General features: G+C 47.1%; 1 protein-coding gene and 1 long non-coding RNA gene across 2 annotated transcripts; both read right to left on the reverse strand.

Annotated features, from left to right (window-relative positions):
• Positions 1-25066: 25066 nt before the first annotated feature.
• On the reverse strand, positions 25067-38469 carry LOC148140623 (uncharacterized). The gene is made up of 5 exons (XR_015752950.1): positions 38365-38469; positions 36096-36196; positions 27869-27903; positions 26380-26420; positions 25067-25794 (listed from the first exon to the last, which is right to left on the reverse strand). It is a non-coding gene; the product is annotated as an uncharacterized LOC148140623 (long non-coding RNA).
• Positions 38470-45919: 7450 nt separating this feature from the next.
• On the reverse strand, positions 45920-70877 carry LOC122541166 (uncharacterized). Its single transcript, XM_087978969.1, has 9 exons — positions 70772-70877; positions 67279-67325; positions 65899-66240; positions 63396-63509; positions 57739-57757; positions 57119-57156; positions 50694-50734; positions 48111-48154; positions 45920-45965 (listed from the first exon to the last, which is right to left on the reverse strand). Exons 2-9 carry the CDS (start codon positions 67319-67321, stop codon positions 45920-45922), a joined length of 687 nt encoding a protein of 228 aa, XP_087835095.1. The 5' UTR covers positions 67322-67325; positions 70772-70877.
• Positions 70878-109323: the final 38446 nt, after the last annotated feature.

Consider the following 109323-nt stretch of genomic DNA (forward strand, 5'->3'; position numbering starts at 1 on the left):
ATGGGTGTGTCCGTATGTGTGTGGGTGTGTGTCTATGTGTATGTATGGGGGGTGTCTGTGTGTGGTTGTGTGTATGTGTGGTGGGAGTGCCAATGTGTGTATGGGTGTGTCCGTATGTGCGTGGGTGTGTGTGTAGGTGTGTGTCTATGTGTATGTATGAGGGGTGTCTGTGTGTGGTTGTGTGTATGTGTGGTGGGAGTGCCTGTGTGGGTATGGGTGCGTCCGTATGTGTGTGGGTGTTTGTGTGTGTGTGTGTATGTATGGGGGGGGGGGTCTCTGCGTGTGTGGTCGTGGGGGAGGGGTGTGACCGGAGAAGGATGAAGCTGGAAAACACGGATATTAGCTTTTATCGCCCTTCTTGGAAAAGTCCTATATCAAACGGGACAGTGATCAGTGGAACCAAATTGCATGTAACGAGAGGACACTGGGACTGAGACGCTTTCTTCCACTTCATTCTATTCTGACATTAGGCTCTGTGTTAAAAATAACACATCGTGGAAAACAAACCCGTTGTGGTCTGTCCCCTCCGTACATTGCTATAAAAATAAAATATAATGCGTGCGTTGACAAAAAAAAGGAAATTGTTTGCACTTAATGGTTGCGTCTCTTGACACCAACCCTGCTCTCAGTCTCCCATGGCTTTGTTTCAGAGTTCTCGGAGTTAAAACAGCGTTGTTCAGGGTTTGCCGAAGAGTGCAGCGTTTAAAGGGTACCCATGCTCATCCGCTGTACACACACACACAGCCAAAGTCTGGCGTGATGCAAAGAAACAGCCGGGTGGTACAGGGATCCAGCTGAGGTTGCCCACCGGACAGTAGAAAACAGGGGGTGAGGTTCGGGTGAGGGGGTATCATTTGGTCCACAGCAGAAGATCTCTTTATCATTGTGAGTGTCAGTAAAAGAAGCGAGGCTGGACGATTCTGCGGTGTGGGGGTCAGGCAGAGGCGTGGAGCAGGAACATGTCTCACAGTGGGGAGGTAAGTGATTCGCCTAACGTCAGTATTGGACAGCCGAAAGATGCAGGATCCTGACCCGCTGTGTTGCGGCCCCTTTCTCTGCCTAGTCCCTGTGCCAGAAGCGCTTCCGGGTGGTAAACTGAGGGGAGCGGCAGAGCGGTTGGAGTTGGCCTGGAGCGAGCGTTGCAGACTGGCGCATCCCAAGATCCAGGACTACGTGCTGAGGGAGGTACTAAAGCTTGGCGCAGCTGGGGAAAGACCACTGTCTTCAACAGGGGTCCGTGCAGTTACCAGACCCTCCTGCTGCCTCGGTGCACATAGACAATTGTCTTGTATGTGGGAGAGAGATGCCTTTGGTTTGTTTGAACAGAGTCAAATTCAAACGCTTGTTCACTGGATATGTACAGAACCGAATTGTGTTTGTGGCAAGGCATATATATACAAATATATTTTTAGTGAATAAAGTATATTTTTGAAATTTAACTAAAGCAAGTGGGGGGCTAAGAAGACCTTGCACGCTGGGGCGGGGGAGGTTAATCATGTGCTACAGTGAGTTCCTGGCCATCCAACTCCCAATGCCCATTAGATCGTCATAGGCAACATTGGAGAACTCTGCAGGGCGAATAATTCAGGTTGGATTTTTACACAATACAGATAATAGGAGATTCTTTGATTGCAAAAGATATTGGAAGTCCTCTGTGGAGGAGTACTGGAACCCATCATGGCAATGCATAATGTTCGGGTGGTCAATAGGGATTTTTTTTTCTTTTGTTGTGTGTGTGTGTGTGTGTGTGTGTGTAGGTGTGAGACACGGTGAAAGGCGACAGGTGTATAAATCTTTATTCCATTTCCACCACCAGGAAGAAAGGAAACACCCGAGTGGCCAGTGACAAGCAGTGCGCTTCACATCAAAAGGGCAACGCTGTGTGATCAGACAGTGAAAGGGGAGGGCAGGGGTTAAATCAAAATCGAGTTGGAGGGGGAAATAATGCACTCCACTCCCTGCGGCGCCCACCTCTCCCTGAACAACTCCAGGGGGTTGGTGGAGACCGCGTGCTCCCTCTCCAGAGACACCCGGGCTCTAACGTTACCGCGGAAGAGGGGCAGGCAGTCGGAATAGGGAACCTGTCATTGCAGTGTCTTGCATGTGATTGGTTAGAACCACACACACGAGGAATCCACTCAATGTTTCTTTCGCCTGGTTTGGTCGGAGACGGTCAGCGAATAGAAGGGAGTCTGCCCGGTGCATTTTTCTCTGGTTAAAGATGTCTCTCTGTTTCAGCAAAATCAGCTCCCAAAGCAAATCGCACTCCACCCTCGCCAGCATCCATTCAGTCCTCCCCACACTCCCACCACCCCCCCTCCCCCCCTAACCCCCACCCTCCCAATCTCCCTTACCCCCTTCCAATCTTAGGTCCAGGGCTTCTTCTGATACTGCAACGTGGGCGAAAGTGAGGACTGCAGATGCTGGAGCTTAGAGTCGAGAGTGTGGCGCTGGGAAAAGCACAGCGTCCGGGGAGCAGGCGAATCGACGTTCGGATGCTGCCTGACCTGGTGTGCTTTCCCAGCACCGCACTCTCTACCGTAACGTGGCACCGACCGAGAGTTTTGGACTCGCCTCTTAGGCGAATTGTTGTGGGATATAAATGAATTAATGTTATTTCTGCAAGTATAAATTCTGATACAGAATAGGAATGAGAAAATACATATTCAGCAAAAAGAAAGGATATGTTAGCATGAGACGTGAATACAGAACAATGGTGGATATATGGGCAAACAGGAAAGCATCTGTTTCCCCCTACTCAAGACACAGGAACTAACCCTAATCAAAGAGGTCAAAGTGGCCTCTGGATGGAAATAGATGCTGATAGAAGAAAAGATATGCCTAATCAATAATCTATAATAGACTGACGTCAAACACCCTTATGGGAGTCAGAGATAAGAGTTTGTCACGGACAAGACAGGATAAACAGAAGTTGTGGGATCAGTCTTAAGGAAATGAGTGACGTAAGCGAAGCAGGGAACAGACAATGGAATAAGGAAAAACATATGGTATAAATTGCGAGGGTTTTTTGGATATAGTGTGCATTCTGTAATTACCATACCTGGTAATTAGACAAGGCACCCACCTATAGGTGTATAAATAAAAAAGAAGCTGTTATTCAGATATTCGTCTCGGACTGAAATTATTAAAGTGAGTGAGCTTTTGTTTCTCACAATTGGGGGCTCGTGTCCGGGATTTTCTTCCATCACCGGGGGGAGTGGCTGGCCTTGGACACTGGGAAGACGCGTCCCGTTCCCCATTGAGGAGCGGTCTCGTGTTGCGGTTTGGTCTGCTCCCTTGGGTGACTGATGTGAATCCTATAAGAGAGACATCTGAATCAGACAGTGATAGGAGCCTGATAGAAGATACGGTGACAAAAGGGGCCAGACAATTCTGTGCACAGACCAAGGTAAGAAAATTGACTTTTAAGTATTGCCTTGGTGGCCGGGAAAAGAGGAATTTACTCGCTGGGGGACTAGCGAGGGCTCCGGGAAAATGGGGGGTATGCAGAGTAACTGTCACGGAGTAAGGGATGAAAAAGTCCCTGGTAACATTCCTCCTGAAAGTCCGTTGGGGAGGATGTTGCGGGATTGGACAAGTAATACTTGTACAAGGGCAAAAGATAAAAAGAAAATGATTAAATATTGTTGTTTAGTATGGACCAAAGAACCAATCCTTCGTCCGGCTGTCTTCTGGCCAAAGTATGGTTTGGACGAGGATTGGGTCTGTCAGTATTTAGGGTTGTATGTGAATGGAAAACAACCTTTTAGTCAAGATGAGGCGGACTATGCGTCCTGTTGGAAGGGCAGTTTGGGAATGATGTTAGTAAAGACAAAGGATTCCCCCTCTGCCCCACCCAGTCCCTGGGATCCTCTTAACTGTTTGCCCCCCCCCCGTACCATAAAATCAGGTTAGGTGAACAAGGGGAAGGAGGACAGACAGACAGACAGGGAACAGATGATTCACAAGAGGAGGACGAAGGGACAGGGGCTGGGGATGTTGTTGTTCCTGACCCTCAATTCTCAGCAAAAGAAAGGGAAGCTACAGTAGATGTAGAGGAGACCTCCGGAGAATCTAAATCAAAGTCTAAGGGGGGAAAACAAAAGAAAAAGGGGAAAAACGTAACGACTTATCCCCTTCGGGAGGTACCCATAGGGGACAAAGAGATTGGGTTTGTAAGTGCCCCCCTCACCAGTGGGGAGGTCAGAACATTTAAAAAGGAAATGAAGGTCCTGGTTGAGGATCCGGTGGGGTTGTCTGAACAAATTGATCAATTTTTGGGGCCCAGTCTGTATACCTGGGCTGAATTAATGTCTATTTTGAATATACTATTTACTGGGGAGGAGAGGGGACTTATACGAGGAGCTGCCATTAAAATATGGGACAGGGAACACCCGATTGGAGATGGGGATGCTGGACAGGGAGAGGTGAAGTTTCCCCTCAGAGACCCCCAGTGGGAAAACCAAAACCCGGAGCATAGAGAAGAAATGAGGGAATTGAAAGACCTGATTCTAAAAGGAATGAGGGAGGCAGTTCTGAAGTCACAGAATTTGATTAAAGCCTTTGAAATTAGACAGGAGAAAGATGAGACTCCCTCAGCTTTCTTGCAAAGATTAAGGGACTCAATGCAGAAATACTCTGGAATGAACCCTGAGGACCCAGTGGCACAGGGTCTTTTGAAAGTACATTTTGTGACAAAGGCATGGTCAGACATACAGAGAAAGATACAGAAGATAGAAGGATGGAGCGAAAAACCTTTAGATGAATTGTTGAGAGAGGCACAGAAAGTGTTTGTAAAGAGGGAGGATGAGAGACAAAAACAGAAGGCGAAAATGATGGTAGCTACGGTTGATGAGGTAATTAAGAGGAGAATGGAACCAATAGTGAGCAACCGGAGCGGCAGGAGGCAGCATGTAGGACAGAGAGGAAGAGGAAGAGGGAGAGGACAAGGGGGAACATTTGATAGAGGGTTTGAGCGACAGGGGCAGAGATGGAAGTCGCTACAGGCAGGATGCTATTATTGTGGAAAGATAGGGCATTTTAAGCGGGAGTGTCCTGATCTACAAAGGGAAGAAAAGGCAATTCCGCTTATGAATTATGATGAAGAATAGGGGTGTCAGGGGTTCCTGCCCTCGGTGGCCCACCAGGAACCCTTGATAAACTTGAAGGTGGGACCCTATAGGGAAGAGGTAGTCTTCCTAGTAAATACGGGGGCAGCACGGTCATCGCTAAATTTTAAACCAAAGAAAGTAGAAATGTTAACACGGTCAATTACTGTTTCGGGGGTGAAAGGGGAAGGATTTACTGTTCCACTATTTGAACCTATGACGATAGAAGGTCCTAAAGGTAGGGTTACAGGGGAACTGCTGTATATCCCTGATATAGGAAGTAACTTACTGGGGAGAGACCTAATTATCCTTTTAGGACTGGAGATTGGAATTCAGGAAAAAGAATTAGTTGTACAACTGGCAATATTGACAGAGGATGCAGAGAGAGAGATAGACCCTATAGTATGGGCTAGAGAAGGGAATCGTGGAAAACTACAGATCCCTCCCCTTTTAATAAATTTAAAACGAAAAGGGGACGTTGCCTGTGAACGACAATATCCTATTTCCATAGAAGGTAAACGGGGACTGCAGCCAGTAATTGAGGGACTGATTAGAGATGGACTGTTGGAGCCATGTATGTCTCCTTATAATACCCCAATTCTACCAATGCGGAAATCTGATGGAACTTATCGATTAGTGCAAGATTTGAGAACATTAAATCGGATAGTACAGGTCAGGCACCCAGTGGTGCCAAACCCCTACATGTTATTAAGTAAGATCCCTCATGACCACAAATGGTTTAGTGTGATAGATTTAAAGGATGCCTTTTGGGCTTGTCCCTTGGCGGAGGAAAGTAGGAATTTGTTTGCCTTTGAATGGGAGGATCCCAAGACAGGGCGGAAACAGCAATACCGATGGACTGTGCTCCCCCAGGGGTTTACGGAATCCCCGAATTTATTTGGACAGAAGTTAGAACAAATATTGGAGAAATTTAGCAGCCCCAAGGGGACTACCCTGTTGCAGTATGTAGACGACCTCTTAGTATCAGGAATAAGAAGAGACAGAGTAGTAGAAGCCACTAACAAATTATTGAATTTTCTGGGTCAGCAGGGCCTGCGAGTATCTAAAAACAAATTACAATATGTGGAGCAAGAAGTAAAATACTTGGGACATTTAGTGAGTGAGGGTAAGCGAAAGATAAGCCCGGCGCGGATAGAGGGAATAGTGGGGATGCCACTGCCCAGCACTAAATGAGAGTTACGCAAATTTTTGGGTCTAACGGGATATTGCAGATTGTGGATAGATTCCTATGCTCAGAAGACTAGGAAATTATATCTCAAACTAATAGAGGGGGAGCCAGAACATCTAAATTGGAATGATGAGGAAAAAGAACTAGTCGAGAAACTCAAAAGAGATTTGATTTATGCCCCCGTGTTAGCCTTACCTTCCCTAGATAAACCCTTCCACCTCTTTGTCACCGTAGATAAGGGAGCGGCTTTAGGAGTATTAACCCAGAGGTGGGGAGGGATGAAACAGCCAGTAGCATATCTTTCAAAGCTATTGGATCCAGTATCTTGGGGATGGCCTGAGTGTGTGCAGGCTGTGGCTGCCACTGCACTGTTGGTGGAGGAAAGCAGAAAGCTTACATTTGGGGGAGCCCTAATAGTAAGCACCTCACACCAAGTGAGAACAATCCTAAACCAAAAAGCTGGGCGATGGTTGACAGACTCGCGGATTTTGAAATATGAGGCGATACTGATAGAAAAGGATGATTTAGTGTTGGTCACCGACAATTGTTTAAATCCAGCTGCTTTTCTTTGGAAAGGGGAAGGAGACTCTCCTCAGAATCCAGGGCACGACTGCCTTGACATTATAGAATACCAAACTAAGGTCCGTATGGACCTGAGAGATGTTCCACTTCATGCAGGGGCTAGACTTTTTATAGACGGGTCATCCTGGGTGATTGAAGGGAAAAGGCATAATGGGTATGCAGTCGTAGACGGGACAGAAGGTCGTGTGGTGGAGGCAGGAAGGTTGCCAAATGGGTGGTCAGCTCAGACCTGCGAACTCTATGCATTGGAGAGAGCCCTTAGGACATTAGAAAATAAAGAGGGAACAGTATACACTGATTCTAAATATGCATTTGGTGTTGTGCACACGTTCGGAAAGATATGGCAGGAAAGAGGATTGATCAATAGCCAGGGGAAGGAATTAGTTCATGAAGAATTGATTAAACAGGTCTTGGAATCTTTATTACTCCTCCAAGAGATAGCCGTAGTGCACGTAAATGGTCATCAGAAAGGAAATGAACCAGAGATTAGGGGAAATAGATTAGCTGATGAAGTGGCTAGGGAAGCCGCCCTGAACCCACAAGAAGTGGTGATTCATTCCCTAATACCTACTGTTCCAGGTCCTAGGGAAGCTCCTATATTTACTGAAAAAGAAGAAAGAGAATTGAGAGATTTAAGGGCTACAAAGACAGCTGACGGGCATTGGAAGTTATCTGATGGAAGGGAAATGTTAAACAAAATGATGATACGGGAGATTATGGCTATCCTACACCAAGGCAGTCATTGGGGAGTACAAGCAATGTGTGATTTAGTTCTTAGGGAATATGGATGTAAAGGGATATATACCATTGCTAAACAAATATGTGAGGGATGCATAATATGCAGAAAGGTAAATAAAAAAGTTCTGAGAAAACAGGCCCAGGGAGGAAGAGACCCAGGATTGAGACCCTTTCAGAGTATACAAGTAGATTATACTGAACTGCCTAGAGTAGGAAGACTAAAATATATGTTGGTCATAGTAGATCATTTATCTGGTTGGGTTGAAGCATACCCCCTGGCTACCGCCACTGCAAATGGGGTGTCTAAAACAATATTAGAGCACATAATTCCCCGATATGGGTTAGTGAACCGTATAGAATACGACCGAGGAACTCATTTTACCTCTAAAGTGTTACAGGGGGTAATGAAGGGGTTGGGGATTTCCTGGGAATTCCATACTCCATGGCATCCACCATCATCAGGAAGAGTCGAGAGAATGAACCAAACACTCAAACGACAGCTCTCTAAATTGATAACAGAAACCAGACTCCCTTGGACCAAATGTTTACCTATAGCTCTCTTGCGAGTACGAACAGCCCCGAGGAAAGATTTGGGACTATCCCCCTATGAAATTTTATTTGGATTACCTTATTTGGGAACGCAGCGAGAATTGCCAATTCCTGAAACTAAAGATTTGTTTTTAAAGAAGTATATACTGGGCTTGTCCTCTTTATCTTTCCTCAGAAAACAGGGTCTATTGGCACAGACTCCGCCCCTTGAATTTGCTGTTCATCCCATCCGGCCAGGAGATTGGGTCTTAATAAAATCATGGACAGAGACTAAGCTGCAGCCAGACTGGGAAGGGCCGTATCAGGCTCTTTTGACTACCGAAACGGCAATAAGGACGGCGGAAAAAGGCTGGACTCATTACACTCGGATCAAAGGGCCAGTGGACCCTCCAGTTGAGGAAGAAGTCTGGACAGCCGAATCAACGCAAGACCCGCTGAAACTCAGACTAAAGAGACTTTGAGTAACTGATTATACAGTGGGGACGCGAGCGCGGGATTATTTCTGTAAGATTGTATATTAAGCCTTTTTGTGTTTTAGCATAGCGATTAGAATACTGGGAATGCTTAGAGTTATGATGCTAGTCCTCTTCGTATTAGGATTTTGTCAAATATTATTTTCATATGTATTATTAATGGTTCCTGAGTCTGATAATCCACAAGTAATAGACACTGATGTATGTAGCTTAGTAAATTGTGGGAATGTAGCTAATCAGAGACAATACCGCAACTCAGAGATACATCTTAAGTCCTATGGGGATGGCCTCGGGGATGGTACCTGGTATAATGGTCTTGTCACAATACACCGGACCCCCTTCCGACCAGCACGCGATTGTCCCGATAAAAAGTGTAACCCCATATATTTAACGATAAGGAAAACCACATGGCACGAAGCAGTTTTGGGAGGTGGCACTTATGAGATACAATTAAATGAAACATTTGGGATTGAAATGAAAGCAAATGGGAAGGAGTTTGTGGGCTATTGTTTTCGAATTAGCGTAGGACAGGGAAAACGGGTAGAATTACTGGGTAATGAGATACAACCTTTCACCCCTCCCGATGATCCTAAAGTAGTAAAAATTATAGAGGTAAAGGATTTGAAACAGACCATCGAGATAGAGACTGGGTACGGGGATGCAAATGCCTGGGTTGAATGGGTAAAGTATACTGTAAAGAGTCTGAACAAGAGAAATTGCTATGCAGGTGCCTCCGGTAGGCCAGTGGCCCAGGTGGTTCCCTTTCCGCTCGGGTGGAAGCGAGACAGGAAGGGCATGAAATGTATGATAGCCCTGTACCAGGATGAGACTGCATGGAATGATAGGAATTGTACCTCCCTATCTCTGATGTTCCCTCCCTTGGAGGAGAAAGATGCAAAAGTTCCCCCCACATTTTCCGCCGCAGTTGGAAATCACACGTCGTGTGTGCGCAGGCGAGGTACGAGCCGGTCGAGAGATTTGGGGGAGCTGAAATTATGTACAGAGATTAAGAATGTTACCGAAACGGAGAAGGGAGGGAACTACTCGGCATTAAAGGTTCCCCGAGCGGATCTGTGGTGGTACTGTGGAGGCAAAATATAGAGACCCACCCTCCCTCCGGATTGGAAAGGGATATGCGCAATTGTACAATTGGCAATTCCATTTACCTTGGCATTTGAGAAGGAGAAGATAGTAAGAAAAAGGGGAAGGGGTAAGAGATTACTGTTAGATACTTCTTTCGATGACAGGATTTATCTTGATTCGGTAGGAGTCCCTAGGGGAGTACCTGATGAATTCAAGGCTCGTAAGCAGATTGCAGCAGGCTTTGAGTCAGCTCTCTTTTGGTGGGTAACAATTAATAAAAATGTAGACTGGATAAATTACATTTTCTATAATCAACAGCGATTTATAAATTATACAAGAGAGGCGGTTAAAGGAATATCAGAATAGCTTGATGCGACGAGTAGGATGGCATGGGAAAATAGAATAGCCCTTGATATGATTTTAGCAGAGAAAGGGGGTGTATGTGTGATGTTAGGAGGAAGCTGTTGTACCTTTATTCCTAATAACACTGCGCCTGATGGTTCAATTACTCGGGCCTTACGGGGATTGACTACCTTAGCAGAGGAACTGGCTGAGAATTCAGGAGTAGACACATCTCTCACGGGATGGCTTGAATCCTGGTTTGGAAAATGGAAGGGGGTAGTGGTTTCTATCCTTACTTCCCTGATAGTAGTAGTCGGGGTATTGGTGGCCATTGGCTGTTGTGTCAGACCCTGTATACGAAGGCTCACCCAGAGGCTGATTGAAACAGCCTTGATGAAACGAATGCCCCTGAGGGGAAATTTGACAGAGGGACTTTATCAACTAAATAATAAGGAGATGAGTGAGACTAAGATGGATGAAATCTCTGAAATGATGCTTGCTAATTTTGGGAACAATCTTTAAAAAAAAGGGAGACAAAAATGCAGAAGATAACAGATAGTAATGAAAAGAAAAAGGGGAAATTGTGGGATATAAATGAATTAATGTTATTTCTGCAAGTATAAATTCTGATACAGAATAGGAATGAGAAAATACATATTCAGCAAAAAGAAAGGATATGTTAGCATGAGACGTGAATACAGAACAATGGTGGATATATGGGCAAACAGGAAAGCATCTGTTTCCCCCTACTCAAGACACAGGAACTAACCCTAATCAAAGAGGTCAAAGTGGCCTCTGGATGGAAATAGATGCTGATAGAAGAAAAGATATGCCTAATCAATAATCTACAATAGACTGACGTCAAACACCCTTATGGGAGTCAGAGATAAGAGTTTGTCACGGACAAAACAGGATAAACAGAAGTTGTGGGATAAGTCTTAAGGAAATGAGTGACGTAAGCGAAGCAGGGAACAGACAATGGAATAAGGAAAAACATATGGTATAAATTGCGAGGGTTTTTTGGATATAGTGTGCATTCTGTAATTACCTTACCTGGTAATTAGACAAGGCACCCACCTATAGGTGTATAAATAAAAAAGAAGCTGTTATTCAGATATTCGTCTCGGACTAAAATTATTAGTGAGTGAGCTTTTGTTTCTCACATTGTGAATCTCTCTTTCTCTCTGTTTGCGTGGACTTTCGCTTTTTTTTTCCAAAAACAACATTCCCAACGGAGGCGGCGGGTTGGCCAGACAGGAAGGACAGTGACCAAAGCTGCAGGAAGGTTAGCAGCAGCCTTGCGATATATTGGTTCCTCCTTTTGGGGGTGATCTGAATGGGTTTAACGTGAGGAAAAAAAAATGCGGTGCTGGAAAAACACAGCAGGCCAGGCAGCATCGAGGAGCAGGAGAATCGACGCTGGTCCCCACCTCCCACCCCACCAACCTCCGGATACAGCGTATCATCCTACGTCATTTCCGCCACCTCCAAACAGACCCCCATCACCAGCGATATATTTCCCTCCCCTCCCCTATCAGCATTCCGAAAAGACCACTCCCTCCGTGACTCCCTCGTCAGGTCCACACACCCCACCAACCCAACCTCCACTCCCGGCACCTTCCCCTGCAACAGCAAGAAATGCAAAACTTGCGCCCACACCTCCCCCCTCACTTCCCTCCAAGGCCCCAAGGGACACTTCCATATCCGCCACAAATTCACCTGCACCTCCACACACATCATTTACTGTATCCACTGCACCTGATGTGGCCTCCTCTATATTGAGGAGGCAGGCCGCCTACTTGCGGAACGTTTCAGAGAACACCTCTGGGACACCCGCACCAACTAACCCAACCACCCCGTGGCTGAACACTTTAACTCCCCCTCCCACTCCACTAAGGACATGCAGGTCCTTGGCCTCCTCCATCGCCAGACCATAGCAACACGACGGTTGGAGGAAGAGCGCCTCATCTTCCGCCTAGGAACCCTCCAACCACAGGGATGAATGTAGATTTCTCCAGCTTCCTCATTTCCCCTCCCCCCCATCTTATCTCAGTCCCAACCCCCGGATTCAGCACCACCCTCTTGACCTGCAATCTTCTTCCCGACCTCTCCACCCCCACCCCCTCTCTGGCCTATCACCCTCACCCTCACCTCCTTCCACCTATCGCATTCCCAACGCCCCTCCCCCAAATTTCCTCCCCCCTACATCTTATCTCAGCCCGCTTGGTACACCAGCCTCATTCCTGAAGAAGGGCTTATGCCCGAAACGTCGATTCTCGTGCTCCTGGGATGCTGCCTGGCCTGCTGTGTTTTTCCAGCACATTTTTCAACTCTGGTACTCCAGCATCTGCAGTCCTCACTTTCTGCTTAATGTGAGAAAGTCCTGCTGCACTATGTTGAAAACACTGCACAAAACAAAAACTCACATAAAGTTGCACTTCGAACCAAGTGAACTGATCTATGTTAAAACAGCACATACTGCGCTTAGGCTTCATGAAAAAAAATGAATGACAGTGATAAGGCAAGGCATTGATTGGCAACGATTACCCTCTTGATGGAGCGCAGAAGTGGAGAGATTTTTCAGCAGTGTCTCCATCTCGATTTCCACACATTGGACGGAAAGTAGTGGGCAGGAAAAGGAGGTGTTTCTGCTAAAGTTGCTGACCGTGCGTGTAATGCCCTAGCCCACGCCACCACACACCGCCTACTCACTGCAGTGCCCTCTTCATTACAGATGCTAGCCCAACTTACTCGCCTCCGCAATCCTCTTGCAGATACAAATCAGAGCTGGTTCGCGATGAGAAGCAACTGTGCAGTCACCCGACCTATCACTGACACCGCAAGGGACTAGGAGTTTAGTTACCTCGCTCTGCCTTGTCGCCTTAAATTTTTGGAATTATATTTGCATCCTCGATAACTTAGGGAATAGTTGCAAACTACCATCGTGTTTTAGGCCAGGAGTTCGCCCATATCCCTGTCTCGGTTGCTATATAAGGCATTGGGAGAATTCCATCTGGGATGGAAAATCAATTCTTATTTGTCTTCCCCTGCCATTCCCATCTGCGTATTTCCCTTGTAACTACACAACTCACTGGTGTCGGCTCAGCATCGTCTGCAAGTGTTTCAAATATTTGTTGAGAAGTTCTTCCGGACATTATCCATCATAAGGAATCTTCCAGGTGTCGAACATCACTCTTAAAGCCTCAAGACTCTCGAATTAGCTTCAGAATGCCTTTGTCCTGCTCAATTGTCTCAATTGGCGATTCCTTTCATGTCGAGCTTTGCATTGACCTGGTCGCAGTCTTAAGTTTCCTTAATTCTTAAAGTACAGAGTTAGATTCGACACAAAAGTGTCCCACTCATGGTTTTTGGACCCGGGTTAAATGGAGTTAATCTACAACTATATTTTTTATATTTAGTCAACAGACCTGCAGAAACTTGCAACTCCCTAACACAATCTCATTATTGAGGAGATGTGCAGCTAACTAAATACAAGTTGGCTCTTTAGGGTTCTCTCCAGCTCCTCGGATGCTGCCTGACATGCTGTGCTTTTCCAGCACCACTCTGACCTAAGCTCTGGCATCTGCAGTCCTCAATTTTGCCTCCTTAGGGTTCTCTGTCAACACGTGCACAACTTCAACCTATTGCAGCCATCTCTGGCACGTATGACTGCTCGACCAACATAGGGCTTACTGGCGCCATTCCTGTGTCTGTGCATAAAGATTCAGCACCAACTTCACACAGAGTTGGAGGTCCAACTTCTGGCTTGGCAGCGCATGTTTGCAGACATGATTTGGAGGTGCCGGTGTTGGACCGAGGTGTACAAGGATAAAAATCACACAAAAATCATCAGGTTATAGTCCAACAGGTTTATTTGGAAGCACTAGCTTTCGGAGCACCGCTCCTTCATCAGGTGGTTGTGGAGTATAAGATGTAAGACACAGAATTTAAAGCAAAAGTTTACAGTGTGCTGCCACTGAGATGATATATTGAAAAAGACCTGGATTGTTTGTTAAGTCTCTCATCTTTTAGAATGAGCATGTTGGTTTCAGTTCTTTCTTATGTAAATCCCATAACCTTTTTTAAAAGTTACATTCTCAAGTGAACATTAACAATAGGTGCCATGTCAGCTCAGATAATGTATTGAAGGTGTAAGGTTAAAGTCTGTTCGTCTGTTCCCAATGTTCAGACTGATTCTATATCTAAAAAAAAAGGATTTAGAGAATCTTACGCGGATTCATGAAATTTTTGAGCAAACTAAAACATAATTCTGCAGGTACAAATTCACCTCATAAACTTATATGTGTGTGTGCAGGAAGGTGTGAGTGTCTGTGAGACCGAGTGTGTATGTCTATGTCCATGAGTGTAAAGTCTGTGAGAGAGTGTGTGTGGATATTAGTGTAGGGGAATGTGTATGCGTGAGCATATGAGAGAGGGTCTGTGTGAGTGTACGGGTCTGTAGGAGTGTGTGCGTGCATGTGTGTGTACAAGTACGTGTGTATGTGTGTGTGTCTGTGCGTGTGTGTGTCTGTGTGTGTGTGTGTATGTAGTGCAGTAGGGTCACCTGTCGTGTGACATGAACCCAAGATTTTATGAACCCAAGGTCCTAGTTGAGGCCATCCCCATGGATAGCCAATTTCTCTCTCTCTCTCTGTGTCTCTCTCTCACACACACACACACACACACACACACTCCTACAGACCCATACACTCAAGCAGACCCTCTCTCATATACAAGGTCTCTCTTACACGCTCACACATACACACCCCCACACTCACCTGCATATGCACCCTCTCACAGACTTGTATCCCTTTACACTCACACACTACACACATACACACACTCTCTCACAGACACTCACACCCACCCACGGACCTACCCACCCACCCACGCACACATATAAGTTTGTAGAATTACATTTTGTTTTGCTCAAAAACTGCATGAATCCATGTAAGATTCTGTAAATCCTTTATTTTTAGAAATAGAATCAGTCTGAACATTGACACAAACTCACAGATTTTAACCTTACACCTTCAATGCATTATCTGAGCTGACATGGCACCTATTGTTAATGTTCACTTGAGAATGTAATTTTTTTTTAAAAGAGTTCTGGGATTTACATAAGAAAGAACCGAAACCAACATGCTCATTCTAAAAGATGAGAGACTGAATAAACAATCCAGGTCTTTTTCGATGTATCATTTCAGGGGCATCACACTGTAAACTTTGGTTATAAATTCTGTGCCTTACATCTTATACTCCACAACCACCTGATGAAGGAGCAGCGCTACGAAAGCTAGTGCTTCCAAATAAACCTGTTGGACTATAATCTGGTGTTGTGTGATTTTTAACTATGTTTGCAGAATTAACCATGTCTGGAAACTACTGAAATGATATTATGATTTGCGTTTTAAAGAGGTGTGTTTCTGCACGCACGAAATTAATTTTAATTTATTATTTATTTAATAAATTTGGTTATTTATTATCAGTTGCTAACAAATAATCATTGCGGTGAGGTGCGTTTGGCGGTAACTATTTGAACTACGGGAGGTTTCCCGTATAAATTTCTCCCGAACGTTGTCAACCAGCAGCCAATCATCGATGGGATACAAGTTCTTGAAACCATGGGTTTCTGAAGATGCTGTTTCAAAATCCTTTGATGCTTGCAAGTAAATAATGAAAATTGCCTGAATAAGGGATAAAAAAAGTTCTTTTATTTACTTCTCTTTTAGGTAACCGACACTTGCATTATGTAGATTAATATTAATATGGCACATTGAACAAGCAAGATATTGCAAGTGGATGGGAATAGATACAACGATTCTGGATCAGTGGTGCTGGAAGAGCACAGCAATTCAGGCAGCATCCGAGGAGCTTCACATGGCTAGCTAGGGTTCTATGCAACGTTGCTGCGACCCCTTCTGGACAACTGTGTAAAATGTTGGTCCCCTAACTGAGAAAGGATACAAATGTATAGGCTGTATTTAACAGATGGTGCACTTGAGTGATATCTTGACTGAGAGATTATGTTATAAGGAAACATTTGAAAGCTTGTATCTATGTCCTTAGGAGTTTTGAAGACCAACAGATAAATCTAATGAACTATATGAAGCCCTGACAGAACATGCAGGGCCATGCTGTACATTTCTATGACTGATTTGGAGGTGACGGTGTTGGACTGGGGTGTACAAAGTTAAAAATCACACAACACCAGGTTATAGTCCAACAGATTTAATTGGAAGCACTAGCTTTCGGAACACCGCGGCTTCATCAGGTGATAGTGGAAGGCTCAATTGTAAGGCACAGAATTTATAGCAAAAATTTACAGTGTGATGTAACTGAAATTATACATTGAAACATATCTTGATTGTCTGTTGAGTCTTTCATCTGTTTGAATACCATGATAGTTTCACTTCTTTCACGTGTAAATCGCAAAGCCTTTTTTTAAAAGTTGCATTCTCAGGTTGACTGTAATAATTGGTCTTAGTTAGACAATATGTTGAAGGTGTTAGCCCCCTGTGTTCTGTGTCTATGCCATGATGTTTAGATTGATTCTAATCTAAAAAGTGAGACAACAGAGTTTTACATGAATTCATGCAGTTTTTGATCAAAGTAAAATGTAACTCTGCAAGTACAAATTCACCCCACAAATATATGGGTGTGCATGTGGGTCTTTGTGTCTGTCTGTGTGTGTGTCTGTCTGGGTTGGGGGTTGTGAGTGTGAGAGAGAGTGTATATGTGTGTGTATTGAGTGTAGAGTGTTTTACGTCTGTGAGGGGTTGCACGTGTGAGTGTGGGAGTGTGTGTGTGTCTGGGGTTGGGTGTTGTGAGTGTCTGTGAGAGAGTGTGTATATGTGTGTGCATGAGTGTTTGCGTGCATGTCTGTGTATATGTGTGTGTATAGGAGTGAGTGTGAGAGAGTGAAAAGGTGTGAGCGTGAGTGTAGAGTGGTCTAAGTCTCTGAGAGGATGCATGTGTGAGTATGGGAGTGTGCGTGTCTATAAGGGTGTGTGTGAGTGTCTGTGTATATGTGTGTCCGTGTGTATATGTGTGTTTTGGAGTGCGTGTGTGTGCATGTGTAGGAGTGTCTGTGTGTGTATATAGTGCAATGGTGGTCACCTGTAGCGTGACGTGAACCCAAGGTCCCGGTTGAGGCCCTCCTTATGGGACCTTGACTTCATGTCACACTACAGGTGACCACCATTGCACTATACACAAACACTCCTATACACACACATATACACAGACACGCACACAAACACTCATGCACACATATATACACACTCTCTCACAGACACTCACAACACCCGACCCCAGACACACACACTCCCACACTCAAGCATGCAACCCCTCACAGACTTAAAACACTCTACACTCAATATACACACATATACACTCTCTCTCACACTCACAACCCCCAACCCAGACAGACACAATGACTCACATGCACACATATATTTTGTGGGGTGAATTTATACTTGCAGAGTTACATTGCACTTTGCTCAAAAACTGCATGAATTCATGTAAAACTCTGTTATCTCACTTTTTAGATTAGAATCAATCTAAACATCAGGTCATAGACAGAGAACACAGGGGGCTAACACCTTCAACATATTGTCTAACTAAGACCAATTATTACAGTCAACCTGAGAATACAACTTTTTAAAAAAGGCTTTTGTGATTTACACATGAAAGAAGTGAAACTATCATGGTATTCGAACAGATGAAAGATTGGTGTATGGGAGAAGGATTCACATTTTTGGATCATTGGAATCTCTTTTGGGGTAAAAGTGACCTGTACAAGAAGGACGGATTGCACCAAAATTGGAAGGGGACTAATATACTGGCAGGGAAATTTGCTGGAACTGCTTGGGAGGATTTAAACTAGTAAGGTGGGGTGGGGGGGGGGTGGGAGGGGTGGGGGGGGGGGGGGTGGGAGGGGTGGGGGGGGGACCCAGGGAGATAGTGAGGAAAGAGATCGATCTGAGACAGGTACAGTTGAGAACAGAAGTGAGTCTAACAGTCAGGACAGGCAGGGACAAGGTAGAACTAATCAATTAAACTGCATTTATTTCAATGCAAGGGGCCTAACAGGGAAGGCAGTTGAACTCAGGGCATGGTTAGGGATATCATAGAAATCACAGAAACATGGGTCAGGGATGAGCAGGACTGGCAGCTTAATGTTCCAGGATACAAATGTTAGAGGAAGGATAGAAAGGGAGGCAAGAGAGGAGGGGGAGTGGCATTTTTGATAAGGGATAACATTTTTCGCTGTGCTGAGAGAGGATATTCCCGGAGATATACCCAGGGAAGTTATTTGGGTGGAACTGAGAAATAAGAAAGGGATGATCACCTTATTGGGATTGCATTATAGACCCCCTAATAGTCAGACGGAAATTGAGAAACAAACTTGTAAGGAGATCTCAGCTATCTGTGAGAATAATAGGGTGGTTATGGTAGGGGATTTTAACTTTCCAGACATCAACTGGGACTGCCATCGTGTTAAGGGTTTAGATGGAGACGAATTTCTTAAGTGCGTACAAGACAATTTTCTGATTCAGTATGTGGATGTACCTACTAGAGAAGGTGCAAAACTTGACCTACTCTTGGGAAACAAGGCAGGGCAGGTAGCTGAGGTGTCAGTGGGGGAGCACTTTGGGGCCAGCGACCATAATTCTATTCATGTTAAAATAGTGATGGAAAAGGATAGACCAGATCTAAAAGTTGAAGTTCTAAATTGGAGAAAGGCCAATTTTGACGGTATTAGGCAAGAACTTTCGAAAGCTGATTGGAGGCAGATGTTTGCAGGTAAAGGGACGGCTGGAAAATGGGAAGCCTTCAGAAATGAGATAACAAGAAAATCCAGAGAAAGTATATTCCTGTCAGGGTGAAAGGGAAGGTTAGTAGGTATAGGGAATGCTGGATGACTAAAGAAATTGAGGGTCTGGTTAAGAAAATGAAGGAAGCACATGTCAGGTATAGACAGGATAGATAGAGTGAATCCTCAGAAGAGTATAAAGGAAATAGGAGTATACTTAAGAGGGAAATCAGGAGGGCAAAAAGGGGACATGAGATAGCTTTGGCAAATAGAATTAAGGAGAATCCAAAGGATTTTTACAAATATATTAAGGACAAAAGGATAACTAGGGAGAGAATAGGACCCCTCAAAGATCAGCAAGGCGGCCTTTGTGTGGAGCCACAGAAAATGGGGGAGATATTAAATGAATATTTTACATCAGTATTTACTGTGGAAAAGGATATGGAAGATACAGACTGTAGGGAAATAGATGGTGACATCTTGCAAAATGTCCAGATTACAGAGGAGGAAGTGCTGGATGTCTTTAAACAGTTAAAAGTGGATAAATCCCCAAGACCTGATCAGGTGTACCCTAGAACTCTGTGGGAAGCTAGAGAAGTAATTGCTGGGCCTCTTGCTGAGATATTTGTATCACCGATAGTCACAGGTGAGGTGCCGGAAGACTGGAGGTTGGCAAACATAGTGTCACTGTTTAAGAAGGGCAGTAAAGACAAGCCAGGGAACTATAGACCAGTGAGCCTGACCTCAGTGGTGGGCAAATCGTTGGAGGGAATCCTGAGGGACAGGATGTACATGTATTTGGAAAGGCAAGGACTGATTAGGGATAGTCAACATGGCTTTGTGCATGGGAAATCATGGCTCACAAACTTGATTGACTTTTTTGAAGAAGTAACAAAGAAGATTGATGAGGGCAGAGCAGTAGATGTGATCTATATGGACTTCAGTAAGGCGTTTGACAAGATTCCCCATGGGAGACTGATTAGCAAGGTTAGATCTCATGGAATACAGGGAGAACTAGCCATTTGGATACAGAACTGGCTCAAAGGTAGAAGACAAAGGGTGGTGGTGGAGGGTTGTTTTTCCAACTGGAGGCCTGTGACCAGTGGAGTGCCACAAGGATCAGTGCTGAGTCCTCCACTTTTTGTCATTTACATAAATGATTTGGACACGAGCATAAGAGGTACAGTTAGTAAGTTTGCAGATGACACCAAAATTGGAGGTGCAGTGGACAGCGAAGAGGGTTACCTCAGATTACAACAGGATCTGGACCAGATGGGCCAATGGGCTGAGAAGTGGCAGATGGAGTTTAATTCAGGTAAATGCGAGGTGCTTAATTTTGGGAAAGCAAATCTTAGCAGGACTTATACCCTTAATGGTAAGGTCCTATGGAGTGTTGCTGAACAAAGAGACCTTGGAGTGCAGGTTCATAACTCCTTGAAAGTGGAGTTGCAGGTGGATAGGATAGTGAAGAAGGCGTTTGGATGCTTTCTTTTACTGATCAGAGTATTGAGTACAGGAGTTGGGAGGTCATGTTGCGGCTGTACAGGACATTGGTTAAGGTACTGTTGGAATATTGCGTCCAATTCTGGTCTCCTTCCTATCGGAAAGATGTTGTGAAATTTGAAAGGGTTCAGAAAAGACTTACAAGGATGTTGCCAGGGTTGGAGGATTTGAGTTATAGGAAGAGGTTGAACAGAGTGGGACTGTTTTCCCTGGAGTGTCGGAGGCTGAGGAGTGACCTTATCGAGGTTTATAAAATTATGAGTGGCATGGATAGGATAAATAGATAACGTCTTTTCTCTGGGGTCGGGGAGTCCAGAACTAGAGGGCATAGGTTTAGAGTGAAAGGGGAAAGATATAAAAGACATCTCAGGGGCAACCTTTTCATGCAGATGGTGGTATGTGTATGGATTGAGCTGCCAGAGGATGTGGTGGAGGCTGGTACAATTGCAACATTTAAGAGGCATTTGGATGGGTATTTGAATAGGAAGGGTTTGGAGGGATATGGGCCGGGTGCTGGCAGGTGGGACTAGATTGGGTTGGGATATCTGATCGGCATGGACAGGTTAGACCGAAGGGTCTGTTTCCATGCTGTACATCTCTGTGACTCTATGACTCAACAGACAATCAAGGTATTTTTCAATGTATAATTTCAGTTACACCACACTGTAAATTTCTGTTCTAAATTCTGTGCCTTACAATTGTGTCCCCCACAATCACCTGATGAAGGAGCGATGCTCCGAAAGCTAGTGTACTTCCAACTAAACCTATTGGACTATAACCTGGTGTGATTTTTAACTTTGTACACCCCAGTCCAACACTGACATCTCCAAATCATTAAAAAAACTCAGCATGTCGAATCACAGAATCATACATGGATAGGGGCATTGATAGGGTGAATAGCCAAAGTCTTTGACTCAATGTAGGGGAGGGCATAGGTTTAAGGTGAAAGAGGAAAGATTTAAAAAGTACCTAAGTGGCAACTTTTTCATGCAGAGGGTGGTGCATGTATAGAATAAGCTGCCAGAGGAATTGATGGAGGCTGATACAATGACAATATTTAAAAGGCATCTGGATGGATGAATAAGAAGGGTTTAGAGGGAGATGGACCAAATGCTCACAAAGGGTCTAGATTAATTTAGGCTATCCAGTTAGCATGGACGAGTTGGAGTGAAGGGTCTGTTTCTGTTTTGAATATCGGTATAACTCTATGACTCACACAGTATGGAATGTAAAGAGAAAACAGAGTCAACATGAAGGGTGAATGGACTTGAAACGTTAACTCTATTTTCTCTCTACAGATGTTGTGAAAATTGAAAGGGTTCTGAAAAGATTTACAAGGATGTTGCCGGGTTTGGAAGATTTGAGCTATAGCAAGAGGCTGAATAGGTCGGGGCTGTTTTCCTTGGAGTGTCGGAGGCTGAGGAGTGACCTTATTGAGGTTTATGGATAGGGTATAAAGACAAGGTATTTTCCCTGAATTCAGAATATCTAGTCAGCATCGCCAAGTTGGACCGAAAGGTCAGTTTCCGTGCTCTACATCTCTATGACTCAGTGACCTGCTGAATTTTGTTTACACTTTCTGAACTTGTTTCAGATTTCCAGCGTCTGCAGTTCTTTGTTTGCAATTTGTTTGCAAGTTGGGGGCACAGTTTAAACATAAGGAGTCTCCCAGTGAAGATGGAGTGAGATGGAACTTCTCCCAGAGTGTAGAACTGTCTTCCACCAAACAGCAGTAGATGTGGGTCTATTAAATACATTCAAGGCAGTGTTAAATGGGGAAAGGTAAGAATGTGGAGCTGAGGCCACAAGCAGATCAGTCATGACTTTATTGAATGTTGGAGTAGATTTAAGGCACCAAAGGGTTTATATCTGCTCCTGATTTGTATATCTATACAAGAATTTGCATTGGTTTTTCAGTTAGAGTTTACCATTTAGACCATCCCTATCCTTTAAATGTCAAAATTCCATTCTGGTCAAGCTTTAAAATGCTTTGCTGTCAGTTTCTATGTCATGTGCATCTGGTTGTTTTGGGGAGGTGGCAGGACAGGGAGTGGTGTATATATTGTCCTCCAGATATTTCATTTTCTTGATTTTCACCCTGATTTTAGGATGTTTGGGAAGAATGTTCCATGTAAGACTCACACTGGTCTTCCCTGGTCTCCTTCAGTGTCAAACTGCAGCAAAAACTTTATCGCAGGTTACAAAGTCAAAAATGACTCGCTCAGTGACACCATAGATACTACATGAATGTGCCCTACATGTGAATCCCAGAGCATCTTGGTGTGAGGTGGACAGAAGCAGCCACAGTTGCTATCACTGTTCACTATTCAGTAATGCCTGTTAGATGTGGATAGAACAGTGGCTGAGATGGATATCTGAAGAGTTATCCCATTGATTGAATCCTGGTCAGAGACGATGGGCGGTCTCTGGTGTATCACACCCTGCTTGAGCTCAGCAGTTTCAGAGACAATAGCAGGGAACTGAGGAATGGAATAACATTGCTGAGGAACCAGCTCAAACCAACTTTTCCATGATAAGAAATTGTATTTCATTTTCTTTTCCATCAGAATTTCAGCTTTCAGTATTTAACTTCCTACTAAATTTGACTTCTCTGTATTCACATTAAAATGATTCCAAAGTTCCTACATAGAAATACATATAAAATTCATGGGTTCTGTATTCCCCTCAGAAGTTCTTATTTTCCCCAGCTGTTCTTAAGCTCCCAGAGTCAGTCACAGATTTGAAACAACTTGGTGGGACAAATTATTTGACTCAGTTCCTGGATTCACTGTTCAGACCATGACCTGGACAACTTAATTAATTTCCTCCACCTTCAAGATGCTCCAGCAGGACAATCTCACATGATCGTCAGTCGTCCAGCCCTGATCTTCAAATTTATATTAATTATAGAGTGATTGTTGTTGTGTAGGGAGAAATATCAAAGAGGAGTCTTGACTTCTATGTCCAACAATATGAGTAACTTTTATTCAAAGCTTTTCTAGCACATATTAGGAGAGGCTGGAGACAACTCTGTATCTGGCTTACACATGGGTCCCAGTCACCCCCTTAATTACAGCTCAGATCAGAGGAGAAATCAATGACAAACTTGGGACTGTGGCTAAACTAGGTCTTTCAAAAATGCCCCTTATTAATATGCTTGTATGTTTAGAACTGCCTGTTTATAGAGACTTGATTAACTTCCTTAATGGATCTTCCTACGGAGAATCTTATCTTATTCAGTATCTCTATATGGAGATCACAAGTCTGGCTGCGAATATCTGCTATATGTAGTTGCCAACGTCTTTCGGCCATCTTGTCAATTTTAGTTATGGGCCGGCACAATAGTTGGGATTCATGTTGATTTTTGATTATGTTGTTAGTCAATGATATATGTGAGTTGCATTTATTTTGTACCAAGTGCAACAAGGCTTTGGGCATTTACAGAGGACATTCAATGTTAGAGCATAATGGACACTTTACTTAAACTTCTCTCCCAAGCTTACAAACAAGTTTTAACCTGACTATGTTAGTAGACTCCATTTCTTCTTTCAGAATTTTGCTCTCTCTCATGAAACTTAAATTGTAAGGAATTGCCATTTTCCTATTAGCAGTTTGCTGAGGACTAAACTTCAAATTAATATGGTGGATCACGCGGCAGCTCATTGAGATATTGTGGAGAGTGGGTGTATGACTTGCTACACTGACCACCAAAGTCGCTGAAGAGTAATATTGGCTGATGTATTACACCAACTTTACACACAGTGCTGGTCAGGTAGGTTGAGATGGGTGGTTGGCTCCTGGTTTAACCATGCCTCTCAGTTTCAGGGGAAACGAAAATGGCATTTTTGAAAGACCTAGTTTAGCCACAGTTTGTTATTTAGTAAAAAGTCGAATGAAAGGTCTGATGTTACAGTATTCCTAATTTTTCAGGTAATTGTAGAATTAGAACAACAAATTAGTATGAAAAGGTTTAGTTGCATTCCCTGAGCACATGTTTGCAGTCGTAGAGCTGTACAGCACAGAAACAGACCCTTCGGTTTAACCCGTCCATGCCGACCAGATATCCTAACCAAATCTAGTCCCGCCTGCCAGTACCTGGCCCATATCCCTCTAGACCTATTCCCATTCATATACCCTTTTAAATGTTGTAATTGTCCCAGCCTCCACCGCTTCCACTGGCAGCTCATTCCATACACGAACCATCCTCTGTGTGGAAAAGTTACACCTTTGGTCCCTTTTAACTCTTTCCCCTCTCACCCTAAACCTATGCCCGCTAGTTCTGGACTCCCCCACCCCAGTAAAAAGACATTGTCTATTTATCCTAACCATGACCCTCATGATATTGAACAACATATTGTGTAGGACAGTCAACATCAAATACATGTCATGCAATTATTTATTTCTGTCCAGCATTTGGTGCCCTAATTAGAACCTATTTGTCGAAACCCTTCATTTAAACACCTCAGGACAGATCCAAGAATTCCAATTTCCAAGGGAACAACAATTTGTACACAGGAGAAGCAAGGGGCTTATTATTTGGCTAATGAATTCTAATCAGTCCAGGCACCTGTCCTGTTTCTTGACCCTGGGCCAGCCATGAAACAATGAAAACAAAAAACTTTGATTTCGGCAACCAAATAGCATCCGAACACAACACTACAGTACACGGAACATATACAACACATCAAAACATTTATTTGTCATGAATCATATTTACAGTGCTTATGATAATAGGATAAGCACAAACAAATGTTTAAAATACAGAGATGCTCATTTGCTATAGGGTATCTTCCGTGGCTGGAAAGGACTTTAAAATGTCCTGCAGGTGGAACAGGCACTGAAAAAAGTAACTTGCTCCTTTGATACTCAAGAACGGGAAATGAAAACAACAATGAAAGTCGAGGAATGGCTGAGTGCAAATCTTTAAAATTATGAACAGTTTCAACAAAGTAAATCAAGAGAGAATGTTTCCTTTTGTGACAGAGCCTTCAGTACAAGACAAACAGAATCCAATTGTTTTGAAGACTTCTCTATCCTAAACTCGGTCTGTTGAACACCTTACTACATGGAGTGGTTAAAGCACAAAGTATTGATGCATTAAATGGGAGACAAGATAAGCAAAAAAGGGAAAGGACAATAAAGGGTTTGAATGATCGATTTAAATAAGGAAAGTGGGACCAGGCTTGAGTGACATCTAACCACAGATATGAAATGCTTGTGTTGGATAGACTGGTTTTCCATTGTATATCATGTCTAATCCGACGTACTGAAGAAAATTTAAACAGGGCTGGTAGCACACCAGATATTTCCATGAGCCACTGCATTGAAAAACAGAACATTAGGTTCAATGTTTCCATTATCCTATAGATTCACCACTTCAGCGCACTGGTGAGAATTTTCTCCATTTTCCTGCACAAATTATGAATAGGAAAGATGGTTAAGGAGTACAGTTGAACACTGGTTAAAGAGACCCTCACAAACCCCCCATCCTATTGCTTTTCGTGTTAATACAGGGTGCATAGAGTTTGCTTTAATTACAAAATGCAAACAGCAAGTTCAATACAATTTGCTCTTTAGCATCAAACAGGTGAGAATCACAATTTGCATATCTGTCTATTTTTCCCAGTTGTACTTCTCCAATAGTTCAGCATATTCCCAGTTTTCTGTGTTGATCCATTTCCAATTTGATGAGATAATATTGAATATGAATAATTCTGTTGAGTGCACTAATCAAAACACGTTTTGAAGGGACCATATAAATGCTGCATGATCAACAGATAATGGATGAGTAACTCCAGTTGGCCGGATCCATCTTTTCAGTTTCGTTAAACAGAACAAAGCTTTTCCTGAAATGAATGCCATCTTGCACCTACTTTCCAACTACCAGTTACTACCTTCTGCAGATGCCAATTAGACAGCAATCTTTAATTGGAACCAGGTCATATTTGTTAAAGTAAATGTTACACAAGAAGGGCACTGTCTCTGTTCTCTTACCTCATCCTTTGATGCACTTTCAGGTATAGGACAACGTTTCACTGAGAATTGAATGTGAGAAAAGTACAAGTAATTAGCTTTATGTCTCAATCCCATCAGGAAACTGTCTCAAACATTTGTGTAAAATCGTTTATCCATTAAATTTGCACTGACACCACACCAATTTTAAAGAACACGTCAGGAATTTGGTTCAGAACATTTGCAGTTTAATTGTTCAAGGTCTTGTTCAAGCGGTGGCTCAGTGGTTAGCGCTGCTGCCTCACAGCACCAGTGACCCAGGTTCGATTCCTGCCTCAGGCAACTTGTCTGTGTGGAGTTTGCACATTCTCCCTGTGTCTGCGTGGGTTTCTTCCCACAGTCCAAAGATGTGCAGTTTAGGTGAATTGGCGATGCTAAATTGCCCGTAGTGATTGGTGCATTAGTCAGGGGTAAATATAGGTGAGGGAAATGGGTCTGGATGGGTAACTCTTCGGAAGGTCGGTGTGGACTTGTTGGGCCGAAGGACCTGTTTTCATTTTGTAGGGAATCTAATCTAAAGTTTTCCTGCAGAGTTGCAGGTAAGTGGGATTAATTGGGCAGCTCTTTGAAAGTGCTTGCACTGGTATAATGACCTGAATGGCCTCATTCCATGTGATATCATTCTATGACAGGTGCAAGATCGTGACAGCATAAATGCCAAGGGACAGGTTATCTTCTTGGGTATATATGGACGTTTTTAATAGGCGTGGTATCAAAATCCTGACTAATGAATCGAGCAATGTGATGGGAGAATTACTATCACAAGAAAGGCAGCACGGTGGCTCAGTGGTCAGCACTGCTACCTCACAGCACCAGGGCCCCAGGTTCGATTCCAGCCTCGGGTGACTGTCTGTGTGGAGTATGCACATTCTCCCAGTGTCTGTGTGGATTTCCTCCGGGTGCTCTGTTTTCCTCCCACAGTCCAAAGATGAAAGTCACACAACACCAGGTTATAGTCCAACAGGTTTAATTGGAAGCACACTAGCTTTTCGAGCTACTCTGAAAGCTAGTGTGCTTCCAATTAAACCTGTTGGACTATAACCTGGTGTTGTGTGATTTTTAACTTTGTCCACCCCACTCCAACACTGGCATTTCCAAATCAGTCCAAAGATGTGCAGTTTAGGTGAATTGGCCATGCTAAATTGCTCATAGTGTTAGGTGCATTAGTCAGGGATAAATGTAGGGGAATGGGTCTGGGTGGGTTGCTCTTCGGAGGGAAGCTTGTCTTCTTGGGAAGATATCGGAAATATCTAATCATTCAGCATTTCACTCAACTGACTCTGGGATACCGCCTGTTTCACCCACAACAAAACCCTGCACCAATAAATAGGTAGTTATTGTCATCAGGGACAGCAAAACCATATTGAACTAGTCACTGTTTGCCTCAGTCGCTTGAGGTTACAATATAAAAGGTTACAAGATATAATAAACCATGCAGCTGCCCCAAAATATATATTTTCTTGTTAGTTACCTGTTACATTAAGCTCGTCATATCCATAATCATGCCTGCAAAAGGAGGGGAAGATTTTATAACCATCAGAATAAAATACACATCAAGGAATGAAAAGTTCGAAGATGATTGTCAGCATCTAAAATGTTGTACTTAAACAAAAAAGCCTCAGAAACTCAGGCCTTGTGTTCCAAAAAAAAACACCTTCAGCCTACCCAAACAATCACTGTGCTCCATTTTATTTCAATAAAGCCGCATTTTTTCAGTCTTGTTATGGACCAGACCAAATCCCCTCAAAATATATTAAGAAGGTGGCCTAGATGCTAACCTTTTCTTAAGTTAAAGGTAAATTTAAGGTTCCAGATGCAATTCAACTGGTCAAACTATCAGATTTGAGGAAAAACACACTTTATTCATGTACGATAGTTAAAATACAACCAAAGAAAAAAAAATAAAGAAAAGAATCAGCTTACCTGTAACTCTATCAAAATGCTTAACCAAATAATAGATACAGTATATATTACTAATTAACTGTTCCAATATATTAACATCCTATAAAGACCCCCTTTACAAAGGCAAATTAAAAAAATAAGATTGACTAGTATGCAATTCTAACAGCAGGAACATAACGCTAGCTTTTCACTGTGACAGGGAGAGGGAAAAAAAACCCAGCATCCACATCTACCCAGCAGCAACTTCTACTCAAATGATAAGTCCTGGTTCTAAAGGAGTTTGACCCCCACCCATTCAGGCTGCTTCTATTGTTCCAACTTTAAAACAAAACCCAAGGCCTCACAAACTGCTTAATCTGGTGGTTCTGCGTAGACTGCTTGGTGTATGTGCCTTGAAACCTCTCAGAAAGAAACAGGACAAACTACACCTCATAAAGCCATAGTATCGACACAATCTTTACATTTTATTTGCAGAACCGAACATAGTCATATAGTGTAGCATAGTCATTGCTGTTACTTGTAGTTATGAAAATGCTGATGAACCTGAAGATGTGCAAAATAATACCCTGGGATGGCTTTACAAGAGCTACTTGCACTTCATTGAGATATCTTGGCACATTGATAGTTCAGAGCTGAAAATGTGTTGCTGGAAAAGCGCAGCAGGTCAGGCAGCATCCAAGGAACAGGAGAATCGCGTTTCGGGCATAAGCCCTTCTTCAGGAATCCACATTGATAGTTCAACAGGCTGTCAACAATGTGATAAAAATTACTCCCTGTTTTGCTGTCACACAGTGCAACACTGTAGAAACTATGCGGTAGATTTTGACTGAGACAGCTCATGATATTCCAGGATCTTTCAGGATAGATTCAGGAGTGCAAAGTTGGCTTCCTGAATCTCCTGACCTGACAACAACACATGCACTGTAAGGTTTAACGCTGCTTGCTGAAAGTATTAAATGCTGGTCTTGCCAAAGATCCTTATATCCCCTTGAATTAAAAAAGAAATGCTAACACAATTTGTTTCACATTCACGTTTACAAAGGAGATTAAACCATTGGAGATAAATTAAAGTGGATTTGTGGAATTAAGAATTAAGGAATTTTGTTGAAATTGCATTTAAAAATCGGAAATGAAGCAATAATCCGAGATGTTGGACCAGTGGGGCTGTGCTGTCATCAAAAGGGACGATCAGTTGGATGGATCAAATAGATTTTGTTTGTCTCTTCTTGCTTTCAAGTTACTAGGACAGAGTGACAAGACAGAGCAAAACTTTTGATTGGTCCTTTTAGTAAAGATGGATGTTCAATTATCTACAATGAGCCAGGTGTGTCAGAGAAGACCTCTCAGCTTATATGCAAACAACATATGCTTGGGTCCATGGCTAGAAATTGAGAGAAATTGCCATTATACAGCAAAGGTATTTTAAAGGGAGAGCATTCAATGTCCCTCAGGATGAGAATGCCTCTTACTCAGGGCACAAATCTTTGTGTGGAATTTTCTTTTAACCACAGGCAGAATGGGGACTACAGATCTGACTGATCAGGAAATTTTCTCCCTCTCTTTCTTAACCTCCTACCATGAGCTTGTCGGAAAAGTTTTGTCAACAGATAATCAATCCTTTGGTGAAATTATGACAGGTTTCCCATTGCTGCCAGATCTTGAAGTGGCACTTGAGCTTGGAGATTCTGACCCAGACATAAGGACTTTTATCATTGCAACAGCTTCCACCTCTTCTAATTCTGAGTCGCAAGTTTTCGACTACGGTCCAGTACAAGCATTGAAACGTGTCAATTCATTACATCTCCTGAGAATTCTTTCAAAGCATCTTGAGAACCACTTGTTTACTTTGATTCCACACGAACGTGGAACTTGATTCTGGGAGCATTGTAGTTTTTTTTTAATTTTAAAAATATACTTTATTCATAAAATAATTTGATGGTCTGTACAGTTGGACGTGCCATACATATGTAAACATTCCATTTGTTTGCATACCGAAACAGAGTAATCATTCCTATTTACAGGTCGGTACGGTTACATTTTTAGCTGAGGCGTCAGCAGAGCCCAAATGACTGCATGGGCCCCCTGTTCTTCGTTAGGCAGGCAGACGAGACACGGTGGTCTTTCCCCACCGCGCCTTGGCGGCAGCTGCCCCAAGCTTCAGTGCATCCCTCAACACGTAGTCCTGGACCTTGGAATGTGCCAATCTGCAACACTCAGTCGGGGTCAACTCCTTCAGCTGGAAGATCAGCAGGTTTCGGACCGCCCAGAGAGCGTCCTTCACCGAGTTGATGATCCTCCAGGCACAGTTGATGTTCATCTCGGTGTGCGTCCCGGGGAACAGGCTGTAGAGAACGGAGTCCTGCGTCACGGCGCTGCTCGGGACGAACCTCGACAAACACTACTGCATTCCTCTCCAGACTTCCTCTGCATAGGCACATTCCAGAAGGAGGTGTGTGACAGTCTCGTCCCCCCCCCCGCAGCCGCTTCGAGGGCAGCGTGCGGTGCGGCTGAGAGTCCGGGCGTGCATAAAGGATCTCACAGGCAGAGCCCTTCTCACCACCAGCCAAGCCATGTCTTGGTGCTTGTTGGAAAGTTCTGGCGATGAGGCATTCTGCCAAATGGCTTTGACAGTCTGCTCAGGGAACCGCTTGATAGGATCCGCCCTCTCCTTTCTCGAAGGGTCTCAAGGACACTACGTGCTGACCACTTCCTGATGGACTTGTGGTCAAAGGTGTTTTTCTTCATAAACTTCTCCACGAAGGACAGGTGATACGGAACGGTCCAACTACTCGGAGTGTTCCGTGGCAGCGAGGCCAGGCCCATCCTTCGCAACACGGGGGACAGCTAGAACCTCAGTACGTAGTGACACTTGGTGTTTGCGTACCGGAGATCCACGCACAGCTTGATGCAGCCACACACAAAGTTATTTTTTCCTCCATTGCCCAGATCTTTGTACAGTGAGTCCCTTCGGACCAGGTCCATCTTTGACCTCCATATAAACTGGAAGATGGCCTGGGTGACTGCAGCGGCACAGGTTCTGGGAATAGGCCAGACCCATATAACGTATAATAGCAATGACAGTGCCTCACACCTGATGACCAGGTTTTTTCCCGCGATGGAGAGTGACCGTAGCGTCCATCTGCCCAGTTTCTGCCTCACTTTGCTGATACACTCCTCCCAAGACTTGGCGCACACCCCAGCCCCCCCGAACCAAATACCCAGCACCTTCAGGTGGCCGGTCCTGACGGTGAAGGGGATCGAGGATTGGTCGGCCCAGTTCCCGAAGAGCATGGCCTCGCTCTTGCCTCGGTTTACCTTGGCCCCCAAGGCCCATTCGAACTGGTCACAAATGCACATGAGTCTGCGCACGGACAGCGGATCCGAGCAGAAAACGGCGACGTCATCCATGTACAGGGAGGCCTTAACCTGCAGGCCCCCGCTGCCAGGAATAGTCACCCCTCTCAGGCTCGCATCCTTCCTGATGGACTCAGCAAATGGCTCTATGCAGCACACAAACAAGGCAGGAGAGAGAGGGCAGCCTTGCCTGACTCCAGATCTGACTGGGAAGCTATCTGATTCCCACCCATTGATTGAGACTGCACTGACAATGTTGGTGTAGAGCAGTCTGATCCAATTGCAGATTCCCTCCCCAAAGCCCATTTTGGAGAGAACGTCTCTCATATACCTGTGTGATATCCTGTCAAAGGCTTTCTCCTGGTCCAGGCTGATCAGGCAGGTGTCCAACCCTCTGTCCTGCACGTAGGCGATCGTATCCCTGAGGAGTGCGAGACTCTCAGCGATCTTCCTGCCCGGTACAGCACAGGTTTGGTCAGGGTGAATCACCGACCCCAGAGCAGACCTGACCCGGTTGGCAATTATCTTTGACAGAATTTTGTAATCCACATTCTACAGTGAGATTGGTCTCCAATTTCTGATTTCCTCCCTCTCCCCCTTCCGCTTGTAGATGAGGGTGATGAAGCCTTTCCTCATGGATTCACTCATGGTACCTGCCCGAAGCATACTGACATACACCTCCAGCAGGTCCTGGCCAATCAAGTCCCACAGAGCGGAATAGAGCTCAACTGGTAAGCCGTCGCTTCCGGGAGTTTTATTCTTTTCGAAGGACTCGAGGGCCTTGGTCAGCTCGTCCAGAGATAGCGGCTAGTCCAGCCTCTCCCGTGTTCCGTCGTCTAAGACCTCCGTGATAGAGGACAGGAACGACTGGGAGGCCGTGCTGTCGGTCGGCTTCGCGTCATACAGACTGGCGTAGAAGGATTTACTGATCCTCATGACGTCAGCCTGAGATAACGTTATCGAGCCATCTTCTTCCTTCAGGCTGCTGAGCACAGAGCTCTCTTTGTGCACCTTCTGGAAGAAGAAACGTGAGCACGTCTCGTCCTGCTCCACCGAGTGGACCCTGGACCGGAAGATCATCTTGGAGGCCTCCGAGGCAAAGAGGGAGGCTTGCTGGCCCCTCACCTCCTTGAGGTCCTCCGTGACATCCATCCCCATCGTCTGCAGCAGGAGCAGGTTCTGCATACTTTCCTGGAGCTGGGACAGTTTTCCCCGTCTCTCTCTCGCCTCCTGAACGCCTTTGAGGATGAAGAACCTCTTGATGTTCCCTTTTACTGTTTCCCACCAGTCCGCTGGGGACTCAAAGAGGGGCTTCACGGTTCCCCAACCTGCGTAGTCCCTCTTGAGGTCCTCAATGTTTCCTGGGGTCAACAGCTTTGTGTTCAGCTTCCACGTTCCCATACCAGCCCACTGCTCGTCCTGTAGGTGACAGTTAGCCAGGAGGCAGTGGTCAGAGAAGAACACCAGCTTGATGTCATGGATCTGACCTAGAGCGTTTGGGTAGTTATACCTATTTTTTTTTTATTTCAAAAATATACTTTATTCATATATATTTAATCTATACAATTGGACATGTCATCATTCTGTAAACATTCCATTTCTTTACGTATCGAAACAGGGTGATCATTCATATTCACAGGTTGGTGCGATTACATTGAGCTGAGGCGCCAGCGGAGCCCAAATGACTGCGTGGGCCCCCTGTTCTTCATTAGGCAGGCAGATGTTAGACGGTGGTCTTTCCCCACCGCGCCTTGGCGGCAGCTGCCCCAAGCTTCAGCGCGTCCCTCAACACGTAGTCCTGGACCATGGAATGTGCCAGTCTGCAACACTCAGTCGGGGTCAACTCCTTCAGCTGGAAGATCAACAGGTTTCGGACCACCCAGAGAGCGTCCTTCACCGAGTTGATGATCCTCCAGGCACAGTTGATGTTCGTCTCGGTGTGCGTCCCGGGGAACAGGCCGTAGAGCACGGAGTCCCGCGTCACGGCGCTGCTCGGGACGAACCTCGACAGACACCACTGCATTCCTCTCCAGACTTCCTCTGCATAGGCACATTCCAGAAGGAGGTGTGTGACAGTCTCGTCCCCCCCGCAGCCGCTTCGAGGGCAGCGTGCGGTGCGGCAGAGAGTCCGGGCGTGCATAAATGATCTCACAGGCAGAGCCCTTCTCACCACCAGCCAAGCCATGTCTTGGTGCTTGTTGGAAAGTTCTGGCGATGAGGCATTCTGCCAAATGGCTTTGACAGTCTGCTCAGGGAACCGCTCGACAGGATCCGCCCTCTCCTTTTCCCGAAGGGTCTCAAGGACACTACGTGCTGACCACTTCCTGATGGACTTGTGGTCAAAGGTGTTTTTCTTGATAAATTTCTCCACGAAGGACAGGTGGTACGGAACGGTCCAACTACTCGGAGCGTTCCGCGGCAGCGAGGCCAGGCCCATCCTTCGCAACACCGGGGACAAGTAGAACCTCAGTACGTAGTGACACTTGGTGTTTGCGTACCGGGGATCCACGCACAGCTTGATGCAGCCACACACAAAGGTGGCCATCAGGGTGAGGGTGGCATTGGGTGTGTTTTTTCCCCCATTGCACCGGTCTTTGTACATTACATCTCTTCGGACCCGGTCCATCTTTGATCTCCACACGAAGTGGAAGATGGCCCGGGTGACTGCGGCGGCACAGGTTCTGGGGATAGGCCACACCTGTGCCACGTATAACAATACTGAGAGTACCTCACACCTGATGACCAGGTTCTTACCCGCGATGGAGAGCGACCGTTGCTCCCATCTGCCCAGTTTCTGTCTCACCTTCTTGATCCGCTCCTCCCAGGTCTTGGTGCACGCCCCAGCCCCCCCGAACCAAATACCCAGCACCTTCAGGTGGTCAGTCCTGACGGTGAAGGGGATCGAGGATTGGTCGGCCCAGTTCCCGAAGAGCATGGCCTCGCTCTTGCCTTGGTTTACCTTGGCCCCCGAGGCCCGTTCGAACTGGTCACAGATGCACATGAGTCTGTGCACGGACAGCGGATCCGAGCAGAAAACGGCGACGTCATCCATGTACAGGGAGGCCTTAACCTACAGGCCCCCGCTGCCAGGAATAGTCACCCCTTTCAGGCTCGCATCCTTCCTGATGGACTCGGCAAATGGCTCTATGCAACACACAAACAAGGCAGGAGAGAGAGGGCAGCCCTGCCTGACTCCAGATCTGACTGGGAAGCTATCTGATTCCCACCCATTGATTGAGACTGCACTGAAAATGTTGGTGTAGAGCAGTCTGATCCAATTAGCGATTCCCTCCCCGAAACCCATTTTGGAGAGGACATCCCTCATATATGTATGCGATATCCTGTCAAAGGCTTTCTCCTAGTCCAGGCTGATGAGGCAGGTGTCCACCCCCCTGTCCTGCACGTAGGCGATCGTATCCCTGAGGAGTGCGAGACTCTCAGCGATCTTCCTGCCCGGTACAGCACAGGTTTGGTCAGGGTGAATCACCGATCCTAGAGCAGACCTGACCCGGTTGGCGATGACCTTTGACAAGATTTTGTAGTCTGTGTTTAACAGTGAGATCGGTCTCCAATTTCTAATTTCTTCCCTCTCCCCCTTCTGCTTGTAGATGAGGGTGATGATGCCTTTCCTCATGGATTCACTCATGGTACCTGCCCGAAGCATACTGACATACACCTCCAGCAGGTCCTGGCCAATCAAGTCCCAAAGAGCGGAATAGAGCTCGACCGGTAAGCCGTCACTTCCGGGAGTTTTATTCTTTTCAAAGGACTCGAGGGCCTTGGTCAGCTCATCCAGAGATAGCGGCTGGTCCAGCCTCTCTCGTGTTCCGTCGTCTAGGACCTCCGTGATAGAGGACAGGAACGACTTGGAGGCCGCGCTGTTGGTTGGCTTCGAGTCATACCTATACTGTCCAGCAGTGGTCAGTATGTAGGTCTTTGGGAATGCCAACACACTTGGGTTTTTCAGTTCATCAGACCATACCACAGTTCGGATGTGTTTGTTTCCCTCTCCTCAATGGGATCCAGGAAATCCATGCGGCAGTGTCCAAGCATTGGTCAGCAATTATGGCTAATTCCCAGAATTTGGGAAGGATTGGACTCATTGTCAACCCACCGCAATCACATGGTTGACAGAAGTCACCAAGCAATGAATGCATTCCAGCATGTCACCTGGTGGCCACTATCTGTCACAGAAATCAATATTGACTTTCAGGCTGATGCTAATTACAGAAAGGACAGTTTTCAACAGGAATTGTGTGTCTCGAACAACCTTTTTATTAATGCTATATTGTTGACTCCTTAACGGAGATAGTTACAACACTGTAGAAGTGATGAATAATTTTTTAAAGGGACAAACCGCCCAGCCCCCAGTAATTACAGCGTCAATGAGTAAGGTGTATATTACATCTGAGTCATTTCAATAAGAGAAAATTTTGACTCACTCTAAATCATTGCCTTCCACAATCAAGTTCAGAATAGATGATCCATTAGCAGCCTCGTCTAACTTTAACGTTGCGTAATGTATATTGGCTGATGAAGTTGTCTAATTAAACAGAAATGTTACGTTAGACTAAATTGACCATATTCTACGCTCTTTGGTTAAATAAAGTTTGTGCAAGTGACCAGCTTTTTCAATTGAGATTGAGAAAGGAAGTTTGTTGAAATGTAAGTGATTTTGAGACAGTAATGGTCAAGAAATGCAACTAAGCTTTAAAGGTGTAGATGAGTTCAATTAAGGGTTGGCACTGTGGCTCAGTGATTAGCACTGCTGCCTCACAGCGCCAGGGACCCACATTTGATGCAACCCTCTGTTGACTGCGTGGAGTTTGCACGTTCTCCCTGTGTGGGTTTTCTCTTGGTGCTCTGAGTTCTTCCCACAGTCCAAAGATGTGCAGGTTAGGGTAGATTGGCCATGCTAAATTGCCCCATAGTGTTCAGGGATGTGCAGGTTAGGGTGGATTGGCCATGCTAAATTGCCCCATAGTGTTCAGGGATGTGCAGGTTAGGGTGGATTGGCCATACTAAATTGTCCCATAGTGTTCAGGGATGTGCAGGTTAGGGTGGATTGGCCATGCTAAATTGCCCCATAGTGTTCAGGGATGTGCAGGTTAGGGTGGATTGGCCATGCTAAATTGTCCCATAGTGTTCAGGGATGTGCAGGTTAGGGTGGATTGGCCATGGTAAATTGCCCCATAGTGTTCAGGGATGTGCAGGTTAGGGTGGATTGGCCAAGCTAAATTGCCCCATAGTGTTCAGGGATGTGCAGGTTAGGGTGGATTGGCCATGCTAAATTACCCCATAGTGTTCAGGAATGTGCAGGTTAGGGTGGATTGGCCATGCTAAATTGCCCCATAGTGTTCAGGGATGTGCAGGTTAGGATGGATTGGCCATGCTAAATTGCCTCATAGTGTTCAGGGATGTGCAGGTTAGGGTGGATTGGCCATGCTAAATTGCCCCATAGTGTTCAGGGATGTGCAGGTTAGGGTGGATTGGCCATGCTAAATTGCCTCATAGTGTTCAGGGATGTGCAGGTTAGGGTGGATTGGCCATGCTAAATTGCCCCATAGTGTTCAGGGATGTGCAGGTTAGGGTGGATTGGCCATGCTAAATTGCCCCATAGTGTTCAGGGATGTGCAGGTTAGGGTGGATTGGCCATGCTAAGTTGCCCCATAGTGTTCAGGGATGTGCAGGTTAGGGTGGATTGGCCATGCTAAATTGCCTCATAGTGTTCAGGGATGTGCAGGTTAGGGTGGATTGGCCATGCTAAATTGCCCCATAGTGTTCAGGGATGTGCAGGTTAGGGTGGATTGGCCATGCTAAGTTGCCCCATAGTGTTCAGGGATGTGCAGGTTAGGGTGGATTGGCCATGCTAAATTGCCTCATAGTGTTCAGGGATGTGCAGGTTAGGGTGGATTGGCCATGCTAAATTGCCCCATAGTGTTCAGGGATGTGCAGGTTAGGGTGGATTGGCCATGCTTAATTGCCCCATAGTGTTCAGGGATGTGCAGGTTAGGGTGGATTGGCCATGCTTAATTGCCCCATAGTGTTCAGGGATGTGCAGGTTAGGGTGGATTGGCCATGCTAAGTTGCCCCATAGTGTTCAGGGATGTGCAGGTTAGGGTGGATTAGCTATGGGGAATACAGGGATAGGGTAGTGGGGATGGGTCTGGGTGGGATGCTCTTTGGAGAGCTAGTGTAGAGTTGATGGGCTGAATGGCCTGTTTCCGCACTGTAGGGATTATCTTCTAAGATCTGGGTGCATTTTTGCTGAAGCAGAAAGTTGGTGGAGGGATATAATAAAGAGATTTGATATTTAATTTTAAAAGGATATTGATTCTTGGCCCTGTATCCCTTTCCCTATCTTTGCCAATGTCTCCTCATCTTTAAGCAGAGTGTGCTGAACATTTTATTTTCAAGTCATGTCAATCTGGTTTGGTAGCTGTTCAGTTTGCTAACTTATGAAAGCCAGCCAATTTACACACGTCCTACGGTCTGCTATTGGTACTGCAGAAAATCTCAATCTGAAATTTGTTGAAAAGTGTAACTGTTTGGGTTCTTAAAGGTTATGAATTTGAAAGGCAGTCTGAGCCGGAACAGCATGGATTAAGTAAAATCTATCAATGGTGAGAGATGTGCTTGTGAAATCATTGCAACTAAAGATCGCACATGTATGGTTTGTTGATGAAGCATGCATTTTAGATTATTGCTTACCTGTTGTTTGGGTGCAGATCTTTGGCAATCTGCAAGAACAAAATGCAGTAGGTAAGAAAAGGTCAGTGGAGTTCAACACACTAAGGCACAGCACGTTATTAGGAATAATAGATTGATGCTCTATTTGTGAGAGTTAGGATGACTGTTTGAAAAATAGCAGATTTGTTTTCGATCCTGTTGGGCCATTTTCTAATTGTCTGATAGAATAGCCCAGAAGGGTTGAATGGCCTGTCCTTACATTTCTATAATGTCGAATAATTCCTGGATTGCCATAGCCTTTCTCATCCAAATAGTTGCCCAGCTAACTTGCACTGTGCTGCTGGTCACTTTTCAATGAGGAATTCTCTTAACAATTTTTATAGATGTACTATAGAAAGCATTCTATCTGGATGCATCACAGTTTGGTAACTGCTTCTCCCAAGACTGCGAGAAACTACAGAGAGTCACGAACACAGCCCAATTGATCACACAAACCAGGCTTCCAACCATTGATTCTCTACGGTGTGGAAACAGGCCCTGCGGCCCAACTAGTCCACACCGACTGTCCGAAGACTAACCCACTCAGACCCATTCCCCCAAACTAATGCAGCTTACTCTACAGGAAATTTAGCATGACTACTTCACCTAACTTGCACATCTTTGGACTGTGGGAGGAAACCGGAGCACCTGGAGGAAACCCAAACAGACACAGGGAGAATGTGTGAACTCCACACAGTCGCCCAAGGCTGGAATCGAACACAGGTCCCTGGCGCTGTGAGGCAACAGTGCTAACCACTGAGCCACCATGCCACCCCTCATTGATTCCATCTATACTTCTCGCTGTCTCCGGAAAGCAGCCAACATCATCAAGGACCCTTCCTTTCACCCATTTCTGCTGGGCAGAGGCTATAAAATGTTGTACACATGTATGAATTCATTCAAGAAAAGCTTCTTCCCCACCATTATCAGACTTTTGAACTGACCTCTCAAATATTAATTCTGATCTCTCTCGCTGCACCTTCTCTGCAGTTGTGACACCATATTCTGAACTCCGTTCTGCTATCCTGACGCATGTTGTATGGTCTGTTCTACCTGTAGAGCACTTTTCACTATAACTTGGTACATGTGTTAACAATAAAAATAAATCAAATCAAAAGATTATGGTGTCAAGCTCCACCCCACTCTCAAATCCAGACTGGAACTCTCGTGCAATGTTTCCAGAGTGCTAAACTGTCTTGTGATCTCTATCCCAAATACCTACCACCTCCCCACGTTAGCACATTAGGTAAGCATATCAGTGAGCTCGCAGTCAAAGATTGATTTTCATTCTGTGGGGTATGAGTTCAAGCCCCATCAGTGATGGTTCAAACATTGAATCTGAAATTGAAAGTGAATTTAAGGAATGGTGCCATGAAGCATGTTTTGTAAAATTCCTTCTTGCTGTATTTCCCTTGAGGGAATGAAATCTACCATCATCATCTGGTCTGACCTACATGCTGTTCCTGACACACAGTGAAGTGGCTAATTCTCAACTACCCTCAGCCCAAGGGCAATTAGAAATGGAGCAAAAAATTCCAGTTTCAATTCACATCTCATGACAGAATAAATAATAATGGTGATTACATTGAGTGAAATCACTGTTGTTACGAACGTCTTCTTTAAAAAATAATAGTCCCAAAGATATAAGTGGCCAGTTCATCTCATTGATGTGTGTTTGGATGTCACAGTATGTTTCATGTCAGCAATATGCTGGATTAATGCAGTTTGTCAAAATGCCTACAACATTCACCTGGAAGAGTGGACAGAGGTGGAATATCTTGCATCGCAGCACACCCTCACTCCCACACAATTGCAGGAAACCATAAATATCCAAGGAACGTTTGAAGTCACACTTAATTCGGCAATATCCTGCTTCAGAAGCAGAACTGAGCCAAATTCATGCAAAAGAGATGAGTACCGATGGCGACACTTGTATTCATATAAAGTCTAACTGACAATCATTTTTAAAAAGAGCAATAGGTGGCTTACATCATGAACAACACTGATTTAAAATAACAAGTAGAAAACCGTGAAACAAACACAATTAGTGTTCACTATGTCATATATTGAGGGGAAGAGTTGGCCAAGTGGTATTATCAGTTCATCCAGAGACCTAGGTGATGATCTGTGGCCATGGCAGATGGTAGAATTTGAATTCCATAAAAAGAAATCTGGAATTCAGAATCTTACAATGACCACAAATCCATTGACAATTGTCAGGAAACACCCATCTGGTTAACTGACGTCCTTCAGAGAACGAAACTGTCATCCTTACCTGGTCCGGCCTCCATGTGACTCTAAACCCACACAATGTGGTTGACTCTTAACAGCCCTCCAGACAATTATGAATGGACAAAGATGCTGGCCTAGTCAGCAACGGTGGCATTTCGTGAATGAATTTTTAAAAATTATGTCGACCACTTTGTTCCAATTTGCTGATGGCACCTTCCATTTGATATCACTTATGAAGGCAGATAGTTACTCTGAAAGTTCATTCCTTTGTCACTGTTAAAATCAAAAGCGCCACTTATTTTTACATTCAATATCTGAAGTAGCATGGGGCTAATTTAAATCTCAAGGAAACCACTTCAACATAATGCTTCCATTTCCCAGAGCAGCTCTGTACCTGAGAAGGCGATGAACGGTTTTGTGGTGGTTTATCAGTAATTTCCTGTTGTGATCACATTAAGACACTTCATATTAATTCACATGCTAACTTTAGGTCAAGCACTTGGAGAATTTAGCCTTCTCTCTATCTGTGACTGAATAAATGAAGATAGCCGATATAAGTTACCTTCTGTATTCACACAGTAGGATTACTGCTGCTCAATGAGGCATATTCCATCATCCGTGAGTCAAAAGATTATGGTATCAAGCCACTCAAATCTCAAATCTAGACTTGCAAAATGCCACCAGAGTGCTACCAAATTTTACACATTATAGTGGATGTAAAAGCACAACAACAACTCTACTTCCTCAGAAGCCTAAGAAAATTTGACATATTGATAAAGATCCTGATAAATGTTTACAGATGTGCCTATCTGGATACAGACCAGCCTCAGCTATCTGAACATTAATTAATCGAATTTTGGATTGTCCGAACAAGATCTCAAGGTCACGCAAAAATGTTACCTATCGTCCGAACACTCAGTTATCCGAGCAAAATAGTTGTTCTGTGCATCATAATGTAGTTCGACAACAACTCTGCCGAAGACCACAAGAAATTACAGAGTCCTGAACACAGCCCAGGCCATCACGCAAACTCTTATCCATTGACTTCAACTGTGCTTCCTACTGCCTTGGAAAAGTAGTCAGCATACTCAACACCCCCTCCCACCCCAGTTACTCAACATCCGCTCAACACCCCAGATACTCAACACTCCATTCCAGCCCAGTTACTCAAAACCCCCTCAACACCCCAGTTACTCAACACCCCATCCCACCCCAGTTACTCAACATCGCCACCCACCCCAGTTACTCAACACTCCCTCCCACCCCAGTTACTCAACACCCCATCCCACCCCAGTTACTCAACATCGCCACTCACCCCAGTTACTCAACACTCCCTCCCACCCCAGTTACTCAACACTCCCTCCCACCCCAGTTACTCAACACCCCATCCCACCCCAGTTACTCAACATCCCCTCAACATCCCAGTTACTCAACACCCCATCCCACCCCAGTTACTCAACACCCCATCCCACCCCAGTTACTCAACATCTCCTCCCACCCCAGTTATTCAACACCCCCTCCCACCACAGTTACTCAACATCCCCTCAACATCCCAGTTACTCAACACCCCATCCCACTCCGTTACTCAACACCCCATCCCACCCCAGTTACTCAACAGCCCCTCCAACCCCAGTTACTCAAAATCCCCTCAACACCCCAGTTACTCAACACCCCATCCAACCCCAGTTACTCAACATCTCCTCCCACCCCAGTTACTCAACATCCCCTCCCACCCCAGTTATTCAACACCCTCTCCCACCTCAGTTACTCAACACCCCCTCCCACCTCAGTTACTCAACACCCCCTCCCACCTCAGTTACTCAACATCTCCTCCCACCCCAGTTACTCAACATCCCCTCCCACCCCAGTTATTCAACACCCCCTCCCACCCCAGTTACTCAACACTCCCTCCCACCCCAGTTACTCAACACCCTCTCCCACCTCAGTTACTCAACACCCCCCCCACCTCAGTTACTCAACACCCCCTCCCACCCCAGTTACTCAACATCCCCTCCCAAACCAGTTACTCAACACCCCCTCCCACCCCAGTTACTCAACACCCCCTCCCACCCCAGTTACTCAAAACCCCCTCAACACCCCAGTTACTCAACACCCCCTCCCACCTCAGTTACTCAACAACCCCTCCCACCTCAGTTACTCAATATCTCCTCCCACCCCAGTTACTCAACATCCCCTCCCACCCCAGTTACTCAACACCTTCTCCCACACAAGTTACTCACACTCCCTCCCACCCCAGTTACTCAACATCCCCTTGCACCCCAGTTACTCAACATCCCCTCAACACCCCAGTTACTCAACACCCCCTCCCACCCTAGTTACTCAATACCCCCTCCCACCTCAGTTACTCAACATCTCCTGTCACCCCAGTTACTCAACATCCCCTCCCACCCCAGTTACTCAACACCTCCTCCCACACAAGTTACTCACACTCCCTCCCACCCCAGTTACTCAACATCCCCTCAACACCCCAGTTACTCAACACCCGCCTCCCACCCCAGTTACTCAACATCTCCTCCCACCCCAGTTACTCAACATCCTCTCCCAAACCAGTTACTCAACACCCCCTCCCACCCATTACTCAACACCCCCTCCGACCCCAGTTATTCAACATCCCCTCCCACCCCAGTTAGTCAACACCCCCTCCCACCCCAGTTACTCAACACTCCCTTCCATCCCAGTTACTCGTCATTCCCTCCCACCCCAGTTACTCAACATCCCCTCCCACCCCAGTTCCTCAACATCCCCTCCCACCCCAGTTACTGAAAACCCCCTCAACACCCCAGTTACTCAACACTCCCTCCCACCCCAGCTACTCAACATCCCCTCCCATCCCAGTTACTCAACATCCCCTCCCAAACCAGTTACTCAACACCCCCTCCCACCCCAGTTACTCAACACCTTCTCCCACACAAGTTACTCACACTCCCTCCCACCCTAGTTACTCAATACCCCCTCCCACATCAGTTACTCAACATCTCCTGTCACCCCAGTTCCTCAACATCCCCTCCCACCCCAGTTACTCAACACCTCCTCCTGCACAGGTTACTCACACTCCCTCCCACCCCAGTTACTCAACACCTCCTCCTACACAGGTTACTCACACTCCCTCCCACCCCAGTTACTCAACATCCTCTTGCACCCCAGTTACTCAACATCCCCTCAACACCCCAGTTACTCAACACCCCCCTCCCACCCCAGTTACTCAACATCTCCTCCCACCCCAGTTACTCAACATCCCCTCCCAAACCAGTTACTCAACACCCCCTCGCACCCCAGTTACTGAACACCCCCTCCCACCCCAGTTACTCAACACTCCCTTCCATCCCAGTTACTCGTCATTCCCTCCCACCCCAGTTCCTCAACATCCCCTCCCACCCCAGTTACTCAAAACCCCCTCAACACCCCAGTTACTCAACACTCTCTCCCACCCCAGTTACTCAACATCCCCTCCCACCCCAGTTACTCAAAACCCCCTCAACACCCCAGTTACTCAACACTCTCTCCCACCCCAGTTACTCAACATCCCCTCCCATCCCAGTTACTCAAAACCCCCTGAACACCCCAGTTACTCAACACTCCCTCCCACCCCAGCTACTCAACATCCCCTCCCATCCCAGTTACTCAACATCCCCTCCCAAACCAGTTACTCAACACCCCCTCCCACCCCAGTTACTCAACACCCCCTTCCCACCCCAGTTACTCATCACTCCCACCCCAGTTACTCAACACCTCCTCCCACCCCAGTTACTCAACACCCCATCCCACCCCAGTTACTCAAAACCCCTCAACACCCCAGTTACTCAACACCCCATCCCACCCCAGTAATTCAACACCCCCTCCCACCCCAGTTACTCAACACCCCATCCCACCCCAGTTACTCAACATCTCCTCCAACCCCAGTTACTCAACATCTCCTCCAACTCCAGTTACTGAACACCCCCTCCCACCCCAGTTACTCAACATCTCTTCCCACCCCAGTTACTCAACACTCCCTCCCACCACAGCTACTCAAGATCTCCTCCCACCCCAGTTACTCAACACCCCATCCCACCCCAGTAACTCAACACCCCCTCCCACCCCAGTTACTCAACATCTCCTCCAACCCCAGTTACTCAACACCCCTTCCCTCCCCATTTACTCAACACTCCCTCCCACCCCAGTTACTCAATACTCCTTCCCTCCCCAGTTACTGAACACTCCCTCCCACCCCAGTTTCTCAAACCCTCCTCCCACCCCAGTTACTCAACATCTCCTCCCACCCCAGTAACTCAACACCCCCTCAACACCCCAGTTACTCAACATCCCCTCAACACCCCAGTTACTCAAAACCCCCTCAACATCCCAGTTACTCACCATCCCCTCCAACCCCAGTTACTCAACACCCCCTCCCACCCCAGTTCCTCAACATCCCCTCCCACCCCAGTTACTCAACACCCCCTCCAACCCCAGTTACTCAAAACCCCCTCAACACCCCAGTTACTCAACATCCCCTCCAATCCCAGTTATTCAACACCCCCTCCCACCCCAGTTACTCAACATCCCCTCCCATCCCAGTTACTCAACACCCCCTCCTACCCCCAGTTATACTCTCTTCCACATTCTTCCAACAGGACGAATGTATATAAAAGATCGTATACACAGATGAACAGATTCAAGAACAATTTCTTCAGTGCTGTTATTAGACTTTGAATGGACTTCTTAAATGTTAATGTTGATCTCTCTCTCTGCACCTTCTCTGTAGCTGTAACACTTTGTCCTGTTACCCTGATGCACTTGTACAGTACGATCTCCCTATAAAGCATGTAAAGTGACACTTTTCACTATATCTCGATACATGTGACGGTAATAAATCAAAACAAAACCAAACAAAACTCCCATGGCATTATTTTGAATAAGAGCAGAGGAGTTATGACTGGTGGCGTAAATAATGTACTTTCCTGAACAAGCAACATTAAACTTTATCAATGTCAATTACTGCTTATGGGGCACTGCCACATACAAATTTCTGTTTTGTACATTGTATCAATGGCTACATTTCAAGAGTTCCTCATTGGCTAGAAATCACTTCTGTAATTCACACTGTAAATAACATGAAAGCATTGTTATGGCACTGGAGCAAAGCTTTTCCATGTCACTATCACCTGAGAAGCTACGAAGGCTGTCTATTTCCAGTAGGTCTGCCGACAAATGGTAACAAAGATTGTCAACCTACAAAGGCATATGTACTTCTAATTCATACGATTACTCATTAGCTGTTCCAAACATTTAATTAATCTTTCATGAGTTACTTGCCCATCACATTAGCTGTCGAGTTGTTGAAGGTCTTTAGGCTGTCAGAAGCGAAAAGAAAATGCTGTTTATTATAAACAGAGAATGCAAACAACTGCACTTGTTTCAACTTTACTTTTATAGATATGTTTAATCAACCCGCTGAGACACGTTATGCCACTCCTCTGGAGCAAGTGGGACTTGAACATTCGTACAACAGGTTTCATATTAAAGTGGACAAACTGAGTAAATGGCCAAATCAATCTGGACCTCATGACTGAGGCCTATTCCCCGAAAGGGTACTTCCCCCTCTGTAATTACTCCCATCCCCACGATGATTACAAAGTTAGACCTTGTCTGAGGAATTCGAGAAGAAACCCGTCCATTCTGTGGATAGTGGCCAATCTAGAGAACCTATCCAGACAAATAAAATAGCTTATTTATTCTTGATCAACCACACCATCCTGCAGGGTAAACACTGACAAAAAACATTCAAATCCTAAAGAACACCACCCATTCATACAAATGACTGGGGCAACTTTGTTTTACACAGAGTGGTTCATGTGTGGAATAAACTGTCAGGAGAAGTGATGGATACAGCTACAGTTACAACATTTCAAAGACATTTGGATAAGCAAGGTTTGGAAGGATATGGGACAAATGCGTTGGGACATCTGGTCGGCATGGACGGGTTGGACCGAAGGGTCTGTTTCCATGCTGTACATCTCTATGACTCTAAGTGGGACAAGTTTAGTTTGGGAATGTGGTCGGCATAGGCTAGTTGGACCAAAGGGTCTGTTTCCATGCTGTGTGACTCGATGACCGTGAGATGGCAATGGAGGCACCAGGAGAAACCTTCACCTCCCACACCGACAGAAGACCAGAGGTTCAGAGGGAAAACCAGTTTTGCATCCGACTCAATATTACTCCCCAGCAAATGGAATGTGGAGCAAACTTTGCTGCTCTTTAAGTCTCTGTCAAACTGCACCGATCCCCTCAGCATCCCGACCGGTAGGTCACTTGCATCTCACATGATTTAACTCACATGAGGGTAAGTCAGCGTACAATGTAAAACTAGGTGTAAGTGGGTACTGCGGATGCTGGAGATTAGAGTCAAGCTTAGTGTGGTGCTGGAAGAGCACAGCGGGTCGGGCAGCATGCGAGGAGCAGGAAAATCGACGTTTCGGGCAAAAGCCCTTCATCAGGAATGCTCTGTGCTTCCTGACTTGGGTTAAAATTTGCTCCTGCTTTGTCAATGATCACTTCAAAGTGAACACAAGTTCGTTCAAATCTCAACAAGTACAACGTGGGATACGGAAGAAAATGAAACAATTTCTACGGAGTTAAACAGCTGTGGTGAAAATCAACTTCCTGGGATTCACCAAAGGAATGATCCCAGACAATACATAGGAAGAAAAGCTAGCAGAATGCAGAATGAACTGCTGATCGTCTCCGTGTTGGCTTATGAGCTTAAAATGTGCACCCAGGTGTCCTAAGAAGGGGGGGGGGGGGGGGACAAGTTGATGCACAGCCACAAGTTTTGGAATCCCATTGAGCAAACCCTCCACTTAGTACCAGTTGGGCCCACGCCTTTGATACCAGTGTCTGAGCAGACCAACCTACTGTCACATTCATGAACCGCTTTTGCATGTGGGTGGCTGAAAATACTGCTTGTTGCTGGAGAGTGCTGGGAATCCTTGTAACAGGATTAAACCAGACCCTTCCTATTGTTTGCCAATGGGCATGTGATATCACTTCCCATTGGTGCAAAACTGAAATGTTACGGTTTATCTGTGAAAATATGAAAAGAGAAAGATGATCATGTTCCTTAAGGTTAGTTGATGTTTTGATATCATTGTCCACACTTGAACTCGGAAAGCACAGCCATGTGTCTGCCACTAAATCCCCAAGGTTACTTTAATGTTATAGGGTGATGCAAGGCTGTGTTTTGGTCAGGGTCCAGAGTATTCGTTAGACCACCATGACATGGAGCAGAGAATTCTGCTCCTCTCTAGTAGACCTAAAGTTCGGTTGTTGGGGGATATGTAGGAAAGCCCATACATTTCTTCTTCCTTGATCTCAAAGCCATCCATAACCACACTAAGATGACTAGATCACATGTCTCAGCTGACTACTATCAGTTCCACGGGTGATTGTGGAAAATGAGTAGCTGCAACTAACATGACGATAGAAGCATTAGGATTCACCTTTCCATTGGGATGTAAATGGATGTTTCTTCTTCGCTTCCAACCTTTGGAACACAAATTAAACTCTGTTATTGATTATTTTGTTTTTGTTGGAGGGCAGCATAATTGCACAAAGCATTAGATTCCAGCAGACCCGCATATTGATTCTGTCATAAAATAAAATCATTACCCAAAGAAATGGACATTTACAGCGACCAAGACATTTTACTACATTCAGCTGTGAACTGTCACTAAAATAGAAAACATAATTCTCTGCATTCAGAGTTAAAGTTATGTATAGATTCCTTACCGTTTGTAATCAGGCCATTCAGCCCATTGAGTCAGCATTGACCCTCCAATGAGCATCCCACTCAGACGCACCCCACCCACTCTATAACTCTGCATTTCCCGTGGCTAACTCACATATCCACACATCTTTGGATGGTGGGAGGCAACCGGACCACATGCTGACATGGGGATAATGTGCAAACAGTCGCCCGAGGGTGGAATCGAACGTGACGCTGTAATTTGGTTTAGGGTGTACGTTTGCTCGCGGAGCTGTAGGTTTGATATCCAGACGTTTCATTACCTGGCTGGGTAACATCATCAGTGGCGACCTCCAAGTGAAGCGAAGCTGTTGTCTCCTGCTTTCTATTTATATGTTTGTCCAGGATGGGGTTCCTGGGGTTTGTGGTGATGTCATTTCCTGTTCGTTTTCTGAGGGGTTGATAGATGGTATCTAGATCTATGTGTTTGTTTATGGCATTGTGGTTGGAGTGCCAGGCCTCTGGGAATTCTATGGCATGTCTTTGCTTAGCCTGTCCCAGGATAGATGCGTTGTCCCAGTCGAAATGGTGTTTTTTTTCCTCCCTGTGTAGGGCTATGAGGGAGAGAGAGGGGCGTGTCTTTTTGTGGCTAGCTGGTGTTCGTGTATCCTGGTGGCTAACTTTCTTCCTGTTTGTCCTATGTAGTGTTTGTGGCAGTCCTTGCATGGAATTTTGTAGATGACGTTGTTTTTTCCATGGATTGTACTGAGTCTTTTAAGTTTGTTAGTTTTTGTTTGAGAGTGTTGGTGGGTTTGTGTGCTACTAGGATTCTGAGGTGGGGGTGTGTGGGGGGGACAAAACCAACGTCATCTACAAAATTCCATGCAAGGACTGCCACAAACACTATGTAGGACAAACAGGAAGAAAGTTAGCCACCAGGATACACGAACACCAGCTAGCCACAAAAAGACACGACCCTCTCTCCCTCGTAGCCCTACACACGGAGGAAGAAAAACACCATTTTGACTGGGACAACACATCTATCCTGGGACAGGCTAAGCAAAGGCATGCCAGAGCATTCCCAGAGGCCTTGCACTCCAACCACAATGCCATAAACACACACATAGATCTAGATGCCATCTATCAACCCCTCAGAAAACGAACAGGAAATGACATCACCACAAACCCCAGGAACCCCATCCAGGACAAACATATAAATAGAAAGCAGGAGACAACAGCTTCGCTTCACTTGGGAGGTCGCCACTGATGATGTCACCGAGCCAGGTCATGAAACGTCTGGATATCAAACCTCCAGCTCAGCAAGCAAACCTACACCCTACACCTCAACCTGAGCTACAAACCTTCACAAACCTTGCTGCAATTTGGTGTCAGCTGTATTGAGGCAGAGTGTAATATCTGAGTCTGACAGTTGGAGAATGGTAATTGCTCATTGTCTCACTGATGATTGTATACAGTCTTTACAGATTTTAGCCTGCAGAAAAATTCTATCCACAGTTGGACTAACATGTCTAGTAAGAACAGAACTGCCTGAATGAACACTGAAGCGCAAAGGGATTAAAGACATTCTAGCAGATGTCAGTAAGACAGATGATACGGAATTGACTTCTGATTAATCACTTTCCTTGATATTTAATCCTGTTGACAACAGTACAGCTGAATATCGTGTGCTGGCTACCTTGTTATCCTAGAACACAAACCATAATCAATAAAGTAAAGTGTATTAACTAGATTTAAATCATGCATAGGAAGTGAAGTTACATTATGAAATACAGTTGATTAAAATATATACACACTCTTTCAGTATACAATGATATTTCCAAAACGCATCATCTGTATCAGAAATGAGACTTCACGCATGAGAAGTTCTTCAGAACCAGTAGAGCTGTTTGAGAGTGTTTTTGTTACTCGGGTCATTTACTTCCTAATGCATCAGCTTTAATTATGTCCTGCCCATCTTTACACAGGGAAACTAGTCAATCGGTTATCCCGAGTTCAAGGTGGTGCGTTGCTCCCATTGATGAGACAACAATAATGGAGAGTGTGGGAGCTCTGATAGCAAATTGAGAATAACCACTTTGAATTGAGACATCAAACATTGCTGTCTGATTTACTTGAGCGTAATAGTGATCAGTGTCAGCCTCATAATTATTTTTCAACAAAATCTGTTTCAGTTCTTTAATGGCAATAATTTGTCAGCAACATCATCGCAATCTCATGTTTGATTTTGTAAGTAGGGACTTGGGTATATTTTATTTCAACCCTGAACTGTAAATGTCGTTTTCGAGTGTTGCGAGTTGCTTCTTTTTAGGTTACCTACCAGATCCTGTGCTCCATCCTGTGCACATAATGTTACAAAATCTAAAAGACAAAAGCATAAGAATGCAGATTAGAACTGTATGAATAGGAAAGGTTCGGGGGGGGATGTGGGCCAGGAGAAGGCAGGTGGGACTAGTTCAGTTTGGGATTATGTTCGGCATGGGCTGGTTAGACGCAAGAGTCTGTTTCCGTGCTGTATGACCCTGTGACTCTGTATAGGAAGGTATCTGCCAGGATTGTTAAAAATGTTGCATGCATGGGCATTTTTATAGGAAGAGTTGTTGACTTTTAAGGTACTATCTCACAAGAATGTCTATAAGACTGTTTAATATTTCCAGTTGTGCTTAGTTGGCAACGCTGAATGGTGAAAATTCTGGATTCAAGCAACACTCCACCATCAGAGAACAGAAGAATTGCTTTTCATTTATGTCTAGAACTGAGGGAGTGCAGCATTGTCAGAGGTTCTTCATTCAGTCAAATAGAAACTAGTTTATAGTCAGTACAATTTGAAGGGATCCTTCAAAGAAGAGTTGGGTACCTTTGGAATGTATTTTGGGTAAGCAGTTTCAACACGGGAGTTATACTGTCTGTGAGGCATTGTAATGTATAAATTGGCTTTTACTTAACTCATCAGTTAAGTCCCTAGGGTCAGCAATAGTTCTGCAATCTTGATACCGTTGCTTTCTTTTGCTAAAAAAAACTCATTGTATCTCATCTACCAGCTTATAGTCTTTGCCAAAGATTTACAAAGATGTTGCCAGGGTTGGAGGGTTTGAGCTACAGGGAGAGGCTGAATAGGCTGGGGCTGTTTTCCCTGGAGCGTCGGAGGCTGAGGGGTGACCTTATAGAGGTTTATAAAATCATGAGGGGTATGGATAGGGTAAATAGACAAGGTCTTTTGCCCGGGGTGGGGGAGTCCAGAACTCAAGGGCATAGGTTTAGGGTGAGAGGGGAAAGATATAAAAGAGACCTAAGTGGCAACCTTTTCACGCAGAGGGTGGTACGTGCATGGAATGAGCTGCCAGAGGAAGTGGTGGAGGCTGGTACAATTGCAACATTTAAAAGGCATTTGGATGGGTATATAAATAGGAAGGGTTTGGAGGGATATGGGCCGGGTGCTGGCAGGTGGGACTAGATGAGGTTGGGATATCTGGTCGGCATGGACGGATTGGGCCGAAGGGTCTGTTTCCGTACTGTAGATCTCTCTGACTCTCTGACTCTAATTCGACTGACGGTACTTTAAAATAAACAACACCAATTTGCGATTGTACAAGACGTTGGTGAGGCCCTTTCTGGATTGTGGTGTCTGGTTCAGGTCGCCCTGTTATGGGAAGGGTATTATTGAGCCGGAGAGGATTTCGAAGAGATTTACCAGGATATTTCCAGGATTGGAAGTTTTGAACCATAAGGAGGGGCTGGGACTTTTTTTTCAGTGGAGCGTCGGAGGCTGAGGGGTGACTTTATAGAGGTTTAGAAAATCATGAGGGGCATAGATAAGGTGAATGGCAGGTATCTTTTCTGTAGGGTGTGGGATTTCAAGGAAAGGGAACATATTTTAAAGGTGAGAGGAGCAAGGTTTTAAAAAAGGACATGAGGAGCAATTATTTCACAGAGAGAGTGGTTCGCGTGTGGAATGAACTTCCAGAGGAAGTGGTTGATGTGGGTGCAGTTACAATGTTTAAAAGATATTTGGATAATTACGTGAACAGGAAAGGTTTGGAGGGATATGAGCCAAGTGCAGGCAGGGAGGACTAGTTTAGTTTGGGATTATGATTGGCATGGACTGGTCAGATGAAAGGGTCTGTTTCTGTGCTGTATAACTCTGTGACTCCATGACTCTTATTATGCATTTTGAAAAATTTCACTGAAACAGTTGTATTTTTACCCTAATCTGCCATTTGGGAAAACCAGCAAGAATGCTTGGAACATTGGCTTTAAACCCTAAAAAAAATCTTATCGCTCAATAAAATTCACTACAGTGATATCGTTGAGGAGGTACAACTATCTTTTCAACCAGTTCGTAGGATACTTACCTGGTTAATATTTAATATTAACTTTGATAATAATGAGAGTTAAGTGCCTGGTATAATAGTCAGTAAAATACATTTCCGACATGCTTTGTGACGCCGTTCCCATCCAACTTAAAATCCAATGTATCCAAACAGTTGAGGTATCTCAGGTATTCACAAATTAATATCACAAATAGAATAGAACCATAGCGCAGAATGGTACAGCAAAGATGAACCTCCTTTGAATCCTCCCACTTCCTCCAGACCAAAGGCGTAGCCATGGGCACACGTATGGGCCCCAGCTATGCCTGTCTCTTTGTTGGCTGCGTAGAACAGTCCATCTTCCGTAATTACACCGGCACCACTCCCCACCTCTTCCTCCGCTACATCGGCTCCACCTCGTGCTCCCGCGAGGAGGTTGAGCAATTCATCAACTTCACCAACACATTCCACCCTGACCTTAAATTTACCTGGACCATCTCTGACACCTCCCTCCCCTTCCTGGACCTCTCCATCTCCATTAATGATGACCGACTTGACACTGACATTTTTTACAAACCCACCGACTCCCACAGCTACCTGGATTACACCTCTTCCCACCCTATCTCTTGCAAAAATGTCATCCCATATTCTCAATTCCTCCGCCTCCGCCGTATCTGCTCCCAGGAGGACCAGTTCCACCACAGAACACACCACGTGGTTAAAGATGCCCTCCAATGCATTTCGTCCACATACCGCACCTCCGCCTATAGACCCCACCCCTCCAACTGTAACAAGGACAGAACGCTCCGATGCTCACTTTACACCCTACCAACCTTCGCATAAACCAAATCATCCGCCGACATTTCTGCCACCTCCAAAAAGACCCCACCACCAGGGATATATTTCCCTCCCCACCTCTTTCTGCCTTCCACAAAGACCGTTCCCTCTGTGACTACCTGGTCAGGTCCACGTCCCCCTACGACCCACCCTCCCATCCTGGCACCTTCCCCTGCCACCGCAGGAATTGCAAAACCTGCGCCCACACCTCCTCCCTCACCTCCATCCAAGGCCTTAAAGGAGCCTTCCACATCCATCAAAGTTTTACCTGCACATCGATCAATATCATTTATTGTATCCGATGCTCCCGATGCAGTCTCCTCTACACTGGGGAGACTGGACGCCTCCTCGCAGAGCGCTTTAGGAAACATCTCCGGGACACCCACAACAATCAACCACACCGCCCTATGGCCCAACATTTCAACTCCCCCTCCCACTCTGCCAAGGACATGGAGGTCCTGGGCCTCCTTCACCACCGCTCCCTCACCACCAGACGCCTGGAGGAAGAACGCCTCATCTTCCGCCTCGGAACACTTCAACCCCATGGCATCAATGTGGACTTCAACAGTTTCCTCATTTCCCCTTCCCCCACCTCACCCTAGTTCCAAACTTCCAGCTCAGCACTGTCCCCGTGATTTGTTCTACCTGCCTATCTTCTTTTCCACCTATCCACTCCACCCTCCTCCCTGACCTCACTTTCATCCCCTCCCCCACTCACCTATTGTACTCTATGCTACTTTCTCCCTACCCCCACCCTCCTCTAGCTTATCTCTCCACCCTTCAGGCTCTCTGTCTTTATTCCTGATGAAGGGCTTTTGCCCGAAACGTCGATTTAGAAGCTCCTTGGATGCTGCCTGAACTGCTGTGCCCTTCCAGCACCACTAATCCAGAATCTGGTTTCCAGCATCTGCAGTCATTGTTTTTACCTTTTACAAAGATGAACATGTGTTAGCCCATTGAGTCTGTCCTATCCCTTTCAAAGAGCAAGTCTCTTATGCCCGTTTTCCCACTCATTCCCCATGCTCTCACTAAAATCTGTAAAATGTTATTCAGGGATATATCCATTGTCAAATGATGGTTTGGTCATACACAATGCAGTTCTAGCTGAAGAAAATCACATTTTTTAAAGCTTCATGTTTTGCCACTCATTGTAATTCTCACATTGAGGGCTATTTTACAAAAGTTGCCTAATCACAGGATCGCATTTAATGTTGGGCATTGTGCTGTGGTGTTTGCTTACATGGACTGCTTGGGTACTGTCAGCTCCTGCTTGTTTCAAACAACTGAAAGGATATGCCTTTTTATACGATATTTGGTCTTTGCCTGAAAAACATATGGCCTCCTTGTTGATTATCACACAGGAATTGAAAGGTATATCCCACATCATTAACTTCTGAGAGAGAAAGGATGTCTGTTTCATTTTACCTGTTAGGCTGAAGAGGCATTCTGTCCATCACACAGTTATTTAATGCGGCAGGTGGAACCACAGCATCCCTATAGTGTGGGAGCAGACCATTCAACCCAACCAAATCTCTGAAGAGCATCCCACCCAGACCCACCCCTATCCCTGTAACTTTGCATTTCCTATGGCTAACCTACCTAGCCTGCACATCCTTGAACACTATGGACAGTTTCCCATCGCCAATCCACCCTAACCTGCACATTTCTGGACTGCAGGAAGAAACCTGAGTACCCGAAGGAAACCCAGGCAGACACAGGGAGAATGTACAAACTTGACACAAGCAGTCGGAATCGAACCCGGCTCCCTGGCGCTGTGAAGAAGCAGTGCTAATCACTGAGCCACTGTGCCAGCTCATTGAAATGTGGATTTCAATGTTAGTCCGACGCTAGGTAAGTCAGCCATATGTCTCAATGAAGGACAGATCTTAGAAGCATAGAATCTTAATGTATAGTAGGAGGCCATTCGACCCATTGCAGCTGTACTGGCTGCTGAAAGAGCTACCCAGCTAGTCCCACTCTGCAGCCCTTTTTCCGTAACCCTCTAACCCCTCCAACTTCTTGAAACAAGAAAAGTATTCAACCTATCTACACTTGCAAACCTCACAACACAGTGCCCAACATTAAGTGTGATTGGGAAACATTTGTTATGTAATTCTGATTATGTGACGAATTACACTAACAACCAATTTTTGATTATCTGTTGGGTTTGCACTTTGACTCATTCATGCATTCTTGAAGCTAGATATGTTAAGACACAAGCCTTGCAGATAGAAAGAACACAAACTGCACCAGTTTCAACTTAACAAAGTAAGTCACAGTCATTTTTAGGATAATTTCTCCGAGCAACGGTCAGGGTCAAATAGCCTGGTTGAAAGTTTAATGAAACCTTGGCAGTTAACTGTCAATCATCCAGAACCAGGTTTGCTCGCTGAGCTGTAGGTTTGATATCCAGACGTTTCATTACCTGGCTGGGTAACATCATCAGTGGCGACCTCCAACTGAAGCGAAGCTGTTGTCTCCTGCTTTCTATTTATATGTTTGTCCAGGATGGGGTTCCTGGGGTTTGTGGTGATGTCATTTCCTGTTCGTTTTCTGAGGGGTTGATAGATGGCATCTAGATCTATGTGTTTGTTTATGGCGTTGTGGTTGGAGTGCCAGGCCTCTAGGAATTCTCTGGCATGCCTTTGCTTAGCCTGTCCCAGGATAGATGTGTTGTCCCAGTCGAAATGGTGGTTTTTTTCATCTGTGTGTGGGGCTACGAGGGAGAGAGGGTTGTGTCTTTTTGTGGCTAGCTGGTGTTTGTGTACCCTGGTGGCTAACTTTCTTCCAGTTCATTCTACAACTTAGAGATAATTTGCTAACTAATCAGCATTTTCTCTCATACAATATAATAATATACAATAGGTTTGCTATTTACATTAGCCTTTCTTGTGAATTGTCCTAATGGGTGCAAGACTAATTTTTTTCAGCAACATTCTTATCCATATTTCTGGAATTGTATGGCATTTCAAGAGTAAAGGGCATGTTTTTCAGTTGAGATGAGATAAATTTAAAAAAGACACGAGGGGCAATTATTTACACACATGTGAAATGAACTTCCTGAGGAAGTGGTGGATGCGGGTTCAGTTGCAACACTTAAAGGACACTTGGATAAGTACAGGAATAGGAAAGGTTTGGAGATATGGGCCAGGAGCAGGCAAATGGGACTAGTTTAGTTTAGGATTATGGTCGGCATGCACTGGTTGGACTGAAGGGTCTGTTTCCGTGCTATTTGACTCTATCGCTCTATGACTAAAAAAACTATTAAAAGACAGAAATTGTAATTATCAACAAAGATGGGAACTTTGTTCAATAGAAGAGCAAACATAAAGCGATACCTTCTGATAAATGAGATGCAATTGACTGAAAGGTAAATCCTTGTGAAAATAGATTTCCAAAAAGTCATTAAATGAGTTAGGACATGTGTAATGTTTGAGAAATCTGAATTGAGGACTTTCTTTCTGAATCACAACGCAGGTGTCAACCTGGAAACTTCTCAATCATTTCAAAATCAGAATCTTGGTAATTTTGCAGGTCTTCATAACCACATATAGGTAATATATTATTCTCCAGTGTAACAAAAATCAGATTTACTTACTATCCACAGAGGTAATTTCTGAAATAACTCTGTATGGTCTGCAAAACAAGAAAAGGAAAGAACTCAACCACATTTGCTCTCACATTTGCTCTCACAGAAATGTGGGTGTATTTAAAGCAGTCATGATTCGGAGATGCCGGTGTTGGACTGGGATGTACAAAGTTAAAAATCACACAACACCAGGTTACAGGCCAACAGGTTTATTGGGAAGCATTAGCTTTCAGAGCGCTGTTCCATCATTAGGTGGTTGTGAAGAATAGGTGTCTTATACTCCATAGGTGGCGTTGTGTGATTTTTAACTTTATATTTAAAGCAGAGGGAAGACCATTCAGCCCATCATGTCTGTTGAGATAAGGTGGGTTTCCTGGTCGACTCTAACTTCCCAACCCTTGACCTTTAACTTTGTCGAATGGGGGGGGCACCTCAAGTGCATTGACAAGGAGACCCTACTCAAGTCTGAGAAGAGTTTCAGGCTCCTCCAGCCTTCCAGAAAATGGGTCGCAGAGACCCTGCATGAAAAGGATTTGCTGCTAAACTGTCGATGGATCCGTCAACCACTTCAACTGCAAACAGAGTGCATTTCTTAATCGTTAAATGTGTATCTGCTGATACTCACTCACCGTTGAGCCCACTGAGCACCTACAAAGGGATATAACAAAATAGTGGATTACAAAAGACATTTTTTATTACTAATATCTTATTATTAATCAATGCCAGTTTTGTGCATGGATCTGTGGTAACTACACTTCAGAATAATCAATGACACAAAATTATTCACTACACACGACAGACAAAATAAAGACAGTAAATATGCAAATGATTGTCTTAAATTCATTATTTTCCCCCAAAATATGTCAGCAGAAAGCATAGAACAAGGGGCAGCTTAAAAGAAGTTCTGAGAGTGTTTGATGGTGAAAATGGATAAAACGTTTCTGATCGTGAAGTTTACCAATAAATAGGTAGTTGCTAATAAGTGCAGCAAGGAGAAACTGATTCAACAACAGCATGACCAAATATTGCTGTGAGTTGGAGCAGTTGAGGTAAACTGCTGAGTTGCACTTACGTGAATGCTAGACAAGTACTTCAGAAAGAAAGCATTGGAGGTTGGGTTGAAACAGTGAGATGAAATGGGTGGGAGAAGGCTCAGGCAGCTGCCAGAATGCTGCAGTCGGAATAGACAGGCAGGAGGCTGGGAGAACACAGCACGCCAGGCAGCATCAGGAGGTGGAGAAGCCAACGTTTCGGGTGTTACACCTCCACCTCCTGAAGCTGCCTGCCTTGCTATGTTCTTCCAGCCTCCTGCCAGTCTATTTTGGATTCCATCATCTGCAGTTTTCTTTTTCTCTAACTAAGTATGTTCCCGTCAGACAGAATGGATATATTCTGTGTGGCAATGCATTTATAATTATTAATACTTTAAATTTTGGGCCATGGGAAAATCAGCATGCCCTCCAGCAGAAAGGCCTGCAAGACTAGTGAAGAGCTATAATGAAGCATGCTGGGAATTTTGGTCAAGCCAGTTTAAACTCTGACCTCAGTTAAAGCTGCAGCCAGGATATGTTGTGATATGCAGTTTCCACTGTTGACCAAACAAGGAAAGTGTCATGCGGTCTCTAGAAATGCTGTCACCACTACTACCTTAAATGCTGTAAACATTTGGGAACTGTTTACCAGTAAACTCCATTGACTGGGATTGAACAATATAATCCAGCTATGGTTTAATTCATTGGTTGAGGGCCAGACAGGCTTCTGCTGGAAGAGCACAACGTTCTTTCGAGGCAGGTTAACAAAACAAAGGACTTATTTTCGTAGGAGAAGCCTTTAAGACCTCACTTCAAAAGTCTGGCCCTGAAGTGACTTTCAGAGAAAGCAAATAACAATGAGGCAAGATCGACACTGAGAGCAAAAGTTGGCCACTTCACCCAAATCAGGGTTTGATTCAAGCTAAACTTATAGAGTTAAAGTTAGGGTTAAATGTGAACTAAGTGAAGTCAGGCAAAGTTGAAGTTAAGGTTGATGAAGTAACAACTAAATGTTGCAACTCAAATATGTCTTACATTGAGGCATAGAGTCATACAGCATGGAAACAGACCCTTTGATCCAAACAATCCACGCCAAACATAATCCCAAACGAAACTAGTCCCACCTACCTGCTCCTGGCCCATATCCCCCCCCAAACCATTCCTATTCATCTAGTTAACTAAGTGTCTTTTAAATGTTATAACTGTGCCTATATCTACCACCTCCTCAGGAAGCTCACTCCACCCGTGAATCACACTCTGCTAGAACACTTGTCCCTCTTGTCTTTTTTAAATCTCTCTCCTCTCACCTTAAAAATATTCCCCCAGTTTTGAAATCCCACATCCAAGGGAAAAGACACCTACCATTAACTCTATATGTATACCCCTCATGAGTATATAAACCTTTAGAAGGCCACCTCTCAACCTCCCACGCTCCAGTGAAAGAAATCCCAGCCTATCCAGCCTTTTTTTAATCACCTAAACCTTCCATATTCGGCAACATTTCGTAAATCTCTTCAGAACTCTCTCCAGCTTAATAATACCCTTCCTATAATTGGGAGTTAAAGATATGAGGAATTTGTTTAGTTAGATTCTGAGTCAGTTCCCTGTCATTTGTCTGCCACATATGGGAAGAATATCTGAGTAAGAAGTTTGAGTTGTCCTTTTGAGGAAAAGTTGTTGGCATCCCCTGCTGGCCATCGATAAGGAGTGAATTTAAGTTGTTCTGAAGTCAGATCACCAGGCTTGGTAGATTGATCAGCAATTGGAAGTAAATCGGCTGTTTGCTGAGTGTAACAAACAAATTACAGAATTTGTGAAGTGAATCTGGTCCTTTCTCGTATCCCTTAGAGGATGCTTAGAGAATTAAGAGTCATAGAGGTGTATAGTAGGGAAACAAACCCTTCGGTCCAACTCGTCCATGCTGACCAGATATCCCAACCCAATCTAGTCCCATTTGCCAGCACTTGGCCCATATCCCTCCAAACCGTTCCTATTCATATATCCATCCAGATGCCTTTTAAATGTTGCAATTGTACCAGCCTCCACCACTTTCTTTGGCAGCTCATTCCACACATCCATCACCCTCTGTGTGAAAAAATTGCCCCTTAGGTCCCTTTTATATCTTTCCCCTCTCACCCTAAACCTATGCCCTCTAGTTCTGGACTCCCCCACCCCAGGGAAAAGACTTTATCTATTTATCCTATCCATGCCCCTCATGATTTTATAGACCTCTGTAAGGTCACTTTCCCACATTAAACTCCATTTGCCACCTCTCAGCCCAGCTCTGCAGGTTATCTGTGTCCCTCTGTAACTTGCAACACCATTCAGCACTGTCCACACTTCCACCGAACTTAGTTTCATCGTCGAATTGTTAAGAGTGAAGAATGGCAGATCTCCAAGTATGGTTGGAGATACTAAAGAAGTATCTAAATAAAAAGGTGGCCTGAGTGGTTGTGCATTACAGTAAGTTAGTAACGGGTCTGGGATCCACAGTTCAGAAATAGTGTCAGAGGCCTACAGCACAGAGAAAGGCCCAAACTGGTCCACGCCGACCAAAATGTCCATCCCCGCTAACCCCATTTCCATGCACTTGGCCCATATTCTTCTAATCCTTCCCTATCCATGTATTTGTCCAAATGCCTTTCAAATGTTGTTAATGTACCTGCCTCAACCACTTCCGCTGGCAGCTCATTCCATATGTGTACCACCCTCTGTGGTAAAAAAAGTTGCCACTCAGGTTCCCTTTTATTCTTTCCCCTCTAACCTTAAACTGAGGCCCTCGATTCCCCAAAACCTGTGAAAAAGACTGAGTGCATCCACCCTATCCACGCCTCTCATGATCTTATACACTTCTGTAAGACTCCCCCCTCCGTCTCCCACGCTGGAAAGAAAAAAAATTCCTAGCTTATCCAAACTGTCCCTATAATTCAGACCATTGAGTCCTGGCAAGCATTGTGAAGAAACACAGAGAGCAAAGGAAACATGGTACCAGGTTTAGTGAGGCAACAGCAATAGTCAGTTTGCTTGCAAAGTTACAAAGGAAAATATTACATGAAGACAATGAGAGATGACTTCATGTGAGGAAAATTATCTGAACAGATGGAAAGTTAGGTGGCAAAGTAGTGGAACAGGAGCAAAGGAATCAGATGAATGTGTTGTATGTGGACCCGTTTCTGATCCAATTTGAGAAGTATACAGTGCATATAGTGATCAAGATGCGGCCAAACAGAATGTAAATGAGTTGAAAGGAAAATGCATCAATTTGCAGGCCGATGTGAAAGTTCTGTATCAAGTAGACAGAGGAAGTTAAATCTCTGTGACTGACCATTCAAAGTTATAAAGTAAAAAATTTATTATAGAGTCGCTACAGTGTGGAAACAGGCCCTTCAGCCCAACAAGTTCACACTGACCCTCTGAAGAGTAACCCACCCAGACCCATTCCCCTATCCTATTACTCTACATTTAGTGCCAACTAATGCACTAAGTGTACACACATCCCTGAACACTACAGGCATTTAGCACAGCCAATTCACCCTGACGTGCTCACCTTTGGATTGTGGGAAGAAACCAGAGCACCTGGAGAAAGCCCACACAGACACGGGGAGAATGTGCAAACTCCACACAGACACAGTCACCCAAGGCTGGAATCGAACCCAGGTCCCAGGCATTGTGAGGCAGCAGTACTAACCACTGAGCCACCATGAAATCTCAGCTATCAATAGAGAAAGGAATAATGCCTGAACTTGGGACTGTTCAGTCTGAGGGCAATGGTGATTATAGAGTAGGTTGGGAAAGTTAGAAAAGAATGCTCAGTGAGTACTGATGACTGGGGACCCCCAACTCCCTTTCCTGAGACACTGAAGCCCTCAGCACCCGTAAAACCTGCTCTCGCACCAATGATTCTATGACTGCCAATCGCACAAAGTGAGGACTGAGAGTAATCATCTACACAACCCCACTTGTGGTAACACAGTTAGGGGAAATTGCTAATAAGATTTTGTGCGGCTTTAAGAGGTTATTTTGTTCCTTTTTTTTGAAAGAGAGGGTTTAAGACAGAGGCATCGAGCTGTCTAGTTGGAAAGCCAATAGAGTAAACAGCTTGTGAGGCCTTGGGTGTTTTTAAGGTTGGAACAATAAAAACAGCCTGAATGGGTGTGTTCCAGCACCCACAGAACCAGGATTTTCAGTTTTAGCTCTCAGCAGTTGCTATTGGGGTCTTAAAGAAGTGAAAGCTATTTTCCTTTCTCTTGGTTACAGCCATAAGCTGGGGGTCTCTGCCTGTCACTGGAGTTACATGTGAGGCAATCTGTGTATGAATTTGCCTTTTACCAAAGGTGTGTTTATGCGATGTTGCTACATTGGAACAGTTAATTAATAATAGTTACTGTATGTATTGTTCTGTTAAGTTTTCCAATAGAGTGATATTATTCCAATTCCTTTTTTGTTTTGTTGCATTTTAACTATAGTGGATGAATAAAGTCTGCTTTACTTTAAGTCTGACAGTTTGACCAAATGAATTGCATCTGGAACGGAACACCTTACATTTACCTTTAAAATAAGAAAAAAAGTTAGGGTCTGGACTATCTTCTGAGTATGTTGAGGCGGTTTGGTTTGATCCATCACAGTTTCCACTTTTCAACCCACTGCAAACCCTTTTGAATTTTTTCAAAAAGCACTCATCAGCAAAGACTTTTATGTGGCCTCGCTGATAGAGAAGTAAAGTTAATGCTAGTGTGTGTGTGAGCCCTGTGATTCAGTCTGCTTTACCCACTGCTCAGCCTGAAGAATTGGAAGATATGAAGGAAGCTATATTTACCGTGATACGTGAGAACAGAGGGGATCCAATAGATGGTTTAAGTAAATGGTTTAAATAGATGTAGTCAAACGAAAGGGAGAGCCTCTGCTAAATATGCAGGTTGGTTATGGATTCATTTTACTCATGTTTTTGGAGAAATGGATCATGCTAGGTTAACTGTACGCGATTATTCTAAATGGTTAAGATCTTTAGTAGTGCGTGTTTTGGAATGGGGAAAGAAGATGGGTGAAAATTTTGACCCAGAGATGGTGCACACGATGAGATATGGACAGTATGGCAAATGGTTCGAGCTTGGGAGAAGGACATTAAAGAGATGAGCAAAGGGAGTAGGAGTGCCAATTACATACATCCAACCTTAAGAATACAAATGCAAATGCTCACACCACAATATCTCACAACCTTAACATCTGCCAAACAGCAAAAAGATACATGTCCTTACCTTTCGTTCTGCGTAACTTCACACAGTAGAGCACAAAAATGAACAAGAAAGCCCCATTCACCAGAGCACCGATCAACAGGAATGACCATAGGGTCATAGCACCTTTTGTTTTCGCTGAGAAGAAAGAGGCCAAAGTCAGATAGCTACGCAGGTCAAGGCAGGAGGCCATTCAGCCCCTTGCATCCAGTCAACCATTTGGTTAGATCATGGCTGATCTAAACCTGAACTCAATCTGCTCGGCTATTTATGTGCCCCATTTTAACACCGCCTTGTGATATCCATCAACCCTGCCTTTGCAAGTTTCAGTGCTTTCAGTCTTTCCAAGGAGGGTTCCAGATTCCCACCCAGTTTCGCAACCAAATCTGCTACCTGTCTTCATTGTTTGATTAGCGGTCTCTGATTTTGAGATCACATTCCATAGTTCTTGATGCTCCCACGAAAAGAAACATTTTTCTCCCTTTTTATGAACTCAAAAACTGTGCGACAGCTTAAACACCAAGCTCCTGGACCACACTGGTGACTCAGGATTGTGATCTACCAAGGCTAACATATCCTTCCCGATTTAAAACTGCATGCCTTACTCCAAATGTGGTTCGTGTCATTTCAAGCAATGGAGGAATACTCTCTCCCCTTTTGCATTCCGTAACATGACGATTGCTTCCAATCGCATATTTAATTAATTGTTATTCCTGCAACTTCAGAATACTTTCCTCAGTTAACTTTCAAAATGACAATCAGGTTTCTCTTCGGGAATACTGTGTGCAGTTCTGGTCACCCTGTCACAGGAAGGATATTATTAAACTGGAGATGGCTCAAAAGAGATTTACAGGAATGTTGCCAGGTGTGGAAGGTTTGAGTTATAAAGAAAGGTGGGGGTAGTCTGGGACATTTTTTCCCCAGAGCGTAGGACATTGAGAGGTGGCTTCACAAGAGGTTTATATAATCATGAGGGATCGAGATGGTAGGCGTCTATTCCCTAGGGTAGGGGGATTTCAAGATTAGGGGGCATATTTCGAAGGTGAGAGGAGAGAGAGTTTAAAAAAAAGACATGAGGGGCAAATTTTTTTATACAGTGTGTGGAATGAACTTCCAATGGAAGTGGATGCGGATAGTGTTACAATGTTTGAAGGATATTTACATAAGTACATGAATAAGAAATGCTTGGAGGGATGTGGGCCTAGCGCAGGCAGGTGGGACTAATTTAGTTTAGGATTATGGCCATCATGGATTGGTTGGACCGAACGGTCAGCTTCCATGCTGTGTGACTTTATGCCTTTATTGTTTCCATTCACATATTTAATTAGCTGTTAATTCTGCAATTTAAGAATTTTCAGAATAATCTTGCAAGTTAATTTTCAAAATGGTAATCAGGCTGCGATGTAAAGTATAGAATTCTTGCTTGACGGTTATAATCTGGGACAGTGGATAATCCGGATCCTCGTGGCAGGATGAGATGAAAAGTTGCAAAAGACTGATCATATCTTCACAGCTAATTTAGAATAGAATCCCTACAGTGTGGAAGAAGGCCATTCAGCCCATTGAGTCCATGCTGAACTGCCGAAGAGCAGACCAATCCCTTACCCTGTCCCTCTAAACCTGCATTTCCCAAGACTAATCCACCTAATCTGCACATCCCTAGATACTGCGGACAATTTCCCATGGCCATTCCACCTAACCTGCACATCTTCGGACTGTGGGAGGAAACCAGAGCACCCAGTGGAAACCCACGCAGACACGGGGAGAATGTGCAAACTCCACACAGAAGTTAATACTAATCGTTGCAACCTGCTGGACTATAACCTGCTGTTGTGTGATTTTTAACTTTGCAAAAGTGAGGACTGCAGATGCTGGAAATCAGAGTCGAGATTAGAGTGGTGCTGGAAAAGCACAGCAGGTCAGGCAGCACCTGAGGAGCAGGAGCAGTTCTGATGAAGTGCTTTTGCCCGAAAAGTCAATTTTCCTGCTCCTCGGATGCTGCCTGACCTGCTGTGATTTTTAACTTTGTCCAACACCGGCACTTCAACATAATTACTCGTACAAGATTGTATTTATGTATAACTGAGGTATTATGAAGGTCCGATAATTGAACAGACCCCCACTTAACTTCAGCACGAAGAGCTAGAAAAAGTTGCCTGTTGCACTGTGGAGTTGATTCTCATACCATGCATGTTTAGATTAGATTACTTACAGTGTGGAAACAGGCCCTTCGGCCCAACAAGTCCACACCGACCCGCCACCCACCCATTCCCCTACATTTACCCAACACTAAGGGCAATTTAGCATGGCCAATTCACCTGACCTGCACGTCTTTGGACTGTGGGAGGAAACCCACACAGACACAGGGAGAATGTGCAAACTCCACACAGACAGTCGCCCGAGGGTGGAATCGAACCCCGATCTCTGGCACTGTGAGGCAGCAGTGCTAACCACTGTGCCACCGTGCCGCCCTAATGAAGGGCTTTGTTATTGGTCAATATTATTGGCAGGCAAGTGAATCGGTTACCTCTCACGGTGAGCTGTGTTCCTGCTCCATATTCCTCACCCAGTTCCATTATTTTCACACTGCAATAATACATCCCGGAATCAGTCACTTTCAACTCCTTCAGCAATAGCGAGGCATCTTGGCTGTTAAAAAAATCCTCTTGGGATCTGTGCACCCGCCCTCTGTACTCTGCCGTCTGACCAGAAACTTCCGTGCCATTCCTTCCATCCTTCTGCCATCTGTAAGAGCCTATTGGCCGGGAGACATTGCCTGTCCATTTGCAGGGGATGAGGACTGATTGTGTCTCCTCCACCAGAATTCTGGGAAGTTTCTGAACAACGTGGAACGTCTCAGCGCCAATTCCTGAAAGTTAGAGGGGAGGGAGTGATTGGAAGTTGGAACTATGAGAGGCAGTCTTGCATGGAGGCTTACATTGATCACAACTTTATAATAAATAAGAAAATTACCAGCTCAATGAGAGAAATGTGCAGTAGCATTTACTTAACTGCTTTATCACTTAGTGAGATGTACTCTGTCTGAAAGGGCAGATTCGATCACAACTCTGAGCAAGGAAGCTGACTGCATCCTTCAAAAGGAAGTCCATTGAGAAAGGATTGTGGTCCAATTAGAAAGTGCTTTGTAAAACCCTGTACTGATCCCAGGAATGAAAGGCTTATCGTATGAGGAGCGTTTGAAGAATTTGGGACTATATTCAATAGAGTTTAGAAGGATGAGGGGGGCGATCTGATTGAACCTTGCCGAGGACTGAACAGCCCGACAGAATGGACGTTGGGAAGATGTTTCCCTTGGTGGGAGAGACTAGGACCTGAGGGCACAGCCTTAGAGTAAAGGGAAGACTTTTTAGATAAGGAGAAGCTTCTTCAGCAAATCTATGGAATTCATTGCCATAGAGGGTTATGGAGGCCAGGTCATTGAGTATATTTAAAACAGACATAGATAAGGGGATATTGTCTGCCAAGGGGACCAAAGGTTATAGGGAGAAAACAGGAAAATGGGCTTGAAAAACCAATCAGCCATGATAGAATGGGGTAGCAGATTCAACGGGCCAAATGGCCTAATTTCAACTCCTATCGTCTTATGAGCCAAATTTGGCAAACGGGACTACGTCAGATTGGGATATCTGGCTAGCGTGGACAAGTTGGACTGAAGGGTCTTTTTCTGTGCCGTATAATTCTATAAATGCTGAACAAAAAGGTTTTGCAACAGCCGAGGGAGGTCGTGGTGAGGTTGTGGCAGATTACAGAGTAAGCGAGACCGTTGAGCAGTGTCTTTGCACTGAGTCTGATTTGCTAGTCCATTGCACCGTTCACTATTGCCTTTACCAGCACAGTCACCAGACACCAACCCGTAAAATTTTGTAAACAGCGGAATGCTACTTACCCGAGAAGACAGCCAATATCCAGAGGATGGGGCTTGTGTTCATCCTGCTTCAGTGGTGAACAAATAAATTGCACAGAAAGTGAAATTAACACTCATAGTAGAGGCAACTAAAAACTCCTCATTGTAATTGGTTTTCAATTCATTCACAAGATGGCAGCATCGCTGCCTTGGCCAGAGTTTATTGCAAAGAGGGGCAGTTGGGAATCACAAGTAGGCCAGACCAGTGTAGTATGGCAGTTTCTTTCCCTCAGATTCATTGGATGGGCTTTTCCCAGGTCATCATTTGACTTTTAATTCCAGATTTTATTTTGAAGGAAAGGATCCAATGTGCCACTCAAGCCCATGTCCTCAGTGATTAGCTGGGATCTCTGGATTAGCAGTCCAATGATAACAGCACTCGGCCATCACCGTCCCACTTGAGATGGTTGAAGCCATTATGGATGTTAATTGGGGTCTCGGGTTCCCTCTGTCAGTGCTACACAGCACCTACCCATCAGATTTCACCCAATCAGATTCTGTCCAGTTGCAGTCCAGACCTTTCAGTCCAGCCAGTCCATGCTGAACATAGTCGCACACTAAACCATACCCACCTGCCTGCTCCTGGTCCATATCCCTCCAAACATTTCTTATTTAATCTGCCATTGTTAAATTGCCCCCAAGTGTGCACTCAATCCCATGAGAATGCATGCAAATTTAAGATGGTTATACATCAATGAAGGACTTTGGGGCCTAGGGCATCCTGAACTGAGAGCAAATCAATTCAACTTTGAGTCCAAACACAAAATTTCAACTTGCCGGGTCACCATCCATGACTTTTAATTTGTTTTTATTATTTTCATGAAGCTTCACATCCAGGAGCTTTCCCATTCCCAACGTGGAATATTCTCAACCACAAAACAATGCAGTGAAACAAATACAAACAACAAAACCTCGCAGCCAATTTTGGTCTTTCAGATTAAAGAAAAGCCTAAACAGCAATAGGAAATGGTTACACCAGTTAATGGTTTCCTGACAGAAACTGCTGGAGAAGCTCAGCAGGTCTGGCAGCATCTGTGGAGAGAAATCAGAGATAATGCCTTGGATCCAGTGACTGCTCTTCAGAACTGATCATAGCTCGGAAAGTGCAGGTTTTTTTTGTAGAACATAGGGTGATGGGAGGGGGGAAGGAGTCGGCGATAGGTGGGGATAGAGCCCAAAGAGAGAGGAGAAAGGTTTTGCAAACAGGTATTTGAGGCAACTTTATTACACAGAGAGTGATTTATGTGTGAAATGATCTTCCAGAGGAAGTGGTGGGTGCAGGTACAATTGTAATGATTAAAAGACATTCGCATAAGTAAATGAATAAGAAATGTTTAGGGGGTATATGGGCCAGGAGCAGGCAGGTGGGACTAGTTTAGTTTAGGATTATGGTCGGCATGGACTGGTTGGGCCAAAGGGTCTGTTCCCATGCTGTATGACTCGATGACTGTATAACAACTGGACAGCATCTGGTTACCAGGTTAATTGAAGACCCCTCACTCAGACTTAATAGGAGGGAAGGAGCTAGGTGCTCCTGTGGCACAGTGGTAGTGTCCTAATATTGGAACCAGGAGATGGCTCAAATCCCAGATGTGCCTGCAAATAGGTTGATATTGAAAATATTCACGCAGAATCTAGCCATTGGGGATGGACGTTGGCACAGAAAGTTTGCTGGAATCTAAATTACAATGTGGAATAACATAACTATACAAATAACGTAACTACAGAGTATCTGGGCGTCATAGAGTTGTACAGCACAATAACAGACCCTTTGGTCCAACTTATCCATGCCAACCAAATATCCTCAATTAATATAATCCCACTTATGTGCACTTGGCCCATATCCCTCTAAACCCTTCCTATTCATGTACCCATCCAGATGCCTTTTAAATGTTGCAATTGTACCAGCCTCCACCACTTCCTCTGGCAGCTCGTTCCACACACGCACCACCCTCTGTGTGAAAACGATGCCCCTTAGGTCACTTTTAAATCTTTCCCCTCTCACTGTAAGCCTATGCCTTCTCGTTCTAGTTGGGAGAGGGTTCTTCTTTCCGTCTATGAATGAAAGTCAAGCCGTCCAAAAGAGATGTTTGGAAGCAGTTCTACACCCATAAAGGGTGTAGATTAGAGTGGTGCTGGAAAAGCACAGCAGTTCGGGCAGCATCCGAGGAGCAGAAAAATCGACGTTTCGGGTAAAAGCCCTTCAAAGATGAAGGGCTTTTGCCCGAAACATCGATTTTCCTGCTCCTCGGATGCTGCCTGAACTGCTGTGCTTTTCCAGCACCACTCTAATCTCGACTCTGGTTTCCAGCATCTGCAGTCGTCGTTTTTACCCATAAAGGGCGGCAGACGCTTGGAAACTTCTTCCACGTGTTGACCAGTTGATAATTTTAGATAGGAGGCAGATTGTGGGCAGGTGGCTGCCTTGCAGTGTTATCCCTGGATTGTTAACCCAGGGGACCTGGGTTCGAATCCCAACTTGGCGCAGAGGGTGGAATTTGATTTCAATTTTTAAAAAAAATCTGGAATTAAAAATCCAATAATGACCATGAATCCGTTGTCAGGGGGGAAAAAAAAGACAATCTAGCTCACGAATGTCCTTTTGGGAAGGAAACTGCCATCCTTACCTGGTCTGGCTTACACATAACTCCAGACCCACAGCAGTGAGCTTGACTCTTAACTGCCCTCCCCATTCTCTGGGCAAATCTCCATCGATAAAAGCAGAATACTGCCGATGCTGGAAATCTGACATTTTTTAAAAAAAAACAAAAGCCCAGAGAGCGCCGGAGAAACTCAGCAGATGTGTGTGTGGGGAGAGAGAGAGAGAGAGTCAGAGCACAATGAACTTTTGGAGCCCTCTGAGGAAATAGCCACATACAAATCCATCTGTAACTCACTGAGCAGTTGGATGCATTTGGGAAACCTGGTCAATAATCCGGTTCATTTTGTCAAGAAATCAGAATCTTGATTTGAAATAAAACATCAGGGTGTGGAAGGGGAAAAAATTATAAACAAAACTTGCATTTTCTTTCCCGTCCAATTACAAAAAAAAATCGTCGGTGAAATCATCGCAAATTTTCCGCCGTTTTCGCTGAAGAAACGCTGAATCTCTGGGAACGAAAATTCACATTTCTCACTGGCTCCAGGGAATGAGATTTGACCGGCGTTACCTTCAGAGTGCACCTTTCCGCACTGGCGGCAAGTGAAAACTTAAATTAAACTGGACATTGCACACAGTTCCCTGCTCGATGTAGAGAAAGGCAAATTCTAGATTCCAACTGTTGCTCTCTCTCTCTCTCTCTCCCCACACACAGACCTGCTGAATTCCCCTAGCATCCTCAGTGCCTCAGACCTGCACCGTCCCCAACATTACTTTGACTTTATTTAGAAAGAGAAAATCCACCCAGAGGTTATATATTTTTTTAAAAAAAAAGACCCTCTCTTTATTCTGAGTGTTATTTCCAATGCGGCTCACCTTAATCCCAAATCCGCGTCTGCGTATTTTCTACATTTTCCTTGTAACTTTCCTTATTTTCGACTCATGGCAGTCCCACGCCTTTGGAAATCGCAGTCTCCTGTTAGCTCACCCCGGGGAGGGAGAGATCACCCTGTTTCTGCTGATGACTGTCTGACCCGAGCTCACCGACATCAGTTACTGAGACAACACCCACCCCCCTTGATTTCTGGAGCCGCCACTCTCTCTCTCTGTGTGTGTGGGTCTGCGCGAAATCCCTCGCTCTCGCCGCCCGTTCCCCCAAATAAACACGCGAAGGGCCTGCCGTCTCTATTTTAATCCGGGGGCCTGCCGTCTCAAAAAATAAACCTCTCCCCGCTCTGTTTCAAGGTAAAAGATAATCTCCGGCGGTTCTGTGGCTGAATTGATCGAGGGCTGGGAGATGTTATCAATTGCACAGAGGCGCTGAGGCTGACTCTCTCGCACAGAAACCAAGATGTGACACCCACACATACACACGCACACACACACACGGTGACAGACAGGTTCCCATAAATCTGTACAATCTATAAAAAAAGAAAACACGTGCAGAAACTCAGACACCCTCAGGTTACACAATATTAACGCGCACACTTATTAAGACACGCACTAACAGGCGTGCAACACTGATACACTCACAGACACACCATCACAAACGCAACGGATACAGCACACACGCTCACTTACACGTGCACAGCACACATAACACCCTATCACACACACCCGCAGATACAATGCATACACTCAGTGGCACAGTCTCACGGGACACCGTCTCCACAGGCTGATATCGAGTCATAGAGATGTACAGCACGGCAACAGACCCTGAGGTCCAACTGGTCCATGGAGAAAGTGAGGTCTGCAGATGCTGGAGATCAGAGCTGAAAATGTGTTGCTGGAAAAGCGCAGCAGGTCAGGCAGCATCCAAGGAACAGGAGGATCGACGTTTCGGGCATGAGCCCTTCTCCAGGAATCAGGAATCAGGTCAGGAAGGGCTCATTCCCGAAACGTCAATTCTCCTGTTCCTTGGATGCTGCCTGACCTGCTGCGCTTTTCCAGCAACACATTTTCAGTCCAACTGGTCCATCCCGACCAGATATCCCAACCCAATGCAGTCCCATTTGCCAGCACATGGCCCATATCCCTCTAAACCCTTCCTATTCATGTACCCATCCAGATGCCTTTTAAATGCTGTAATTGTACCAGCCTCCACCACTTCCTCTGGCAGCTCATTCCATACACGTACCCACCCTCTGTGTGAAATAGTTGACCCTTAGATCCCTTTTATATCTTTCCCCTCTCACCCTAAACTTATGCCTTCTAGCTCTGAACTCACTCACCCCAGGGAAAAGACCTTATCTATTTATCATATCCATGCCCCTCATGATTTTATAAACCTCTATAAGGTCACCCCTCAGCCTCCGACGCTCCAGGGAAAACAGCCCCAGCCTATTCAGCCTCTCCCAATAGCTCAAACCCTCCAACCCTGGCAACATCCTTGTAAATCTTTTCTCACCCCTTTCAAGTTTCACGACATCCTTCCGATAGGAAGGAGACCAGAACTGCACAGAATATTCCAAAAGTGGCCTAACCAATGTCCTGTACAGCCGCAACATGACCTCCCAACTCCTGTACTCAATACTCTGACCAATAAAGGAAAGCATACCAAACGCCTTCTTCACTATCCTATCTACCTGTGACTCCACTTTCAAGGAGCTATGAACCTGCACTCCAAGGTTTCTTTGTTCAGCAACACTCCCTAGGACCTTACCTTTAAGTGTATAAGTCCTGCTATGATTTGCTTTTCCAAAATGCAACACCTCAGATTTATCTGAATTAAACTCCATCTGCCACTTCTCAGCCCATTGGCCCATCTGATCAAATTCCCCTTGTACTCTGAGATCACCTTCTTCACTGTCCACCAAACCTCCAATTTTGGTGTCATCTGCAAACTTACTAACTGTACCTTTTATGCTCACTCCCAAATCATTTATATAAATGATGAAATGCAGAGGACCCAGCACTGATTCTTGTGACACTCTACTGGTCACAGGCCTCCAGTCTGAAAAACAACCTTCCACCACCACCCTCTGTCTTCTACCTTTAAGCCAGTTCTGTATCCAAATGGCTAGTTCTCCCTGTGTTCCATGAGATCTAACCTTGCTAACCAGTCTCCCATGGGGAACCTTGATGAACACCTTACTGAATTCCATGTAGATCATGTCCACCACTCTGCCCTAATCAATCCTCTTTGTTACTTCTTCAAAAAACTCAACCACATTTGTGAGACATGATTTTCCATGCAAAGCCATGATGACTATCCCTAATCAGTCCTTGCCTTTCCAAATACATGTACATCCTGTCCCTCAGGATTCCCTCAAATAACTTGCTAACCACCGAGGTCAGGCTGACTGGTCGATAGTTCCCTGGCTTTTCCTTACCACCTTTCCTAAATAATGATAACACATTAGTCAACCTCCAGTCTTCCGTCACCTCACCTGTGACTATCAATGATACAATTATCTCAGCATGAGGCCCAGCAATCACTTTCCTAGCTTACCACTGAGTTTGAGAGTACACCTGATGAAATCCCAGGAATTTATCCACTTTTATGTTTTTCAAGACATCCAGCACTTCCTCCTCTGTAATATGGACATATGAGACATGCGCTCACAAAACATGCTCACACATACATAACACATGTACATACAGGTACAGACATGCACACTGTCACAGACACACAACACAGACACATATACACCACAGATACGCACTGTCACAGACACACAACACAGATATGCACTGTCACAGACACACAACACAAACAGATATACACCGCAGATACACACTGTCACAGACAAATATACACCACAGGTACACACTGCCACAGACACACAACACAGATATGGACTGTCACAGACACACAACACAGACACATATACACTACAGATACACACTGTCACAGACACATACACACCACAGATACACACTGTCACAGACACATTCACACCACAGATACACACTGTCACAGACACACAACACAGATATGGACTGTCACAGACACACAACACAAACAGATATACACTACAGATACACACTGTCTCAGACACATATACACTACAGATACGCACTGTCACAGACACATACACACCACAGATACACACTGTCACAGACACACAACACAGATATGGACTGTCACAGACACACAACGCAAACAGATATACACTACAGATACACACTGCCACAGACACATACACACCACAGATACACATTGTCACAGACACACAACACAGATATGGACTGTCACAGACACACAGAACAGAGACATATACACTACAGATACACACTGTCACAGACACATATACACTACAGATACGCACTGTCACAGACACATATACACTACAGATATGCACTGTCACAGACACATAGACACCACAGATACACACTGTCACAGACACACAACACAGATATGGACTGTCACAGACACACAACACATACAGATATACACTACAGATACACACTGTCACAGACACATATACACTACAGGTACGCACTGTCACAGACACATATACACCACAGATATACACTGTCACAGACACACAACACAGATATGGACCATCACAGACACACAGCACAGACAGATATACACCACAGATACACACTGTCACAGACACATACACACCACAGATACACACTGTCACAGACACATATACACCACAGATACACACTGTCACAGACACACAACACAGATATGCACTGTCACAGACACACAACACAAACAGATATACACTACATATACACACTGTCACAGACACATACACACCACAGATACACACTGTCACAGACACACGACATAAATACACACTGTCACAGACACACAACACAGATATGGACTGTCACAGACACACAGTATAGAGACATATGCTGCAGATAAGTACTGTTACAGACACACAACATAATCACATACACCATACACAGACACTGTCATAGACACACAACACAGATACGTACACACCACAGGTATACCCTGTTAGTCACACAACATGATACAGACTGTCACAGACACACAGCACAAATGTATGCACACCACAGATACAATCTGTTAGTCACACAACGCAGATACAGACTGTCATAGGCACAATCACACCACAGATACATGCACATACTGCAGGTAGACACTGTCACAGAAACACACCACAGATACATGCACACATTGCAGGTAGACACTGTCACAGACACACACCACAGATACATGCACACACTGCAGGTAGACACTGTCACAGACACACAACACAGATACATGCACACACTGCAGGTAGACACTGTCACAGAAACACACCACCGATACATGCACACACTGCAGGTAGACACTGTGACAGACACACAACACGGATACATGCACACATTGCAGGTAGACACTGTCACAGACACACAACACAGATACATGCACACCTGCAGGTAGACACTGTCACAGAAACACAACACAGATACATGCACACACTGCAGGTAGACACTGTCACAGGAAACACAACACGGATATATGCACACACTGCAGGTAGACACTGTCACAGATACACAACACAGATATATGCACACATTGCAGGTAGACACTGTCACAGACACACACCACAGATACATGCACACCTGCAGGTAGACACTGTCACAGACACACACCACAGATATATGCACACACTGCAGGTAGACACTGTCACAGACACACAACTCAGATACATGCACGCACTGCAGATAGACACTGTCACAGATACACAACACAGATACAAGCACACACTGCAGGTAGACACTGTCACAGACACATAACACAGATACATGCACACACTGCAGGTAGACACTGTCACAGACACATAACACAGATACATGCACACACTGCAGGTAGACACTGTGACAGACACACAACACGGATACATGCACACATTGCAGGTAGACACTGTCACAGACACACAACACAGATACATGCACACCTGCAGGTAGACACTGTCACAGAAACACAACACAGATACATGCACACACTGCAGGTAGACACTGTCACAGGAAACACACCACAGATACATGCACACACTGCAGGTAGACACTGTGACAGACACACAACACGGATACATGCACACATTGCAGGTAGACACTGTCACAGACACACAACACAGATACATGCACACCTGCAGGTAGACACTGTCACAGAAACACAACACAGATACATGCACACACTGCAGGTAGACACTGTCACAGGAAACACAACACGGATATATGCACACACTGCAGGTAGACACTGTCACAGATACACAACACAGATATATGCACACATTGCAGGTAGACACTGTCACAGACACACACCACAGATACATGCACACCTGCAGGTAGACACTGTCACAGACACACACCACAGATATATGCACACACTGCAGGTAGACACTGTCACAGACACACAACTCAGATACATGCACGCACTGCAGATAGACACTGTCACAGATACACAACACAGATACAAGCACACACTGCAGGTAGACACTGTCACAGACACATAACACAGATACATGCACACACTGCAGGTAGACACTGTCACAGACACTCACCACAGATACATGCACACACTGCAGGTAGACACTGTCACAGATACACAACACAGATACAAGCACACACTGCAGGTAGACACTGTCACAGACACATAACACAGATACATGCACACACTGCAGGTAGACACTGTCACAGACACTCACCACAGATACATGCACACACTGCAGGTAGACACTGTCACAGAAACACAACACAGATACATGCACACACTGCAGGTAGACACTGTCACAGACACACACCACAGATACATGCACACACTGCAGGTAGACACTGTCACAGACACACACCACAGATACATGCACACACTGCAGGTAGACACTGTCACAGACACACACCACAGATACATGCACACACTGCAGGTAGACACTGTCACAGACACACACCACAGATACATGCACACACTGCAGGTAGACACTGTCACAGAAACACAACACAGATACATGCACACCACATACATAGACTGTCAGGGACAGAAAATACAGATGGACACTGTCACAGACACACAACACAGATACAGACTGTCACAGACACACACCACAGATAGTCGCACTCACCGGCACATAACACATGCACACAGATGGACACTTTCACAGACACATAGCTCAGATACACACGCTGTTGCATTTCAGTACATGATAGACATTGTCGCAGATGCACATACACACACAGCCACATGCTTCCATATGCACTCCCACTGATACTCAACACAGATCCACACGCTCACAAACATACTCTAAAAGATACAGAACAAGATTCAGGCTCTCAAATACACAGCCTCATGGACATATACCAACAGATATATGCTCACAGATACACAACTTACACACTTTCCAATGTACTCTCACAGACACACTCCCACTAAGACATAGCAAGATATACACTCACAGGTGCATTCTCACAGACCCATGCTCACAAATACAGAGGAACCTCGATTATCCTGCATTTGATTAAACAAATCTCGGATTATTCGAACATGATCGCAAGTCTGATGTTTGGTGAACTATATTATCTGACACTCGATTCTCCAGCATTCAATTAACTAAACGAAATACTCCCAGCCCATATACTTTGGATAATTGAAGTTCCTCTGTACTATGAAGACATGGACAGGTCAGAGGCTAAGCATCCTGCAGTAACTCAGCGAAAGTGAGGACTGCAGATGCTGGAGATTAGAGTCAAGAATGTGGATCTGAAAAAGCACATCAGGTCAAGCAGCATCCGGGGAACAGGAAATCGATGTTTCAGGCAAAAGCCCTCCATCAGGAAAGAGGCTGTGAGCCAAGGGGGTGGTGACATAAATGGGAAGGTGGTGGGGTTGAGGGAGAAAGTAGCTGAGAGTGTGATAGGTGGTTGGAGGTGGGGGTAAAGGTGATAGGTCAGAGGGGAGGGTGGAGCAGATAGGTGGGAAGGAACATAGACAGATGGGACAGATCATGAGGGCGGTGCTGAGCTGGAAGTTTGGAACTGGCATAAGGTGAGGGGGGGAGGGGAAATGAGGAAACTGGTGAAATCCACCTTGATGCCCTGGGGTTGGAGGAGTCTGAGGTGGAAGATGAGGCATTCTTCCTCCAGGCATCAGGTAGTTAGGGTTTGGTGATGGAGGAGGCCCAGGATCAGCATGTCGTTGGCAGAGTGGGAGGGGATGTTGAAGTGTTCGGCCATGGGGTGATGGGGTTGATTGGTGCGGGTGTCCGGGAGATGTTCTCTGAAGCGAACCATGAGTTGGCGTCTAGTCTCCCCAATGTAGAGGAGACCACATCGGGAGCAAGGGATACAATAAATGACATTGGTGGAAGTGCAGGTGAAACGTTGGTGGATGTGGAAGGCTACTTTGGGGCCTTGGACGGAGCTGAGGGAGGAGGTGTGGGCACAGGTTTTGCAATTCCTGCGGTGGCAGGGGAGGGTGCCAGGAAGGGAGGGTGGGTTGTTGGGGGGTGTGGACCAGATCAGGGAGTTTTGGAGAGAATGTTCTTTACGGAAAGCGGATAGGGGTGGGGAGGGAAATATATCCCTGGTGTTGGGGTCCGTTTGTAGGTGGTGGAAATGTCAGAGGATGATGCGATGTATATGGAGGTTGGTGGGGTGGAAGGTGATGACCGGGGGTGTTCTGTCCTTGTTACGGTTGGAGGGGTGGGTTTTGAGTGCAGAGGTGCGGGAAGTGGATGAGATGCATTGGAGGGCATCATTAAACACGTGGGAAGGGAAATTACGGTCTTTAAAGAAGGAGGCCATCTGGTGTGTTCTGTGGTGGAACTGATCCTCCTGGGAGCAGATGCAATGGAGGCAGAGGAATTGGGAATACAGGATGGCATTTTTGCAGGAGGTAGGTTGGGAAGAGGTGTAATCCAGGTAGCTGTGGGAGTCGGGTTTGTAAAAAAATGTCAGTGTCAAGTCGGTCATCATTAATGGAGATGGAGAGGTCCAGGAAGGGGAGGGAGGTGTCAGAGATGGTTCAGGTGAATTTAAGGTCAGGGTGGAATGTGTTGGTGAAGTTGATGAATTGCTCAACCTCCTCGCGGGAGCACGAGGTGGCGCCAATGCAGTCATCGATGTAGCAGAGGAAGAGGTGGGGAGTGGTGCTGGTGTAACTAAGGAAGATGGACTGTTCTACGTAGCCAACAAAGAGACAGGCATAGCTGGGGCTCATATGGGTACCCCTTTGGTCTGGAGGAAGGGAGAGGATTTGAAGGAGAAATTGTTAAGGGTGAGGGCCATTTCAGCCAAATGAATGAGAGTGTCAGTGGAAGGGTACTGTTGGGGACATCGGGAGAGGAAGAAACAGAGGGCTTGGAGGCCCTGGTCATGGCGGATGGAGGTGTAGAGGGATTGGATGTCCATGGTGAAGATGATGTGTTGGGGGCCAGGGAAACAGAAGTTTTGGAGGAGGTGGAGGGCGTTGGTGGTGTTCTGAACATATGTGGGGAGTTCCTGGACTAGGGGGATAGGACAGTGTCGAGGTAGGTAGAGATGAGTTCAGTGGGGCAGGAGCATGCTGAGACAATGGGTCGGCCGGGGTGGTCAGGCTTGTGGATCTTGGGAAGGAGGTAGAACTGGGCAGTGCGGGGTTCCCAGACTATGAGGTTGGAAGCTGTGGGTGGGAGATCTCCTGAGGCGATGAGGTTTGTATGGTGTGGGAGATGATGGTTTGGTGATGGGGGGTGGGAGGAGGAGGTGTCTTCGTGTTGGCGCCTGGCTTCAGCGGTATAGAGGTCAGTGCGCCAAACTACCACTGCACCCCCTTTATTCGCTGGTTTGATGGTGAGGTCAGGATTGGAGCAGAGGGAGCGGAGGGCTGCGCATTGTGAGGGTGAGAGGTTGGAGTGGGGGAGGGTGGTAGGCAATTTGAGGCGGTTAATGTCTCGGCTGCAGTTGGAAATGAAGAGGTTGAGGGTGGGTAACAGGCCAGCGCGGGGTGTCCAGGTGGATGCAGTGTGTTGGAGACGAATAGCGTGTAGGCTATGTGGATTAGCCATGGGAAATGCAATGTTATAGGGTGGGATGTTCTTTGGAGGGTCAGTGTGGATTCAATGGGCCAAATGGACTGCTTCACTGTAGGGATTCTGTGATGATGCCCACCTCTGTTGTTTCCTGATTTATACTTTGTCCCTCAATGAGGCAATCCTTGAGGGCTTACGGGCAACCTCCACCTGCGATTTCCTTCCCTTGTTCAACTTTTTCATCCAAGTTGATTTGACATGACAGTCCATTGCACCTATTTCACTAGTCATCAGTGTACTGCAAAAATCCTTTGTCAACAATGCCACCCCACCTCCTTTTCCTTTTTGCCTACCTTTCAGAATGGGGAATACCATTAAATATTGGGTTCCCTGCCTTGGTCATGCTATAACTGTATCTGTGTAACAGCTATAAAATAGAGGAGAAAATGAGGTCTGCAGATGCTGGAGATCAGAGATGGAAATGTGTTGCTGGAGAAGCGCAGCAGGTCAGGCAGCATCTAGGGAACAGGAGAATCGACGTTTCGGGCATTAGCCTGAAGAAGGGCTAATGCCCGAAACGTCGATTCTCCTGTTCCCTAGATGCTGCCTGACCTGCTGCGCTTCTCCAGCAACACATTTCCATCAGCTATAAAATAGAGTCAGAGAATCATAGAGATGTACAGCACAGAAACAGACCCTTCGGTCCAACTCGTCCATGCCAACCAGATATCCCAACTCAATCTAGTCCCACCTACCTGGCCCATATCTCTCTAAACCCTTCCTATTCATATACTCATCCAGATGCTTTTTAAATATTGTATTTGTGCCTCCATCACTTCCTCAGGCAGTTCATTCCACACACATAACACGCTCTGCGTGAAAAAGTTGCCCCTTAGGTCTCTTTTATATCTTGACCCTCTCATCCTAAACCTGTGCCCTCTAGTTCCCCCACCCCATGGAAAAGACTTTGTCTATTTATCCTATCCATGCCCCTCACAATTTTATAAACCTCTGTAATGTCACCCCTCAGCCTCCGACGCACCAGGGAAAACAGTCCCAGCCTGTTCAGCCTGTCCCTATAGCTCAAATCCTCCAAGCCTGGCAACATCCTTGTAAATCTTTTTCCAACCGTTTCAAGTTTCACAACATCTTTCCGATAGGAAGGAGACAAGAATTGCATGCAATATTCCAACAGTGGCCTAACCAATGCCCTGCAATGTGACCTTCCAACTCCTGTACTCAATACTCTGACCAATAAAGGAAAGCATACCAAACGCCTTCTTCACTATCCTATCTACCTTCGATTCTACTTTGAAGTCGATGTTTGGAAAGTTAAAATCCCCTACCATAACCACCCTATCATTCTTACAGATAGCTGGGATCTCCTTACAAGTTTGTTTCTCAATTTCCCTCTGACTGTTCGGGGATATACAATACAATCCCAATAAGGTGATTATCACTTTCTTATTTCTCAGTTCCACCCAAATAACTTCCCTGGATTATCTCTCTGGGAATATCCTCCCTCAGCACAGCTGTAATGCTATCCCTTATCAAAAATGCCACTTCCCCTCCTCTCTTGCCTCCCTTTCTATCCTTCCTGTAGCATTTGTATCCTGGAACATTAAGCTGCCAGTCTTGACCATGCCTGAGCCATGTTTCTGTAATTGTTATGATATCCCAGTCCCATGTTCCTAACCATGCCCTGAGTTCATCTGCCTTCCCTGTTAGGCCCCTTGCATTGAAATAAACACAGTTTAATTTATCAATCCTATCTTGTTCTCTGCTTTGTCCCTGCCTGCCCTGACTGTTAGCCCTCACTTCTTTTCTCAACTGTACCAGTCTCAGATTGATCTCTTATATCACTATCTCTCTGGGTCCCACCCACCCCCCCCCCCAACTCATCAACTCATCTATCTTGTTACAAATATTATGTACAGACAGATAAAGAACCTTAATGGAATATTTTATTCAATTCTGGTCTCCCTGCTATAGAAAGGATGTTATAGACTCATATAGCACAGAAGCAGACCCTTTGGTCCAACCAGTCCATGGTGAACATTATCCTAAACTAAACTAGCCCCACCTGCCTGCTCCAGGCCCATATCCCTCCAAACTTCTTCTATTCATGCACTTATCCAAATGTCTTTTAAACTTTATAATTGTTCCCATAGCCACCACTCAGAAAGTTCATTCCATACAAAAACCACCGTCTGTGTAAAAGACTTGTCCCTCATGCCTTTTTTAAATCTTTCCCCTCTCACTTTAAAACTGAGCCCCGTAGTCTTGAAATCCCTCACCCGAGGGAAAAGGCAACTACCATTAACTCTAACTCTTGTGTACCCCTCATTAATTTATAAATTTCTATAAGGTAATCTCTCAACCTCCACAAGGTCCAGTGAAAGAGGTCCCAGCCTATCTAGCCTTTCTTCATAACTCAAACCCTCCATCCCTGGCTACACCCTGGTAAATCTCTTCTACACCGTCTCCAGCTTCATAATATCTTTCCTATAACAGGGCGACCAAACCTGGACACAGTATTCCAGAAGAGGCCTTGTTAAACTTAAAAGGGTTCAGAAAAGATTTACAAGGATGTTGGCAGGGTTGGAGGGTTTGAGCTACAGGGAGAGGCTGAACAGGCTGGGGCTGTTTTCCCTGGAGTGTCGGCAGCTGAGGGGTGACCTTATAGAGGTTTATAAAATCATGAGGGGCATGGATAGGATAAATAGACAAGGTGTTTTCCCTGAAGTGGGGGGGTCCAGAATGAGAGGGCATAGGGTTAGGGTGAGAGGGGAAAGATATAAAAGGGGCAACTTTTTCACACAGAGGGTGGTGCGTGTATGGAATGAGCTGCCAGAGGGTGTGGTGGAGGCTGGTACAATTACAACACTTAAGAGGCATTTGGATGGGTATATGAATAGGAAGAGTTTAGAGGGATATGGGCCGGGTGCTGGCAGGTGGGACTAGATGAGGTTGGGATATCTGGTCAGCACGGACGGGTTGGGCTGAAGGGTCTGTTTCCGTGCTGTATGGCTCTGTGGCTTTATTAGCTTTGACAGTTTACCATGATTACTTTTGCTGGTTATAATTTCTGTTGCACACTTTGGTTTATACTTGTTGCTCCTTCCTGTCGCTCTTTGATTTTCGTTCAGCTTTTCACTTTCTTAGAAGTCCGCTCGTTTCATTTTGATTTTTTTTCAACTTCCCTTCAGTTGAAACTCCTCCTCCGCACACATCCCCTAACCAGATCCCAACATGCCCCACCAATTTCCCTTTTTTCACGCTCCATCAATGACCATTGCTGTACAGTTTGCCAGGAGGGGCTCCTATGATGCAATGGGTGTGTCCCTACCTTACATTCAAAACTTGTCAACCATTCCTGGTATCACTCTAGTAAATCACCTTTGAACTCTGTCCAGAGCTTTACCATCCTTCCTTGCATAAGGTGCTGCACATTCTCCCCTTGTCTGCGTGGGTTTCCTCTGGGTGCTCCAGTTTCATCCCACAATCCAAAGATGTACAGGTTAGTGAATTGGCCATGTTAAATTGCCCGTAGTGTTCAGGGATGTGAGTGGTTAGGTGCATTCATCAGGGGGAATCGTAGAGCAATAGGGTAGGGGAATGGGTCTGGCTGGGTTACTCTTCCGAGGGTCAGTGTGGACTGGTTGGGCCGAAGGGCCTGTAGGGATTCCATGATTCTCTGATAACTGAACATAATACTCCAGATGTGGTCTGACCAATGATGTGTAGACATGGTTTTGCACTGTGTCCTTCTATTTATAAACCCAAGGATTCTTAACAGCTGTTTCAACTTGTCTCACCACCTTCAGAGAATCGAGCAAAGAAGTAAACTTTATGGATGTAAGAATCATTTTACCTGATCCTGGGAAAATTGAATCTCTATTTGAAGGAATATGTGATATGATGAGGATCATTATGGCAGAGCAAGGGTTTCATTACCTCTGAACCCAAAGAGGCCTGGGTTCAAATCGCACCCACCCCAGACCACGAGTGGGTACATTGATCAGAAAACAAATACAATTGTGTTGTCCAAAACATTAAAAAGTTGGCATTTCATTGTGTGGTTTGCAGTAGAAGTTGCTCACGAATTTAGTGTCTACTTAATTGTGCTTTTAGTGCTTTGTTACCGTTAGCTTCTTCACAAAAAGTTAAATCATGTCATCCTGACAGCTATTAACCGGAAATTGAATTTCCTTTTTAAGAAATTACCAGTTTCAATGGAAAGCTTTACAATAAACAAGGAAGGATGAGAGCCGGAGAGGGAAGAGGCAGCGGGGGCCTGCAGGTCAAAGCCTCCCTGTACATGGGTCACGTTGCCATTTTCTGCTCCGATCCACCGTCGGTGCACAAGCTCATGAGCATCTGTGACCAGCGCGAACATGCCTCGGGAACCAAGGTAAGTTGAGATAAGAGAGAGGCCATGGTCTTTGGAAACTGGGCCGACCGATCCTTTATTGCCCTCACCGTTAGGACGGACCAACCGGAGGTGCTGGGAATATGGTTCGGAGGGGCTGGGGCGTGCATCAACGCTTGTGAGGCGCGTGTTGTCAAGGTGAGGTAGAAACTGGGCTTTTGGGAACTCCGCCCCTCCCTCTCCATTGCAGGTAGAAACCTGGTCATCAGGGTGTGAGGCTCTCTCTCTCTCTCTCTCTGTTGCTGTATGTGACCCATTCCCTGAAACTGTGCTGCTTCAGTCACCCAAGCCATCTTTCACTTCACCCGGAGGCCTAATATGGGACACCATGCACAAGGGGAGGGGAGAAGAACATACTCAATACTGCCCTCTTCCTGATGGTCTCCTTTGTGCGCAGCTGCATTAAGCTGTACATAGACCCTTGGTACGCAAACACCAAGTGTCACTACATACTGAGGTTCTACCTGTCCCCGGTGTTGCGAAGGATGGACCTGGCCTCGCTGCCGCGGAACGCCCCGAGTAGTTGGACCGTTCCGTATCACCTGTCCTTCGTGGAGAAATTTATGAAGAAAAACACCTTTGACCACAAGTCCATCAGGAAGTGGTCAGCACGTAGTGTCCTTGAGACCCTTCGGGAAAACGAGAGGATGGATCCTATCGAGCGGTTCCCTGAGCAGACTGTCAAAGCAATTTGGCAGAATGTCTCATCACCAGAACTTTCCAACAAGCACCAAGACATCGCTCAGCTGGTGGTGAGAAGGGCACTGCCCGTCAGATCCTTCATGTACACCCTTTGGTCTGTGCCACCACACGCTGGCCTCGAAGCAGCTGCAGGGGGGTGGGTACAGACTGTCAGACATCTCCCTGTGGAGTGTGCCTTTGTAAAGGGAGTCTGGAGGGAGATGCAGTGGTTTGTGTCGAGGTTTGTCCCGAGCAGCTCCGTGACTCCATGCTCTCCGGGCTGTTCGCCGGGACACATACCAAGACAAACATCGACTGCACCTGGAGGACCATCACCTTGGTGAAAGACGCTCTTTGGTCTTCCAGAGCAAGGAATTGACCCTGACCGAGTGTTGTAGACCGGCACATCCCAAGGTCCAGGACTACGCGCTGAGGGACGTACCAAGGCTTGGGGGCAGCTGCTGCCAAGGGACAGCGGGGAAAGACCACCATCTGATGTCTTATTGCCAAAATACAATGGGAATTCATTCAGTTCTCAGATTCCCATTGTCTTAAAATATGTATAAATATTTTTCCTGCACAAGTTAAAAATGTCTTTGTTTTTGCAGCTGGGCTGTAACTTTTTTAATTTCCAAAAATATGTTTTATCCATTAAAAAAAACATTTATGGACAGTAGGATGTTAAATTCCCAAATATTGTTTGTGTCTCATTTTTCTCTCTGTAAAGACTGCAGGGAACAGATTGAGAACCCTTTTTATGAACATGTAGTTTTTTTTTGTGAATAAAGCACATTTTCTGCAATAAAAATAGCACATGCTGAGATGCTACATAGCCTTCTGTCCCCGTGAAGTGATGGGCAAGCACAGATCGAGCAGGTTCATACCCTGCTGCATAATTGCTTGCAGGAGAAAGTGAGGACTGATGAAGAGCTTATGCCCAAAATGTTGACTCTTCTGCTCCTCAGATGCTGCCTGACTGGCTGTGCTTTTCCAGCACCACACGTTTCGATGCATAATCGCTTGCTCCAAGTCGGAAACTGCAAATGTGTATTTTAATTCTTATGGGTGCAATGACATAAAGACATCAGCAGATGGTGGTAGAGAGACAGAGGTGACTGAAGGCAGTGGGAGAAGGGGAGGTCGGCAGATGGCGATGTTTTGTTTAAATTATTATTGTCATATGTACAAAGTTACAGTGAAAAGTTTTGGCTTTGTGTGCAGTCCGGGCAGATCACACCATACAAAGTGCCGTAGGGCAATGGAACAGAGTGAGGAATACAAAGTTATGGCTGCAGCGAAGGTGGACAGAGGGCAAGATCTTCAAATTGGAGAGGAGCATTCAGAAGATTAATCACAGCCAGCAGAAAGCTGTTCATGAATCTATTCGTATGTGTATTCAAGCTATTATATCTTCTGTCCAACGGAAGAGGGTGGAAGAGAGGATAACTGGGGTGAGAGAGGTCTTTGGTTATGTTGGCTGCTTTCCCAAGACAATTGGAAGACAGAGACAATGGAAGGGGAGGTTGTGACGGACTGGGCCCTGTTCACGACCCTGTGTAGTTTCTCACGGTCTAGGGGAGAGCAGTTGCCAAACCACACTGTGATGCACACAAATAGGGATGCACCAATAAAAATTGGGAACAGTCTTTGTGGATATTCCGAATTTCCTGATCCTCCTGCTTTCTTGACCTTGGTGCCAATGTGGATGGACCAGGACAGATTGTTGGTGATCGTCACTCCCAGGAACTTGGCCACCTCCACCTCAGCTTCATCGATGCAGACAGGAACGTGCCCTCCACTCTGCTTCCTGAAGCCAATGACCAGCTCCTTCATTTTGCAGACGTTGATGGAGAGATTGTTGCCTTTACCCATGCTGCTGAGCTCTCTATCTCCTGTGTTCGGTCTCGTTACTGTCTGAGATCCAAGCTGCAATGTTGGTGTTGTCAGCAAACTTGTAAATGACGGAATTTGGCCACACAGTCGCGAGTGTACAAAGAGAACAGTAGGAGGCTGAGTCCGCAGCATTGTGGAGCAATGGTGTTGGGGATTATGTTGGACGAGCTGTCATTGCTGATTGCGGTGTATGGGTCAGAGAGGACCCCGTAACAGAGGTGGGAGCCAACATGTAGGTGAATTGAATTGAATTGAATTGAGTTTATTGTCACATGTACCGAGGCACAGTGAAAAGTTTTGTCTTGCGAGCAATAGAGGCAGATCACAGAGTTAAATAGCATAGATAAGTAAATAGCAGGTAAACAGCAGCAAAAACGAAAACACAGGTACAGGCGAATGTTGAGAGTTTGTGAGTCCCTTCAGTATTGTAAAAACAGGAGAGTAGAAGCTGTTTTGAAACCGGCTGATGCGTGTTCAGGCTTCTGTACCTTCTCCCTGATGGTAGAGGTTGTAAGAAAACATTGCCAGGATGGGATAGATCTTTGAGAATGCTGGTGGCCTTTCCTTGACAGCGGGCCTGGTAGATGGAGTCTATAGATGGGCGGTTGGCCTTTGTGATTGTCCGGGCTCAGGGTTTAGAGATCGGTCTGCTCAGGAATGATAGTGTTAAAAGTGAAACTGTACTCAGCTGACGTAGGTATCCTTGTTATCCTGATGTCCCGGTGATGCGTGTTGGACCGGGGAGATTGCGCCCTCTGGGGACCTGTTGAGCAACAGTGCAATTCCTCAAGTTCAGCTTGTGTGTGTTTCCTTTGTCCTCGCTGGAATGTGAGCCATTCGAGAGCTGAGATAACAGGATGGGGAGGAGAAGACGGTTTCTTTGGCCATCTGGATAGCAGCTGGCTCACTGATGATGGATCAAGGACTCAGTGCAGACACTAGTATGGTGATGACAACAGCTCCGCATTCTACGATGTTCAGTGATTTCATAGGTTGTGAATTGCAAAGGGTTAAGGCTATCTGGTAAGCTGGGGTTAGATGAATAGATAGGTAGGTAGACACAGAGAGAGCGAGGGAGAGGATGAGACCAAATGAGGCAAGATCAGAACATTAGTGGATGGAGACATGTCCTCTTCGGCAGGAAGTGGATGACACAGCACAAAGGAGAAGAGATGTGTGCGATGCAGAAAGGGGAACAGAAGCAAAGTCCATGGAAGGCCGAGTGATCTTCAATACAGGCAGAAACTGCTGGAGAAACTCAGCAGGACTGCTACCATCTGCGACGAGAGAAACAGAGTTTTGAGCCTAATTAATCTTTTGTTTCCGAAGAAAAGTCACATCGGACTGAAAACTCTCCCTGTCCACAGACACTGCTGTGTCTGCCCAACGGTTTCTATGTTCATCCAACAGGGGGATGTTGCTGAAAAGTTGTGTGCGTTTGTGTAACTATTTGTGAGCGAGCGTGAACACGGTGTGTGATATCAAGACAACACTCAAGAGGGAGAAGACCATAAGACCAAAAGACATTGGAGCAGAAGTTGGGCCATTCAGCCCATCCAGTCCGCTCCACCATTCAATCATGGCTGAAAGGTTTCTCAACCCCATTCTCCCACTTTCTCCCCATAACCCTTGACCCCCTTGATACTCAAGAACCTATCTATCTCAGTCTTAAATATGCTCAATGACCTGGCCTCCCCAGCCGTCTGTGGTAATTAATTCCACAGATTCCCCACTCTCTGGCTGAAGAAGTTTCTCCTCTTCTCCATTCGAAAATGTCTTCTCTTTTATCTAAGGCTGTGCTCTTGGGTCCTAGTCTCTCCCACCAATGGAAACACCTTCCCAACATCCACTCTGTCCAGGATTCTATGTGTTTCAATTAGATCCTTCCTCATCCTTCTAAACTCTATTGAGTACAAACCCAGAGTCCTCAAACATCCCTCATACATTAAGCTTTTCAGTTCCGGGATCATTCTCGTGAACTTCCTCTGAACACACTCCAGGGCCAGTACATCCTTGCTGAGATATGGGGCCCAAAACTGTGCACAATATTCCAAATGTGGCCTGACCAGAGGCTTAGGGAGCCTCAGAAAGTACATCCCTGCTTTTATACAGAGGAACCTCGATTATCCGAATACCAATTACCCAAATTTCGGATTATCTGAAGAAGATCTCAAGGTCTCCTGCCAAAATGTTATATCAAAGAGGTAAGTGAATTCGGATTACCTGTGCTGAAGAACATGTGAAAATGCTGAGAAAAACAAAGAAACACTAGCAGCTCAAGCATCAGCGACTGGATAGATATTACGTAAGGGTTAGTTACACAGCCCTTTGCAAATGCAAGTGCTTTATTCCTATCACTTTATTGGGCCGTTTATGCAAAAAATGGCAGGGAAAATAAACGCATGCCCGAGGCGAGGCAACTGTCTCTCTATCATGTTCATGGAAACCGACAAATGCTCTCATGATTATAGACGCTGTTCGGGACTCTGTTTGATGCTGGGATTTCATATACAGTATTATGTGATGGTAAGGGTTTAGTCCTTCTCAGTGTAACCTGCAATTTGCAGAATGTAATGATTAGTTTGTTTAAACGACAGACTCATCAAAATTATAGATTGAAACAAACTCTCCAGGAGAGCACGGCGTTAGATCAGTTTGGCTTCCCTTGTTTAAGGACAAATCGATTATCCGAACGAAATAATGACTACCCATCTCGTTCGGATAATCAAGGTTCCTCTGTATTCAAGCCCTCTCAAAATAAATGCCACCATTGCATTCTCTTCCAAACGGATGAAGGTGTTGCTGAAGGTATCTCTGTGGGCAGAGCGATACAGGCTGTCTGTGAAGTTGATGATGATACGTTTCACTCAGAGTTCCTGATTTCCGTTGTGCACCTTCCCGTGACTGAACAAGCTGATTTCTGACCCCCCCAGATCCTTAGGCACGTGCGGTCGGACAACCCAAGAGGACCGGACGTGCTTCCATTTCTTTCATTCCCTTCGGGTGGCCTGTCCCATGATCGAGATGGTGTGACTCTAAGCCCAACGCAGATTGATGGAAGAGTCTCATTCTTTTACAATTCGCCTCCGTGACCAAGAGGAGGGGGATCAAAGGTATGGTGGCTACGTTTGCAGCTAACACCAAGTGAGGCGGGAAAGTATGCCATGAAGAAGCTAGGGGTGGCATGGTGGCTCACAGCACCAGAGAGCCGGGTTCAATCCCAGCCTTGGGCGACTGTCTGTGTAGAGTTTGTATGTTCTCCCCGTGTCCGCGTGGGTTTCCTCCCACAATCCAAAGATGTGAATTGGCCATGCTAAATTGCTCCATATTGTTCAGAAATGTGTAGGTTAGGTGCATTAGTTAGGGGTAACTGTAGAGTAATAGGGTAGGGGAATGGGTCTGGGTGGCCAATGGGCCTGTTTCCACACTGTATGGATTCTATGAAGCCATAAGGACGTAGCAGATAGATACATATACGTTGAGTGAGTGGTCAAAGATCTGGCTGATGGAGTATCATGTGGGGAAGTGCAAAGTCATTGACATTGGTAGAACACATGAAAATGCAGAGGACGCTTAAATGGAAGAATACCTGGGGATTCCAGAGTGCAGAGGGATTTGGGTGTTTCAGTGTACGAAACACAACAAGCAGGTACAGTGTGATGCCATCCTTAATTTACCAGAGGAATTGAACACCAAAGTGAGAATCATAGAATCCCAACAGTGTGGAAGCAAGTCAATTGGTCCACAGTGACCTCACCTCCCCAACTCTGCCCCCACCGCCTCAAAGAGCATCCCACCCAGAACCTCCCCTCTCCTGCTATTTCCTCTGAGATCCCCCTCCCCTCATCCTTCTGAACTCTGATGAATATAATCCCAGGCTGGGTTAGAGAGGCCCACCCAGCAAGGTTGTCCAGAGGTGCTGGGGATGTGGAATTGGAATCACAAGCAGATCAGCGTGACCTTTTATTGAACGGTGGAACTGGTCGCCAGAGGCGAAATGGCCTACCGCCGATCCTACTCCGTATTAAACCATTTCCTCGACTGAGTTTGTGATCGCTGGCCCCTCTTGGCTTTAGCGTCAACCGTAGCTCAGTTAGTCACCCTCCCACTTCCTACCAAAGGACACTTAAACAGCTTTAACAGAGATAAGCCGTCACACCACGTTAAGACAGTGACCTTTGGGTTTGGCAAGTGTTTCCAACTCGCTTCACAGTCGGACCGCATTTGCAGAAGGTGCGTGTGAAAGGGGCAACGCGTGGCAAAAAAAAAGAGGAAGTGACCAGGACAAAAGTAGAAATGGGTAATGAGCAGTTTTGACGGATGGTATAAATAGTCACACTATTTGCCGTCAATGTAAAGTGATATAAAACCGAGCTGGACTGGTTCAAATTGGGAAAAAGAAAATGTGGCAGCAACTTCAAGAAGTCCTTGCACAGGAATGATTAACACGTGGAATGGAATTCAAAGTTTGGGAGAAGATTTGTAGCTCGGGTGCTCGTTGTTGTGGTTCTGTTCGCCGAGCTGGGAATTTGTGTTGCAGACGTTTCGTCCCCTGACTAGGTGACATCCTCAGTGCTTGGGAGCCTCCTGTGAAGCGCTTCTGTGATCTTTCCTCCAGCATTTATAGTGGTTTGTCTCTGCCGCTCCCGGTTGTCAGTTCCAGCTGTCCGTTGCAGTGGCTGGTATATTGGGTCCAGGTCGATGTGCTTATCGATTGAATCTGTGGATGAGTGCCATGCCTCTAGGAATTCCCTGGCTGTTCTCGGTTTGGCTTGTCCTATAATAGGAGTGTTGTCCCAGTCGAACTCATGTTGCTTGTCATCTGCGTGTGTGGCTACTAAGGATAGCTGGTCGTGTCGTTTCGTGGCTAGTTGGTGTTCATGGATGCGGATCGTTAGCTGTCTTCCTGTTTGTCCTATGTAGTGTTTTGTGCAGTCCTTACATGGGATCCTTAGTAGCCACACACGCAGATGACAAGCAACATGAATTCGACTGGGACAACACTACTATTATCGGACAAGCCAAACGGGAGAACAGCCAGGGAATTCCTAGAGGCATGGCACTCATCCACAGATTCAATCAACAAACACATCGACCTGGACCACTGCAACGGACAGCTGAACTGACAACCGGAAGCGGCAGATTCAAACCACTATTAATGCCGGAGGATAGATCACAGAAGCGCTTCACAGGAGGCTCCCAAGCACTGAGGATGTCACCTAGACAGGAGACGAAACGTCTGCAACACAAATTCCCAGCTCGGCGAACAGAACCACAACAGGAATGGAATTCATTCCATTCGGCCCATCATGTCCACACTGACCCTCTGAAGAGCATCTCGCTTATAAGCCCACATTTCCCATGGATAATCCACCTCACCTACATAACCCCGGACACTTTAGCGTGGACCAAACCACCCTAACCTGCAAATATATGGACAGTGGGAGGAATCCCACGCAGACAAGGGGAGAATAAGCAAACTCCACACCGACGGTCACCCAAGGGTGGGATCGAACTCAGGTCTCTGGCTCTGTGAGGCAGTCGTGCTAACCACTTAGCCACTCAAATTGCAATGATAATATCTTAAAGATTAGGATTAGCTGAATGTCAGGCACGTTTGGTCGGATGAATTAAAATGGCCCAATGCCAGTCAAGAGCAAAATGCCAGGCTGAGGGAGTGCTGCAGTGTCAGCGGTGGCGTCTTTCAGATGGACCACTCATCTCAGACCCCCCCCCCATCTCAGCGGTATCTAAATGATCTCACTGGTTATTTCGACTGTCCTGGTCTATACTGACCAACATCAGATACAGTTCAAAGCGGATGACCTCATTTCCTGTACTGCTGGGTTTGCTCAGCATATCCGGCTGCTGCACTTCCTGCATTACAAAGATTGGTGTTGAAGCACTTGGACTCGGAAAGCCAACCTTTTGTCCTGGAACGCAGCCTGCATTTGAGTGGACTATGCCAGGGTGGGTAAGAAGCGTACATTGGGTGTGCTGCTCACTCAGAGGCTTCACAGCTGTCACTGTCAGCTCCCCCTGGTCGCTCCCTCGCAGTCGTAAACAGGATGCTGCAGACCTGAAACTCAGCCCTGTGACTTCCTCAGTTCACACAACTCCTTCTTCAGGGTAGAAACCGGCGGTGGGAGGGGGGAGGAGGGGTGCCACGCAAGGGCCCGGAACGGATCACCAGGAGATTCTGGAGCAGACCTCCCTACATGGGAGAAATGGGCAGACATAACTTGATGGGTGCATGTGAAAATGGGTTCATCGCACGCACAATCTGAACTGATAGCCCATCATTCACTGAACCTGGTCATGTGCGCGACACACGGCTAAGCGTTCTTCGGTTTAGATCGAAGAACATTACATCTTCTGCTGACTTTCATGAGCCCAACTGAAAACAACAAACGCTGGAGATCACAGTGGGTCAGACAGCATCCGTGGAGAGAGAACAAGCTGACATTTCAAGTCTAGATGACTCACAATCCCAGACTAGGCTGTCAAATTTATGCTACAGCAACTTTGATTTTCAGGGACCCCTCCCACCATGGTAATGCTGTCTTCCGTCAAGGAAACGGTCCAGATGCTTGAGCACGCACAGACACACACACACACACCCCTACACACACACACAGACACACACACCCCTACACACACACAGACACACACACCCCTAGACACACACACACACAGACACACACACCCCTACACACACACACACCCCTACACACACACACACCCACACACACAGACAGACAGACACACACACACCCCTACACACACACCTACACAGACACATACACCCCTACACACACACACAGACATACAGACACACACACACACACACCCCTACACACACACACACCTACACACACACACCCCTACACACACACAGACACACACACCCCTATACACACACACACACACCCCTACACACACACACCTACACAGACACATACACCCCTACACACACACACAGACATACAGACACACACACACACCCCTACACACACACACCTACACACACACACACCCCTACACACACAGACACACACACCCCTACACACACACAGACACACACACCCCTACACACACACACACCCACACACACAGACAGACAGACAGACACACACACCCCTACACACACACACCTACACAGACACATACACCCCTACACACACACAGACATACAGACACACACACACCCCTACACACACACACCTACACACACACACACCCCTACACACACACAGAAACACACACACAGATACACACACACACCCCTACACACACACACAGACACACCCCTACACACACACAGACACACACACACCCCTACACACAGACACAGACACACCCCTACACACACACAGATACACACACACACCCCTACACACACACACAGACACACCCCTAAACACACACAGACACACACACCCCATACACACACACAGGCACACCCCTACACACACACAGACACACCCCTACACACACACACACTCCTACACACACACACAGACACACACACAGACACACACACACACACCTAAACACACACAGACACGCCCCTACACACACACATACACACACACACCCCTACACACACACACAGACACACCCCTAAACACACACAGACACACACACCCCTACACACACACAGACACATCCCTACACACAGACACACCCCTACACACACACAGACACACCCCTATACACACACACACTCCTACACACACACAGACACACACACACCTACACACACCCCTGCACACACAGACACACAAATACACACAGATACACAGACATCCCTACACACACATACACAGACACACATAGACACACACACACCCCTACACACACACAGACACACACACCCCTATACACACAGACACACACACCCCTACACACACACAGACCTACACACACACAGACACACACACACAGACACACACACCCCTACACACACACAGACACACACACCTACACACACACACACCCCTACACACACACAGACACACTCACACACAGACACACACACCCCTACACACACAGACACACACACACCCCTACACACACACAGACACACACACACCCCTACACACACACACACACACACCCCTACACACACACACAGACACACACACCCCTAAACACACACAGACACACACACACCCATACACACACACAAAGACACATACACCCCTACACACACACAGACACACAGACACACACACACCCCTACACACACACACAAACACACCCCTACACACACACATATACATACACACATACACCCCTACAAACACACAGACACACCCCTACACACACACACACCCTTACACACATACACATAGACATACACACACCCCTACACACACACACCCCTACACACACACACACATACACACACACCCCTACACACACACACACCCCTACACACACAGACCCCTACACACACATAGACACACAGAAACACACAACATGCCACACACACAACGTGCCACACACACACACCTACACAAACACACACACATAGACACACAAACACACACAACATGCCACACACACGCATACACACACACAGACACACAGACACACGCACACCAGACACATACACAGACACACAAATACACACACACATGCACACGCATACAGACACACAGACACACACATCCCACACACACAGGCACACAAACACACACACACACACGCATACACACAGACTAACGCATCCCAAACACACACGCACACCAGACACACAAACACACACGCATGCACACACAGACACATGCATCCCACACACACGCACACCAGACACACAAACACACACGCACATGCATGCACACACAGACACAAACATCCCACACACACACACGCACACCAGACGCATACACACGGACACACAAACACACACACGCACATGCATACACACACATCCCACACACACGCACACCAGACACATACACACAGAGACACAAACACACGCATACACACAGACACACACAGACACACACACAAACAGACACAAAAACACACACAGACACACACACAAACACACACACCCCACACACACACATGCACACCACACACATGCACACAGACAAACATACACGTGCACACATGCACACGCTTACACACACACACGCACACCACACACATACACACACACACGCACACCACACACATACACACACACACGCACACCACACACATACACACACACAAGCACACCACACACATATACACAGACACATACCCAAATACACACACACATGCACAGACACACACGCCCCACACACGCATACACACACACCAAACACATGCACACACATACATACACAGACACGCACCCACAGACACACACACAGACACCTCCACACACGCACCCACCCACCCACACCCCTCACACACAAACACACCCCTACACCCCCCCCCACACACAGACGCACACACACAGACATACACACACACATCAACAGGTTCAAGAACAGCTTCTTCCCCACTATTATGAGACTGACAAATGGAGCTATCTAACTTCAAACAATGTTGACCTTGCTTTATGCTCCTCCTGCGCAGCTGTAACCTGTTGCTCTGTCTAAACACCCTATGATCCGTATTTCCCTGTTTGCTATAATCTGCCTGTACTGCTCACACAACCAAACTTTTCACTGTACTGAGGTACATGCGACTACAATAAATCAAATTGAAAGTTGACAAAGTTATCAGATCCCGTTGTGAAGAGAATAACGTCTCAACATTTCACAGTGTTAAACCAACCAAACTACAAATTTAGAACAGTAATACAATAATCATTTTAACACCCAGAATATCATGAGGCAAATAGAGTTGAATTAAAAGTGTGATAAAACACAGCACATCACGTAGCAAACATCACCAAGACTCAGCAACACACCTAACTCTGACATGTGCCGCACTTCAGTTCAGCAAATCTCAATTAACTTTCCAACAATTTTAACATTTCCTCACATTCATCTCATTGAATTCCAACAAAGACATGTTTGCCTCACCTTTCCTTAATCTGAGTCCACACTAATGCCGGGGGTCTGAGTCCCACACCGAGGCCGGGAGTCTGAGTCCCACACTGAGGCCGGGAGTCTGAATCCCACACTGAGGCCGGGGGTCTGAGTCCACACTGAGGCCGGGAGTCTGAGTCCACACTGAGGCCGGGAGTCTGAGTCCCACACCGAGGCCGGGGGTCTGAGTCCACACTGAGGCCGGGAGTCTGAAACCACACTGAGGCCGGGGGTCTGAAACCACACTGAGGCCGGGGGTCTGAGTCCACACTGAGGTCGGGAGTCTGAAACCACACTGAGGCCGGGGGTCTGAGTCCACACTGAGGCCGGGGGTCTGAATCCCACACTGAGGCCGGGGGTCTGAATCCCACACTGAGTCCGGGAGTCTGAAACCACACTGAGGCCGGGGGTCTGAGTCCACACTGAGGTCGGGAGTCTGAGTCCACACTGAGGCCGGGAGTCTGAAACCACACTGAGGCCGGGAGTCTGAGTCCCACACCGAGGCCGGGAGTCTGAGTGCCACACTGAGGCCGGGAGTCTGAATCCACACTGAGGCCGGGAGTCTGAGTCCCACACTGAGGCCGGGGGTCTGAGTCCCACACTGAGGCTGGGAGTCTGAGTCCCACACTGAGGCCAGGAGTCTGAGTCCATCACTGAGGCCGGGGGTCTGAGTCCCACGCTGAGGCCAGGATTCTGAGTCATACACTGAGGCCGGGAGTCTGAGATCCACACTGAGGCCGGGGGTCTGAGTCCCACACTGAGGCTGGGGGTCTGAGACACACACTGAGGCTGGGAGTCTGAGATCCACACTGAGGCCAGGAGTCTGAGTCCCACACTGAGGCTGGGAGTCTGAGTCCCACACTGAGGCTGGGAGTCTGAGTCCCACACTGAGGCTGGGAGTCTGAGACCCACACTGAGGCCGGGAGTCTGGGTCCCACACTGACGCCGGGAGTCTGAAACCCAGACTGAGGCCGGGAGTCTGATTCGCACACTGAGGCTGGGAGTCTCAGGCCCAAACTGAGGCCGGGAGATTGAGACACACACTGAGGCCAGGGTTCTGAGACCACACTGAAGCTGGGATTCTGTGTCCCACACTGAGGCCGGGAGCCTGAGTCCCACACTGAGGCTGGGAGTCTGAGTCCCACACTGAGGCCGGGAGTCTGAGTCCCACACTGAGGCTGGGAGTCTGAGTCCCATGCTGAGACCGAGGGTCTGGGTCCCACACTGCGGCCGAGGGTCTGAGACCCACTCTGAGGCCGGGAGTCTGATACCCACACTGAGTCCGGGAGTCTGAGACCCACACTGAGGCCGGAAGTCTGAGACCCATGCTGACGCCTGGAGTCTGAGTCCAACACTGAAGCTGGGAGTCTGAGTTCACACTGAGGCCAGGAGTCTGAGTCGCACACTGAGGCTGGGAGTCTGAGACCACACTGAGGCTGGGAGTCTGAGTTCACACTGAGGCCGGGAGTCTGAGTCCCACACTGAGGCCGGGAGTCTGAGTTCACTCTGAAGCCGGGAGTCTGAGACCCACACTGAGGCTGGGAGTCTGAGACCCACACTGAGGCCGGGAGTCTGATTCGCACACTGAGGCTGGGAGTCTGGGTCCCACACTGAGGCTGGGAGTCTGGGTCCCACAGTGAGGCTGGGAGTCTGGGTCCCACACTGAGGCCGGGAGTCTGAAACGCACACTGAGGCCGGGAGTCTGATTCGCACACTGAGGCTGGGAGTCTTAGGCCCAAACTGAGGCCGGGAAATTGAGACACACACTGAGGCTGGGATTCTGTGTCCCACACTGAGGCCGGGAGTCTGTGTCCCACACGGAGGCTGGGGGTCTGTGTCCCACACTGAGGCTGGTAGTCTCAGTCCAACACTGAGGCCGGGAGTCTGAGTCCCACACTGAGGCCGGGAGTCTGAGTCCCACCCTGAGGCTGGGGGTCTGGGTCCCACACGGAGGCCAGGAGTCTGAGTTCACACTGAGGCCGGGGGGGGCTGTGTACCACACTGAGGCCGGGAGTCTGAGTCCCACACTGAGGCCGGGAATCTGTGTCCCACATTCAGATCAGGAGTCTGAGACCCACACTGAGGCCGGGAATCTGTGTCCCACAGTGAGGCTGACAGTCTGAGTCTCCCACTGAGGCTGGGAGTCTGAGTCCCACACTGAGGCTTGGAGTCTGAGTCCACAGTGAGGCCGGTGGTCTGAGACTCATACTGAGGCCGGGAGTCTGAGACCACACTGAGGCCGGGAGTCTGTGTCCCACACTGAGGCCGGGAGTCTGGGTCCCACACTGAGGCCGGGAGTCTGAGACCACACTGAGGCCGGGAGTCTGTGTCCCACACTGAGGCCGGGAGTCTGTGTCCCACACTGAGGCCGGGAGTCTGTGTCCCACAATGAGGCCGGGAGTCGGAGTTCAGACTGAGGCCGGGTGTCTGTGTCCCACACTGAGGCCGGGAGTCTGGGTCCCACACTGAGGCCGGGAGTCTGTGTCCCACACTGAGGCCGCGAGTCTGGGTCCCACACTGAGGCCGGGAGTCTGGGTCCCACACTGAGGCCGGGAGTCTGGGTCCCACACTCAGTCTGAGAGTCTGGGTCCCACACTGAGTCCGGGAGTCTGAGTCACACACTGAGGCGGGAGTCTGTGTCCCACAATGAGGCCGGGAGTCGGAGTTCACACTGAGGTCGGGAGTCTGGGTCGCACACTGAGGCCGGGAGTCTGGGTCGCACACTGAGGCCGGGAGTCTGGGTCGCACACTGAGTCCGGGAGTCTGAGTCCCACACTGAGGCCGGGGGTCTGAATCCCACACTGAGGCCGGGGGTCTGAATCCCACACTGAGGCCGGGAGTCTGAATCCCACACTGAGGCCGGGAGTCTGAATCCCACACTGAGGCCGGGAGTCTGGGTCGCACACTGAGTCCGGGAGTCTGAGACCCACACTGATGCCGGGTGTCTGAGTCCCACACTGAGGCCGGGTGTCTGTAGTCCCACACTGAGGCCGGGTGTCTGAGTCCCACGCTGTGCCAGGAGTCTGGGTCCCACACTGAGGCCGGGTGTCTGAGTCCCACACTGAGGCCAGGAGTCTGGGTCCCACACTGAGGCCGGGAGTCTGGGTCCCACACTGAGGCCCGGAGTCTGAGACCCATACTGAGGCCGGGAGTCTGTGTCCCACACTGAGACTGGGGGTCTGGGTCCCACACTGAGACCGAGAGTCTGTGTCCCACACTGAGGCCGGGTGTCTGAGTCCCACACTGAGGCCGGGAGTCTGGGTCCCACACTCAGTCTGAGAGTCTGGGTCCCACACTGAGTCCGGGAGTCTGAGACCCATACTGAGGCCGAGAGTCTGAGTCACACACTGAGGCCGGGAGTCTGTGTCCCACAATGAGGCCGGGAGTCGGAGTTCACACTGAGGCCGGGAGTCTGGGTCGCACACTGAGGCCGGGAGTCTGGGTCGCACACTGAGTCCGGGAGTCTGAGTCCCACACTGAGGCCGGGGGTCTGAATCCCACACTGAGGCCGGGGGTCTGAATCCCACACTGAGGCCGGGAGTCTGAATCCCACACTGAGGCCGGGAGTCTGAATCCCACACTGAGGCCGGGAGTCTGGGTCGCACACTGAGTCCGGGAGTCTGAGACCCACACTGATGCCGGGTGTCTGAGTCCCACACTGAGGCCGGGTGTCTGTAGTCCCACACTGAGGCCGGGTGTCTGAGTCCCACGCTGTGCCAGGAGTCTGGGTCCCACACTGAGGCCGGGTGTCTGAGTCCCACACTGAGGCCAGGAGTCTGGGTCCCACACTGAGGCCGGGAGTCTGGGTCCCACACTGAGGCCCGGAGTCTGAGACCCATACTGAGGCCGGGAGTCTGTGTCCCACACTGAGACTGGGGGTCTGGGTCCCACACTGAGACCGAGAGTCTGTGTCCCACACTGAGGCTGGGAGTCTCAGTCCCACACTGAGGCCGTGAGTCTTGGTCCCACACTGAGGCTGGGAGTCTGAGTCCCACACTGAGGCCGTGAGTCTTGGTCCCACACTGAGGCTGGGTGTCTGAGTCCCACACTGAGGCCGGGAGTCTGGGTCCCACACTGAGGCCGGGAAACTGAGTTCACACTGGGGCCGGGATTCTGGGTCCCACACTGAGGCTGGGTGTCTGAGTCCCACACTGAGGCCGGGAGTCTGGGTCCCACACTGAGGCCGGGAAACTGAGTTCACACTGGGGCCGGGAGTCTGGGTCCCACACTGAGGCCGGGAGTCTGGGTCCCACACTGAGGCCGGGAGTCTGGGTCCCACACTGAGGCCGGGAGTCTGGTTCCCACACTGAGGCCAGGTGTCTGAGTTCACACTGAGGCTGGGAGTATGGGTCCCACACTGAGGCCGGGAGTCTGAGACCACACTGAGGCCGGGAGTCTGCATCCCACAGTGAGGCCGGGAGTCTGGGTCCCACACTGAGGCCGGGAGAATGTGTCCCACACTGAGGCTGGGAGTCTGGGTCCCACACTGAGGCCGTGGGTCTGTGTCCCACACTGAGGCCGGGAGTCTGAGACCCACACCGAGGCCGGGGGTCTGTGTCCCACACTGAGGCCGGGAGTCCTAGACCCACACTGAGGCTGGGAGTGTGTGTCCCACACTGAGGCCGGGAGTCTGAGACCCACACTGAGGCTGGGAGTCTGGGTCCCACACTGAGGCCAGGATTCTGAGACCACAATGAGGCCGGGAGTCTGGGTCCCACACTGAGGCCGGGAGTTTGAGACCCATACTGAGGCCGGGAGTCTGAGTTCACACTGAGGCCGGGAGTCTGTGTCCCACACTGAGACTGGGAGTCTCAGTCCCACACTGAGGCTGGGAGTCTGAGTTGACACTGAGGCCGGGAGTCTGTGTCCCACACTGAGGCTGGGAGTCTAAGTTCACACTGAGGCCGGGAGTCTGGTTCCCACACTGAGGCTGGGAATCTGTGTCCCACACTGAGGCCGGAGTGTGAGTTCACACTGAGGCCGGGAGTCTGAGTTCACACTGAGCCCGGGAGTCTGTGTCCCACACTGAGACCGGGAGTCTGAGTCCCACACTGAGGCCGGGAGTCTGAGACCCACACTGAGGCTGGGAGTCTGGGTCCCACACTGAGGCCGGGAGTCAGAGACCCACACTGAGGCTGGGAGTCTGGGTCCCACACTGAGGCCGGGTGTCTGTGTCCCACACTGAGGCTGGGAGTCTGAGACCCACTCTGAGGCTGGGAGTCTGGGTCCCACACTGAGGCCAGGAGTCTGAGTCCCACACTGAGGCCGGGAGTCTGAGACCCACACTGAGTCTGAGAGTCTGGGTCCCACACTGAGGCTGGGAGTCTGAGTCCCACACTGAGGCCGGGAGTCTGGGTCCCACACTCAGTCTGAGAGTCTGGGTCCCACACTGAGTCCGGGAGTCTGAGACCCATACTGAGGCCGAGAGTCTGAGTCACACACTGAGGCCGGGAGTCTGTGTCCCACAATGAGGCCGGGAGTCGGAGTTCACACTGAGGCCGGGAGTCTGGGTCGCACACTGAGGCCGGGAGTCTGGGTCGCACACTGAGTCCGGGAGTCTGAGACCCACACTGAGGCCGGGAGTCTGAGACCCACACCGAGGCAGCGGGTCTGTGTCCCACACTGAGGCCGGGAGTCTGAGACCCACACTGAGGCCGGGAATCTGTGTCTCACAATGAGGCTGGGAGTATGAGTTCACACTGAGGCCGGGAGTCTGGTTCCCACACTGAGGCCGGGAATCTGTGTCCCACATTGAGGCCGGAGTCTGAGTTCACACTGAGGCCGGGAATCTGTGTCCCACACCGAGGCCGGGAGTCTGAGTTCACACTGAGGCCGGGAGTCTGTGTCCCCCACTGAGGCCGAGAGTCTGAGTTCACATTGAGGCCCGGAGTCTGAGTCGCACACTGAGGCCGGGAGTCTGAGTTCACATTGAGGCCCGGAGTCTGAGTCGCACACTGAGGCCGGGAGTCTGTGTCCCATACTGAGGCCGGGAGTCTGTGTCCCACACTGAGGCTGGGAGTCTGAGTCACACACTGAGGCCGGGAGTATGTGTCCCACACTGAGGCCGGGAGTATGAGTTCACACTGAGGCTGGGAGTCTGACACCACACTGAGACTGGGAGTCTGCGTCCCACACTGAGGCCAGGAGTATATGTCCCACACTGAGGCCGGGAGTCTGGGTCCCACACTGAGGCTGTGAGTCTGTGTCCCACACTGAGGCCGGGAGTCTGAGACCCACACCGAGGCCGGGAGTCTGTGTCCCACACTGAGACTGGGAGTCTCAGTCCCACACTGAGGCTGGGAGTCTGAGTTGACACTAAGGCCAGGAGTCTGGTTCCCACACTGAGGCTGGGAATCTGTGTCCCACACTGAGGCTGGGAGTCTAAGTTCACACTGAGGCCGGGAGTCTGGTTCCCACACTGAGGTCGGGAGTCTGTGTCCCACACTGAGGCCGGAGTCTGAGTTCACACTGAGGCCGGGAGTCTGAGTTCACACTGAGGCCGGGAGTCTGTGTCCCACACTGAGACCGGGAGTCTGAGTCCCACACTGAGGCCGGGAGTCTGAGACCCACACTGAGGCTGGGAGTCTGGGTCCCACACTGAGGCCGGGAGTCTGAGACCCACACTGAGGCCGGGAGTCTGAGACCCACACTGAGGCTGGGAGTCTGGGTCCCACACTGAGGCTGGGTGTCTGTGTCCCACACTGAGGCTGGGAGTCTGGGTTCCACACTGAGGCCGGGAGTCTGAGACCCACACTGAGGCCGGGAATCTGTGTCTCACACTGAGGCTGGGAGTCTGGTTCCCACACTGAGGCTGGGAATCTGTGTCCCACACTGAGACTGGGAGTCTGGGTCCCACACTGAGGCCGGGAGTCTGAGTCCCACACTGAGGCCGGGAGTCTGTGTCCCACACTGAGGCCGTGAGTCTGTGTCCCCCACTGAGGCCGGGAGTCTGAGTTCACACTGAGGCCCGGAGTCTGAGTCGCACACTGAGGCCGGGAGTCTGAGTTCACACTGAGGCCGGGAGTCTGTGTCCCACACTGAGGCCGGGAGTATGAGTTCACACTGAGGCTGGGAGTCTGAGTCCCACACTGAGGCCGGGAGTCTGTGTCCCACACTGAGGCCGGGAGTATGTGTCCCACACTGAGGCCGGGAGTATGAGTTCACACTGAGGGTGGGAGTCTGAGACCACACTGAGGCTGGGAGTCTGGGTCCCACACTGAGGACAGGAGTATGTGTCCCACACTGAGGCCGGGAGTCTGGGTCCCACACTGAGGCCGTGAGTCTGTGTCCCACACTGAGGCCGGGAGTCTGAGACCCACACCGAGGCCGGGAATCTGTGTCCCACACTGAGGCTGGGAGTCTGAGTTGACACTGAGGCCGGGAGTCTGTGTCCCACACTGAGGCTGGGAGTCTAAGTTCACACTGAGGCCGGGAGTCTGGTTCCCACGCTGAGGCTGGGAATCTGTGTCCCACACTGAGGCCGGAGTCTGAGTTCACACTGAGGCCGGGAGTCTGAGTTCACACTGAGCCCGGGAGTCTGTGTCCCACACTGAGACCGGGAGTCTGAGTCCCACACTGAGGCCGGGAGTCTGAGACCCACACTGAGGCTGGGAGTCTGGGTCCCACACTGAGGCCGGGAGTCTGAGACCCACACTGAGGCTGGGAGTCTGGGTCCCACACTGAGGCCGGGTGTCTGTGTCCCACACTGAGGCTGGGAGTCTGGGTCCCACACTGAGGCTGGGAATCTGTGTCCCACACTGAGACTGGGAGTCTGGGTCCCACACTGAGGCCGGGAGTCTGAGTCCCACACTGAGGCCGGGAGTGTGAGTCCCACACTGAGGCCGGGGGTCTGAGACCCACACTGAGGTTGGGAGTCTGGGTCCCACACTGAGGCCGGGAGTCTGAGTCCCACACTGAGGCCGGGAGTCTGAGACCCACTCTGAGGCTGGGAGTCTGGGTCCCACACTGAGGCTGGGAGTCTGGGTCCCACACTGAGGCCGGGAGTCTGTGTCCCACACTGAGGCCGGGAGTCTGAGTTCACACTGAGGCCGGGAGTCTGTGTCCCACACTGAGGCCGGGAGTCTGTGTCCCATACTGAGGCCGGGAGTCTGTGTCCCACACTGAGGCCGGGAGTCTGAGACCCACACTGAGGCCGGGAGTCTGTGTCCCACACTGAGGCCGGGAGTCTGTGTCCCACACTGAGGTCGGGAGTCTGTGTCCCACACTGAGGCCGGGAGTCTGAGACCACACTGAGGCCGGGAGTCTGTGTCCCACACTGAGGCCGGTAGTCTGTGTCCCACACTGAGTTCGGGAGTCTGTGTCCCACACTGAGGCCGGGAGTCTGTGTCCCACACTGAGGCCGGGAGTCTGTGTCCCACACTGAGGCCGGGAGTCTGCGTCCCACACTGAGGCCGGGAGTCTGAGTTCACACTGAGGCCGGGAGTCTGAGTTCACACTGAGGCTGGGAGTCTGAGACCCACACTGAGGCCAGGATTTAGAGGCCACCACTTGTAATTAGCTCCTTGTTCATTGGCAGGTTTGAATGTTGACACCTCACGAGTCCCCAGACCTGTCTGTCTCCTGAGCATGACGACTTCCTGCCTCCTGCACCGTTCATAGCGATCTGCAGAAACTGATCTCATCCACACGTGTCAGATGCAAAAACAAAGCTCTGTGAAAACAACAAATAATAGCAGAAAATCCTGGAAACATTCACCAAGTCTGCCAACATTCCCGGAGTCAGCAACTACATTAACACTGCAGGTTGATTTGTCACAGAGTTGAAATATTAACTTTAAATGTTTGACTCCTTTTGTTGCTGCCAGATCTACTGAATATTTTCATCATTTTTATTTCCTGTTGCTGAATCTACTGCTTTCCACTACAACTAGCAATTCCATCAGGATTATACCTGCAGGTGACAGGCAGAAGCGATGTGGTAGGAGTGAATTTCAGCTGGGAAACGTTTGGCATCACATGCAATTTACTCTAATAGTTTCCCTACAATATAGAAGCAGGCCACTGGGCTCATACGAACCCTCCGAAAAGCATACCACCCAGGCACAACCCCTTCCCCTATAGCCCTGCGTTTCCCATGGTTAACCCACCTCGCCTGGACACTATAGGCCAAGTTCGCATGGCCAATCCACCCTAACCTGCACACCTTTGGACTGTGGGAGGAAACCCACACAGACATGGGGAGAATGTGCAAACTCCATACAGGCAGTCACCCGAGGCTGGGATCGAACCTGGGTTGCTGGTGCTGTACTAACCACTGAGCTGCAGTGTCATCCACAGCCATCCATATCTGTTTATTCATTTAAGGGATGAGGGCATCTTTGGTCAGGCCAGCAATGATGACCCATCCCTGATTGCCCAGAGGGCAGTTAAGAGTCAATTGCTGAGGGTCTGGAGTCACATGTAGGCCAGACCAGGTAACGATGGCAGATTTCCTTCTCTAAAGGACATTAGTGAACCAGATGGCGTTTTCCCAACAGTCAGCAATAGATGCGTGGTCACCACTAAACCCTTCATTCCAGATTCGTTATTGAATTCAAATTCCACCACATTCCCCCAGAAGCTCAGTCCCCAGAATGGTAGCTGAGTTTCCGGATTGATATTCCAGTGATAATGTGGCCCCAGTGGCCTCATGGATAAGGCACTGCCCCCCTCCCCACTACCCCCCCCGCCCCCCCCCCCCAAGTCAGGGATTGTGGGTTCAAGTCCCATTTGGGGTGAATGGAGATTTGTCCTAAACCTTCTGTGTTTGTTGTCATAGTCCGGTTTTCTTAGTGGGTGACACGGTGGGTGGTTAGCACTGCTGCCTCACAGCATCAGGGACCCGGGTTTGAATCCAGCCTCGGGTGACTGTCTGTGTGGAGTTTGCACGTTCTCCCTGTGTCTGTGTGGGTTTCCAACGGGTGATCTGGATTCCTCCTACAGTCCAAAGGTGTGCAGGTTAGGGTGGATTGGCCATGCTAAATTGCCCAGAGTGTTAGGTGCATTAGTCAGAGGGAAATGGGTCTGGGTGGGTTACTCTTCGGAGGGTCGGTGTGGACTGGTTGGGCCGAAGGGCCTGTTTCCACACTGTAGGAATTCTAACCATAATACCATAAGGCCTTTGCCTCCTCCACCTCACTCGCCCTGTCAAAGGCAAACAGGAATATTGGATGGGATGTCAAATCAACATCCCAGCTCATCCCATGGGATTGTCGCTCGGTAAGCTTAGTTAAAGCTGCAATGCGAACCTTCCGTTTAGTGATTTTTAAACCTGCCCATGTGATTATCAGTGCCAACAACACATCCGCTGCCAATCCTACCAATCACTGACTCACCAAACTAATTGTTCTCACTGGCTGTTGCTCGGCTGGGTCAAGTGGCAAGAAGCATGCTGTTACTTTTGCGTGTCATCCATTGTCGTGGACAGTCACTCAGCACTAGGATGGCGGGGGGGGGGGGGGGGGGGGTCTGCCCCAGCCTCATGTCTTCTTGGGTATCTCAACAAGACCACAGTGTAAGGGCTGCGGCAAGTACCTCCTGTGCACTAATATCAAGACCCTTCGCCTTACGAGGTGGACTGGTCTCTGGGATCCATGAGCACTTAAGGAAGTGGCCTGAGAAATAGCGAATGCATTACTGGTCATTTTCCAGGCTCTGCAGACTCTGGAACAGTTAGACCATAAGACTACAAGACACAGGAGCAGCAATTAGGCCATTCAGCCCATCCAGTCTGCTCTGTCATTCAGTCATGGCTGATAAGTTTCTCAACCCTATTCCCCCACTTTCTCCTCATAACCCTTCATCCCTTTGATACTCAAGAACATATCTAACTCAGTCTTAAAAACACTCAATGACTTGGCCTCCCCAGCCTTCTGTGGCAATGAATTCCATAGATTCCTCACTCTCTGGCTGAAGAAGTTTCTCCTTATCTCCTTTACTCTAAGGCTGTACCCTCGGATCCTGGTCTCTCCCACCAATGGAAACATCTTCCCAATATCCACTCTGTCCAGGCCATTCATTATTCAAGATGGTTCAAGATGTTCCAACCTCATCCTTCTAAACCCCATCAAATATACACCCAAAGTCCTCAAACATTCCCCATATGTTAAGCTTTTCATTCCCGTGAACCTCTGAACACACTCCAGGGGCCAGTACATCCTTCCTGAGATATGGGGTCCAAAACTGTGCATAATATTCCAAATGTGGTCTAACCAGAGCCTTATAGAGACTCAGAACTGGAGAAAGTGAGGTCTGCAGATGCTGGAGATCAAAGTTGAAACTTTATTGCTGGAACAGCACAGCAGGTCAGGCAGCATCCAGGGAACAGGAGATTCGACGTTTCGGGCACAGGCCCTTCAACTACATCCCTGCTTTTATATTCTTATGGATCAGTGCACAGATACTGCACAAAACACAAATCCTTACACAGCAGTGCGGCAGGTAATCAGGAAGACTAATGGAACAAAGGAATCCCTATGATGCAGATGGAAGCCATTTGGTCCATCAAGTGTTTACCCACCCTGCAAACAGCAGCGTCTCCTCCCCATAGCTGTGCACTTCCCAAGTAGTCTGCACAATCAAGCACAGCCAGTCCACCTGACCTGCATGTCTTTGCACTGTGGGAGGAAACCCACTCAGATACGGGGAGAATGTGCAAACTCCACACAGACAGACACCTGAGGTTGGAATTGAACCCGGCTCCCTGGTGCTGTGAGGCAGCAGTGCTAACCACTGAGCCACTGTGCTGCCCCTAACTGTTGGCTCTTATTTCAAGGGGTGGGGGGGGGGGGGAGTTGGAGTATAAGAGTAAGGAAATATTACTGCAACCATACAAGGTGCTGGGGAGAGTGGAGAGCAGTTTTGTTCCCCTTACTTAGGGAAGAAATTCTTCAATGCAGTTCAGAGATGGTTCACTGGGATGATCGCTGGAATGGAGGGATTGTCTTATGGGCAAAGTCTGACCAGGTTAGGAAACTGTTCACTGGAAATTTGAAACAAATAGGATTCTTAAGGGGCTGGACAGGAAAACTACTGTCCCTCATGGGAGAGGGTAGGACCAGACAGCAATGTCTCAGAATAAAGGGGCACCGATTTAAGACTGAGGTGACACGGAATTTCTTTCAAAGGATTATGAGACTTTGGAACTCCTTGCCTCAGGCAGCTGCGGAGGCAGCGCCCTTCAGTATATCACAGGCTGAGATAGATATTCTTCATCAGGTTATGGGGAAAGGGCTGTGGATGCAAGGAGTGTCAGATCAGACGTGACGTGGAGGTGCCGGTGTTGGACTGGGGTGGACAAAGTTGAAAATCACACGACACCAGGTTATTGTCCAACAGGTTTAATTGGAAGCACACTAGCTTTCGGAGCGACGCTCCTTCATCAGGACAACCCACAACCACCTGATGAAGGAGCATCGCTCCGAAAGCTAGTGCTTCCAAGTAAATCTGTTGGACTATAACCTGGTGTAGTGT

The sequence above is a fragment of the Chiloscyllium plagiosum genome, unplaced genomic scaffold (genome assembly GCF_037043375.1).
Source record: "Chiloscyllium plagiosum isolate Xiang-an unplaced genomic scaffold, Cpla_swu_hap1 HiC_scaffold_35, whole genome shotgun sequence".
NCBI classification, from domain to species: domain Eukaryota; kingdom Metazoa; phylum Chordata; class Chondrichthyes; order Orectolobiformes; family Hemiscylliidae; genus Chiloscyllium; species Chiloscyllium plagiosum.

What these genes read in the sequence shown, in the direction of transcription:
- LOC122541166 (XM_087978969.1), bottom strand. Translation starts at nt 67,321, where the DNA reads ATGAACACAAGCCCCATCCTCTGGATATTGGCTGTCTTCTCGG. An exon ending in AGGATGGAGCACAGGATCTG is followed by an intron (nt 48,155 to 50,693) that starts GTAGGTAACCTA and finishes TGTGTTCCAAAG; the next exon opens with GTTGGAAGCGAAGAAGAAAC. An exon ending in ATTTACATCCCAATGGAAAG is followed by an intron (nt 45,966 to 48,110) that starts GTGAATCCTAAT and finishes CGCTTCTGACAG; the next exon opens with CCTAAAGACCTTCAACAACT.